We start from the raw sequence: 144179 nt of genomic DNA, 5'->3' as shown, positions 1-144179 counted from the left end.
TCACATTTGAATTGCAAGTCACTCGAAACTTGGAAAACCATTCATGCAAAAATGATATTCATGCTATTTAGCACAAGTTACGACCGATTTCAGGAGCAGACCGGAAACTTCGAGCACCATGCTCACTAAACATGGTCGTGGAATTGCCATCCAGCTGTTTAAAAATTGTATAAAACACAAACAAAGTCAGAAAATCATGAAACTTGTCCATATGTCATGATATCATATGTAGAGGCTGTGATAAAAATTGAGAATGTTTCGAGAAAGTTGTGACGCACTATGTGTAGAAACCTAAGCGATCTTTACATGAAATCATAGAGTTTCAATGTAGTTCATAGGAGGACGAGGCACAGCAGGCGGCGCAGCAGAACGACGACGACCAGCAACAGGATGACGATGATGCTCAGCAGGTCGCCTCAGGTTCGAGGAGCGTCTACCTGCGAGGTCCTGCGAGTCTCCCTCAACGTCCCATACTTCAGGACAGGCGACCGCTGATTCGGCCAGATGGGGAGAGGCATGTACTTTATGTTCTTCATTCTTGTTCATATTATGTGTTCAAAATCATAATATAAACTAAGGGGTTGTTTGGTTCGTGCCTAAATATGCCACACTTTGCCTAAGGTTAGTCGTTCGAATTGAAGAACTAACCTTAGGCAGAAAAGTTAGTCAAAGTGTGGCAACTTAGGCATCAAACCAAACATGCCTTAATACTTTTTATTTATCACTTGGACAGGTCTTGGACGGTTGTGGAGAATGTTGGGGATCATCGTCACAACCCCAATGGCATCCTGGGCCTGCTGTGCAGAGAACACTTCCCTGGACTGGTTGAGTACGACGAAGTGACGGGCCCAGCCTGCACCTTCGACCACTACGCCGTCTCCCCCGATGCAGTAGACCGGGACGACCGAGAATTCAATAACAAGGTGGAGCGGGTGAAGCAAGAGCTGTGGGTAAGTCTTACTATAATGTAAAATCTATCACATTCGTTGCACATTCTTGAAATAATGTATGGATACATCATTTTTGTATGCAAGCTTTCTTCAGATGCAAGGCTGGATATGATGTTAGGGCGAATGTGGTGGCCACCACGAGCTGTAAGAAGCTCGTCGTGGACATGCACTATGAGGCACGAATCCAGGCCATCGTCAGCTACCATGGCTCCGTCCTTGGGGAAAATGTGACCAAGCAGCAAGCCCGAACCTTGTCGTTGACCAGGGACCAATACCTGCAGGTAAAGTCATGCATGTTTGGTACCAGTACTCCATGCATGAATTTAATTTTATCTTCTGATATGCAGTGTACGTGTTTACTTTGTAGATGATTCCATATTAGTGCGCCGCACATCCTCTATGCTGGGAGCAGATGGTGGATAGCTAGTGCTCGCCTGAGTGGGACGAGGCGCACAATGCTAGCCGAGAACGGCGTCTCATGATGCAAGGTCCCTCCCACCACCAAGGCAGCCACAGTCTAGGCCAATATACAGAAGCATGGGTACGCCCTCTTTTTTATTTAGGTATATAGCACTGGATTAGATATTATTTCTAACTATCTCGTTGGTTTTCTTGTAGTCGGCGTCACATGGTGGCCAGGCTTGCTCCATCTTCTCGGCCTATGCTATGGCCCATAAGGGCAAGGCGACGTCCGACGTCACCTACAACCCGGATGATGGGCCCGAGGCGTACAGCAACCCCACCGTCTACAGCTACCTTCATGACTACACCGCCATGGCGCAGAAGGTCCATGGCCCAGAATACGATCCGAGGACCGAGCAGATCGACACCGATGTCCTCATGAGGGTCGAAGGAGGCAAGAGACACGGGTGGTACTGGATTGCCGACGGGGCAATCGACTCGTCGTCCACTCCCACTTTGTCTCAGGTGCGAGCAAGGAGCACGGGCTCGAGTCCAGCCATACGACCTCGGCACGACAGCTCACAGCATCGCATACAACAACTCGAGGTTAGTGATTTTATAACTCATCATTTCTTGAGTTATATACCTTCTCTTTGAGTTACTATAACATTGGCTTGGAATATTACATACCCAGCTAGAAGAAGAGAGGAGGGAACGCCAAGAGATGAAGACGAGGATGGAGGCGGAGCGGGAGGCCCGCTTGGCAGATCAGTAGAGGATGGCGGAGATGTTTCGATGCATGTAGAGCCTTAGCGCCGCACAAGGTTTCGCTCCGCCACCTCCATTGTTCCCTATAGTTGACCCTGCTTTCTTCCATACTCCTGTGAGTATCAAAATTGTAGTTAGATGTTGGTAATGCATCTGGTATAACACATGCAATCTCTTCTCTATGTAGGGCTAATCTGGGGCGGCATCCAACAACCATCATGGATCATTTGTGAAAGTCGCCTAGAGGGGGGTGAATAGGCGAAACCTGAAATTTATAAACTTAAACACGCACTAAGATCGGGGGTTAGCGTTAGAATTAAATTCAAGTCCGAAAGAGAGGGAAACAAATCAAACAAGAATCAAGGCGAGTGAACACGATGATTTGTTTTATCGAGGTTCGGGTTCAAAGAACCTAGTTGTCACACCCGGGTTTTAGGGGTCCAAAGCCCGGGCGCAAACATAATCACCAGGTGTGCTGGGACCAAGTCTCACACATATGATGAATCATGGCACAGGATCGAATGTCACATCTTTACTACATAACAGGAGTTCTATACAAAATAAATAATTACATTATAAGGAGACAACGGTCCAGCAACCCAAAGTTGACTGGGAGACGACGACCTAGACCTCTCACGAACACATCATAGCAGCCTCCATGCGCCTCATCTTGCGGTACCTGTTCTTGACCTGTGGGGGGGGTGTGAGACAGCAAGAGTGAGCTCACATACGTTCATCGCTCAACAAGTTGTGGGGAATAATGTGCATAAACTCGCCAAAGGTGGGAGCTCACATGAAGTGTAAGGCTTACCAAAGAGGATGGTTGAAGCTGAGCATTGCTTTTAAAGTTGGTCAAAATTTTATTAGCAATTACTAAGTATAAGTAAATACCAACCCAATTAAATAGTAGAACAAAAGTAACAACATCACCTGTACAACATCACCTGCGATGCAATGCATATGACAAATTGAGTTTAATTCCATAATTTAATCATGTGAGGGTCCGAGCCGCTCATGACCGTGAGCACGGCTAGTATACCAGTTTTACACTCTGCAGAGGTGGCGCATCTTTACCCACAAGTCATGTTACCCATCTGCCAAGGGATCGCGACTTCCCATACACCTCTACCGAGGAGGCGAGGCAGGGTAACACTACGAGGCCTTTACAAAGTTCCACTAGCTTCAGAAAACCCGCTACAGTTTATAGGAAGCTCCAATGCAGGAATTCCCTTGCAGGACCGCCATCGCAGCAAAATCCTCCCGAGGGTCTCCCTACACTGACCACTCCCCTACTGCCCTTGCCCCTTTCGGGTAAGGTAGTCCTCCACTAGCTTTCCTAATTAATCAGCCAAGGGCGTCCCATTATACCCTTGTGGTAGCACTGTTTTCCCGGGTGGTCGCTCCATGTTCCAATTAACATAATGATCTTATCATGAACGATAAATAACAACGGATAACAAAAGTATAATCATGAGTAATGTATCTTCATACCCAAAACCACATAAAGCACTAGCAAGTACTACCCAAAAAGTTCAGTGGTAACAAGGTATAAAGATAATCAAACTAGGGTAACCTATTGGGTCCCATCAAAATTAACCTATGCAGATCATTATGATTAATTAGAACATGGCTGGGTAAAAAGAAGTGATCAAGGGCACAACTTGCCTGGGACTTGAGATTCCAGGTACCAGGATGATCTTTAGGTGACTCGTAACCTCGCGCTAGTCGTAGCAGTACAAACAGACATGGTATAGCCAAAATTAACATCACACCAAACATAAGAACATATTGCATAATAATGATCTACGCGCTGCTACGAGATCGTAGAAACAAGAACCACTAAATTCGGAGCTACAGTTATTAAGTTAGGAATTTCTGAAGTTTATTTAATACCTAGAATAGAGTTATTCATGTGAATAATTTTAAATGAAGTTTTATAGTTAGACAAAGGTACTAGGTAATAAACAATACTTAAACAAAATTAATGCCACTGGAATGAATCAATTTGGAGCTAAAATGAATTTAATACGAATTAAACAAGTTTTCTTGATTTATTTTTAAACTAAAAATCATTTCCTATATTAATTACTTGATTTAAACAATTCCTGGGCTGCGGCCACAATTCCAGAGAAGCACAGGGTCTATTACGCAAATAGCATCAAGACTCAGGACTGGACTGCGGGTTGATTCATAAAAAGAACAGGGACACTTAAGCAAAACGTCCACGGCGAAGGGGTATCGACTCACCAGAACCGTCCGATTGAAAATCAGGGGCTCGGATTAGATTACATGAAAGGGGAACCCTGGATCTAACTCGGACCGTCGGATCTAGATTTCACGGCCCTGGTTTAAAATAAGCGCGCCCTGATCGCACCCGTCCGAGACCAGTCGAACGGCCCAGATGGCTTCAGCGGAAGGGTACGCTCAATTCTAATCATCCCCGTCCAACACCCATCCGACGGCGCAAGTGTATCTTCCTCCCTCGCTACGCCAGGCCTCTGCCCCAGGCAGCGGCGGCAGCACCCGCGCAACGGAGGCCATGGTCGGACACAGGGGAATCGGTCGACCTGGCACAAAGCTTTATTCTGCTGGGCTCTACACGAAGAGGGAGAACGGGTGAATGGTATGGGTGGGTTCTTACCGAACACCAAGCAGCCGTAGACTCCGACTACGACCCGAAGCGGCACCGCGGCGGCGATATGTCGACGACGAGCAATTCCAGAGCGCAAGACCTCGATTCGCCCCAGGAAAGGCGCCGAACACCCTCCCCACGACCGAGTGAGCCCCCCCGGTTAATCATCGAGGGCAGGGTTGCGCCAGACCCGATCTCTCTCCTCCACGGTGGCATGTTCGCCCACACGGTTCCGGCGAGCGCGACCAAACGCCCAGCTGATCTACGGTGGGATGCGGAGAGAAGGTCACGGTGATGGGGTTTTTTTTATACCCAGGTTCTGGTGAAACAACCTGCCCAGAAACCACGGTGGCCACGCGCGGCGGACTCGGCCTCCCCCGCGCGAAATCTGCGGGGTTTGTGGAGCCGGTCGCGCGAATCGCGATTGCGCAAACCTGTTGTAGGGCACCGAGAGGGGAGGTACCAGCGCACAGGGGCGGCGGACATATCCCGGGAGCTCGGCGTGGTTTTCGGATCGAGTGGAACCACCCGGGAGCATAGGCGGCGCGATCTTATTTCTGGGCGTAGGCGCGACACGATAGATCCGGAACGGGGAAAGAAGAAGCTTCTGACGTCCCGGGCCCGCATGTAAGTGGGAGGCGTACGCACCAGAGAGAGTGGGCCGGCAGCGAGCCAGGGCGCACGGCCAGCAGCGTGGAGGCCGAGCTGGGCCGAATACGAGGTACGAAGCCCAGGTGAGGTTCTTTAGTTTTTTTATTATTATTTTCTGTTTTTCTTATTCATACATATTTTGAATTCAAATTTGAATTTGTTTGCTTATGAGCCCACACTTCAGTCAGGTGTTGCATTAAAACTTTAGTTTAGAAATAATATCTTATTTATTTATTTATTTTATATTATTTTTACTCACATAAAATCTTCTTTCTTTCCTTTTTCTAGGATTTCTTTTAGATGTCAAATCCTACTTTGGACTTTAATATATTTCTCATTATGATTTTGTTTTTATATTGTCACAATATGCACACCACAAAAATAATAACCAGCATGATGCATAATTTTAATGTCATATATTCTTTTATTAATTATTTGCTTTTGAATATGGTGTTCACATGGGATGATGCATAAAGGTTAAACCCACATAAGGAGAAATTGTTTCTCTATTGGTATTATTTCTAGCAATTTACAAAGTGGGTGTTACAAATCCTACCCCCCTTAAAAATAATCTCGTCCTCGAGATTTGTAAGGAACATGATACAACAAATTTAGCTTGTAGTCTAGATTTCAGTTTCTAGTTAGTTCAAAAATCAAGAGCCCTTTTTTTTATTAGTTAGTTATTAGGAGAGCATAGGTATATATGGTTATAGACACTTTATTATGCAGGATAAAAGATATCTTTTAAGCCTATATAGGTTTGGGCAAGAAAGAGTGGGGTAAAGAAAGACTCCATCCAAGATTATGGATCTTGACTCATCTTGGTGACCTCACTTGATCCTTGAAGACTTGAGTTGGTGCTCATCCTTTCTTGATGAAGTTGATCATCTTCTTCGGTCTTGTCTCATTGATTAGGAGTTAGTGTATATTATCGGCTGGGGAATATGGTTAAGATAGGTATGGATGAGATAGACTACATGATGTAGGTCAAAATCTGGTTGGTCAGGTGGGGGTTAATAGATTATGCAATCCATCAAGACTCTATTGGTTGGGTTTAGCTCATGGTTGTTATTCTAGAGTGGGATAAATACGCTAATTAGGGCAGGATGAATCCATAAGGATAGGGTAGAATCTTTTGAGGCCAGTTAGATCTATTAGGATAAGATAAAATCTTTTCAAGGTAAGATGAATCTATTAATGTAAGAGAGAGTCTTTTAAGATAAGATGGATTGGTTAGAATGAGATCTTTTTAGGATAAGATAAATCTCTTAAGCTAGATATATTCCAATGGGGATAATCTAGGTTGTCTAGTTATTTTATAAATATATTTTTTTATACCTATGTGTATATGCAGATGCAATTGTGGACATTACTCCACAACTCATCACACTCAATCAAAGATCCAAATCAAACAAGTATCATAAGAACAAGCATTAAAGCACATAAATATGTATAAAAATAGTTTTGTTTTTTTTTTGTTCCTTAAGATTAGGTCTCCTATACATAATGGTCACTTTAGGCATGGGATTTCAAAGTGTGAAATCCACATTTGTCTTTAGAAAGAAAAGGTAAGAATAATCAGAGTAAAGCGGAAATAGATGAGAAATGATCAAGATAAGCTTAGAAAGAATCAGAGTAAGGTAAGTAGGTAAGGATTGTCCAGTTCTATCTAGGTTTCGTTCTACAGTCAACATTCCTCTGATACCACTTCTGTCACACCCGGGTTTTAGGGGTCCAAAGCCCGGGCGCAAACATAATCACCAGGTGTGCTGGGACCAAGTCTCACACATATGATGAATCATGGCACAGGATCGAATGTCACATCTTTACTACATAACAGGAGTTCTATACAAAATAAATAATTACATTATAAGGAGACAACGGTCCAGCAACCCAAAGTTGACTGGGAGACGACGACCTAGACCTCTCACGAACACATCATAGCAGCCTCCATGCGCCTCATCTTGCGGTACCTGTTCTTGACCTGTGGGGGGGGGGTGTGAGACAGCAAGAGTGAGCTCACATACGTTCATCGCTCAACAAGTTGTGGGGAATAATGTGCATAAACTCGCCAAAGGTGGGAGCTCACGTGAAGTGTAAGGCTTACCAAAGAGGATGGTTGAAGCTGAGCATTGCTTTTAAAGTTGGTCAAAATTTTATTAGCAATTACTAAGTATAAGTAAATACCAACCCAATTAAATAGTAGAACAAAAGTAACAACATCACCTGTACAACATCACCTGCGATGCAATGCATATGACAAATTGAGTTTAATTCCATAATTTAATCATGTGAGGGTCCGAGCCGCTCATGACCGTGAGCACGGCTAGTATACCAGTTTTACACTCTGCAGAGGTGGCGCATCTTTACCCACAAGTCATGTTACCCATCTGCCAAGGGATCGCGACTTCCCATACACCTCTACCGAGGAGGCGAGGCAGGGTAACACTACGAGGCCTTTACAAAGTTCCACTAGCTTCAGAAAACCCGCTACAGTTTATAGGAAGCTCCAATGCAGGAATTCCCTTGCAGGACCGCCATCGCAGCAAAATCCTCCCGAGGGTCTCCCTACACTGACCACTCCCCTACTGCCCTTGCCCCTTTCGGGTAAGGTAGTCCTCCACTAGCTTTCCTAATTAATCAGCCAAGGGCGTCCCATTATACCCTTGTGGTAGCACTGTTTTCCCGGGTGGTCGCTCCATGTTCCAATTAACATAATGATCTTATCATGAACGATAAATAACAACGAATAACAAAAGTATAATCATGAGTAATGTATCTTCATACCCAAAACCACATAAAGCACTAGCAAGTACTACCCAAAAAGTTCAGTGGTAACAAGGTATAAAGATAATCAAACTAGGGTAACCTATTGGGTCCCATCAAAATTAACCTATGCAGATCATTATGATTAATTAGAACATGGCTGGGTAAAAAGAAGTGATCAAGGGCACAACTTGCCTGGGACTTGAGATTCCAGGTACCAGGATGATCTTTAGGTGACTCGTAACCTCGCGCTAGTCGTAGCAGTACAAACAGACATGGTATAGCCAAAATTAACATCACACCAAACATAAGAACATATTGCATAATAATGATCTACACGCTGCTACGAGATCGTAGAAACAAGAACCACTAAATTCGGAGCTACAGTTATTAAGTTAGGAATTTCTGAAGTTTATTTAATACCTAGAATAGAGTTATTCATGTGAATAATTTTAAATCAAGTTTTATAGTTAGACAAAGGTACTAGGTAATAAACAATACTTAAACAAAATTAATGCCACTGGAATGAATCAATTTGGAGCTAAAATGAATTTAATACGAATTAAACAAGTTTTCTTGATTTATTTTTAAACTAAAAATCATTTCCTATATTAATTACTTGATTTAAACAATTCCTGGGCTGCGGCCACAATTCCAGAGAAGCACAGGGTCTATTACGCAAATAGCATCAAGACTCAGGACTGGACTGCGGGTTGATTCATAAAAAGAACAGGGACACTTAAGCAAAACGTCCACGGCGAAGGGGTATCGACTCACCAGAACCGTCCGATTGAAAATCAGGGGCTCAGATTAGATTACATGAAAGGGGAACCCTGGATCTAACTCGGACCGTCGGATCTAGATTTCACGGCCCTGGTTTAAAATAAGCGCGCCCTGATCGCACCCGTCCGAGACCAGTCGAACGGCCCAGATGGCTTCAGCGGAAGGGTACGCTCAATTCTAATCATCCCCGTCCAACACCCATCCGACGGCGCAAGTGTATCTTCCTCCCTCGCTACGCCAGGCCTCTGCCCCAGGTAGCGGCGGCAGCACCCGCGCAACGGAGGCCATGGTCGGACACAGGGGAATCGGTCGACCTGGCACAAAGCTTTATTCTGCTGGGCTCTACACGAAGAGGGAGAACGGGTGAATGGTATGGGTGGGTTCTTACCGAACACCAAGCAGCCGTAGACTCCGACTACGACCCGAAGCGGCACCGCGGCGGCGATATGTCGACGACGAGCAATTCCAGAGCGCAAGACCTCGATTCGCCCCAGGAAAGGCGCCGAACACCCTCCCCACGACCGAGTGAGCCCCCCCGGTTAATCATCGAGGGCAGGGTTGCGCCAGACCCGATCTCTCTCCTCCACGGTGGCATGTTCGCCCACACGGTTCCGGCGAGCGCGACCAAACGCCCAGCTGATCTACGGTGGGATGCGGAGAGAAGGTCACGATGATGGGGTTTTTTTTATACCCAGGTTCTGGTGAAACAACCTGCCCAGAAACCACGGTGGCCACGCGCGGCGGACTCGGCCTCCCCCGCGCGAAATCTGCGGGGTTTGTGGAGCCGGTCGCGCGAATCGCGATTGCGCAAACCTGTTGTAGGGCACCGAGAGGGGAGGTACCAGCGCACAGGGGCGGCGGACATATCCCGGGAGCTCGGCGTGGTTTTCGGATCGAGTGGAACCACCCGGGAGCACAGGCGGCGCGATCTTATTTCTGGGCGTAGGCGCGACACGATAGATCCGGAACGGGGAAAGAAGAAGCTTCTGACGTCCCGGGCCCGCATGTAAGTGGGAGGCGTACGCACCAGAGAGAGTGGGCCGGCAGCGAGCCAGGGCGCACGGCCAGCAGCGTGGAGGCCGAGCTGGGCCGAATACGAGGTACGAAGCCCAGGTGAGGTTCTTTAGTTTTTTTTTATTATTATTTTCTGTTTTTCTTATTCATACATATTTTGAATTCAAATTTGAATTTGTTTGCTTATGAGCCCACACTTCAGTCAGGTGTTGCATTAAAACTTTAGTTTAGAAATAATATCTTATTTATTTATTTATTTTATATTATTTTTACTCACATAAAATCTTCTTTCTTTCCTTTTTCTAGGATTTCTTTTAGATGTCAAATCCTACTTTGGACTTTAATATATTTCTCATTATGATTTTGTTTTTATATTGTCACAATATGCACACCACAAAAATAATAACCAGCATGATGCATAATTTTAATGTCATATATTCTTTTATTAATTATTTGCTTTTGAATATGGTGTTCACATGGGATGATGCATAAAGGTTAAACCCACATAAGGAGAAATTGTTTCTCTATTGGTATTATTTCTAGCAATTTACAAAGTGGGTGTTACACTAGTCCCCGTTGAGGAGGTCACAAAGACCGGGTCTATTTCAACCCTTTCCCTCTCTCAAATGGTCACTTAGACCGAGTGAGCCTTCTCCTTAATCAATCGGGTCATTAAGACTCCACAAGGACCACCACACACTTATGTGTCTCTTGCTTTGATAACAAATCACTTGAGAACAAGAATGAGAAAGGAAAAAGGCCAATCCAAGCGACAAGACAACAAAAGAACGTAAAACACCCTCTCTCAAGTCGCTAATGGAATTGAGTTGATTTGGAGGCTTAGAGAGGATTCAATCTATTTGATGTGTCTTGGAGTGGAGTCTTTTGCTCTTGTATTGAATGGGATGTTTGGAATGCTTGGATGGTTATGAATGAGGTGGTTGGGGATATTTATAGCCCCCAACCACTTCCATGGTTGTTGATGAAGGCTGCTGGCGATGGGCGCACCAGACAGTCCGGTGCGCCACCGGACAGACACTGTTCCTTGTCCGGTGCGCCGCCATGTCACCCAACCATTAGGGTTCTGAGCAGTTGACCGTTGGAGACGCTTGTCTTCATGCGGCACTAGACAGTCCGGTGCCACACCGGACAGTCTAGTGCCCCTCTGACTTCGCTGCTCTGACTTCTGCACGGCATTGTGCTGCACTGTTCATCCTGTCAGTCAACCGTTGGTGAGTAGAGAGCCATTGCTCCGCTAGCTCACCGGACAGTACGGTACCACACCGGACAGTCCGGTGAATTATAGCGTAGCGCGTCTCCAAATTCCCGAGAGTGACTGGTTCACATCTGTATGGTCCTAGTGCACCGGACACTGTCCGGTGCGCCATTCTCCAGCACACTCAAGTCCTTTTGCTCCAATAAAATTGTGTCCCTAACTTGATTCTTTTATTGGTTTGTGTTGAACCTTATGCACCTGTAATAGTTGAATTCTAGACAAACTACTTAGTCCATGTGTTTATGTTGATCATCAACCACCAAAAATTAATTATAGGAAACGGTTAACCCGATTTCCCTTTCAATATCCCCCTTTTTGGTGATTGATGCCAACACAAACCAAAGCAAATATAAGGTGCAAAAATGTAACTAGTTTGCATTTATGATGACAGTGCATAGGTTACTTGAAGTTAAACCAATTTGAAGGTATCACTAAGTATGAGTGGATTGCTTTTTCTTTTTAACATTTTGGACCACATTTGCACCACTTGTTTTGTTTTTGCAAATCTTTTGGAAAATCTTTTCAAAGTATTTTTGCAAATAGTCAAAGGTATAAGAATGATATTGCAAGAAGCATTTTTAAGATTTGAAATTTCTCCCCCTGTTTCAAATGCTTTTCCTTTGACTAAATAAAAACTCCCCCTGAATGAAATTCTCCTCTTAGATTTCAAGAGGGTTTTTGAAATAGATACAAGTTTGAAGATTGACTTTTAAAGATACCAATTGAAGGATTAATTGAAAAATTAGATACCAATTGAAATTTATTTTCACAACACAAGGGAAACAAAGATACCAATTGAGAATACATCAATTTATTTCGATTTTTTTTGAAATGGTGGTGGTGCGGTCCTTTTGCTTTAGGCTTAATATTTTCTCCCCCTTTGGCATTAATCGCAAAAAATCGGAGAACTTTGGAGCCCTTTTGCATTTTCTCCCCCTTTGGGGCCTAACATTACCTCTCAAATGATGAAATAAATACGAGTAAGAAGTCATACCATTGAGAGTTTGTGGAATACCGGCAAAGGGTAAATAATACCATTAGAGTTGAGTGGAAGCGTTGTCTCTGCCGAATACTCCATTTTCCTTTCAATCTAAGACTAATACAAGAGATACTCATGGAAGCATATAAGTCTTAGTCTCGGCACACGAATAATGAGAAATATGCATTTGTACCAAATGAAAGAGATATAATCAAAGGTATATAAATAAGCTATGTGTGCAATGTTTCAATCAAAATTTCGAGAATCAAGTATATTTAGCTCATTCCTAAGTTTGCTAAAGGTTTTCTCATCTAATGGATTGGTAAAGATATTGGCTAATTGATTCTTGGTGTTCACATAAGCTATTTCGATATCCCCCTTTTGTTGGTGATCTCTTAGAAATTGATACTGAATGTCTATGTGCTTAGTGCGGCTGTGTTCGACGGTGGAAAGAGCTACGAAGTTTTGTTTCTTTGGAGCCCAAGACACCAGGGATCTTCCCAACAATTGACAAGTCCCTGATGTGCTCTTTCTATCAATTTTACACCCTGCCCAATCGGCATCGGAATATCCTATTAAAACAAATGTGGATCCCCAGGGGTACCAAAGCCCAAACTTAGGAGTGTAAACTAAATACCTCATGATTCTCTTTACGGCTCTAAGGTGAACTTCCTTAGGATTTGCCTGAAATCTTGCACATATGCAGACTGAAAGCATAATATCCGGTCTAGATGAACATAAATAGAGTAAAGATCCTATCATCGACCGGTATACCTTTTGATCTACGGATTTACCTCCCTTGTCGAGGTCGATATGCCCATTGATTCCCATGGGTGTCTTGATGGGTTTGCCATCCTTCATTCCAAACTTCTTAAATATATCTTGAATGTACTTTGTTTGGCTGATGAAGGTGCCATCCTGGAGTTGCTTGATTTGAAATCCTAGGAAATACTTCAACTCCCCCATCATAGACATCTCGAATTTTTGAATCATGGTCCTACTAAACTCTTCACAGGATGACTTATTAGTAGACCCAAATATAATGTCATCAACATAAATTTGGCATTTAAACAAGTCTTTTGCAATAGTTTTAGTGAAAAGAGTAGGATCGGCTTTACCGACATTGAAGCCATTAGTGATGACGAAATCTCGCAGGCATTCATACCATGCTCTTGGGGCTTGCTTGAGCACATAAAGCGCCTTTGAGAGTTTATAGACATGGTTAGGGTACTCACTATCTTCAAAGCCGAGAGGTTGTTCAACATAGACCTCTTCCTTGACGGGGCCATTGAGGAAGGCACTCTTCACGTCCATTTTATAAAGCTTAAAGCCATGGTAAGTAGCATAGACAAGTAACTCAAGCCTAGCTACGAGTGCATAAGTTTCATCGAAATCCAAACCTTCGACTTGTGAATAACCTTGGGCCACAAGTCGGGCTTTGTTCCTTGTCACCACACCATGCCCATCTTGCTTGTTACGGAATACCCACTTGGTACCTACAACATTTTGATTAGGATGTGGAACCAAATGCCATACATCATTCCTTGTGAAATTGTTGAGCTCCTCTTGCATTGCCATCACCCAATCCGGATCTCTTAATGCATCCTCTATCCTGTAAGGCTCAATAGAGGAAACAAAAGAGTAATGCTCACAAAAATGTGCAACTCGAGATCTAGTGGTTACTCCCTTATGAATGTCACCAAGAATGGAGTTGACGGGTTGATCTCGTTGAATTGCTTGGTGGACTCTTGGGTGTGGCGGTCTTTGATCCCTTATTTCTTGATCATCTTCCTTATCATCATTGTTTTCATCTCCCCCTTGATCAATGTCCTCCTCTTGAGGTGGCTCATCGTCTTGATCTTCATCCTCATCTTCTTGAGCCTAATCCTCATCTTGTGTTGGTGGAGATGCTTGCATGGAAGATGATGGTTGATCTTGTGCTTGTGGAGGCCCTTCGGATTCCTTAGGACACACATCCCCAATGGACATGTTCCTTAGCGCGACACATGGAGCCTCTTCATCATCTAGTTCATCAAGATCAACTTGCTCCACTTGGGAGCCATTAGTCTCATCAAACACAATGTCACAAGAAACCTCAACTAATCCAGTGGATTTGTTGAAGACTCTATATGCCTTTGTGTTTGAGTCATAACCAAGTAAAAAGCCTTCTACAGCCTTAGGAGCAAATTTAGATTTTCTACCTCTTTTAATAAGAATAAAACATTTACTTCCAAATACTCTAAAATATGAAACATTGGGCTTTTTACCGGTGAGGAGTTCATATGATGTCTTCTTGAGGATTCAGTGAAGATATAACCGGTTGATGGGGTAGCAGGCGGTGTTAATCGCCTCGGCCCAAAACCGATCCAGTGTCTTGTACTCATCAAGCATGGTCCTTGCCATGTCTAGTAGAGTTCTATTCTTCCTCTCCACTACACCATTTTGTTGAGGTGTGTAGGGAGAAGTGAAAGCACCTAGAGGGGGGTGAATAGGTGATCCTGTGAAATCAAACATTAAATAGCCACAAACTTGATTATAAAAGTGTTAGTGTGAGTTAACCAAGTTGCTATGAAGTGAGCTCTTGCGAACAAAACAATCACAGAGAAAAGCAGCACAAGAGACACGGTATTTTATCCTGTGGTTCGGCCAAGTATAACACTTGCCTACTTCCACGCTGTGGCGTCCCAATGGACGAGGGTTGTCCCAATGGACGAGGGTTGCTCTCAGCCCCTTTCAAGTGATCCAATGATCAACTTGAATACCACGGTCTTCTTGTTTAGTGTTCTTCTCCCGTTTGCGAGGAATCTCCACAAGTTGGAGCCTCTCGCCCTTACAATATAGATCACAAAGAAGCACAAGAGTAAGGGAGGGAAAGCAACACACACAAGACTCAAATCGCAGCAAACACACGCACACAAGTGAAGAAGAGAGCACACAAACACGGCGTAGGGAGTTTACAACTCAAACGGTGCTCAAATCTCAAGAACGATGATCCGATTGCGTGATTGCAGAGTCTAGGTGTCTTAGGATGTTTCTTGCAAGCTTGGTGTCCTGCTCCATGTGCCTAGGGGTCCCTTTTATAGCCCCAAGGCAGCTAGGAGCCATTGTAGATCAACTTGGAAGACAATTCTTGCCTTCTTTCGAGTGGCGCACCGGACAGTCCGGTGCTCGATCCCCTTCCTTATCTAGCGCATCCGACCGTTGGGCCGGCGGTCCCGTTGGCGCATCGGACACAGTCCGGTGCACACCGAACAGTCCGGTGTACCCAACTGACCGTTGACTCGGGCCATGTGTCGCCCACTGATTTCGCTGCCGACCGTTGGCTCGGGTGGCTCTGACTCACCGGACAGTCCGGTGTACCACCAGACAGTCCGGTGAATTATAGCCGCGATGCTCTCTTCTTTTCCCGAGAGCGACGAGTTCATCACCGAAGGACTTCGGCGCGGGCGCTGAAGACTCACCGGACAGTCTAGTTCGCCGTTGGGCCAGCCTGGGGCACCGGACATTGTTCGGTGCACCACAGACTGCGCTGGTTTGGCTGACTTAGCCAACTCTTCTCCAATTCAAATCATTTCTTCTCGGCAATGTTTCCTGACACCTCAATGCATATGTTAGTACTCAAAACAATATACTAAGGCCGGATACATACCTTTTTCTTCGATTTGCACTTCTCACTCATTTAGCACAAGAGAACTAAATCAATATGTGTTGGGCATCTAATCACCAAAACACTTATAGAAATGGCCCAAGGGCACATTTCCCTTTCAATCTCCCCTTTTTGGTGATTTATGCCAACACATTAAAAAGCAACAAAAGAAGTGCAACATCAATGCAAATTAAAGACCAAATTCTCTTTACTTAGGATTTGTCATATTTGAATCACTCTTTGCCCCCACTTGGTTTGTTTTTGCAAATCAAATTCTTTTCCCTATCTCTAAGTCAAACACGCTTGTTTGGGAAAATTGAGAGATATTCCAAGAGTAAGATTGATCAAGTGCCAAAACTCTCCCTTTTTCCCATAATAAAAAATTATCCCCATAAGAGACCAAATTTTGCAATAAGAGGATTTAAGGCAAAATACAAATTGTAACTCTACTATTTTTGAAATTCACAAGTGGTTGGCTGATCCATTTGATTTTGGCCTTAATTTCTCCCCCTTTGGCATTAAGCACCAAAACGGGATAACTTTTGGCCTTTTAACCCCATTGCCTCACCAAAATGTCAAATAAGAGCAAAAAGGCAATGAGAGTATTGGTATGAACTTGGAATTAAGTACACGTATACCGGAGTGCAGTGGAAGTCTTTTCACCGTCCAAGTTCATTTTCCTTTTCAATGGTCCTTTGAGACTACTTCAAGTGTACTCAAACAAACAAGTTAGTCTCAAAGGAGTCAAGTTGTAGCACATCTCCCCCTAAACAAGTGCATCATTTGCATACAGACTTGTGAGGTCCAGGGATGATTTGTATAACTTGAGCACCACAAATAAACAGTAAATGAAGTAAACATTCAAAGTAACATGATCAAAGGCATGAAACACATGTATGCTATAGATCAATCCAAGTTACGCGAATCTAAGACATTTAGCTCACTACGCAACCTGCAAAACCTTTTCTCATCTAAAAGGCTTGGTGAAGATATTGGCTAGCTGGTTCTCGGCGCTAATGTGGTAAACATCGATATCTCCCTTTTGCTGGTGGTCTCTCAGAAAGTGATGCCGGATGTCTATGTGCTTAGTGCGGCTGTGTTCAATAGGATTATCCGCCAAGTGGATTGCACTCTCATTGTCACATAGGAGTGGGACTTTGCTCAGGTTGTAGCCAATGTCCCGGAGGGTTTGCCTCATCCAAAGCAGTTGCGTGCAACACTGTCCTGCGGCAACATACTCGGCCTCAGCGGTGGATAGGGCAACGGATGTTTGTTTCTTGGAACTCCAGGACACCAGGGACCTTCCTAGAAACTGGCACATCCCTGATGTACTCTTCCTATCAACCTTGCACCCGACATAGTCGGAGTCTGAGTATCCGATTAGGTCAAAGGTAGACCCCTTTGGATACCAGATCCCGAAGCAAGGCGTAGAAACTAAATACCTTAGAATTCGCTTAACGGCCACAAGGTGACACTCCTTGGGGTCAGATTGAAATCTAGCACACATCCATACACTAAGCATAATGTCTGGTCTACTAGCACAAAGATACAGTAATAAACCTATGATTGATAGGTATGCCTTTTGATCAACGGAATTACCTCCTTTGTTGAGGTCGAGATGTCCGTCAGTCCCCATTGGTGTCTTCGCGGGCTTAACATCCTTCATTCCAAATCTCTTGAGAAGATCTTGAGTGTACTTTGTTTGGGAGATGAAGGTGCCGTCCTTGAGTTGCTTCACTTGGAATCCAAGAAAGTAAGTCAACTCGCCCATCATTGACATCTCGAATTTTTGCATCATTACCCTGCTAAACTCCTCACAAGACTGTTGGTTAGTAGAACCAAATATTATGTCATCGACATAAATTTGGCAAACAAAAAGATCACCATCACATGTCTTTGTAAAAAGAGTGGGATCAGCTTTCCCAACCTTGAAAGCATTAGCAATTAAAAAATATCTAAGGCATTCATACCATGCTCTTGGGGCTTGCTTAAGTCCATAGAGTGCCTTAGAGAGCTTATATACATGGTCGGGATACCTGTCATCCTCAAAGCTAGGGGGTTGTTCCACGTATACCTCCTCCTTGATTGGCCCATTGAGAAAAGCGCTCTTCACGTCCATTTGGAACAGCCTAAAGGAATGGTGAGCAGCATAGACTAATAATATTTGAATTGACTCTAACCTAGCCATAGGAGTAAAAGTCTCCTCAAAATCCAAACCTGCGACTTGGGCATAACCTTTTGCCACAAGTCGAGCCTTGTTTCTTATCACCACTCCGTGCTCGTCTTGCTTGTTGCAGAACACCCACTTGGTTCCCACAACGTTTTGCTTTGGACGTGGCACCAGGCTCCAGACTTCATTCCTTTTGAAGTTGTTGAGCTCTTCCTGCATGGCCAACACCTAGTCCGGATCCTGCAAGGCCTCTTCTACCCTGAAAGGCTCAATAGAAGAGACAAACGAGTAATGCTCACAAATAGTAGCTAATCGTGAGCGAGTAGTTACTCCCTTGCTGATGTCACCTAGAATCTGATCGACGGGGTGATGTCTTTGGATCGTCGCTCGGACTTGGGTTGGAGGGGTTCGTGGTGCTTCTTCCTCCATAACATGTTCTTCCTGTGTTCCCCCTTGATCATGCTCCTCTTCTTGAGGTACCTGTACATGTACATCATCTTGAGTTGGGAGATGCACCAGTGTTGAGGAAGAAGGTTGATCTTGTTCATGTAGTTCCTGTGGTCGCACATCTCCTATCGCCATAGTTCGCATAGCGGCCGTCGGAACCTCATCTTCATCTATATCATCAAGATCAACTTACTCTCTTGGAGAGCCATTAGTCTCATCAAATACAATGTTGCTAGAGACTTCAACTAATCCCAATGATTTGTTGAAGACCCTATACGCATTTGTATTTGAGTCATATCCTAGTAAGAAACCTTCTACTGCATTGGGAGCAAATTTCGAATTTCTACCTTTCTTCACAAGAATGTAACATTTGCTCCCAAATACACGAAAATAAGAGACATTTGGTTTGTTACCAGTTAGGAGTTCGTAAGTGTTGGGGGCCTTCTTCTTCGCCGGTCCTCTAAGCAAAAACACCTTCGGCAGGACGATATGCAAGCAGACATAACACGAAGGTATATACCGAAGCTACAATCCAAGAGCTTCGGCATGATGACACACCTTGAGATGAAGGGTGGCACCGACTTAAAGAAGAAAAGACCGTACAGTCCCCGATAATTTGTGTCATGTTTATAATTAGTCATCAAGGACATAAATATAATTTCGACCGGGCTGCGTCCTGTGCCTATAAATAGGTGAACAGTAACCTCGTACTGTTCATGTTGACTGGTAATCATTTGCACGTCGCCCTTGGATTCTTACCTTCTGTCAAGCCGAAGGTACAAATGTAATTTAATATCATTAATGTTTGTTCATAATTATATAATGAGAACATAAATAATTTGATGATTTAATATGATTATTCATGTTCTTTTCTATGTTTCATATGTTCCTGCTTTCATTATTACATATTGAGACGATGAAGGTATGTCCTTCATGACCTTCGTCTGAAGATCATTATATCCTCAAGGGAGATAATTCTTCGAAGGACGAAGGTCTGTAACCATTAACATTTGTGTTGCCTTGTTCTTAATTCATAGCATTTGAGAACAAGTCCCCAACATTGGCGCCCACCTCTGGTGAACTCACTTCCACTATGGAGACGATGGCTTCGTTCAACACCCAAGCTGTAGCACCTTCGATCACGAAGCTGGTGCTCCCAATCACAGGCGGTTCAAGTTCAGAGCCGGCTAACCAGAAGCAGAAAAAGGAAGCGCAGAGAAGAGTGCAGCATGTTGGGGGTGCAAGGACCCTTCATCAAGTCCAAGTGGTCACACATCCCAATCACCTTCTCCCAGGAGGACCTTCAGCTCAAAGATTACCCTCATAATGATGCTATGGTTATATCTTGCGTCATCAAGGGATTTCTGGTCCACAATGTTCTGGTTGACACAGGCAGTGCAGCGGACATCATATTTGCAAAAGCTTTCAGACAGATGCAAGAACCAGAGGACAAGATTCATGATGCTACACACCCTCTTTGTGGCTTCGGAGGAAGACAGATTGTGGCACTTGGCAAAATCACAATGTCAGTTATCTTCGGTTACGTCCACAACACAAGGTCTGAGTAGGTTTTCTTTGACATTGTTGACATGGAGTACCCATACAATGCAATCATTGGTCGAGGGACACTTAATGCCTTCAAAGCCATACTTCATCCAACATACTTATGCATGAAGATACCTTCGGAGCAAGGGCCCATTGCTGTCCATGGAAGTCAAGAAGCTGCCAGAAAGGCTGAAGGGAGTTGGACGGATTCAAAGGTGATCCATAACATAGATGGAGCCGAAGCTTGTCAACAATATAAGCACAAAAGAGAGAAGGTTGCTTTGGCAGATCAGCCGAAGCCTATGCTCCTATGTGAAGATATAGCATATCAAAGGGTGTTGCTGGGATCTCAGCTATCTGATGAGCAAGAAAAGACTCTGCTAAGATTTTTGTTCAACAATAAAGATGTCTTCGCTTGGACAGCCAATGATCTATGTGATGTTAGCAGAGATGTCATTGAACATTCACTTAATGTGGATCCATCTTTCAGGCCAAGGAAGCAAAGGCTTCGGAAGATGTCTGAAGATAAAGCTGAAGGTGCTCGGAACAAAGTGAAGAGACTTCTCAGTGCTGGTGTTATCAGAGAAGTAACATACCCAGAAGGGCTAGCCAATACTGTTATGGTGAAGAAGGCTAATGGCAAATGGAGAATGTATATTGATTTCACAGATCCCAACAAGGCATGTCCAAAGGACGAGTTCCCAATTACCAAGAATAGACTCCCTTGTAGATGCAGCAACTTCTTTGGAGCTCATGAGTCTATTGGACTGCTACTCAGGCTACCATCAGATTTGGATGAAGAAGGAAGACGAACCAAAGACCAGCTTCATAACTCCTAGTGGTACTTATTGCTATCTTCGAATGCCTGAGGGGTCAAGAATGTTGGAGGAAGCTTCAGCAGAATGACAGCCAAGGTCCTTCACTCCCAAATAGGCAGGAATGTGCTGACTTATGTTGATGACATCATAGTGAAAAGCACGAAGCAAGAAAATCATATTGCTGATTTGCAATAGACGTTTGCCAACTTCAGGCAAGCTGGCCTTAAATTAAATCTAGAAAAGTGTGTTTTTGGAGTAAAGAAGGGCAAGTTCCTTGGTTGTATGGTATCAACAAAGGGAATCGAAGCCAACCCAAACAAGATCGAAGCTATCCTTCGGATGGAGCCGCCAAATTCAAAAAAGGGGGCTCAACGATTGGCAAGAAGGCTTCCATCATTGAATAGGTTCATATCAAGATCAGCAAAAAGGAATATGCCATTTTTTGAAATACTAAAGTCAGCTAAAGTTTTTCAATGGGGTATGGCTCAGCAAAAGGCTTTCGAAGAGTTAAAGCAATACTTGATAGATTTGACAACTCTAACTCCACCTTCGCCAGGTGCTCCGTTACTCCTGTATGTAGCAGCCTCTCACTCTGCAGTCAGTGCAGCGCTTGTACAGGAGAAGCAAGATGGCCAAGTCAAAAGGCAAGCACCAGTATACTTCGTCTCTGAAGTTCTAAGTTTATCAAAGAAAAATTATACAGAATTGGAGAAGGTATTGTATGTTGTGTTAATGGCCTCCAGGAAGCTTCGGCATTATTTCCAAGCATATCATATAATTGTTCCTTCATCACAACCTCTGAAGGACATAATGAGGAATAGAGAAGCTACTGGAAGGATTGGAAAATGGGCTGCAGAGCTCAATGAATTCACTATTGACTATGTACATAGATCCTCAATTCAGTCACAGGCATTAGCAGACTTCATTGCTGATTGGACGCCAGGGGCTTAGGAAGAAGAAACAAATAAAGACGCCGAAGCCTGGACAGTATTCTGTGACGGTTCTTGGGGAACCTTCGGCGTAGGAGCAGCTGTTGTTCTAGTAGCGCCCTCTAAAGTTAGAACATGCTACACAGCAAGGCTGGACTTCAGTTGTACAAATAATATTGCTGAATACGAAGCTCTTCTGTTGGGGTTTCGGAAGTTAAAGGCAATGGGAATAAGAAGGGCAATCCTTAAAACTGACTCCCAAGTCATTTCTGGCCATATAGATAAAAGTAGCAAGGCAAGAGATCTGAAGCTTGAAAAATATTTGGATACAGTTCGAAGGCTGGAGGCTTCTTTTGAAGGCTTTTCTGTAAAAAATATTCCAAGAGAGGAAAATGAGCATGTAGATCTGCTAGCTAAGTCAGCCGCATAGGGGCTCCCTCTACCTTCGGAAGTATTCTTTGAGACAATAAAAACACCTTCGATTGAGCTTATGGAGAGAGCAATGCTTGCAATATCACCAGTACATAGTGAAGATTGGAGGACTAAAATTATATCTTTCCTCCAAGGTAACTTTCTTTCGGATGATGAAGTTTATAATAAAAGAATGGAAGTAAGGACAAGACCATATGTCATAATAGAAGGGGAGTTATACAAACATGGAGTCTGATATCCACTTCTCAAGTGTTTATCCAGAACCGAAGGCATAGAGCTAATGAAGAAGATACGTGCAGGTTTGTGTGGATCTCATATTGGGTCTAGACCTTTGCTGGGGAAGGTTTTCAGGCAAAGATTTTATTGGCCGAAGGCAGCTTTGGATGCAGCAGATTTGGTTCAGAAGTGCGAAAATTGTCAATAATGTGCAAGAGACCAGAAACCACCTTCGTCGTTAACCCAGTTAATACAGCCAACCTGGCCATTGCAAAGATGAGGCCTCGATTTGTTAGGTCTACTCCCACCAGCACAAGGCAACTTGAAATATGTCGTAGTGGTAGTAGAATATTTTTCCAAGTGGATTGAGGCAAAGCCCTTGGCTACAATAACTTCGGCCACGATTTAAAAATTCTTCTGCCAGAATATTGTTTGTCGCTTCGGCGTGCCGAAGGCAATGACTGTGGACAATGGAACACAATTTGATGCCGAAACATTTAAAGATTTTTGTGACCGAATTGGTATGAAAATTCATTTTGCATATATCAGGCATCCAACATCAAATGGGCTGGTAGAAAGAGCAAATGGCATTATAATGACAGGAATAATGAAGCTAATCTTCAACCAGCCCAGAGGAAAGTGGCTAGATGAGTTGATTAAAGTGGTGTGGAGCCACAACACAACTATGCCAAGGTCAACAAGATTTCACCCTTCAAGCTCCTATTTGGTGACGAAGCAATAACACCAGAGGAAGCAAAGGCAGTGTCAATAAGAACAACAACTTCGTTAGAAGACAAAGCTTATTATCAAATAACAAAAGATACTATAGAAGGGACCAGACTTCAGGCTATAGAACACATCAATAAATATCATGCTGAAACAATAAGGTGGCGTGATAGAAAATTTTGATTGAAGAACATCAAGCCAGGACATCTGGTGCTTCGGAGAGTGGCCAACCCAGATACAGTGGGCAAGTTACAACTCAAATGGGAAGGTCCTTTTCTAGTCGTATCTTCGTCAAGACCCGGTTCTTACAGATTGAAGGATATGGACGGCAACAACATACCCAGATCTTGGAATGCGGATGAGCTTCGGCGATACTATGTGTAATTTGATGTAATCTTTTTTCATTTTTTCTATGGCACCCTTTTCCTTTCAAAAGGGGAAGAGAGGTTTTTAATGGGGCCATAGCTTGTAATTTTTCATTCTTATTTAGCCCTTCGAGGGCCAAATCCCCCAAAAGATGTAATATGTAAAATCTGAGCCTTCACCATCGAGTGCAAAAGAAAAAAAAGAAAAACATGGAGAAGCTCAAAAGACATCTCCAAGGGGACGCAGAGCATGACGAAGCTAAAAAAAGTCATTCCTAAGGGAGCGCAGCGTAAGTTTTCTGCTCAAAAGTCATTCCTAAGGGAATGCAGAGCCAAAAATTGACGAAGCTACAAAAAGTCGTTCCTAAGGGAGCGCAGAGTAAGTTTTCTGCTCAAAAGTCGTTCCAAAGGGAATGCAGAGCCAAATACCACCGAAATATAAGGTGAAAAAGTTCAATAGTCGTTCCTAAGGGGATGCAGAACTTAAATGCCACCGAAATAGAAGGTGAAGAAGCTCAAAAGTCGTTCCTAAGGGGATGCAGAGCTTAAAAGACTCAAAAGTCATTCCTAAGGGGATGCAGAGTCTAGATGTGGTTTCGTGTGTGTGTTAGGGACATTCATTTTCACATTACATTACATCATTCCTTGCATTCATACACATTCATTTAGACATTCGTAGGATCATCATCATCATAACATGAAGCACAAACAGAAATACTCCAGCTTCGACAACAATGCTTCGATGAGCATGAGGAAGCAAGAACATGCTTTGTTGTGTACGAAAAGAAGGGAAGATGTTTTTCGCCTTCGGCTCAAAAGATACAAGTTTCGTCCATAGCAAAGCAATCTATATATGGATGCGAAGGTAAAAATATATTACAAGGTATGGACAAGTATACAAAGTACTGTTCAATTCTCGATTACAATTTATTTTACAAAAATAATATAAATGCTTCTAAGCTTTATACAGACATGCCAAAAAAATATAGCTTCAGCAGCCTTCGGAATGGGCTTCGGATTGTCAATCTTCGGCACCACCATCCTACAGACAAACAAGCAGTATAAGGTAAAAAATAATTACAAGAGATAAGGTAAGCAACAAGTACAAGTTTTATACCGGCTTAAGCAAGCTTCGAGCCTCGTCACCAACTAAATCCCACCCACCCTTCGCCCAAATTTGAGTTATAAATATATTTCCAATACTCTGGGCTTCGCTAGGGATATCAACTAAGTCTGTTGGAGACAGACTAAAGGTTGGTCTGTTTACTATTTTTCCGTGCATGCAACCAGCCTTCATAAACGCGACAGCTGTGCCGCGAGAAGTTAGAAAGGCACAGAAGTCACCTTGCCCGGCTATCACTTCATCAAGCGCCTCAACTTCATTTTCAATATGTTCGAAGGTGCTTGGTAGATCCTCAGCCGAAGGGGTAAACTTTTCGGAGCTGGCTCCAACTGAGTTGAAGACCTTTTTCAGTCGTTGCACGCAGCGGTTGCCAAAATTTAAACAAATGTTCTGAAGCTCTTTTAGAGATTGCTGCAGCTTTGTATTTTTGACGGCTTTGGCTTCGTAATTTGTATGCAAACCTATTCTCTCTTGTTCAAAGCTCTCTAATTTATGGAGAAGTTCCTCGTTTAATCTAGCGTTTTTGGCTTGGGCTTCTGCAAGTGAACCCTCCATTGTCTAAAGCAAGAAATCTTTCTTCTCAAGAGAGGCTTCGTAGTCTTTAATTTTGTTTTCCAATCCCTCGATTATAATTTTGTTCTTTTTGTCTTCGAGGTCTTGCTGCATTCTCAGTGCTTTGCTTAATAACATACTCTATAGAAATAAACCTTCATCAGAAAACTTTGCTCCATCACAAAAACAAAAAGAAAATTTCGCTTCATCATAAAAAAGGAATTTTACCATGAAGTTGGAGTAAAACAAACTACCGACAATATGTTGTCGCTGGTAGCCGCTAATATCAGCTTCGAGCTTCGGGAAACTGGCACTCTTCGATAGAGTGTCGATTATCTTTGCCCTGGTGCGGTCGCGAATGCACCCTAAGGCCTCTTCATCAATTCCACCAAAGAGCATGGCTCCTGGCTGGTAGCCACATGATATCCCGTAATCCTGTAGCTCCTTCTTTTCGGCCTTGGATAATTCTTGCCCGACCAGGTTCCGAAGGTTGAAGCCTTTTTCTTCCGAAGCAGCATTGACAATCTTCTTCCCTTTCTCAGGCACTGTGGCCATGATCTCCTCTGTAGCCACAGCTGTCTCCTCCGCATCCATATTCAGGAGCAGTTTATCAATTCCAGATAGTGTACTCTCAAAGTTGGCAGCTTCAGCAGTAGCTGCAGCTTCGGCAGTGACCTCGACGCTTGCAATAGGTGTTATTTTAGATACCGAGGTCGACGGTGGCGTCCATTCTATGGCTTGCATTACGGTAACAATTCTTCGCTTCTTATGCCCATCCGCCTTCTTTGCTATCGAAGGCTTGTCCTTCTTCTGTAAAAGCTTCGTCAGTTCTGGCCCTAGAAGACTTAGCAGCTTGATAGGTAGAGATTCAGTCATTACCTTTAAAATTTCTACCACTTCGGCAGTCGGAGGCATCGAAGGAGTCCCCTCAGTCACCTTCGGCTCTCGAGTTTTAGCCTTTCTTTTCTTAGCTGCCACCTTCGGCTCAGGAGTGGTTTTTCTTTTCTTTGAAACCTTCTCATCCTCCTTCACCATTCTGGCAGCTTGTCTGTTCAGGACGCTAACAGTTCTTTTTCTTTTTGCCCCCTCGGCACCCTTGTTAAGCCTCTCATAATCAGGATATTCAAATTTTAGAGCATCCATTACCCGGTTTAACCTTCGTTTTAGCCGGGTGCCGAAGGCTGCTGTCATTAATTGGTCTTCTTTCTTTGTATAATTTCCCAATATTTCATTACACATGGTTTCAATCATTTCTAGCCACTCTTGGCAAGGTTCTTTGAACTGTTTTTAAAATTTGAAACGATAAGATAATCGAACAAGTTCATATTTCTACTTTGTTTCCTTCAGCTTCGACATCCCCCAGGCACTCGACGTTGGATACGTCCGGTTGGCCAGGTATTCCTGCACCAAGTCCCTGGTGCTGATTTGTTCAGCCACTACCCTGAATTCCACTTCGGCCAGCTGGCAGGGTGACCCTAACTGCATGTTGCACAGGGGTCTGGTCATTCTGAAGTTTAAGGACAACAGGCTCATGACCATCGTCATCAGTTTCCCCCTCTTCTTCTCATCAGCCTTGATATAAAACCATTCACCTTTCGAGCCGGTTGGCCATTTTGTGCGGTAACTGAATACTGGAGCCTTCGTATCCTTGCGATACGCAAAATTGTAGCAACCAAAATTTTCATGAAGACTGTCCGCCCTGGCCTTCGTCTGGTAGTGCAGCTCGTGCACCCGACAGAAAGCTTCGGCATCTGCATCCATCCCTTGGCTTTAGAGGACCCAGATAAAGACGCTGAGGCTAACAATGGCGTTAGGGGTCAGCTGATGAAGATATATTTTGAAAATTTTCAAGACTTCCCCTATCATCTTGTTCAAGGGAAATCGCAGTCATGCTCTGAAGAAGCTCTTGAAAACCACAACTTCATCTTCCTTCGGTTCTGGAGTGGTCTCTTCTCCGGCGAATCGGACAAGCTTGCTTTTAGCTTCCCCAAAGTAGTTCAACTTCATCATCATGGGCATGTCAGCCTCAAACACAGTAGATTTCTCAAAATCTAGATGGCTAGGTTTTGTTGGGATCAGAATACTATAATCTTTCTCGTCTTCATAAATATCTTCTTCAGCAACGGTCTGTTCAGCTTCGGCAGCAGAAGCACCTTCGTCAGTAGTTCCCTCTATCACAACCAAACATGATTGTTTCATGACTTCAGAAATTGGTGCTATCTTAGTGATCTCAACTTCTTCTCCCTCACGAGACACTCTTGCAGTCGAGCGTACTCTGGTCATTTGATGAATTTTTTGCGGTTTTGACGAAGTTGATGGTTTTTTCGCAGTTTTGACGAAGCTCACTCTTTTGACGAAGTTAACTCTAAATGATGAAGTGCTCTCTTGAGAGCGCAGTGAAAAAAGCTTCGGCTATGGTTAATTTTTTTAACAGCAGAACAGTGCAATGGCAATGAATGTTGTGGTAACTTTGCACCAACCCGTTTGTTTATATAGTGCTGCAGGTGGGAAGGTGAACCGCCAGATCGCTTGTACCCGCTGAACGGTGGACCACTTGGCGCTTGGAAGGTGAACCGTCAGACCGCCTGTATTCGCTGAATGGTGGACCACCCGACGCTTGAAGTATTTTAACCGTTTCTCGGCAACGAGCTCAGGGAAGGTGTTTTTCGGACCTTCGGCATTCTGAAGCCTTCGAGTTTTTCGCGGATCGAGCTCATTACGAAAAACAATCTAGCACCGTGAAGGGGCTACTGTTGGGGGCCTTCTTCTTTGCCGAAGGTCCTCTAAGCAAAAACACCTTCGGTAGGACGATATGCAAGCAGACACAACATGAAGGTATATGCCAAAGCTACAATCCTGGAGCTTCGGCATGACGACACATCTTGAGATGAAGGGCGACATCGACTTAAAGAGGAAAAGACCGTCCAGTCCCCGATAATTTGTGTCATGTTTATAATTAGTCATCAAGGACATAAATGTAATTTCGACCGGATTGCGTCCTGTGCCTATAAATAGGTGAACAGTAACCCCGTACTATTCACGTTGACTGGTAATCATTTGCACGTCACCCTTGGATTCTTACCTTCTGTCAAGCCGAAGATACAAATGTAATTTAATATCATTAATGTTTGTTCATAATTATATAATGAGAACATAAATAATTTGATGATTTAATATGATTATTCATGTTCTTTTCTATGTTTCATATGTTCCTGCTTTCATTATTACATACTGAGACGATGAAGGTATGTCCTTCATGACCTTCGTCTGAAGATTATTATATCCTCAAGGGAGATAATGCTTCGAAGGACGAAGGTCTGTAACCATTAACATTTGTGTTGCCTTGTTCTTAATTCATAGCATTTGAGAACAAGTCCCCAACAGTAAGAAGTCTTCTTGAGGAGATGATGCAGATAGAGCCGGTTTATGGCGTGGCAAGCTGTGTTCACAGCTTCCGACCAAAACTGCTCAGGCGTCTTGAACTGTCCAAGCATCGTTCTCGCCATGTCGATTAGTGTCCTATTCTTCCTCTCTACCACACCATTTTGTTGTAGTGTGTACGGAGTGGAGAACTCGTGCTTGATGCCTTCCTCCTCAAGAAACTCTTCAACTTGTAGATTCTTGAACTCGGACCCATTGTCGCTTCTTATCTTCTTTACCTTAAGCTCAAACTCATTTTGAGCTCTCCTTAAGAAGCGTTTTAGGGTCCCTTGGGTTTCGGATTTGTCCTGCAAAAAGAAAACCCAAGTGAAGCAGGAAAAATCATTAACTATAACAAGACCATACTTACTTCCCCCGATGCTGAGATAGGCAACGGGACCGAAGAGATCCATGTGAAGAAGTTCCAGTGGTCTTGATGTTGTCATCATATTCTTGCTGTGATGAGTGCTTCCCACCTGTTTCCCTGCTTGACATGCTGCACAAGGTTTGTCTTTCTCAAAACAGACATCGGTTAGTCCTAACACATGATCTCCCTTTAGAAGCTTATGAAGGTTCTTCATCCCAACATGTGCTAGATGGCGATGCCAAGGCCAGCCCTTATTAGTCTTAGCTATTAAGCATGCATTTAGATCAGCATTCTCTTTTGAAAAGTCAACTAAATAGAGCTTGCCGTCTAATACACCCTTAAAAGCTAATGAACCATCACTCCTTCTAAAGACAGATACATTAATATTTGTAAATAAACAATTGTAGCCCATGTGACACAATTGACTTACAGACAACAAATTGTAACCGAGCGACTCAACTAAAAACACATTTGAAATCGAGTGCTCGTTCGTGATAGCAATCTTGCCCAGTCCTTTAACCTTGCCTTGGCTCCCATCTCCAAAGATGATAATATCCTAGGAATCCCTGTTCTTGACGTAGGAGGTGAACATATTCTTCTCCCCCGTCATGTGGTTTGTGCATCCGCTGTCGGTAATCCAGCTTGAGCCCCTAGATGCATAAACCTGCAAGGAATTTAAGCTTGGGTTTTAGGTACCCAACTCTTGTTGGGTCCTACAAGGTTAGTCACAACAGTTTTTGGAACCCAAATGCAAGTCTTGTCTCCCTTGCATTTAGATCCCAATTTTCTAGCTACCACTTTTGCATTTTTACATAAAAGCCCAAACGAACCATTGCAAGCATGATAAACAGTAGTAGGTTCATTGCAAATTTTCCTAGGTGCATGAGAAGTAGCATAATTTCTCCTAGGCCTACTTCTACCATGAACAAAAGTGGAACTAGATGCGAACATAGCATGAGAATTAAATGTAGCATCATGAGAAACAATGCGATCATAGCATCTATCATTATAAGCATGACTAGTGAATTTCCTATCATAAATATAGGCATGGTTCTTTTGAGAACTACTAGCCATCGGGGCCTTCCCTTTCTTCTTGTTGAGAACAGAAGTCTTTTGGCTTGTTAAGTTCTTGGTTTCCTTTCGAAAACCAAGTACATCCTTAATTGAGGGGTGTCTACCAATAGTGTAGGCATCCCTAGCAAATTTTAGTTTATCATAATCATCTTTGCAAGTATTAAGTTGAGCATTAATACTTGCAACCTCATTGTTTAATTTAGCAATAGAAGTAACATGTTCATCACACGCATTAACATTAAAGTCTTTACATCTATTGCAAATTACTACATGCTCTACACATGGACTAGTTGCATTTGCTTTTTCTAGCTTGGCACTCAAATCATTATTTAAATTCTTGAAGCTAGAAATAGATTCATGACAGGAAGACAGCTCAGATGACAATATTTCATTTTTCTTAATTTCTAAAGCAAGAGCTTTTTGAACACTAACAAACTTGTCATCTTCCTCATATAAAACATCCTCTTGCTTTTCTAGCAGTCTATCCTTTTCATTAAGAGCATCAATTAATTCATTAATTTTTTCTACTTTAGCTCTATCTAACCCCTTAAACAAATCAGTGTAATCTACCTCATCATCGGAAGATTCCCCATCGCTAGAAGAAGAGTACTTAGGAGTGTCTTGAATACGTACCTTCTTCTCCTTAGCCATAGGCATGTATGGCGTTCGTTGGGGAAGAGTGAAGATTTGTTGAAGGCCGAGGCAGCTAGTCCTTCATCCTCAGAGTTGGAGGAGGAGCAGTCAGAGTCCCATTCCTTTCCAATGTGTGCCTCGCCCTTGGCCTTCCGATAGTTCTTCTTCTTCTCTCTTTTCCCATGCTTCTCTTGTGCCTGGTCATTATCGTTATCGGGGCATTGAGCTATCAAATGACCAGTCTTATCGCATTTGAAGTAGGAGTGTTTTCCCCTTGACTTGTTCTTGTTGGGGTACTCCTTGCGTCCTTTTAGCGCGGTCTTGAAGCGCTTGATGATAAGCACCATCTCATCTTCATTGAGCCAGCAGCTTCCACTTGTGCTACCTTGCTTGGTAGCGCCTCCCTGCTGCTAGTTGCTTTGAGAGCAACGGGCTGCGGCTCGTAGACGGGCAGTGGACCGTTCAAGGCGTCATCCACATATCTTGCCTCCTTAACCATCATGCGCCCACTTACGAATTTTCCGAGGATCTCCTCGGGCGTCATTTTGGTGTACCTGGGGTTTTCACGAATAAGATTCACAAGATGGGGGTCAATAACTGTAAATGACCTAAGCATGAGTCGGACGACGTCATGATCCATCCATCTTGTGCTCCCTGAGCTTCGAATTTTGTTGACCAGGGTCTTGAGCCTGTTGTAGGTCTGTGTTGGCTCCTCTCCCCTGATCATCACGAACCTCCCCAGCTCGCCTTCCACCAGTTCCATCTTGGTGATCATGGTGGCGTCATCACCATCGTGAGATATTTTGAGGGTGTCCCAAACCTGTTTGGCGTTGTCCAAGCCGCTGACCTTGTTATATTCATCCCTGCATAGAGATGCTAGCAACACAGTAGTGGCTTGGGCATTTTTTTATGAATTTGCTCATTTATGAGAACGGGATTGTTAGTACTATCAAAATGCAGTCTGTTTTCAACAATTTCCTAGATACTAGGATGGAGGGAAAATAAATGACTACACATTTTATGACTCCAGAAAGAATAGTCTTCTCCATCAAAGTGTGGGGGTTTCCCAAGTGGAATTGATAGCAAATGAGCATTTGAATTATAAGGGATGCGAGAATAATCAAAGGAGTAGTTTTGATTAACCGTCTTTCTTTTGGACGAGTCATCGTCGTCGTCATCCCTTGGTGAAGAAGAGGAGGCGTCACTGTCATAGTATATGATCTTCTTGATGCGCCTCTTTTTCTTCCCGTCCCTCTTCTAGTGACTCGAGCCTGAGTTAGTGGGCTTGTCGTCTTTGGGCTCGTTGAAGAGAGACTCCTCCTTGTCGTTGACCACCATCCCCTTACCCTTAGGATCCATCTTTTCGTGCAGTTAGTCCCTTAGATGAAGAATACGACTCTGATACCAATTGAGAGCACCTAGAGGGGGGTGAATAGGTGATCCTGTGAAATCAAACACTAAATAGCCACAAACTTGATTATAAAAGTGTTAGTGCGAGTTAACCAAGTTGCTATGAAGCGAGCTCTTGCGAACAAAACAATCACAAAGAAAAGCAGCATAAGAGACACGGTATTTTATCCCGTGGTTTGGCCAAGTATAACACTTGCCTACTTCCACGTTGTGGCGTCCCGATGGACAAGGGTTGCTCTCAACCCCTTTCAAGTGATCCAATGATCAACTTGAATACCACGGTCTTTTTGTTTAGTGTTCTTCTCCCGTTTGCGAGGAATCTCCATAAGTTGGAGCCTCTCGCCCTTACAATATAGATCACAAAGAAGCACAATAGTAAGAGAGGGAAAGCAACACACACAAGACTCGAATCGCAGCAAACACACGCACACAAGTGAAGAAGTGAGCACACAAACACGACACAGGGAGTTTACAACTCAAACGATGCTCAAATCTCAAGAACGATGATCCGATTGCGTGATTGCAGAGTCTAGGCATCTTAGGATGTTTCTTGCAAGCTTGGAGTCCTGCTCCATGCGCCTATGGGTCCCTTTTGTAGCCCCAAGGCAGCTAGGAGCCGTTGGAGATCAACTTGGAAGGCAATTCTTGCCTTCTGTCGAGTGGCGCACCGGACAGTCCGGTGCACCACTGGACAGGTCCTGTAGTAGTCTGGTGCTCGATCTCCTTCCTTATCTAGTGCATCCGACCGTTGGGCCGGTGGTCCCGTTGGCGCACTGGACACAGTCCGGTGCACACCGGACAGTCCGGTGTGCCCAACCGACCGTTGACTAGGGCCACATGTCGCCCATTGATTTCTCTGCCGACCGTTGGCTCGAGCGGCTCTGACTCACCGGACAGTCCGGTGAATTATATCTGCGGTGCTCTCTCCTTTTCCCGAGAGCGACGAGTTCGTCGTTGAAGACTCACCGGACAGTCCGGTGATTTTTAGCCACGTCGCCCCACCGATTCCCGAGAGCGGCCAGTTCGTCGCCGGGCCAGCCTGGGGCACCGAACATTGCCCAGTGCACCACCGGACAGTCTGGTGCACCACAGACTGTGCTGGTTTGGCTGACTTAGCCAACTCTTCTCCAATTCAAATCATTTCTTCTCGGCAATGTTTCCTGTCACCTCAATGCATATGTTAGTACTCAAAACAATATACTAAGGCCGGATACATACCTTTTTCTTCGATTTGCACTTCTCATCCATTTAGCACAAGAGAACTAAATCAGTATGTGTTGGGCATCTAATCACCAAAACACTTATAGAAATGGCCCAAGGGCACATTTCCCTTTCAAGTAGAGAACTCATGCTTGATGCCATCCTCCTCAAGAAATCCTTTGATTTGAGAGTTCTTGAACTCCGTCCCATTATCGCTTCTAATCTTTTTGATCCTCAATCCGAACTCATTTTGAGGTTGTCTCAAGAATCCTTTTAAAGTGTCTTGGGTTTGTGATTTTTCCTGCAAAAAGAACACCCAAGTGAAGCGAGAATAATCATCCACAATAACTAGACAGTACTTACTCCCGTCGATGCTTATGTAAGCGATCGGGGCGAATAGATCCATGTGGAGCAACTCGAGTGGCATGTCCATCGTCATTATGTTTTGTGTGGATGATGGACTCCAACTTGCTTCCCTGCTTGGCATGCACTACAAATCATGTTTTTCTCAAAATAAGCATTTGTTAGTCCTAAAATGTGCTCTCCCTTTAGAAGATTGTGAAGATTCTTCATCCCAACATGGGCAAGTCGGTGATGCCAGAGCCAACCCATATTAGTCTTAGCAATTAAACAAGTGTCCAGTTCAACTTTGCTATCATTAAAATCAACTAAATATAGCTGACCATCTAACACTCCTTTAAATGCTATTGAATCATCACTTCTTCTAAAGACAATAACACCTATATGAGTAAATAGACAGTTGTAGCCCATTTTGCATAATTGAGAAACATAAAGCAAATTGTAATCTAATGGATCTACAAGAAAAACATCGGAAATAGAATGGTCAGGGGATATGGCAATTTTACCCAAACCTTTGACCAAACCTTGATTTCCATCCCCGAATGTGATAGCTCGTTGGGGATCTTCATTTTTCTCATAGGAGAACAATATTTTCTCCCCAGTCATGTGGTTTATGCACACGCTATCGATTACCTAACTTGAACCACCGGATACATAAACCTACAAAACAAGTTTAGGCCTTGTTCTTAGGTACCCAAACAGTCTTGTGTCCTTTGACGTTAGAAACAAGCACCTTGGGTACCCAAACATAAGTCTTGGAGCTCTTGTGTTTGCCCCAACATATTTGGCAACTACTTTGCCTGATTTGTTAGTCAAAACATATGAAGCATCAAAAGTCTGAAAAGAAACATTATGTTCATTTGATGCAGCAGGAATTTTCTTTCTAGGCATTTTAACATGGATGGTATGCCTAGAGCTATAAGCCTCATTTTTATACATAAATGCATGGTGGGAAACATTATGAGGTTTCTTAGCATGAATTTTCCTAATCTTGTGCTCAGGATAGTTCGCAGGATATAGAATGTAACCCTCACTATCCTGAACCATGGGAGCCTTGCCCTTTACAAAGTTAGACAATTTTTTAGGGGCATTAAGCTTGACATTGCTCCCCTGTTGGAAACCAATGTCATCCTTAATGCCAGGGCGTCTCCCATTATAGAGCATGCTACGAGAAAATTTAAATTTTTCATTTTTGAGCTCATGCTCGGCAATTTTAGCAGTTAATTTAGTTATGTGATCATTTTGTTGTTTAATCATGGCAAGTTGATCATCAATAGCTTCAACATTAACATCTCTACATCTAGTACAAATAGTAACATGCTCAACAGTAGATGTAGAAGGTTTGCAAATATTCAATTCTTCTATCTTAGAATTTAATCTAGCATTCTCATCTCTAAGACAGATAATAGAATCATTGCAAGCATTCAAATTTTCAAACTTAGAAACTAAACTAGCATTCTCACTTCTAAGTCTAGAAATTGAATCATTACACATGCTTAGCTTTTTAGATAAATTTTCATTCTTCTCTACTTCTAGAGCATAAGCATTTTTCAATTTAACAAATTTCTTGTTCTCTTTAATAAGGAAGTCCTCTTGGCTTTCCAAGAGATCATCCTTTTTGCTAATAGCTTCTATTAATTCATTTAATTTTTTCTTTTGGTCCATGCTAAGGTTGGCAAAGAGAGACATTAAATCATCTTCATTATCACTAGAGCTACCCTCATCACTAGATGTTGTATATTTGGGGTGGCTCTAGAGTGTACCTTCTTCTTTTTGTCGTCCTTAGCCATGAGACACGTGTGGCCGACGTTAGGGAAGAGAAGACCTTTGTTGACGGCGATGTTGGCGGCGTCCTCGTCGGAGGAGGAGTTGGTGGAGCTCTCATCGGAGTCCCATTCCCGACACATGTGCACATCGCCGCCCTTCTTCTTGTAGTACCTCTTTTTCTCCTTATTCTTTCCCTTCTTGTCTTCGTCACTGTCACTGTCACTATCACTAGAAATTGAACATTTAGCAATAAAGTGACCGGACTTACCACACCAGTAGCACACCCTCTTGGAGAGGGACTTGTAATCTTTCCCCTTCTTTGTTTGAGGATTTGGCGGAAGCTCTTGATGATGAGTGCCATCTCCTCGTTGTCGAGCTTGGAGGCATTAATTGGAAGCCTACTTGGTGTAGACTCCTTCTTCTCTTCCGTCGCTTTGAATGCTACGTGTTGCACCTCGGGTGTTGAGGTGGCGCTTGCTCCAAGTTGACAATGTGTTTGGAGTCTTTGATCATAAGTTCAAAGCTCACAAACTTGCCAATCACCTCCTCGGGGGACATCTGTTTGTATCAAGGATCTCCACGTATTAATTGAACTTGAGTAGGATTACGAAATACGAGAGATATTAGAATAACCTTGACCATTTCATGGTCATCCCATTTAGTGCTCCCGAGGTTGCGCACTTGGTTCACAATGGTCTTGAGCCCGTTGTACATTGCTTGCAGCTCTTCTCCTTTGTTGAGGACGAATCGACCGAGCTCGCCCTCGATCTATTCCCGCTTGGTGATCTTTGTCACCTCGTCCCCTTCGTGCGCGGTTTTGAGGACGTCCCAAATTTCTTTGGCGTTCTTCAACCCTTGCACCTTGTTATACTCCTCTCGACACAAGGAGGCGAGGAGTATAGACGTGGCTTGAGAGTTGAAGTGCCAAATTTGGGCGGCCTCATCCGAGTTGTAGTCCTTGTCCCCCACCTTTGGTGCCTGCACTCCAAACTCAACAATATCCCAAATACTTTCATGGAGTGAGGTTAGATGGTGCCTCATTTTATCACTCCACATACAATAATCTTCACCATCAAAATATGGTGGCTTGCCTAGGGGTACGGAAAGTAATGGAGCGCGCTTTGAAATACGGGGATAGTGTAGGGGCATCTTACTATACTTCTTGCGCTCATGGCGCTTAGAAGTAGTGGATGACTCGGAGCCGGAGGTGGAGGGTGACGAAGAGTCGGTCTCGTAGTAGACCACTTTCTTCATCATCTTCTTCTTCTTGTCACCTCTCCGATGTGACTTGATGGAGGAAGAGGATTCCTCCTTGTACTTGTTGCCGAACTCTTTTGATAGAGTCCTCCCCGAGCCCGTGGCCTTCTCGCCGGTCACGATCTCCCTCTTGGCATGATCTCCAGACACCACTTCGAGTTGGTTAGATTCTTAATGAAGCACTGGCTCTGATACCAATTGAAAGTCGCCTAGAGGGGGTGAATAGGCGAAACCTAAAATTTATAAACTTAAACACGCACTAAGATCGGGGGTTAGCGTTAGAATTAAATTCAAGTCCGAAAGAGAGGGAAAACAAATCAAACAAGAATCAAGGCGAGTGAACACGATGATTTGTTTTACCGAGGTTCGGTTCCAAAGAACCTAGTCCTTGTTGAGGAGGTCACAAAGATCAGGTCTATTTCAACCATTTCTCTCCCTCAAACGGTCACTTAGACCTAGTGAGCCTTCTCCTTAATCAATTGGGTCACTAAGACCCCGCAAGGACCACCACACACGTAGGTGTCTCTTGCTTTGATTACAAGTCACTTGAGAACAAGAATGAGAAAGGAAAAAAGGCCAATCCAAGCGACAAGAGCAATAAAAGAACACAAAACACCCTCTCTCAAGTCCCTAATGGATTCAATCTATTTGATGTGTCTTGGAGTGGAGTATTTTTCTCTTGTATAGAATGAGATGTTTGGAATGCTTGGATGGTTATGAATGAGGTGGTTGGGGGTATTTATAGCCCCCAACCACTTCCATAGCCGTTGGTGAAGGCTGCTAGCGATGGGCGCACCGGACAGTCCGGTGCGCCACCGGACAGGCACTGTTCCTTGTCTGGTGCGCCGTCACGTCACCCAACTGTTAGGGTTCTGAGCAGTTGACCGTTGGAGACGCTTGTCTTCATGCGGCACCGGACAGTCTGGTGCCACACCGGACAGTCCGGTGCCCTCTGACTTCGCTGCTCTGACTTCTGTGCGACACTGTGCTGCACTGTTCATCCTGTTAGTCGACCGTTGGTGCGTAGAGTCGTTGCTCCGCTGGCTCACTAGACAGTCCGGTGGCACACCAGACAGTCCAGTGAATTATAGTGGAGCGCGTCTCCAAATTCCCGAGAGTGGCTGGTTCACATCTGTACGGTCTTGGTGCACCGGACATTGTCCAGTGGCACACCGGATAGTTCGGTGCGCCATTCTCCAGCACACTCAAGTCCTTTTTCTCCGATAAAATTGTGTCCCTAACTTGATTCTTTTATTGGTTTGTGTTGAACCTTATGCACCTGTGATAGATGAATTCTAGACAAACTAGTTAGTCCATATGTTTGTGTTGATCATCAACCACAAAAATTAATTATAGGAAACGGTTAACTCGATTTCCCTTTCAGCCCAGCCCATCGCTGCACCATTCCAGCCGCCCACTGTCGGGGACCATAATTAGGGGTACCCCCAAGACTCCTAATCTCAGCTGGTAACCCCCATCAGCACAAAGCTGCAAAGGCCTAATGGGGTGCGATTAAGCCAAGGTTCGGTCCACTCAAGGGGCACGATCTCGCCTCGCCCGAGCCCAGCCTCGGGCAAGGGCAGCCGACCCCGGAGGATTCACGTCTCGCCCGAGGGCCCCCTCAAGCAACGGACACACCTTCGGCTCGCCTGCGGTCCAGTCTTCGCCAAGAAGCAACCTTGGCCCGATCGCCACACCGACCGACCGTATCGCAGGAGCATTTAATGCAAAGGTGGCCTGACACCTTTATCCTGACGCGCGCCCTTCAGTCAACAGAGCCAAAGTGACCGCAGTCACTTCGCCGCTCCACTGACCGGCCTGACAAAAGGATAGTGCCGCCTGCGCCGCTCCGACTGTTGTGCCACTCGACAGAGTGAGGCTGACAGCAGCCAAGTCCGGCCTCGAGCGCCATAGGAAGCTCCGCCTCGCCCGACCCAGGGCTCGGACTCGGGCTTAGCCCCGGAAGACGACGAACTCCGCCTCGCCCGACCCAGGGCTCGGACTCGGGCTCAGCCCCGGAAGACGACGAACTCCGCCTCGCCCGACCCAGGGCTCGTACTCGGGCTCAGCCCCGGAAGACGACGAACTCCACCTCGCCCGACCCAGGGCTCGGACTCGACCTCGACCTCGGAAGACAGACTCAACCTCGACCTCGGAGGAGCCTCCGCCTCGCCCTGCCCAGGGCTCGGACCGACCACGTCACAGGAGGGGCCATCATTACCCTACCCCTAGCTAACTCTGGCTACGGGGAACAAGACCGGCGTCCCATCTGGCTCGCCCCGGTAAAACAAACAATGATGGCGCCCCGCATGCTCCATGACGACGGCGGCTCTCAGCCCCCTTACGGAAGCAAGGAGACGTCAGCAAGGACTCGACAACCCCGACAGCTGTCCTTCCACAAGGCTCCAGCGCTCCTCCGACGGCCACGACATCACACGAACAGGGTGCCAAAACCTCTCCGGCTGCCACGACGGCATGTAATTAGGGCGCTAGCACTTCTCTGCTAGACACGTTAGCACACTGCTACACCTCCCATTGTACACCTGGACCCTCTCCTTATGCCTATAAAAGGAAGGTCCAGGGCCCTCTTATAGAGGGTTGGCCGCGCGGGAAAGGACGGACGGCGCTCGCGTAAGCCCCTCGCTCCCTCCCGTGTGGACGCTTGTAACCCCCTACTGCAAGCGCACCCGACCTGGGCGCGGGACAAACACAAAGGCCGCGGGTTTCCCCTTTTACGCCTGTCTCCCTCCGGCTTCTTCCCCCCTTCGCGCTCCGTCTCGCACCGACCCATCTGGGCTGGGGCACGCGGCGACAATTTACTCGTCGGTCCAGGGACCCCCCGGGGTCGAAACGCCGACAGTTGGCGCGCCAGGTAGGGGCCTGCTGCGTGTTGACGAACAGCTTCCCGTCAAGCTCCAGATGGGCAGTCTCCAGCAACCTTTCCAGCCCGGGACGGTGCTCCGTTTCGGGAGTCTTGAGTTCATGTCCCTCGATGGCAGCTACGACATGATACTCCTTCCCCCGCCGCGCGACAGCGACAATGGCGGCCGACAACCCGCCCGCCGGCGGCGGAATCGACGACGTCTTCCCCACGTGGCGGAAGAACAACATTCGGGCTTGTCCCGTCCCCTCCCCCGCCGACGGAGGAGGAGGCAGGGCAACCAAGGCCAAGCAGGAGGCGGCACCTCGTCGGCTGTCGAGCGAGTCGACGACGCCGACGCCCCAACGGGGGACACGTCGGGCATCGACCTCGCGTCTGAGACGAAGGCGAGCGTCGTTTCCTCGCAACACGCCAACTCCAAGCGGACGGACGACGCCAGCACGCTCGCGAAAGACTTGCTGGGCATCACCCTCGTACCTGAGACGACGGTGCAGTCTACCCCTGACGTGACTTCGTCACCGCCCGTCGACCAAGAGGTACCGACCGATTCCCATCTCGTGCCTTTTGGATTCAGCCTCGACCCACCAAGCGACTTCGCTTCGGTGGACGCTTTCATAGAGGCAAGTCAAAACCCTCCGGGGTATCGTATGTGGTCACCCTAGGACCAGCTGATAGTCGTCTCGACCTACGGGCCCTCGGGCTCCGAGGAAGATGACGAGCCCGACTTTAGTTGGGATTTCTCCGGACTTGGTAACCCCAGTGCCATGCGGGACTTTATGACCGCATGCGACTACTGCCTCTCCGATTGTTCCGACGGTAGCCGCAGCTTCGGCGACGAGGACTGCGGCCCAAGTCGTGAATGTTTCCACGTCGATCTAGGGGGTCCCGGCGAAGGCAACCATCTTGGTACGCCGGAAAACGGTGATCCCCCTAGGCCTGTGCCTCGCGTTGACATCCTTCGGGAGCTAGCTGTGGTCCCCGTACTGGCGGGGGGTCATGACCCACAGCTCGAGAAAATCCGCGAGATGCAGGCCAGGCTCGACGAGGGAGCAGGAACGCTTGAGCCGTTCCGCCGGGACATCGGGCAGGAATGGGCAGGCCAACCGCCGGCCGGAGAAGCACGTCATCTACCCCAGGGCATCCAGCACCGCATCGCAGACGATGTCAGGGCAAGGCCACCACCGGCTTCCAGTGGGGTTAGCCAGAACCTGGCTGCAGCGGCAATACTTCTTCGCGCGATGCCGGAGCCATCAACCACCGAGGGGCGGCGTATCCAGGGAGAGCTCAAGAATCTCCTGGAGGATGTCGCGGTCCGACGGGCCGAAAGCTCTGCCTCCCAAAGGCAGGGGTATCCCTCGGAGCATCATGTCGCGACTTCCTGATTCATGCGGGAAGCCTCGGTCCACACCGGGCGCACGCGCAACACAGCGCCTGCGGCCCCGGGTTGCCTCGGCAACGAGCACCATCACCGCAACCGTCGAGCCCACCTTGACGAGAAGGTGCGCCGAGGCTACCACCCTAGGCGTGGGGGACGCTACGACAGCGGGGAGGATCGGAGTCCCTGTGGCAGAACCTTCAAGTTATTGGGCCCACATGCACCTGTCTTTGTCCCAAAGACCTCAGACGACCATGCATGTGCACCAGATAACTCAACAGGATCTGTCCGATTGCCCCAAGGACATCGGATAAACCACTTTCAACCAGAACCGCGAGATTAAGTAATACAAATCACACACACCAATAATTTTGTAGCGGAAATACTATACCAAATTTTACAAGTTACAAAAATTTTATATTATTTTATCGGAGTGGTTACAAAAGTATAAGTTTGAAATATATGCTAGCTTAAGTGACCATCCTCAATAAGAAGTATAAGGGAGTTACTTAGACTTATAAGAAGGCCGAGCCCACCGGCACTTAACACCATCAACAGCATCACAAAGTTAGGACCTGAAAAACAACAGGGAATAAAACCCTGGGTATGGAATTACTCAGCAAGTCTTACCCGACTAAGGAAAAGACTCTCAAGGGTATGCTGGATAAATAGGAATCAAGGAGAGGCTTTAACAAGAATCAACTTAGATACTTTTGCAGAAATAGCTTACTAAAGTGAATCCTTACTTTCAATGTTTTAACGCCAGATTAAATATTAATAGACTCTGTTTGCATCTGGTCTAATTTCACCATCTCATCAATACAACATCATTTTTATTCATGAGGTTCACATCCTGACTTAGGTTGTAGGGAAGTGACCAAGTCTTCATAACCGCGAAGGTACGGTGATCCGAATCGATTATACTCAGCTGAGGATCTCCAATCACACGACATATGTAGCACTTAACCCTTGCATATGTCAACCCGCCACCGGGGTTCTTAAGACCAGATCAGGTTCACGCGAACCGAGAGCACATATACACCACCGTCCAGCCTCTTGCCACGGAGGGTACACGCTACTCTCGCCACCGCTCCACGCCCATTCCGTGTTATCTTATTCTGGCCTTAGTCTGCCCGAGGCAAGGCTTACCCATGACGAGGCATGTGACCAGTTAAAGGGTCCTCGATCAGCACGCCTACATACGCATTCAATCCTTAATCAACCTAGGTAGAACATCACCTGTTCTTAACCCAAGTCTCGATTTAAGTACTTCCATCCTTAGGATTGTTTCTGTTCCTTAGGATGAAAAGAGCATCACAGGGAACTTTGCAGTAATATCCCACCATTGCTCCAAATGAAAATATTCTTGCAGGTAGAAGCCATCCTTTCTCGAGCTAGGCTAAGGACAACCTCTATCCACAAGATCTAAGCAGGGCTAAGCATTTTTGTAAATCATATTTTGATACTTCACAGAAGTATCTATAAAGGTATGGATATCAACGCAGGCAATGCATCAAAGGGTTTTAAGCAACTCCTATAAACCTAATGAACATTTCACTAGACTTAAAGTGTGCGAAAATTATTTAAAAACACAAGGAAGGGGTTGCATGCACCGGGGCTTGCCTGAGTAACACTAGGTTAGTGTTGTTAGACGACGTCCACTTGGCGATCATCCTTGTCCTAGCACTGGATCGGGTAGGTTCGTCCATCAGCATTATCCTGCGGATTTGCCCGCGCTTGGGGTCGACTTGGCTTGTCTTCCGCATCGCGCGATTATTTAACGTACCTGAATGAAATGCATTATGCACATGAATGCATATCGACAAGAATATCACACACCTAAATAGTGCTACGTGATAGCGAAACACCTAGCGGCGAGGCGTTGCACTATTTTATCCGAAATCACCAGTTATTGACGTACTACTGAGCGCAATAATTTCGCTTCTCTAGATTAACCGAATCTAACGCAAACATCACTAAACAACAAACAATACATTAATATAATTAGCCTAAACACAACTTATCAGATAATTAATTAGAACACTAAACCTATCCTACTCATCACCTACACATCTCATATGTATATATATGTATAAACCAATACACTATATATGATGAAGCATTTTAATAAACAATTAATACAACCACAACGTACGGTTACTACCGTCCGGAGAACTGACGCAACTAATATGACTAATTAATCTAAGCCTTGAACTAATAATAAAAACTAGCGAATCCAGTGTACTATTACTAGTCGATACAAAATTCATGAGAACGACGATGATTTCGGTTCGGACTATCCATCAAACATTAAGCATGCGATGAACAATGTCCTTCCCGTCATCGCCCAACAGCTAGAATTCCACTTCTATCATCGACCCCATAACATCACACAACCTAACGACATAATAACGGATCGAGCCATAATTACCAAGCGCACACCTCGCATTACTGGTATTTCTAACTTAATCGTATACATATACAAAGCGTCTTTATTTACGATCATAAAACCAAGAGTAAAAATAGTGAATCAGCTCACCACATCACAACTCGATTTGGTAGTTGCCTGAACGACAATGGCCTTCAGCTTGACGACGATATCGAATAGAGAAAGGTGAGCGTGAGGATTTCACAGCGAGGAGCGATATCTTGGATTCTTGGTCCGACATTTAATCGAACACATCGGAAGCGAGGCACAGTAGGAATGACAGTGAGGCTTGACGGCGAACAACGTGACGACGAACGATGACGAACGACCAGGTCGACGACGTGATTGGGGATTAAAGCCGAGCGAGCCGAGAGAACGCACTGGTGAGCAAGAAACAGGACGCGATAACATGTGGCTTGACCCGGCAAACAGCGACGCAGAGAGCAAAGCGAGGTCGCGGCCGGACGAACAGCAACGCGACGGCGCGGCAAGCTGAGGCAGCGACGCAGCTCGGCGCACAGAGGAGCTTCGAGCTAAGCGCGCACAGAAAAACTGGACGCGAACTGCAGCAGGGACCGAGCAATAGAGCGGAGCTTGCAGCTGCGCGCAGGAAGCAGAACGCGCGCAGGAAACATGGCTAGGACGCGGCTTCCAGGGGCAAGCAGAGAAGACGGGACGCGATCCGAGCTCCGTGACGCACAGGAAGATGAAGAAAAAGCGGCTCGGCTGGGAGATTGGAGACCGACTGGGCAGGGAGGACGCGTGCAGGCTATACCGCGGCTGGGAGCTTGAGGGTGCGGCATCAGGGCGAGCTCGGCCAGGGACTGGGCGCCGAGCGCAAGGGCTAAGGGACGCGCGCAGAACGCGAGCAGGGAGAAGGCAACGGCCATGGCGACGAGCTCCAAGCAGAGGGAGGCCGATGGTCTGGTCGAGCAGGGAGGAAGCTGGAGCAGGGGCATCCCGGCGAGCTCACCATGGGAGCCGCTCGGCCATGGGCGCAGCAAGCCAGGGATGAGCAGCCGGCGCGCATAAAAAGAAGTCAGGGGCGGTTCGGCGGTGGAAGGATAAGATTCAAGAAAAATCAGAGCATCCACGACGTGAGATATTTCAAAGAGAAGAGACGCATAGGAGAAGGCTTCCGGGAGCTAAGCGGCGTGGGCCAACATGAGGGAGCAGTGAAGGATGAAGACATACGGCTCCTGGAGTGTCAGGGAAGAATCGAGCAGGAAAATGTGTGGGCGTTTATATGGATGGAGCATGAGACGAGAGTGCTTAGAAGCCGCATAAAATCATGTGATGGAATTTTCCATGGATTGCTCGGGCTCAAGATAAACAAAGAAAAGAAACACCTGCATATTGATGAGGAGTAGGAGACGTGAGAGAATTTACCAGAAAATTGAATAAAGGAGATAAGGTAGATGACGTTGAAGATAAATGAGAATCAGGGGCGGTGGCTCATGAGATATTTTCTTTTTTTAATTTCTTTAAAAAAAATTTATAGATATTCCAGATTTTTAGCGCTGTGCACATGCCGACACGCTACACGAATACACGTTTCATTCTCCGGATTTGGCGAATCAAATTATTCAACAATAGTTTATATTCGAAGATTTGAATTCGGGCGAGAAACGACAACCCGAATTGAACTGATTTCAACTTCAATATTGTAGTCAGCTTTGATTTACTTAGAAGTCAGACAAAAATTTATCTGGTAAGGAATAGATTAAATTACCAAGGTTCGAATTTTTGCCTGATGTTACAGATCAAGCTAAACGATATTGGAGTTGACTAGGAAACGGCTCAGTTTATAATTCTACGCCTGGTTTTCTTGGGTTCCCCGTGTAGTTTGATTTAATTTTGTATTAACACTTTTATCGCCGAGTTCAAATTAATCTGTTCGGGGTAAAATCATCCGAGTGGGTCGGGCTTCCGAATTCGTATTCGCGCGAGCGATGAATTTTAAATAATCACCGAACGCACCGATTTTCGGAACAACTATGTTCCGAACAGCACAAAAATTTAGGAAGAACCCGAACAGATAAAAATAAAAACGACGTCGCACTCGCGACAGACGAAACAGATGCGATATTAAAATCGCGATAGGCGAAGATGATTAAAATTTAGCATCTGTTTCATCCACTGATATTTCGTGCTTAAATCCATACTCGTTGTCGAGCAGAATATAAACACCAGGGGTGTTACACTCCCTCGCCCGAACCACCCGGTCCGCAGGCTTTCAGCCGGGCCATACGACGGGCGCCGTTCCCGACCCGGTTCCGAACCCCGACTACTATCACAAAGTACTCGGGGGAGACGAGACCGGAACTGTGGCTCGCGGACTACCGGCTGGCCTGCCACCTGGGTGGAACGGACGATGACAACCTCATCATCCGCAACCTCCCCCAGTTCCTCTCCGACACCGCTCGAGCCTGGCTGGAGCACCTGCCTCCGGGGCAGATCTCCAACTGGGACGACCTGGTCCAAGCCTTCGCCAGCAACTTCCAGGGCACGTACGTGCGCCCTGGGAACTCCTGGGATCTCCGAAGCTGCCGCCAGCAGTCGGGGGAGTCTCTCCGGGACTACATCCGGCGATTCTCGAAGCAGCGCACCGAGCTGCCCAACGTCACCGACTCGGATGTCATCGGCGCGTTCCTCGCCGGCACCACCTGCCGCGACCTGGTGAGCAAGCTGGGTCGCAAGACCCCCACCAGGGCGAGCGAGCTGATGGACATCACCACCAAGTTCGCCTCTGGTCAGGAGGCGGTTGAGGCCGTCTTCCGGAAGGACAAGCAGCCCCAGGGCCGCCCACCGGAAGATGTCCCCGAGGCGTCAACTCAGCGCGGCACCAAGAAGGGCAAGAAGAAGTCACAAGCGAAACGCGACACCGCCGAAGCGGACCTTGTCGCCGCTGCTGAGTACAAGAACCCTCGAAAACCTCCTGGAGGTGCCAATCTCTTCGACAAGATGCTCAAGGAGCCATGCCCCTATCATCAGGGGCCCGTCAAGCACACCCTTGAGGAGTGCGCCATGCTTCGGCGCCACTTTCACAGGACCGGGCCACCTGCGGAGGGTGGCAGGGCCCGCGACGACGATAAGAAGGAAGATCACAAGACAGGAGAGTTCCCCGAGGTCCACGACTGCTTCATGATCTACGGTGGGCAAGTGGCGAACGCCTCGGCTCGGCACCGCAAACAAGAGCGTCGGGAGGTCTGCTCGGTAAAGGTGGCGGCGCCAGTCTACCTAGACTGGTCCGACAAGCCCATCACCTTCGATCAGGGCGACCACCCCGACCGCGTGACGAGCCCGGGGAAATACCCGCTCATTGTCGACCCCGTCATCGGCAACGTCAGGCTCACCAAGGTCCTCATGGATGGAGGCAGCAGCCTAAACATCATCTACGTCGAGACCCTCGGGCTCCTGCGGATCGATCTGTCCTCGGTCCGGGTAGGCGCTGCGCCTTTTCACGGGATCATCCCCGGGAAACGTGTCCAGCCCCTCTGCTTTGGGACACCCTCCAACTTCCGAAGGGAAACCCTCACGTTCGAGGTGGTCGGGTTCTGAGGAACCTACCATGCGGTGTTGGGGAGGCCATGCTACGCCAAGTTCATGGTCGTCCCCAACTACACCTACCTCAAGCTCAAGATGTCGGGCCCCAACGGGGTCATCACCGTCGGCCCCACGTACCGACACGCGTACGAATGCGATGTGGAGTGCGTGGAGTACGCCGAGGCCCTCGCCGAATCCGAGGCCCTCATCGTCGACCTGGAGAGCCTCTCCAAAGACGTGCCAGACGTGAAGCGCCATGCCGGCAACTTCGAGCCAGCAGAGACAGTTAAGTCCGTCCCTCTCGACCCCAGCAACGACGCCTCCAAGCAGATCTGGATCGGCTCCAAGCTCGATCCCGAATTGGAAGCAGTGCTCGTCGACTTTCTCCGCGCAAACGCCGACGTTTTCGCGTGGAGTCCCTCGGACATGCCCGGCATACCGAGGGATGTCGCCGAGCACTCGCTGGATATCCGAGCTGGAGCCCGACCCGTGAAGCAGCCTCTGCGCCGATTCGACGAAGAAAAGCGCAGATCCATAGGCGAGGAGATCCATAAGCTAATGGCGGCAGGGTTCATCAAAGAGGTATTCCATCCCGAATGGCTTGCCAACCATGTGCTTGTGAGAAAGAAAGGAGGGAAATGGCGGATGTGTGTAGACTACACTGGTCTAAACAAAGCATGTCCGAAAGTTCCCTACCCTCTGCCTCGCATCGATCAAATCGTGGACTCCACTGCTGGGTGTGAAACCCTGTCTTTCCTCGATGCCTACTCAGGGTATCACCAAATCAGGATCAAAGAGTCCGACCAGCTCGCGACTTCTTTCATCACACCCTTCGGCATGTACTGCTATGTTACCATGCCGTTCGGTTTGAGGAATGCGGGTGCGACATACCAAAGGTGCATGAACCACGTGTTCGGCGAACACATTGGTCAAACGGTCGAGGCCTACGTCGATGACATCGTAGTCAAGACGAGGAAAGCCTCTGACCTCCTTTCTGACCTTGAAACGACATTCCGGTGTCTCAAGGCGAAAGGCGTAAAGCTTAATCCCGAGAAGTGTGTCTTCGGGGTCCCCCGAGGCATGCTCTTGGGGTTCATCGTCTCTGAGCGGGGCATCGAGGCCAACCCGGAGAAAATCGCAGCCATCACCAGCATGGGGCCCATCAAGGACTTGAAAGGCATACAGAGGGTCACGGGATGCCTTGCGGCTCTGAGCCGTTTCATCTCGCGCCTCGGCGAAAGAGGCCTGCCTCTGTACCGCCTCTTAAGAAAGGCCGAGTGCTTCACTTGGACCCCTGAGGCCGAGGAAGCCCTCGGGAACCTGAAGGCGCTCCTCACGAACGCGCCCATCTTGGTGCCCCCAGCTGCTGGAGAAGCCCTCTTGATCTATGTCGCCGCTACCACTCAGGTGGTTAGCGCCGCGATCGTGGTTGAGAGACGAGAAGAGGGGCATGCATTGCCCGTCCAGAGGCCAGTCTACTTCATCAGTGAGGTACTGTCCGAGACCAAGATCTGCTACCCACAAATTCAGAAGCTGCTGTACGCGGTGATCCTGACGCGGTGGAAGTTGCGACACTACTTCAAGTCTCATCCGGTGACTGTGGTGTCATCCTTCCCCCTGGGGGAGATCATACAGTGCCGAGAGGCCTCGGGTAGAATTGCAAAGTGGGCAGTGGAAATCATGGGCGAGACGATCTCGTTCGCCCCTCGGAAGGCCATCAAGTCCCAGGTCTTGGCGGACTTTGTGGCTGAATGGGTTGACACCCAGCTCCCAACAGCTCCGATCCAACCGGAACTCTGGACCATGTTTTTCGACGGGTCGCTGATGAAGACAGGGGCAGGCGCGGGCCTGCTCTTCATCTCACCCCTCGGGAAGCACCTACGCTACGTGTTACGCCTCCACTTCCTGGCGTCCAACAATGTGGCTGAGTACGAGGCTCTGGTCAACGGGTTGCACATCGCCATCGAGCTAGGGGTCTGACGCCTCGACGCTCGCGGTGACTCGCAGCTCGTCATCGACCAAGTCATGAAGAACTCCCACTGCCGTGACTCGAAGATGGAAGCCTACTGCGATGAGGTTCGGCGCCTGGAAGACAAATTCTACGGGCTCGAGCTCAACCACATAGCCCGACGCTACAACGAGACTGCGGACGAGCTGGCTAAGATAGCCTCGGGGCGGACAACGGTTCCCCCGGACGTCTTCTCCCGAGACCTGCATCAACCCTCCGTCAAGACCGACGACGCGCCCGAACCCGAGAAAGCCTCGGCTCAGCCCAAGGCACCCTCGACCCAGCCCGAGGCACCCTCGGCCCAGCCCGAGGCACCCTCGGCCCCCAAGGGTGAGGCACTGCGCGTCGAGGAGGAGCGGAGCGGGGTCACGCCTAATCCAAACTGGCAGACCCCGTACCTGCAATATCTCCACCGAGGAGAGCTACCCCTCGACCGAGCCGAAGCTCGGCGGTTGGTGTGGCGCGCCAAGTCGTTCGTCTTGCTGGGGGACGGGAAGGAGCTCTACCACCGCAGCCCCTCAGGCATCCTCCAGCGGTGCATATCCATCGCCGAAGGCCAGGAGCTCTTACAAGAAATACACTCGGTGGCTTGCGGTCATCACGCAGCGCCTTGAGCCCTTGTTGGAAACGCTTTCCGACAAGGTTTCTACTGGCCGACCGCGGTGGCCGACGCCACTAGAATTGTCCGCACCTGCGAAGGGTGTCAGTTCTATGCGAGGCAGACACACTTGCCCGCTCAGGCTCTGCAGACCATACCCATCACCTGGCCGTTTGCTGTGTGGGGTCTGGACCTCGTCGGCCCCTTGCAGAAGGCACCCGGGGGCTACACGCACCTGCTGGTCGCCATCGACAAATTCTCCAAGTGGATCGAGGTCCGACCCCTGAACAACATCAGGTCCGAATAGGCGGTGGCGTTCTTCACCAACATCATCCATCGCTTTGGGGTCCCAAACTCCATCATCACCGAAAATGGCACCCAGTTCACCGGCAAAAAGTTCCTGGACTTCTGCGAGGATCATCACATCCAGGTGGACTGGGCCGCCGTGGCTCACCCCATGACGAATTGGCAAGTAGAGCGTGCCAACGACATGATCCTGCAAGGACTCAAGCCGCAAATCTACAACGACCTCAACAAGTTCGGCAAACGATGGATGAAGGAGCTCCCCTTTGTGGTCTGGAGTCTGAGGACAACGCCGAGCCGAGCCGAGCCACGGGCTTCACACCGTTCTTTCTAGTCTATGGGGCCGAGGCCATCTTGCCCACAGACTTAGAATACGGTTCCCCAAGGACGAGGGCCTACGACGACCAAAGCAATCGAGCTAATCGAGAAGACTCACTGGACCAGCTGGAAGAGGCTCGAGACATGGCCTTACTACACTCGGCGCGGTACCAGCAGTCCCTGCGACGCTACCACGCCCGAGGGGTTCGGTCTCGAGACCTCCAGGTGGGCGACCTGGTGCTTCGGCTGCGACAAGACGCCCGAGGGCGGCACAAGCTCACGCCTCCCTGGGAAGGGCCGTTCGTCGTCGCCAAGGTTCTGAAGCTCAGAACGTACAAGCTGGCCAACAGTCAAGGCGAGGTCTACAGCAACGCTTGGAACATCCGATAGCTACGTCGCTTCTACCCTTAAGATGCTTTCAAGTCGTTCATACACCTCGCTCACACACAAAGTCTAGTCATCAAGGAAGGGTCAGCCTTGCCTCGGCAAAGCCCGACCCTCCCTCGGGGGCTAAAAGGGGGAACCCCCTCTGCGTCAAAATTTTCCTCGGAAAAAGATCTTTTCTGCCAAAACGTCTTTCGTGCTTTTCGACTACTTCGAAAGCGGATCCTGAAAACGACGGAGTACACGTAAGCAGCCAAGGCTGACCGAGCCGAGGGACTCCTACGCCTCCGGGATACAGATACCTCACTCATCACCTTCTGCGATAAGTAACTCACACTCGGATAAGTGATTCCGCGGACCGAACAAGTCTTCACGCTCGAAAACTCTTCTGTCGAAACGATTTTTTGGGCCTTCTCGACTATATCGATAGCAGAACCCTACGGACGAGTAAGAGTACACGTAAACAGCAAGGCCGACCGAGCCGAGGGACTCCTACGCCTCCGGGATACGGATACCTCACTCATCACCTTCCGTGAAAAGTAACTCTCGCTCGGACAAACAATTCTGTTACCGACAGATAAGTCCAGATACTCGAAACAAGAGGAAAAGAAACGCAGCTTTACAACACGACGACAGTGTGTTTGGGCCTCGGCGGTCGCGGAAAACATACGCACACTACAAGACAAACCGATCCTGCAGGCTCGGACCTTGCAGTTGAAGGGAGCAGCGGCACCCTCGGCGTCAACTAAGCCTTCGGCGAAGTCCGACCTAACCTCGGACGGCAACGCGATCGAAGGATCTTCGCTCCGAAGGACGACATCAGCACCACACCCGGGCCATCGCCGCCAGGGTCTTCTCCAGGAGTCCGGGCCGAGCAGACGGCTCGGCCGGCCACCCCAAAGCCTCAGCCAGCTGTCCCCCGAGGACACCAGCCCGGCTCGTGGCCTCGGCAACTCGACTCCGGCGCTGGTCCCGCTAGTGGATAGCCCGGCCAGGCTCCGGCCGACGAAGTCTCCTTTTCGAGCCAACTCTGCCTCTGTCCACGCTGACACCGCTACCTCCGGCTTCGGCTCATCGAAGAGCGGCCGAGGGTTCCTTCAACTAAGCAAGAGAAGCCTCGGGCAGCAAGGCCGACCAAGCCGAGGGACTACTACGCCTCCGGGATACGGATACCTCACTCGTCACCTTCGCACGAGGCAACTCACGCTTGGTGAAGCGGTTCAGAATTTCAGATAGCCGACAGGCGAGTCTTAGTGCTCGAAATGAGGAAAAAACACGGCTCCATGCCGAAAATACATACATGTTCAGGCTCCGGCAGCCATAATGAACAGACACCGGCACTCAAGGTGCCATTACAAACGAAACTCTGGTTCCGTCCCCGTGGGTATGAACAACCTCCACATCGGGGAGCCTGCGGGGCGACAAGCTCCGGGCGACTCGCCAGCGACCTCTGTAGCAGTAGCCATGGTCCCAGGACGGACGCAGCCACCGGAAGGCTCTCGTTCGCGTCCCCGCTCAAGGGACGCGAACCAGACATTAAAGCCAAAGAGCCGGAGGTCGGTCCGTAGGCGGCGCTGACGGCCTCGACGGTGGGGAAGCTTCCTCCAGCTGCCACCACGTCAGCACCGACGGCGGCGTCCGCCTCTCGACCAACGCCCCACCGGCGAGCGCGGGCCGCTCCAAAGCGCACCGGCAGGTCCTCGCTCCCGTCCTCGCCACGAAAGCAAGGAGGAGGACGGAATGTTGCATCCTAGCTGGGCAGCAACAGTTCGCCTTCCCCGGCATGGCTGGAGGACGCCTCCCCCGCAGAGCTGGAGGATGGTTTCCACCACCAGAAGCTGGAAGAGGAGGTGGCCAGCCGACCCGTGCGGGAGGTAGAGCCCCGGCTCGCCTCGCTCTCCACCCCAGCCAGGATGATGAAGATCCTTGAAGCTGAGGGCGGGACCAAGATCGCAGCCTGGCTTGCTTCTCCCCACCCAGGAGCTGGTGGTCACCGTCTTGGGTGACCACCAACGAGGGGATGCGGCCGGGCTGCCTGATGAAAATCCTTGAAGCCGAACGATGGCTGAAAGGTACCAACTTCCGCGAAGTTGCGTTCCTCCAACGACAAGGCGGAAGAACTGCGAGTGTTCCCCATCCGGGGGCTCGGAAGGTGGAAAGACGCGATGCATGGAGGGAGCGCGAAGACATGGTTGCCTTTCAAGGGGGTCACCCTCCTTTTAAAGGCAACTCTCCCCACTTGCGTCCTCAGCCATCGCGGGCTGAGTCTTCTCCAACACGCTCCAAGGTCCTCCCCCTACGACACGGGGGCTGGGTCCCACGCGTCATGCAAGCCGGCCCAGGGCAGAAGAAGCCAAACCGCCGTGCGTGATGCGCGCAACTGCCCAGCGGTTACAAGCATTCCTCCACTTTCTCCCAGACCAGCGGGTGAAAGGGCGGACAGCCATGCAGGCGGCATGCAACCGTGCCAAGTGGGCGCACCCCTTCGACTCCAACACACCTAGCATGGAGGCCCAGGCCCACACGTCATGCAACCGGAGCACCGGTTGCTACGTGCGAGCAAAAGCACCGCCCATCGCGCCACTACTGTGCCTCCTCGACTGCGGAACCAGTACCGCGACTCGAGGCAACCCTGCGTATGACCCAACAGTGCCATCCAGGCACATCGATCACGGGTCAGTCAGCCGCGGGAGGAGGCGCGATGGTCGATTCGGCCATAAATGGGCCGACAGTAATGGCGGTGGCAAGCAGGCGGAAGCAGCGGTCACGTCGTCAGCCAAGCCCACGTCCCATCCAGGGACAGCAAGGGAACCCTCTCTCACGGCGTGAAGATGGCGCGCCCGTGTTCCGTTCCTCGAACGGCTCGCACGCGCGCAACGGCTGCCCCGTGAACCACTCGTCCCATCGCATTAACTCTGCGGCAGGACAGGCGGCACCTTTGGCAGGAGAAGCGGGCGACGCTTCGCCTTCGCCATAATGACCGCGTCAAAAAAGGTGCGCCACGTCATTCGATTTCGACAAAAATGGGGGTTGTGTGGCCATTGATCATCGACCAGAGGCTCGTAAACCTCACCACACATATGTTTCCTTGCCATAGATCACATTCTTTGATTTCTGGTGGAGACCATTTCTTGGTCAAAAAATCTGAATGTGTTAGCCTTTGGTGTCATTGTAAATGGTCGTTCATGGCTATTTTCGACAAAAATGGGGGTTGTGTGCCATTGATCATCGACCAGAGGCTCATACACCTCACTCCACATATGTTTCCTTGCCATAGATCACATTCTTGGATTTCTGGTGGAGACCATTTCTTGGTCAAACATCCGTAGGTGTCAGCCTTCGGTATTATTGAAAATGGTCGTTCATGGCTATTTTGGTAAAAATGGGGGTTGTATGGCCATTTATCATTGACCAGAGGCTCGTACACCTCACCCCACATATGTTTCTTGCCATAGATCACATTCTTGGATTTCTGGTGGAGACCAGTTCTTGGTCAAAAAATCCGTAGGTGTTTGCCTTCAGTATTATTGAAAATGGTCGTTCATGCTATTTTCAACAAAAATAAGTGTTGGGTGGCCTTTGATCGTCAACCAGAGGCTCGTACACCTCTCCCCACATATGTTTCCTTGCCATCGATCACATTCTTGGATTTCTGGTGGAGACCATTTCTTAGTGAAAAATCCGTTGGTGTTAGCCTTTAGTATTATTGAAAATGGTTGTTCATGCTATTTTTGACCAAAATGGGGCTTGTGTGGCCATTTATCATTGACCAAAGGCTCGTACACCTCACCCCACATATGTTTCCTTGCCATAGATTACATTCTTGTATTTTGGTGGAGACCATTTCTTGGTCGAAAATCCGTAGGCGTTAGCCTTCGGTATTATTGAAAATGGTCGTTCATGGCTATTTTCGACAAAAATGGGAGTTGTGTGGCCATTGATCATCGACCAAAGGCTCATAAACTTCACCCCACATATGTTTCCTTGCCATAGACCACATTCTTGGATTTCTGGTGGAGACCATTTGTTTGTCAAAAATCCGTAGGTGTTAGCCTTCGGTATTATTGAAAATGGTCGTTCATGGCTATTTTCGACAAAAATGGGGGTTGTGTGGCCATTGATCATCGACCAGAGGCTCATAAACCTCACTACACATATGTTTCCTTGCCATAGATCACATTCTTGGATTTATGGTGGAGACCATTTCTTGGTCAAAAATTCCGTAGGTGTTAGCCTTCAGTGTCATTGAAAATGGTCGTTCATGGCTATTTTCGACAAAAATTAGGGTTGTGTGGCCATTGATCGTTGACCAGAGGCTCATACACCTCACCCCACATATGTTTCCTTGCCGTAGATCACATTCTTGGATTTCTGGTGGAGACCATTTCTTGGTCAAAAATCCGTAGGTGTTAGCCTTCGGTATTATTGAAAATGGTCGTTCATGGCTATTTTCGACAAAAATGGATTTGTGTGGCCATTGATCATCGACTAGAGGCTCATACACCTCACCCCACATATGTTTCCTTGCCATAGATCACATTCTTGGATTTATGGTGGAGACCATTTCTTGGTCAAAAATCCGTTGGTGTTAGCCTTCGGTATTATTGAAAATGGTCGTTCATGGCTATTTTCGACAAAAATGGGGGTTGTGTGGCCATTGATTATCGACCAAAGGCTCATAAACTTCACCTCACATATGTTTCCTTGCCATAGACCACATTCTTGGATTTCTGGTGGAGTGAACATATGTTTAAGTTCTAATTAAACATATGTTTCCATTCAATATGCATTTTAACCAAGGCTACTCAATGAATAACCCTAGTGAGCCGAGTTCTTGATAACTTATGGGTTAACACGTTTAGTCCGTGAGCCACATTCCCGATAACAATGTCTTTACCAAGTTTGTAGATGGTGTTTATGTCCACGGAGTCAGTGATCACAAGTTTATTAAGGAGAATGCAAAAGTGTAAACCCATGTGATCAATAATAACTAGTCCACTAGTTATTAATTTTCGGGTTAATAAAAAAATGGATTTGTTATCGGATTACCAAAGGTGTCAAAAATAATTGTGGTGTCCTTATCCATTTTGTTCACTGTCTCTGGGTTAGTAATATATGTGGTGATGTTGCTTGGGGTGAACATCCTTGGCTCACTTGGAGCTATTGTATGCCAAGCGAACATGCGTTAATAACAGATGAACTGTTGATGGCGTGTTATATCCACACGGTCCTATTTTCAAATGTGTTTGACTCAAACTTGCTACCAAAGAAACATATGTAATATCCATAGTTGGGACAGTAAAATCTATGACAAATCAATGGTCTATTCAGATTTTTGTCCAAGAAATCGTGTGAACAATCCCCACCGAATAATGAGACAACCATACATTTATGTGAAACTTGGTTTATATAGTCAAACAAATCGCACATCTGTAAAACGTAGGGTGAATAGGCTCACACAAATCGCACATTAACAACCCGAAGGCTATTCATGGTAAAAAAGGCCGAAGACCGCCGTGGGTTCGTGGACGACCAAAAAAAAGCCAAGTCCCAGTGTGTGGAAAGACACCGAAGCTGCTACGTATGCCTTGGGTTGGTGAAGGACACGATGGAACGTTGGCGACGGGGCGGCAGGGCTGTTCGGCCTAGCGTCTCGGCTGAAAACGAGGGGTTAACATCCAAGAACTGTTATATAATAGTGCTTGTAACAAATTATTGAAAAATCCATATAACTGTATACGTGTTATTAATCATATAACAATCATTCATCTAACATATAAATTGATGTGTAGTGGGTGTAAGTAAATGGCCCATCATTATACTTTTTATAAATGGTGATACGTTAGCGTCTGGTCAATTTATGAACAAGGCAGAGGAAAACGAGGTGTTCCTCTGGGTTCGCCATGGCGCACGGGCCGAAAACTGAGGCTCGAGCACGAACTCGAAAATAAGCAAAGTCCAAGCATGTGGAAAGACACCGAACCTGAAGTGTATGTCTTTGGTGAAGGGCACAGTGGAACGGAGGGAAAACGACACGGAGGCACGCGACGAACTAAGGCTCGGGCACGGAGGCGCGCGGCGAAACGTTAAAGAATGTTTTGTTTACAAAATCTTCGTCTATCTGATGCAATTTTCAAATAAATAAAAGAAGGCTTGTTCCCTGTTATCAAAGGGTTTAGATTTACAACACATTTGACATGTCACCCACCAGAAATCCGTTGGTGTTAGCCCCTCCTCTCTAAGCACTATTGTTATCATCTGTGTTACCGTACACCACACCCCACATATGTTTCTTTGACATATATCACATTCTTGGATTTCTGGTGGAGACCATTTCTTCGTCAACAATCCGTAGGTGATAGACTTCGGTATTATTGAAAATGGCCGTTCATGCTATTTTCGACAAAAATGAGGGGTTGTGTAGCCATTGATCATCGACCATAGGCTCGTACGCCTGACCCCACATGTGTTTCCTTACCATAGATCACAATTTTGGATATCTGGTGGAGACCACAGGGGTTCATATACCAATTATCAAGACAGGATTTACATTCGAGGATTCGTAACATTCTTAGACATGGCTATTTATTAGAGATGGCTATTAAACATGGTCGTACATGCTCCTTAAACATGGTGCATTCTCCTTAGTTTAAATAGGTGTTGGTCAGTATAAACACATGGTTGAACCTGAATTATACCCTGTAAATATGGAGTTTACACCTATTAATCACATGGGTTTACACTAATTTGGACACCAATCCGTGCTGGCGATATTTATCCTTAGATTTGATCGGTGTAGAAATTTTACAGAACTCTGGCCTTGTTTGATAAAGGCTTTATCAGGGTTTGGACTGTTGTCGAGGTGTACATGACCACATCGATCATCAGGGCTATTTTCATCTAGACATAAAAATATGTTTCATATGCTAACACATTCAGATTTTTTGACCAAGAAATGTGGTACTCCATAAAACAACTTGAGCCCAAACATACTTATCCCACATACCTATCTAAGAATGTGCCTTCACAATTTTGTAGCCTTCAGTTTAGTCCCAAGTCATCTCCACGCAGTAACATGACAATCTAGTTCTTGATAACTTATGTGCCCCTGAACCCTCATAGCGCCGTTCAACCACCACATTGTAATAAATGTTACCCTTTATTGAAGTGAGGTATACGAGCCTCTGGTTGATGATAAATGGCCACACAACCCCCATTTTTGATGAAAATAGCCATTAACGACCATTTTCAGTAATACCGAAGGCTAACACCTACGGATTTTTGACCAAGAAATGGTCTGCACCATAAATCCAAGAATATGATCTATGACAACGAAACATATGTGGGGTGAGGTGTACGAGCCTCTGGTCGATGATCAATGGCCACACAACCTCTATTTTTATCGAGTGCCTAATATGTAACCTGAGATGTTTTTTCATCTCAGGTTATCAAACATGAGTATTACCAACTATTGACGTTATAAAATGTTCATGTGCTGATACGGTGACCATCTCAAGGTGACTAATATCAGGAATGCCTCTGGTAGATTTGATATATGCTCCCTTCTCCAATTTTCTTTGCTGTTATTTCGACAAACATGTGTATTTAATAAAGCTCACACATGATTTTTGTTCTATTTAATCACCGTGTCACTTGAGCTACATTTTCGACCAAGAAATAGACGGATATGATATCGTGGGAAGTTTTTTGTTAAGGTAGTTATCAAAATAGATCGCTCTCCCAGCACAACAAACGAGAGAGGTGGTGAACAGGACAAGGACACGGGCACACGGCAATGAAGGCGTTACGGACGCGTGTGGAGGTGGAGCTCGGCGTCACGCGCAGCTTCAACGGCTCGCGGGTCACAGGATAGCGCGGATCGGGATTAGTGATGTCTCGATAATAATTTCCTGAAGTTAGTGCTATTGGGATGTCATATCCGAAAATGGTCAAAAATGGGCCTTTCTACAGGTTGCCATTTAAGGGAGTGTTTGGTTACACCCCGCTAAAATTTAGCCCATGTCCCATCGAATGTTTGAACCTCCGTTCCGGGTATTAAATGTAGTCGGATTATAAAACTAATTTGTCAGCCGAAGATTAAAAGACGAGACGAATCTAGTCCAGTTGGTTGGGTCTATATTTCATACTCCTATTTAAATGTCAAACGCTTGATGTGATCCGGGCTAAACTTTAGCTGGAGCAACCAAACACCCCCCTAAGTGTTGTTATTTGACTTCGCTTGTTATTCGCACAGTCAACTTCGCTTGTTATTCGCACAGAATGACTGTAAACACCGATAGGACACAAGTACCTTTAAAATCAATGATCTAAGGATAATACCTTTAGACCATCTTTGGAAAATCCCCACAAGGCTCGTACACCTCACATTTAATATCATATGCAGTTAATATCATATACACCTCACATTTAATATCACGGTGATTTGTTTTACCGGTCTGACTTGATCGTACACCAAAATGTTGTTCATCATATGCCCGAGCCTTAGTGTAAACCCATGTGACATATTTTTGTAACAAACTTCCACCTGTTTTTGACACACAACTTAGTGCACCAATTTCACATAATCAGGCTCATAAACGACGCCGCACCTACGCACAAACTCAAACCCCGCCGCGGGTTACATCTCTCCCCACACCCACCAAACTGCAGCGGCGCTGCTTAATAATTTCATAACTTTAAAATTATGACAGCAGTGGTAACAAACAAAAACTCCAGAGGCATCTACATTAATTTCCCCACAAGTTTTGTATACAATTTATAATTAAATTCCAACATCTAATTAGCCCAAAACAGTCCACAAGATGAACCCTGTAATCTGTTTTTTTTTGTCTTTTAGACAGCGACATACCCGGATTCAAACAGCGATATCTTTTAAAATACAATTCCAAATCAAGCGCATAAGTACTCATGGGAAAGATAAGACAAAGCTCTACATAATTATCATACTGGTTAACACTAATTACCCACGAAAAATTCCCAGAAACTGCTAATACTACTGCTGTTCACCCACCTGAAAAATCTGTTTTTTTACAGCAACATAACCGGATTCAAACAACGATATCTCCTAGATTATAACTCCGAATCGAGCGCATAAGTACTCGTTGGAAAGGTATGACAAAGCTCTACATGATTCTCCCACTGATCCCCACTAATTGCCCACGAAAAATTCCCAGAAATCCCTAGAACTACTGCTGTTCGTCCACCTCTCGGCTTGATGTATAATAGGTCGAAGGTATACGAGCCCACTAGACATATTCAATAATACGATTGTGAACATATGTAGAGCCTTCTTGGTTTGAAGTGTTTTTAACCAAGAAATCCAAATATGGTGAACCACTGTGGTCATGACAATCTAGTACAGAATCAATAAAGTGTTCACTGAGTAAATACCTATGAAGACTTGGTCACTGACCTACACGTAGCATTCCACTAAAAATGATGGGTTTTTGTTAAGAAATTGGCTAGGAATTCTCAATGAATGCACATATTTACACCCTATTCCTGTTATCAATCTTCCCCTTGGCTGCGGCCAAAATCAATCGCATGTGATCAATGGCATAGTGCTGTTATTGAATAAAGTCCTCTAACTGCTGTACCTGACTGCACATTGTTATTATGAGGCCACTGGCTAGAATTTCTTCTTATATATATGTTTCCTTGCCATAGATTCTCGAACCTATGTTTGGACAGGTCTCTCACGCAATTTGGCTAAAATTTTCCTGGTCTTTATTTTATTTTGAGAAACAACATTGCAAATTGAAGTGTGGTGTTTTACTTGAGTGGACATAAACACCGTTTAAGTATGCCTTGAATAGAGGGGATTATAGGAAACATATTATCACAAATGGTCATTAGCTAGCCCACTAATGTCTTCATTCAGTGTGTTGTACTCTAATACCCTCTCATTCGAATACAATGCCCTCATTACCATAGAAACACTATTTTTAGTTTCAAAGTTGGTCTATTCGTTTTAATTCTTTATATTCCAACTTTTTAGCAACTGTATGATGGAAAAAGGTGCCTGACAACCTTAACCTATGTTTGGACAGATCTCTTATGTAATTTGGCTAAATTTCCCATGGTCTTTATTTTATTTTGAGAAACAATGTGGCATAATAAAGTGTAGTGTTTTACTTGAGTGGACATAAACACCATCTATGTATGCCTTGGATAGAGAGGTGTGGGTCAGTGAGATGGCTATTGAAGGAGACCATGGCTATTTTCATAGGCTAATTTGGATCATTGTGGTGTAAGGACTCTACTGCGATAAGAAAATAGCCCATGTGAAAAATGGATGTCCATAACCTATGTTTGGACAATGTTACATCAAAAAATATCCAATGAAGTATTATATCAAAAACGGGTGTCGGGGTGCATACAAAGCACGAGTTTTTGCCACTAGAACCATTTCTTCGTTTTTCGCAATGAACATGCCCAATCCACTACTTTTGGTCCAAAACTCATGATTGGGGGTGGTTTCACACAATTTCGTTGCCGCACGTCACCCATTCCGAAAACGGGTGTCGGGGTGCATACAAGCACGAGTTTCTGCCACCGGAACCGTTTCTTTGTTTTTTGCAACGAACATGCCCAATTCACTACTTTTGGTCCAAAACTCATGTTTGGGGTGGTTTCACGCAATTTGGCTTTATTGTATGCACATTGGGGGTTAGCCTTCTTGATGTTTGAGTAAAGGTTGAACTTATTTAAAGTCCATGAACATTCCTTCGTTTCTTCTGATAGCTTCGTCAGCTATCTCTCGGCCACCCTTCAGCCAGACTTCGGAATAAAATTTTCCGCTTAGTGCTGCGGCTTCGACCTAAGGGTTTCTAATATCGTTGGCTGAGAGCGAGAATCCTGGCTGAACCACGACCTTGGCATGTTCGCAGCCAACCTTTAAGTTTACAACCCGTCCTCGAGGTGTGTGGAGCTACCATGTACAAACAAACTCCTTGAAAATGAGACTATGGAAGTCGACTGTCGTATTTATTACAATGTGGTCAATGAGGTGAACGGATTTCTAATATCGTTTTCTATAAAAGACTGAAGCTAGAGGTGAACTATTTCTCTGTGTCTCACCTTCGGGTCGTCAAAAGATCACATTCTTCCAAAACTCATGTATGAACATTGGGGGTTTGTGCCACAGCTAGTATCGGAGCTTGTACCACCACAGAGAAATCAAAAAGAAGGAAGTTCTGCCAATGAACCCTCCATTGTCTGAAGAAGGAAGTCTTTCTTTTCTAGAGAAGCTTCATGATCTTTGATTTTATTTTCCAAGCCCTCAATTATAACCTCATTCTTCTTATCTTCGAGGTCTTGTTGCATTCTCAGGGCTTTGCTTAGCAGCATACTCTGTGCAAAATAGCCTTCGTCAGAAATCTTTGCTTCATCACAAAAGATTAAAAAGCTGAGGAAAAAACTTTACCTTAAAATTAGAATAGAATAAGCTGCCGACAATATGTTGTCGTCGGTAGCTGCTAATGTCAGCTTCAAGCTTTGGAAAACCAACACTCTTCGACAGAGTGCTGATAATCTTCGCCCCAGTGCAATCTCGAATACATCCTAAGGCTTCTTCAATAGCCATTTATAAGGCTATTGATCACCTGGTCAATGGCACACCTTTGAGTCGATTTGTGATCAATGTCGATATTGCGGACCATTTTTTATTACAATGTGGTCATAGGCTAACACGGTTCATTTTATATTTACTTGCCATAGACCAGTGGGGGGACCCTTATAACTCAAAAACAGGTTGGTCACAAATGTTTGTTACATTATCTTACTCCCCCCATGTCCTGTAAAAATAACTATTACAACTGTTTGATCACATATCTTTGATTGTGTCTTGTATTGAATGCTATAGCTCTTGTAAGGTGTTTGAAGGCTGAAAACTTGGATGCAATGAATAGTGGGTGGTTGGGGGTATTTATAGCCCCAACCACCAAACTAGCCGTTTGGTGGAGGCTGCTGTCGCATGGCGCACCGGTGTGATACCCAATTTTCTGAAAAGAAGTTAAATTTATTTTTCCCTTGGGGTTGGAGTTTTTTTAGGAAGCATTCACCAGTAAAACAGTAGAATACTTGTTGGATTTGTGCGCTGGGGTCGGGAGCAGACGTGAGAGCGAGTTTGGGCCGTGGATCTCGATCCGGCGGTGGGGAGCCCATTAGTCCCCCCCCCCTTAACCCTAGCCGCCCCCTCCGTCTCACTCCCCCCACCCCTTTGGCCGCCACCTCTCTCTCTTCCTCTCTTCCACTCTTGCAGCCGCCCCAATCCCTCTCCTTCTTCCCCAAATGATTGCAGCGCCACCCCTCAACCCTAGCCGCCCCCACCTCTTCCTCTCCAAGGTGGAGCCTCCCCGCTTGGTGTCCGTCGTGTGGATGCGAGTCTTCCATGGGAGTTTGGAGGGAGGAAGAAGGAAGAAAAGAAGGAGGAAAGGAGGAACCCAAGGTGATTTTCATGAAACCATAGTTGCATGAACTTATTGGGTCATTCTAACGGCACCCAACCAATGTGCAAGAGGATTGGTTCCTACATATCAGTTGATTTCTGGTCAATGTGCAGCTTTGATATTGTGGTTTAGATTTACAAATATCATGAGAAATGTTATGGATCCGTTTTTTGTGATAGCAGTTTTTTTGTCAAGTAACACAAACACCTTTTAACTCCATACTTGGTGACATTCACAAGGGGGTAACCACTAGATCTCAAGTTGCTGATTTTTGTGAACATTACTCTTTTGTGTCTTCTATTGAGCCATACAGGGTAGAGGATGCACTAAGAGACCTGGATTGGGTGGTGGCAATGCAAGAGGAGCTCAACAACTTCACGAGGAATTAGGTATGACATTGTAACGCCCTGAATTTGGGGGTAGAATTTTTTCTTCTTTTCTTTCACCAAATTCAGGCGTTACCCTTTTCTTTTTCTCATTCCCTCGCTAAACCTTGATCTTTTCCAAAGTTTTAGCGGGGTTCGACTTGGAATTCCCGTGTTATGAAAAACCCTAAATTACTTTATGTTGTTTGATGCACCATGCCGAACTATGCATTCTTTGATTGCTTAGGAATGTAAGTGCATTCATTTAGGAAGATCGGATTTCGAAAAGGAGAAAAACCTTTCCTTTCTTTTTCTTTTTCTTTCTCTCTCTCCTCCTCTTTCTCTCTCCCACGCCGTGGGCCGCCCCGGCCGGCCCAGCCGCCCCCCCCCCCGCGCGCCCCTTTGGGCCCATTGGCCCAGCCGCCCCTCCCTTTTCCCCCAATTCCCCCTAATCCCTCTCCCTCCCTCTCATTCTCTCTTCCCCACCCCAACCGCCGCCCCCTGCCCTAGCCGCCGCCCCCTGCAGCTCGGCCGCCCCGCTGCTCGGCCGCCTGTCCCCGTCCCCGGTGAGGTCCCCCTCCCCCTCTCCTCCCTCCTCCCTCCCCCATCTCCCCTCCCCTTCCCCCTACCCAGCTCGGCCGCCCCCTGGCCGGCTCGGCTCGGCCGCCCCTGCGCGCCAGCTCGGCCGCCCCCTAGCCGGCTCGGCCGCCCCCTGGCCGGCTCGGCCGCCCCCGCCCCTGCGCCCCTGCCGGTTCGGCCGCCCGCCCGCCGCCGGCTCGGCCGGTTCAACCGCCCCCTGGCCGGTTCAACCACCCCCTGGCCGGTTCAACCGCCCCCCTTTTTTATTTTTTTATTTTATTTTCTTTCATTACTGCTATTTATTTTATTTTAGGCAGGTTAATCATTGTTCATGTTATTGAAATAGGAAACTTAATTTAGAATTCCATTACGCTAGTTGATTCATATAATCAATTGTTTATCCAGTTCAATGTTGATCAACTAAAAATGACTAGGTTCCCATTAGTGCATATAACTGAATTCTTTTGTTAGAACCAATTGTAACTAATCATTAGTGCATAAGCTTTAACCCCCCCCCTCGCGAGACCTTTTCCCGTTTCTTTCTAACCATAATGAATGCGATATCGAATGTCATACTTGATGCATATTCACTTTATTTGTTCCCTTGTATGATGTGCTGTTTGTTTCCCAATTTGAATGGATGAATGTATGTATGCTTGCAATCGCATAGAGAACGATCCGGTCGAAGAGCCCGAGGAACTCGCAGGAGAAGCCCCTGAGCAGCAGTCGGTTGGTGGAGGCAAGTGTCCTTTGACCTATCTCTGTCCTATTCATTCTTTAATTCACCTCCCGCTTTACACATTTATACCTAAGGATTGACTAGCTTTTGTTATCCATATCCTTGTTTACCTATCTGGGTTGGATTATTATTGTTTAGCTTTATGCTATTGCTTAACTCTAATCAATGAACATGATGAGATTATCTATGATACGCTGTTTTCCCTTCTCTTATTATGATGTTGTACTTGTGGTATTCAAGGGGGCTCGAGCGGTTTCTCGAGTGCCTCTCCGTAAGGACCTGTTCTATGGATGACCGCCCGGGAAAACAGTGCAACCATGAGGGTAGAATGGGGTGCCCTTAGCTGAATAATTAGAGGATCCGGGATGTAGTTCACTTAGCCGTCGTGCCGTCAATGGGGCTCGGTGTATGCGGCTCGCTCTGCCAAGGTTGATTTGTCCCTTGGGGAGGAGTGCGGTACATTTAGGAAACCTAACGGGTGGCTACAGCCCCGGGGAATCTTTGTAAAGGCTACGTAGTGAGACCCTGCCTATTCACCTTGGTAGTGTTTAAGGGTTTGATCGGCCCGAGGCAAGAGGGAATCACGGCTTGTGGGTAAAGTGCACAACCTCTGCAGAGTGTTATGAAACTGATATATCAGCCGTGCTCGCGGTTATGAGCGGCCAAGGGAGCTCCAGTGATTAGTGGTACTTGATCAGAGACATTATGGTACAGGTGGTTATGAGATCGATGGTTCTGGTTATGACTATGGTGCTGGTAAGTGGTATTCTTTCCGTTTGGAAAGGGTACATCGGGTTAATAACTTGGGTAATGCTAAAACTTGGCTTTCTACTAGTAAGTAATAATCTGACCAACTAAAAGCAACTGCTTGACTTATCCCCACATAAAGCTAGTCCACTACAGCCAAACAGGATACTTGCTGAGTATGTTGATGTGTACTCACCCTTGCTCTACACACCAAACCCCCCCCAGGTTGTCAGCATTGCAACCACTGCTCAGGAGAAGATGAAGCTGTGGAAGGAGACTTCCAGGAGTTCCAAGACTACGACGAGTTCTAGGTGTGGGTTAGCGGCAACCCCCAGTCGGCTGCCTGTGAAGGCCGCAGTTATCTATGTTTCTTTTCCGCACTTTGATTTATTGTAAGAACTATATGGACGTCTCAGACGTATGATGTAATCGACTATTTCCCTTCTTAATACTATTTTGAGCACTGTGTGATGATGTCCATGTTATGTAACTGCTGTGTACGTGAATAACTGATCCTGGCACGTACATGGTTCGCATTCGGTTTGCCTTCTAAAACCGGGTGTGACATAAGTGGTATCAAAGCCGTGCTGACTGTAGGACCGCTAACCTAGAGTAGAATGGTCGTTCTAAGGACTATAGACCTCTGTCCTTGCCTTGACTTTGATATCGCTTCAAAAGTTGGTCATACCGACCAAACCTATGTTCTACTATATACTATACCTTGCTGAAAATCATGTTTTATCCTAATCCTTCATTTATTTATGGTTCATTACTTGCTGGTCATATTGATTCTGTTCTCACCCTTTTGCTTGCGATGTCTTTTATAGATGGCTCGACTTAGACACACTGCACGAAAGTCCGCCATCCCTTTCTTACCCTCCCGCCTTGCTGAGCGTCCGCTTCGCCGTCCTATGGCCGGACTGTCCAGCCACTTGGAGAGACTGCACCACCGCCTGCATGAGGAGCAGGAACGTCGACGACAGGAGCAGCAGGGCTTTTCTTTCTCGCTCCACCAGGAGATAGAGTCTGTGAGGAGCTGCTCCCCTGTGCTTCCCCTGGAGGCGCCCCCTGCACCACCACAGGGCGTCCCGGCCCCTGGAGTAGCTGCTGGAGGAGACCCAAACGACGGAGATGGCGACGACAGCTCGAGCCACGACACCGACTTCTCTGCTAACCATGAGCTGGAAGGATGGTTCGCTCGATCCATCACTCGCGACGCTGCTCGCGGGTGTCACTTCCACGATGCGCTTGATACCCTGCTACGTCGGGCACTTAACCGGCATACTTGGTCCATCGAGTATCGCTGTGTGGTCTACCAGCACTGTCGCGGGGTCTACCCGGACCGCTGGGAGGCGACTTGCTTGGTGCGCCGTCCGGAGAACAGTCTCCAGGGTGCAGAGGCCTGCTCAGAGCACTATTCTATCTCTGAACGGGACTCAGCTGAGGCAGCCATGCAAGATGCTGCACGGCGTGCGCTTTCGCACTACTGCTCGGTTTTCGGTGGGGTAGCTGACGGTCTTGACCTGAAGTATTACCCCCGCCGTTCATCTGGCAGCACAGGAGGCGTGATTGTCTCACCTGTCGGTGAGGGCAATCCTAGGTTGAGCAGCATAGTCAACCTAGCCGCCGTGCTAAACACGGAGCTGGACCATGCATTGGACGAGCTGAGTAGGGCTCGTGCTGAGATCGCCCAGCTGCGGGCTGAGCGCGCGGAACGTCGTCACCTGGAGGATGGTTCCCCCGCTCCCGTCGGGACTCAGCACCTGTACCGTTCACCTCGGCGTGGATCCCAGTCTTATGGCAATCCCGACTGCAAGACCAAGATAACTCTAGAACCATAGATCGTTAGAGTTGGATCTTGTAATTAATACAAAATATATATACATAGAAGCTTCAGTCTTAGCGTTAGTCTCGTTCTTAGTTAATCTTAGTTAGACAGGGTAGTTTGCTATATCCTGTGCATTTATGTTTGTCATGATGAACTATGTTTGGTTTGGATCTTTGTAATGATTGTCACCAGAGTGTGGGTATCCCCTGCATTTTGGTTTACCTATTATGTTAATGGAGTTAGTTATATAGTTGGGAAACCCTTTATTCCCCTTTCCTCTTTATCTGAGAAGTTGTGTGGTCTGTGTTGGAGATCAGTGAAGATGCTCATCTGTTCAGTGCTGTTGAAGAATCCTCTACTCTTTTCTTATGCTGCAAGATTTGCCAGATCAGTTCTGATGTGTAGTTGCATTCTGCAGATGTCAGAGAACAGGCGCAGAGGAGGAAGGCGTGCTCAGCAGGAGCGAGCCGCTCCGCAGGATGAGGTGCCCCAGCAGCAGCACCTGCCGCCCCCGCCCCCGATGTCGATCGAGCAGATGTTTCTGATGCAGACTCAAGCAGTTCAAGCTATCGGTCAGACTTTGGCCGCCATTCAGCAGCAGCAGCAGCAACAGCAGCAGGCCCCACCTCAGCCTCAGATGCCTCAGATGCCCAGAGACAAGCGTGCTGAATTCATGAGAGGTCATCCACCAACGTTTGCTCATTCTTCTGACCCCATGGATGCTGAAGATTGGCTGCGCACTGTGGAGCGGGAGTTGCATACCGCTCAGTGCGATGACAGGGAGAAAGTCTTGTATGGTCCCCGTCTGTTGAGAGGAGCAGCCCAATCATGGTGGGAGTCTTACCTCGCCACCCATGCCCACCCTGACGCCATCACTTGGGAAGAGTTCAGAGGAAGCTTTCGTCAGTACCATGTTCCTGCAGGTCTGATGACAGTGAAGAAAGAGGAGTTCCTGGCCCTCAAGCAAGGGCCGTTGTCTGTCAGTGAGTATCGAGACAGGTTTCTGCAATTGTCTCGCTATGCTCCTGAAGATGTTAACACCGACGCCAAGCGACAGTACCGTTTCCTGAGAGGCTTGGTTGACCCTCTGCAGTACCAACTGATGAATCACACCTTCCCGACATTCCAGCACCTGATTGACAGAGCAATCATGACAGAAAGGAAGCGTAAGGAGATGGAGGATCGTAAGCGCAAGATCAGTGGACCCCAGCCTGGAAGCAGCAGCCGTCCTCATTTCTCAGGCAATCAACCTCAGCAGTTCAGGCAGAACCAGCGTCCACCTCAGCAGCATCAGCAGTTCCAAAGGCAGTATCCTCAGCATCAGTACCAGAACCGTCAGAGCAATCAGTCAGGAGGTCAGTTTCAGAAGCAGAATCAGCAAGCACCTCGTCTTCCTGCCCCAGCAAACCAGCATGGCAATCAGGCAGCACCAGCTCAGGTTGGAAACAGGGCATGTTTCCACTGTGGAGAGCAAGGCCACTGGGTGATGCAATGTCCGAAGAAGGCAACCCAGCAGCAGTCAGGCCCCAATGCCCCAGCAAAGCAGAATGTGCCTCAGCCTGGAGCAGGCAACCGCTCTCAGCCGCGCTATAATCATGGAAGACTGAACCATTTGGAGGCTGAAGCAGGTCAGGAGACCCCCGACATGATAGTAGGTATGTTCCCAGTCGACTCCCATATTGCAGAAGTGTTATTTGATACTGGAGCAACACATTCTTTCATTACTGCATCATGGGTAGAAGCACATGATCTTCCAATTACTACCATGTCAACCCCCATTCAAATTGACTCAGCCGGTGGTAGAATTCGAGCCGATAGCATTTGTTTGAATATAAGTGTGGAAATAAGGGGGATAGCGTTTCCCGCCAACCTTATAGTAATGGGTACTCAGGGAATAGATGTCATCCTAGGGATGGATTGGCTAGATAAGTATCAGGCAGTTATCAGCTGTGATAAGCGGACAATCAAGTTGGTGTCTCCACTAGGAGAGGAAGTGGTGACCGAGTTAGTCCCGCCTGAGCCAAAGAAAGGAAGTTGTTATCAGATAGCTGTTGATAGCAGTGAAGCAGACCCAATTGAGAGGATCAAAGTTGTGTCCGAGTTCCCAGATGTGTTTCCAAAGGACTTACCGGGTATGCCACCAGAGCGGAAAGTTGAGTTTGCCATAGAGCTTCTTCCTGGAACCGCCCCTATCTTTAAGAGAGCTTACAGAATATCCGGACCAGAGTTGGTTGAACTTAAGAAGCAGATTGATGAGCTGTTAGAGAAAGGTTACATTCGGCCAAGCACCTCGCCTTGGGCCGCCCCTGTCTTGTTCGTAGAAAAGAAAGATGGCACCAAGAGGATGTGTATCGATTATGGAGCTTTGAATGAAGTCACGATCAAGAACAAGTATCCCTTGCCCAGAATAGAAGATCTGTTCGACCAGTTGAGAGGAGCCAGTGTGTTCTCCAAGATTGATCTGAGGTCAGGTTATCATCAGCTCAGGATCCGACCTTCGGACATTCCGAAGACGGCATTCATTTCCAAGTATGGTTTGTATGAGTTCACAGTGATGTCTTTTGGTTTGACCAATGCACCAGCCTTTTTCATGAACTTGATGAATAGTGTATTCATGGATTATCTCGATAAGTTTGTGGTGGTATTCATTGATGACATTCTGGTTTATTCTCAAAGCGAAGAAGAGCATGCAGATCATTTGAAGATGGTATTGCAGAGATTGCGAGAGCACCAGTTGTATGCAAAGTTGAGCAAGTGTGAGTTCTGGATCAGTGAAGTCCTGTTCTTGGGTCATATAATCAACAAAGAAGGATTGGCTGTGGATCCGAAGAAAGTGGCAGACATTCTGAACTGGAAAGCGCCAACAGATGCTCGAGGAATCAAGAGTTTCATTGGAATGGCCGGATATTATCGGCGATTCATTGAAGGGTTTTAGAAGATTGCAAAACCGATGACAGCGTTGCTAGGCAACAAAGTTGAGTTCAAGTGGACCCAGAAATGCCAAGAGGCCTTTGAAGCGCTGAAAGAGAAGTTGACTACAGCGCCTGTCCTAGTCTTGCCTGATGTGCACAAGCCCTTCTCGGTGTATTGTGATGCTTGCTACACAGGTTTGGGATGTGTGTTGATGCAAGAGGGAAGAGTTGTGGCTTACTCGTCCCGACAGTTGAAGGTTCATGAGAAGAACTACCCAATCCATGATCTAGAGTTGGCAGCAGTGGTTCACGCACTGAAGACATGGAGGCACTATCTGTATGGACAGAAATGCGATGTTTACACAGATCACAAGAGTCTGAAGTACATATTCACTCAGTCAGAGTTGAACATGAGGCAACGAAGATGGTTAGAGTTGATCAAAGATTATGAGTTGGAGATTCATTACCATCCAGGCAAAGCAAACGTAGTGGCGGATGCTTTAAGCAGGAAGAGTCAAGTCAATCTGATGGTCGCTCGTCCGATGCCTTATGAGTTGGCCAAGGAGTTTGACAGGTTGAGTCTCGGATTTCTGAACAATTCGCGAGGAGTCACAGTTGAGTTGGAACCTACCTTAGAGCGCGAAATCAAAGAAGCACAGAAGAATGATGAGAAGATCAGTGAGATTCGGCGACTGATTCTAGATGGTAGAGGCAAAGATTTTCGAGAAGATGCAGAAGGCGTGATATGGTTCAAAGACCGCTTGTGTGTTCCCAATGTCCAGTCCATTCGGGAGTTGATCCTTAAGGAAGCTCATGAGACAGCTTATTCGATTCACCCTGGCAGTGAGAAGATGTATCAGGATCTGAAGAAGAAATTCTGGTGGTACGGAATGAAGAGAGAAATCACAGAGCATGTGGCTATGTGCGATAGTTGTCGAAGAATTAAGGCAGAGCACCAGAGACCTGCTGGATTGTTGCAACCGTTGCAGATCCCTCACTGGAAATGGGACGAAATCGGTATGGATTTCATAGTCGGATTGCCTCGCACTCGAGCCGGCTACGATTCCATTTGGGTAGTAGTGGACCGCTTGACCAAGTCAGCCCACTTCATACCTGTCAAGACCAATTACAGCAGTGCAGTATTGGCAGAATTGTATATGTCTCGGATCGTTTGTCTTCATGGTGTGCCAAAGAAGATAGTATCAGACAGAGGAACGCAGTTCACCTCTCATTTCTGGCAGCAGTTGCATGAAGCCTTGGGCACGCATCTGAATTTCAGTTCAGCTTATCACCCGCAGACAGATGGCCAGACCGAAAGGACCAACCAAATTCTTGAAGACATGTTGAGAGCCTGTGCGTTTCAAGATCAGTCCGGATGGGATAAGAGATTGCCCTATGCAGAGTTTTCCTATAACAACAGTTACCAGGCCAGTTTGAAGATGTCACCATTTCAGGCGCTCTATGGAAGGAGTTGCAGAACTCCGTTGCAATGGGATCAGCCTGGAGAAAAGCAAGTGTTTGGGCCAGACATTTTGCTTGAAGCCGAAGAAAACATCAAGATGGTCCACAAGAATCTGAAGATAGCGCAATCGAGACAGCGAAGCTATGCAGACACAAGAAGAAGAGAGCTGAGTTTCGAAGTCGGAGATTTTGTCTATCTGAAAGTGTCACCGATCAGAGGAGTCAGAAGGTTCGGAGTGAAAGGCAAGCTAGCACCCCGCTACATTGGTCCGTATCAGATTCTTGCAAGACGTGGAGAAGTGGCCTATCAGCTCAGTCTACCAGAGAATTTGTCTGCTGTGCATGATGTCTTTCATGTGTCTCAGTTGAAGAAGTGCTTGCGTGTGCCAGAAGAGCAGTTGCCAGTGGAAGGTCTTGAAGTCCAAGAGGACTTGACCTACGTTGAGAAGCCAGTGCAAATCCTTGAGGTTGCAGACCGAGTCACCCGAAGGAAGACCATCAGAATGTGCAAGGTCAGATGGAATCACCACTCACAGGAAGAAGCAACCTCGGAGCGTGAAGATGATCTGATGGCTAAGTACCCTGAGCTCTTTGCTAGCCAACCCTGAATCTCGAGGGCGAGATTCTTTTAAGGGGGATAGGTTTGTAACGCCCTGAATTTGGGGGTAGAATTTTTTTCTTCTTTTCTTTCACCAAATTCAGGCGTTACCCTTTTCTTTTTCTCATTCCCTCGCTAAACCTTGATCTTTTCCAAAGTTTTAGCGGGGTTCGGCTTGGAATTCCCGTGTTATGAAAAACCCTAAATTACTTTATGTTGTTTGATGCACCATGCCGAACTATGCATTCTTTGATTGCTTAGGAATGTAAGTGCATTCATTTAGGAAGATCGGATTTCGAAAAGGAGAAAAACCTTTCCTTTCTTTTTCTTTTTCTTTCTCTCTCTCCTCCTCTTTCTCTCTCCCGCGCCGTGGGCCGCCCCAGCCGGCCCAGCCGCCCCCCCCCCGCGCGCCCCTTTGGGCCCATTGGCCCAGCCGCCCCCTCCCTTTTCCCCCAATTCCCCCTAATCCCTCTCCCTCCCTCTCATTCTCTCTTCCCCACCCCAACCGCCGCCCCCTGCCCTAGCCGCCGCCCCCTGCAGCTCGGCCGCCCCGCCGCTCGGCCGCCCGTCCCCGTCCCCGGTGAGGTCCCCCTCCCCCTCTCCTCCCTCCCCCATCTCCCCTCCCCTTCCCCCTACCCAGCTCGGCCGCCCCCCTGGCCGGCTCGGCTCGACCGCCCCTGCGCGCCAGCTCGGCCGCCCCCTGGCCGGCTCGGCCGCCCCCGCCCCTGCGCCCCTGCCGGTTCGGCCGCCCGCCCCCCGCCAGCTCGGCCGCCCGCCGCCGGCTCGGCCGGTTCAACCGCCCCCCCTTTTTTATTTTTTTATTTTATTTTCTTTCATTACTGCTATTTATTTTATTTTAGGCAGGTTAATCATTGTTCATGTTATTGAAATAGGAAACTTAATTTAGAATTCCATTACGCTAGTTGATTCATATAATCAATTGTTTATCCAGTTCAATGTTGATCAACTAAAAATGACTAGGTTCCCATTAGTGCATATAACTGAATTCTTTTGTTAGAACCAATTGTAACTAATCATTAGTGCATAAGCTTTAACCCCCCCCCCCTCGCGAGACCTTTTCCCGTTTCTTTCTAACCATAATGAATGCGATATCGAATGTCATACTTGATGCATATTCACTTTATTTGTTCCCTTGTATGATGTGTTGTTTGTTTCCCAATTTGAATGGATGAATGTATGTATGCTTGCAATCGCATAGAGAACGATCCGGTCGAAGAGCCCGAGGAACTCGCAGGAGAAGCCCCTGAGCAGCAGTCGGTTGGTGGAGGCAAGTGTCCTTTGACCTATCTCTGTCCTATTCATTCTTTAATTCACCTCCCGCTTTACACATTTATACCTAAGGATTGACTAGCTTTTGTTATCCATATCCTTGTTTACCTATCTGGGTTGGATTATTATTGTTTAGCTTTATGCTATTGCTTAACTCTAATCAATGAACATGATGAGATTATCTATGATACGCTGTTTTCCCTTCTCTTATTATGATGTTGTACTTGTGGTATTCAAGGGGGCTCGAGCGGTTTCTCGAGTGCCTCTCCGTAAGGACCTGTTCTATGGATGACCGCCCGGGAAAACAGTGCAACCATGAGGGTAGAATGGGGTGCCCTTAGCTGAATAATTAGAGGATCCGGGATGTAGTTCACTTAGCCGTCGTGCCGTCAATGGGGCTCGGTGTATGCGGCTCGCTCTGCCAAGGTTGATTTGTCCCTTGGGGAGGAGTGCGGTACATTTAGGAAACCTAACGGGTGACTACAGCCCCGGGGAATCTTTGTAAAGGCTACGTAGTGAGACCCGGCCTATTCACCTTGGTAGTGTTTAAGGGTTTGATCGGCCCGAGGCAAGAGGGAATCACGGCTTGTGGGTAAAGTGCACAACCTCTGCAGAGTGTTATGAAACTGATATATCAGCCGTGCTCGCGGTTATGAGCGGCCAAGGGAGCTCCAGTGATTAGTGGTACTTGATCAGAGACATTATGGTACAGGTGGTTATGAGATCGATGGTTCTGGTTATGACTATGGTGCTGGTAAGTGGTATTCTTTCCGTTTGGAAAGGGTACATCGGGTTAATAACTTGGGTAATGCTAAAACTTGGCTTTCTACTAGTAAGTAATAATCTGACCAACTAAAAGCAACTGCTTGACTTATCCCCACATAAAGCTAGTCCACTACAGCCAAACAGGATACTTGCTGAGTATGTTGATGTGTACTCACCCTTGCTCTACACACCAAACCCCCCCAGGTTGTCAGCATTGCAACCACTGCTCAGGAGAAGATGAAGCTGTGGAAGGAGACTTCCAGGAGTTCCAAGACTACGACGAGTTCTAGGTGTGGGTTAGCGGCAACCCCCAGTCGGCTGCCTGTGAAGGCCGCAGTTATCTACGTTTCTTTTCCGCACTTTGATTTATTGTAAGAACTATATGGACGTCTCAGACGTATGATGTAATCGACTATTTCCCTTCTTAATACTATTTTGAGCACTGTGTGATGATGTCCATGTTATGTAACTGATGTGTACGTGAATAACTGATCCTGGCACGTACATGGTTCGCATTCGGTTTGCCTTCTAAAACCGGGTGTGACAGACATTTAGTTCCATGTCCTAATCAAAATATTGTAGGTACCAAGTGGGTATTCTGCAACAAACAACATGAGCATGGTGTGGCGACTAGGAAAAAAGCCCAACTTGTTGCCAAAGGTTATTCACAAGTCGAAGGTTTGGATTTTGATAAAAACCTATGCACCCGTAGCTAGGCTTGAGTCAATTCATATATTACTTGGTGAATAGGCTCACACAAGGCCAGAAATACATTCCTCGTGTTTCAAATAAATCTAAAGCTTCATCAAATATATGTTTCCATCACCTTGACCACATGCGATTGAAAATGATGTTATTCCTCTCCGGTGAACTCACTTCAATTTGCATGTGATGAAAGGAAGGGCAAGAAGAAGGCTCCCACTCCAAGTTCCTCAAGTGAGGAAGAGGAAGAAGAAGAAAGTGATGATGATGAAGATAATCAACCATGCACATCATCCTCCGAGGACGAAGAAACAATCCGACACATCGAAAAAGTAATGGGGATGATCCGCAAGATTAATCTAATGGGTGTGCCCCTGCAGGTCAAAGATCTTCTCTTTAACATTGACAGGAAAAAGCAAAGGAAGAGAGGATGCTTTGCATGTGGGGAGAAGGGCCACTTCAGGGACAACTGTCCAAATATGGCCGAACCCAAAAAGGAGAGGAACAAAGGCAAGGCGCTAACAAGTGTTAGAACTTGGGATGATTCCTCAAGTGAAGATGAACCTCCAAGGACGCATAGCCACCGATCCTCATCACGCTCATCATGGTCATCACACAAATGCCTTATGGCAAGAGGTAACAAAAGCATTCCATCCTCTAGTGATGAAAGTAGTAGTGATGGTGAAGGTGAGGGAAAGCCCTCGGTATCCAAAGGCTCGGTTTTACAGGACATTTAAGGATGTGGAGACCAGAATGTCCACCTCTGCTCGTCGTCGTCGAAACCCGCGTTGAGCTCCCCTCTGTCCCATGTTCCTTGATTTTATAAAATAACTGAACACCCGGTTCATACAGATTGAAGGATATGGACAGCAACGATATTCCTAGATCGTGGAATGCGGATGAGCTTCGACGATACTATGTTTAGCTTGATGTAATTTTTTCTATTCTTTTTTGTGGCACCCTTTTCCTTTCCAAAGGGGGAGAAAGGTTTTTAATGGGGCCACAACATGTAATTTTTCTTTTCCTTATTTCAATTCTATAAGAGTGATATCCCCCAAAAAATGTAAATGTAAATGCAAAGGAAAAAGAAAAGAAAACAGGGAGAAGCTCAAAAGTCGTTCCTAAGGGAATGCAGAGCTTACAGCGAAAAATAAACGCTGATTCCGCCGAAAGTAAAAGGCGAAGAAGCTCCTAAGGGAGGCTTACAACGATTTTGAGATTCTATTATACAAATACCCTCAACAAAAACTGTACAAGCTCCGATCCATCTTTCAGACCAAGGAAGCAAAGACTTCGGAAGATGTCTGATGATAAAGCTGAAGGTGCTCGGAACGAAGTAAAGAGACTTCTCAGTGCTGGTGTTATGAGAGATCACATGTGGCCCACCTCTGTCGTATTTATTATGAGGCACATTCCCGAGTAAAAGGGTTCAATAGTGAGTGCCTTACAACCATAACCTATGTTTGGACAATGTTACACGCATTTATGATATCTAAGAATATCATCCGTGTTACAACTATTATATGACATCACCAGAGGCTCGTACACCTCACCCCACATATGAGCCCACTAGCCGATTGGTTCTTCACCCTTTAAACGTTCATAACTTAATCTTCAAATCACCCAAAAGAGTGATCCAAGACATTTTGGAAAGCTTAGCAAAATCACTACATAACTTTTATAATCACCAAAAAGTGATTCCATGTTTAACTAAATCAAACAACACAGTTTTCGAAATCTGTTCTGACAGTGGACAGAACACAGCAACCGTTTTGTAAAATTCATAACTCTTAAACTATCAGGCCTATGTTATGAAATTTTAACACAAGCAATGTAAGAAAAGCATATACAACATCCTTATAACGACAATGAACAGATTGTTACATTAATTTAAGCAAACAATGCAATTTGTAAAATCTGTACTGTAATTGGATAGATTCAGTTACTGAATTTGTGAAAAGCACAACTCCTAAACGATCAGACTTATGGCTGTCAAATTTTAACACAAGTAAGATAATAAAGTTATCTACAACTTTTCTATATGGCTTTTCTACAGAAAACACAATTTAGTTCATTAAACAAACAGCACGACGAAAACAATGCGTGCAGCCCAAAACAACAACTAATAAAATTCAGCTCCTAATTACTTCAAGAATTGCGATTACTTGCTTAACCCAAGCTATCTAACAATTCAACTAACTAGAGCGACGACATAGCCGCTAAATAACATACACGTCGGCTTATTATTATCGCAATCTGAGGCACAACATACACCACAACATTTATATTGTGGTGTATGTTCACACATCGACCAAATCATACGAACCGTAAACCACTAATCTCCAAATCGCAATCACCATGCATTTACTTCCCAAATCATGAATGCATACATGTTTATCATACGAACATATCAGTATTTCAATAATTATCCTAAAACAACTAACTCCATTACACAACTTGTACCACAAACCTACTTGACTTACTTGAAGCGTCTACTTGAAATCGTGAGCACAATCATACACTATATGCGAAGCATAATTTAACAAACGCATAATACGCATCGTCACGACTCGACTTATAATTATAGAGAAAGCGACGACTACTTAGCATGTCACTATCTCTCTATATAAGCCAAAGGTATTATTGAATATGTCTAGTGGGCTCGTATACCTTCGACCTATTATAACTTCGATAACATATCCCGGTAAACATGGTAGGAGTTCCTCTTTTAAACCTTTTAACTCCTATTTCTAGGGACACTTTGGGTTTGTAATAGGTTCATATAACAGGTGATGTGTACATGGCCAGAGATGACTTGGGAGTCAGTTTTAAGGATCGCCCTTCTTATTCCCATTGCCTTTAGTTTCTGAAGCCCCAACAGAAGGGCTTCGTACTCAGCAATGTTATTTGTACAACTAAAATCCAGTCTTGCTGCATAGCATGTTCTAACTTTAGAGGGTGCTACTAGGACAGCAGCGGATCCTGCGTCGAAGGTTCCCCAAGAACCATCACAGAAGACTGTCCAGGCTTCGGTGTCTTTTGTTACTTCTTCCTGAGCCCCTGGCGTCTAATCAGCGATGAAATCTACTAACGCTTGGGACTGAATTGAGGACCTGTGTACATAGTCAATAGAAAATTCATTGAGCTCTGCAGCCCATTTTCCAATCCTCCCAGTAGCTTCTCTCTTCCTCATTATGTCTTTCAAAGGTTGCGACGAAGAAACAATTATATGATATGCTTGAAAATAATGTCGAAGCTTCCTCGAGGCCATCAACACAGCATATAGCACCTTCTCCAATTCTGTATAATTTTTCTTTGATAAGCTTAGAACTTCGGAGACGAATTATACTGGTGCTTGTTTTTTGACCTGGCCATCTTGCTTCTCCTGTACAAGCGCCGCACTAACTGCAGAGTGAGAGGCTGCTACATATAAGAGTAATGGAGCCCCTGGCGAAGATGGAGTTAGAGTTGTCAAGTCTATCAAGTATTGCTTTAACTCTTCAAAAGCCCTTTGCTGAGCTAGACCCCATTGGAAAACTTCGGCTGACTTCAATATTTCAAAGAATGGTAGATTCCTTTCTGCTGATCTGGATATAAATCTATTTAACGATGCCAGCCTTCCTGCCAACCGTTGGGCCCCCTTCTTTGTATTTGGCAGCTCCATCCGAAGGATAGCTTCGATCTTATTTGGGTTAGCTTCGATTCCCTTCGTTGATACCAGACAGCCAAGGAACTTGCCCTTCTTTACTCCAAAAACACACTTTTCTGGATTAATTTCAGACAACCTTGCCTGAAATTGGCAAATGTCTCCTGCAAGTCAGCAATATGATTCTCTTGCTTCGTGTTTTTACTATGATGTCATCAACATAAGTTAGCACATTCCTGCCTATTTGAGAGTGAAGGACCTTGGCTGTCATTCTGTTGAAGCTTCCTCCAGCATTCTTGAGCCCCTCAGGCATCTGAAGGTAGCAATAAGTGCCACTAGGAGTTATGAAGCTAGTCTTTGGCTCATCTTCCCTCTTCATCCAAATTTGATGATAGCCTGAGTAGCAGTCCAGTAGACTCATGAGCTCCGAAGAAGCTGCTGCATCTACAAGGGAGTCTATTCTTGGTAATGGGAACTCGTCCTTTGGGCATGCTTTGTTGAGATCTGTGAAATCAATACACATTCTCCATTTGCCATTAGCCTTCTTCACCATAACAGTGTTAGCCAGCCATTCTGGATATGTTACTTCTCTAATAACACCAGCACTGAGAAGTCTCTTTACTTCGTTCCGAGCACCTTCAGCTTTATCATCAGACATCTTTCGAAGTCTTTGCTTCCTTGGTCTGAAAGATGGATCAGAGCTTGTACAGTTTTTGTTGAGGGTATTTGTATAATAGAATCTCAAAATCGTTGTAAGCCTCCCTTAGGAGCTTCTTCGCCTTTTACTTTCGGCGGAATCAGCGTTTATTTTTCGTTGTAAGCTCTGGATTCCCTTAGGAACGACTTTTGAGCTTCTCCATGTTTTCTTTTCTTTTTCCTTTGCATTTACATTTACATTTTTTGGGGGATATCACTCTTATAGAATTGAAATAAGGAAAAGAAAAATTACATGTTGTGGCCCCATTAAAAACCTTTCTCCCCCTTTGGAAAGGAAAAGGGTGCCACAAAAAAGAATAGAAAAAATTACATCAAGCTCGTACACCTCACTCCACATATGTTCAACAAGTCAAAGAATTCTAGGGACACTTTGGGTTTGTAAATCTAAAGCCCACTAGATTGTTCACCATGTAGTTCTCGAGGTCCAGTGAGACCATCATTTTCAATAACAGCACTATGCCATTGATCACAAGTGAATAACAGCACTATCCCAAGTGACCCACCGAGACAGGACAGAAGAAGCCAAATTGTAACTAAAAGGCGTGTTTGGTTTGTTTAGTCCATATACTAAAGCCTAATTGGAGGACAAAAGTTTAGTCTCTAGCCTATTTGGTTCCAGAGACTAAAAATATTTAGAACACATTAAATGACTCATAAAAAGACCAAAATGCCTATTAACAATCTCTGGTCATTAGTGCAATTAAAATAAATGAGGAGCAAAAGGTGGAATTATATGGTTTAGTCCCTTTTAGTCATCCTTTAAGGGATTAGGGACTAAATGTCCCACCGTTTAGCAATTTAGAAACTAAAATAGAGGGACTAATCTTTAGGGCATATTGGGTTCGCGGCTAACTGTGTCATGTTTTGCCTAAGGTTAGTCATTCGAATTGAAGAACTAATGTGGCGGAACCGCCCAAATTATTCCAGCTTAAATGCCCAAGTCGCACCCTTAAAGGCAGCAACACACTTAAACAGGAATAACCTGTCAGTCCCTCGGATCTAGTCCGATAAAGCCACTTACCAGGATCGAATACCACTAGCTCACTCGAAGGTGAGACACAGAGAAATACAATAAAGCATAATACCACAAATTTAATAAGTATCAATAGTAATTACATTATCGGAGTTTCAGAAATAATAATCATAAACTTTAATGCAGTGGAAATAACTAACAGAGAAATCCAAGTAACATGGCGAAGCCTGGCCACGCTACTCCTCCTGGTCCTCTCCTGCGGAAGCAATAACCCTCTCGACCATCTATCCCGGTGGCAGGGATGAAGGCCAAGTCACACCAGCAACCAATCATCCTAAGGAGTACCTGCAAAAATTATGCCACAAGCAAGGCTGAGTATATTAATACTCAGCTAGACTTACCCGGTGTGAGGAGTCTACTCTACCTCTAGACATGCAGTTGTTTGGCTGAGAGGTTTGGTTGCCAAAAGCACTAGCTGAGTCTAAAAATCAAGTTGTAGCTTTGTCAAGATTTAGTGTGACTCTCTTAAGACTAAATGTGTACTATCTACTCATTCATGGTATCAAGCAATTTAGCAATCAACATCTTTTGCCAAATCATCACATTTTCACTTGTTACTCAATGAAGTACAATGGATCAAGCAGTCTCATTAGCTGCGAGAAGCAGACGATTCGAATCGAGTTTTTATCCTTGCAAGGTAAACCTAAACACACGACGTGGCGAGGCACTCCGTCACCACACACATCAACCGTCCCCATCGATTCTCTGGCAACAGATCAGGGCTCACTGCCTTGGAAGATAGCAATGAACCCGATCATGATCTAACGGCACCCAACCAATGTGGCGAAACCATATGTGGATTGAGGTGTACGAGCCTCTGGTCGATGATCAATGCCACACAACCCCCATTCTTGTCGAAAATAGCCATGAATGACCATTTTCAATAATACAGAAGGCTAACACGTACGGAATTTTGACCAAGAAATGGTCTCCTCCAGAAATCCAAGAATGTGATCTATGGCAATGAAACATATGTGTGGTGAGGTGTACGAGCCTCTTGTCGATGATAAATGGCCACACAACCCCCATTTTAGTCGAAAATAGCCGTGAACGACCATTTTCAATAATATCGAAGGGTAACACCAACAGATTTTTGACCAAGAAATGGTCTCCACCAGAAATCCAAGAATGTGATCTATGGCAAGAAAACATATGTGGGGTGAGGTGTACGAGCCTTTGGTCGATGATCAATGGCCACACAACCCCCATTTTTGTCAAAAATAGCCATGAACGACCATTTTCAGTAATACCGAAGTCTAACACCTACGGATTTTTGACTAAGAAATGGTCTCCACCAGAAATCCAAGAATGCGATCTATGGCAAGGAAACATATGTGGGGTGAGGTGTACGAGCCTCTGGTCGATGATCAATGGCAACACAACCCCCATTTTTGTCAAAAATAGCCATGAACGACCATTTTCAATAATACCGAAGGCTAACACCTACGAGGATGTACTCTCCGTCAGCAAGATTACAGTCTATCGAATGCAATGAACATGTATGTTATGATTATGCAGGATTAATAACATTATGCAAAAAGAAAACTAAGTTAAGAAATAACTTAGGGTTTCTGGTTCATACGTGGCTTTTAGTGGGTTAGGCTTATCACTTTTAGGTTTAGGTTTTTGTTGAGGATAAACATAGGGAATTGGTATTGCCTCTATATACTTCAGTGACAAGTTATAAAGAGTTTTCAGGATGACACTAATTTTCCTATTATTCACCTTTTCCTCCCTTTATTTTCTATTTATGGTTTCTAGTGTAGGTTTGAACTACGACAATGGTTTAATATTTTCCAAAAATCTTGTAAAAATTACAGTGGGTTGCCATTTGCTATTCTAGCTTGTTTTAAGAATTTGAGGCTTATAATATAAAGGCTATGCTTTAGACAAAAAGAACAAAAGTGGTGTAAAATGGGCCACTTTGCACTATACCTCTCCCTTAGGGTTGAGTTCCTTCCTAAGGGTTATTTTTGTTGGGATCTAACAGTAATACCAAACCTCTGTGCCAAAATTCACATAAAGTTAATTGGTGATTATTTAGTTGTGATTTTCTAAGGTTTTATGCCAAAAAGGTGCTTATAACTAACTTGTCATTTGAAAAATATCAAACAACAGATTTTGTATTTTTCCTCTGTTCATAATAACCAAACATTAGTTATCCCAAGGTTTGGGGTGTCTTTGCCTTAGGGTTATTTTTGTAGGGTTTTTCTAAGTTTCCCTTGTTTTCTAAAAATAAAAGGGATCCTACTTATTTTATACTAAACCATGGTATGATAGATTTTTCCAGTGAACTTCATTGAATGAGTACCCTAATAAAAATAGAGGTGCCTTCTGGTTCATTATTTAAATCACATTTTCTATTTTTCTTAACCTTGAGCATAATGTAAAATAAGGGGCAAAAACTAACTTAATGGGGTGGACAGAAAGGTTTAACATTTTTAAATAGGTCAGTAGGTAGATATATACTTCTCCAAATTTTTCTAACCCTAGTCAAATAGCACAACTATTTTTCTTTTATTATTGAGCTTTTGGCCAAAACTATAATTAAATCAGAACTTTAAAGTTTTCTATAGTACATAGGGGGTTTTATATTTTTCTTAAGTAGGCTACATTATTTAGGGTCTGACAAAATTGGTTTGACCAAATTTGGATGAACTAAACAGAAGTTATGAATTTTTAAAGTCTCTGTTCAATTTAAAAACAGATTTAAATAAGAGTTTCCTGGAAAAACAATTTACACCGAGGTCCCTGGGTTTAAACTGAATCAACTCACTCAAATCTACCCCTGAGTCACTATTCCCCTGAGTCACTGACAGTTCAAAAAGCCCCCTGACCTTCTCTTTCTCTCACCCGCAGTCCTTCCCCCAATGTAAACAGTACCTGCGGGAAAGAAAAGGGTGGCGCGGCTTACCGGCGGCGAGATAGGTCCGGCGAAGGGCAGGGTTGGCTTGGGGAGGCTCTGGCGGTCACAGCGAGGTGCGGCTCGACGGCGGGGATGGCCGGAATCGCTCGGTCCACGCGCGCAAGCGGGTGTTCTCGTCGGCGGCGAGTGTACCGGCCAAACCACGGCGAGCTGGTTCAATCCAAAGGCAAGGTAAGCTTCACGGGGTCACGTAGTGACTGGGTGCACCAGGAATTGGAAAAAGGTTGAGCGGATTACCCGGTCCACGTACTCCGGCGAGGGTGTGAGCTCCGGCGACCGTGGACTGGCTTCTCCGGCGAAGCAGGCTTCGATTCCTCGCTCGGGGAGCTTCACGGGGGTGTACTTAGTCGTCTCCGAGGGTTGGACGGGGCTGGGAAAAGCTGGGCTGGTCGGTCTACGGCGGCAGTGGGTCGGGTGGCCGCGAACACGTCGCGCACGAGCAAACGGCGGCGAGCTAAGCTCCGGTGAGGCTTGAGTATGCGCGGAGGAGTGTGCTCGATGCCTCTGTGGGTTTTATAGGCGCAGGCACACACAGGGGACACGGGCGCGGCTCGGCGTGGCGCGGGGTCGGGCGCGGGCGTGCTCTGGCGCGGCAGAGCGCGTCGAACACGTGTAAGTTTTCTTCTGCCCTTGTTCCACAGCTCACCCAAGTCGCAAACGTGCGAATCTTGGCAAAAATCCGGCGTGGGTCTACTCCTGGCACCCAGGGCTATCACTTATCTGTGAGACGCCATGGCAGATATGGCCTATGGAGGGAGATCTCTGGTCGCCAAATCGGGTGTGTCACACTGCCCACTTCGCGACAAAAACCATGCCAAGGCATGTCAAACGTCCAAGTCTCAGGCTCAGCTTTTTCCAGTGGGTCCCTTGGGTGGTATGCCACATTTTTGGTATAGGACATAGGTGGATTTGGTGCCAGCTTCGAGGTGAACACGACTGATCTTTAGTGTAGGTGTAGTTTTTAACTTAGAGAGAAGTAGAGAGCTCTAGCTCTCTCTCCACTTGGAGATTTGATTTGGGGTTTCTCCAGGGGTCTTTTTGCAATATTTCCCTCCCCTAATTGTTGGTTATAAGGTTGCTTAAGGTTTGGGTAAGGATTACTCATGTTTTGCACATTTGCCCACTCTCTTTCCCTTCTTATCCTTAGCTTTGGGAGATAGGGGTTAAGAGAGGTCTAGGGTTTTTCACCCCTCTTACCCAAGGTAGCAAGTGTGCAAGGATTAGAGTAATGCTTCTTAGGTCATTGACAACTTTAACTAACACATGATCTCCAAAGTTCTTATGTGTTGCCTTAAGCCTCTACCACATATGATCACAGTCCCTAGTGCCAAGGTGTGCTCTAGCCATGGTAACACCTGGGGTGTTACAGCCCTCCCCCCTTAAAGGAATCTCGTCCCGAGATTTTAGGTAGAGTCACTTGGAGGGTGCTTGAAGGTGTGTGTTGGTGCTACTCTTTCTTTATATTCAAGTTTCTCTCGTTAACTGCTCTTCGAATGTCATTCTCTTTGCAACTTCAGAAGGAAGCCCTTCTTAAGTTAAATCCACAACTTAGACTATCCTTGTTATCTAAGTTTTTCTTATATTTGTATTCAAAGGGCAGGTGGGGTGGGGTTCTGGGGTTACGTACCGATTCCTTTGGGCAGAAAGTCGGGGAAGCGAGAGCGCAGAAAATCCTCCGTCTCCCATGTAGCTTCTTCTATTGAATGGTGACTCCACTGAATCTTATACATTCTGACCGACCTTGCCCGAGTTGATCTTTCCTTTTGATCTAATACCTTGACGGGGTACTCTTGATAGGACAAGTCTGGTTCTATCTCAATGTCTGGTTCCGGCAGTACTTTAGTGGGTAGGCGAACACATTTCCGCAGCTGAGATACGTGGAACACATTGTGAACTGCTGACATGTGAGGTGGCAATTCCAATTGGTATGCTACGGGTCCACAAGCTTCCTTGATCTCGTAGGGTCCAATGTAACGAGGAGCTAACTTGCCCTTGATCCCAAATCTCTGGACACCCTTGGTTGGTGATACCTTAAGATAAACATGCTCTCCCACCTCAAACTGTAGAGGCTTCCGCCTCTTATCATGATAGCTCTTTTGCCTGGCCTGAGCAGCTTCTAAGTTCTTCTTGATGACTTTGACCTTTTCCTCTGCTTCCAGAACCAAATCTGGCCCAAATATTTCCCTTTCTCCTGCCTGGGACCAATTCAGCGGGGTTCTACATCTCCTCCCATATAAGGCTTCAAAAGGTGCCATCTTCAGACTGGACTGATAGCTGTTATTGTAAGAAAACTCTGCCAAGGAAAGACACTTGTCCCAATCCTTTCCGTAGTGTAGTGCACATGCTCGCAACATGTCTTCCAAAATCTGATTCACCCTTTCTGTCTGACCATCGGTTTGGGGATGATAGGCTGAGCTTCGGATGACATGGGTCCCAAGTGATTCCTGCAATTGTTCCCAAAATCGTGCCACAAATGGTGCTCCTCTGTCCGAGACTATAGTCCTTGGTATTCCATGCAGACGAACTATCTGGTCAATGTAGATCTCTGCATACTTCTCTGTCCTGTGGGTGGTGTGCACTGGTAAGAAATGAGCAGTCTTAGTCAATCTGTCCACAATAACCCAAATAGAATCATGGTGCCTGGAGGTATTGGGCAATCCCACTATAAAGTCCATGCAAATGTCCTCCCATTTCCAAGATGGTATGGGGAGGGGTTGCAAAGGGCCTGCTGCCTTCAAATGACTGGCTTTGATTCTTTGGCAGGTGTCACATTCTGATATGTACTTGGCAATTTCCCTCTTCATTCTGGTCCACCAATACAAGGATCTGAGATCATGGTACATCTTATTGCTACTAGGGTGCATGGAGAATTTGGAAAGGTGAGCTTCATCCAATATCTTCTTTTTGAGCTCCGGGTCCTTGGGAACAACTAATCGATCTCCAAACCATAGGATTCCCTTGCTGTCCTGCCGGAAACACTTGTACTTTTCTGCCTTTTGCTTGATCATGTCTTTGATAACCTGAACGCCCTTATCCTCAACCTGTGCCCTGACTATTTGCTCTTGCAACGTGGGTTCCACCGAGATATAATTTAATTCACCGGAAGGAATAACTTCCAGGTTCAGCTTGCACAGTTCATCACACAGGGTGGTAACTCTTGCATCCATGCTCATACAATTGCACTGGGCCTTTCTGCTCAAGGCATCTGCCACAACATTTGCTTTGCCCGGATGGTAATGCACCTCCAAATCATAGTCTTTGATTAACTCCAACCATCTCCTTTGCCTCATGTTCAGATCTGCCTGAGTGAAGATGTATTTGAGACTCTTGTGATCAGTGTAGATGTTACAATGAGCTCCCATCAAATAGTGTCTCCATATCTTAAGAGCGTGAACCACAGATGCCAATTCCAGATCATGTGTGGGGTAGTTCTGCTCATGGGGCCTGAGTGCTCGGGAAGCATAAGCAATCACTCTGTTATCTTGCATCAAGACACATCCCAATCCTGTACCAGAAGCATCACAATAAACTTCGAAGGGCTTGGTGTTGTCAGGTTGAGCCAGCACTGGGGCTGTTGTCAAATGCTGCCTCAAAGTATGAAAGGCATCTTCACACTTTTGGTTCCAATCATACTTGACTCCCTTCTTCAATAACTCAGTCATTGGCTTGGCAATTCTGGAGAAATCCGGAATAAATCGTCGATAATACCCGGCCAATCCTAGAAAACTCTGAATCTGCCTCATTGTAGTCGGGGGTTTCCAATCCATTACCTCTTGTACCTTCTCAGGATCAACTGATATCCCATCCTGAGAAATTGTGTGACCCAAGAATTTGATCTCCTTCAGCCAGAATTCGCATTTAGACATCTTAGCATAAAGACGATGATCGCGCAGTCGCTGAAGCACAATGTGCAGGTGCTCAGTATGTTTGTCTTCATTCCTGGAATAGACCAGAATATCATCAATGAAAACGACCACGAACTTATCCAATTCCGGCATAAACACTGAGTTCATCAGGTACATGAAATAAGATGGGGCATTGGTCAGTCCGAAAGACATCACCAAAAACTCATACAGCCCATATCTGGTAGAAAAGGCCGTCTTGGGAATATCGCTGGCACGGATCTTGATTTGATGGTAACCTGAGCGAAGGTCTATCTTGGAGAATACCTTGGCTCCTACCAACTGATCAAACAGAACATCAATACGGGGTAGCGGGTATTTGTTCTTGATAGTCACCGCATTGAGAGGGCGGTAGTCAACACACATCCTCAAACTCTCATCCTTTTTCTTCACAAATAAAGTTGGACATCCCCATGGTGAAGTACTTGGGCGAATAAACCCCTTGTCCAACAACTCTTGCAATTGCTTCTTCAATTCAGCCAATTCCACGGGAGGCATCCGATAGGGTCTCTTGGAGATAGGAGCAGTCCCGGGTTGCAACTCAATTGCGAACTCAATGTCTCGGTCAGGTGGCATCCCTGGCAATTCATCTGGAAACACATCCGGATAGTCACAGACCACTGGGATCTTTTCTACTGGGGATTCTAACATAACAAGGGTACAAGAACGGGTACAACCCTGGTCCGGCAAATATAGTGTGGTTCCACCACAACTTGGTGAGTGCACCTCAATGGCCCTGGCTGCAATATCCATCACAGCCTGATTTCTGGTCAACCAGTCAGTTCCCAATATGACATCCACAATTTCCAAACCCAAAATGAGGAGGTTGGTTTTAATTATCAGACTACCAAACTTTATAGGCACATTCTTGTTAATTTGGTAAGTGGCGACCCTGCCGCCTGGTGTTGAAATTGTGATACCCCCATTGGTGTGGTGAAAAGGTAATTGGCACTTGGCACTAAATTTGGCACTGATAAAACTATGCGATGCACCAGAATAAAAAAGAATAATAGCAGGATAATTCAAAACTGTAAAGATACCAGTCATGACGGGTGCTCCCTCTGGAATATCGGCCATGGTGGTGAAGTTTAACCTGCCCTGCCTCACTTGCACCTTTTGCCTCTTGCCTTGATTCTGATTGACATTCTGCCCCTGCCTCTGCTGGTTCCTGGGGCAATTCTTGGCGTAATGTCCGGTGTTACCACATGTGAAACACTGTTATCATTTGCCTGGCGGTACTGCTGCTGCTGGTTGTTCCTCTGAGCTGGAAACTGGGTGCGGTTGGGTGCCTGCTGCTGCTGCTGTGGTCGGATCACCCATCTTCCTTGCTGCTGCTGGGGTCCCCTGTTCTGAGTGTCGGACACAATCCTGAAGCGCTGTGGCTGAGCTGAGGGTCCTGCCACAGGGGTCTTCTTCTTTTTTTCTGCCTGTCGAGCTGTAATGCAGTCCTCCTGGGAGATGGCCATGTTGACCAACTCATTGTAACTGTTGGCCCTGACGGTGTTGAGACGATCACGGAGCTTAGTGTTGAGCCCCCTCCTGAACCTGTCTCTCTTCTTCTCATCCGTGTCTGCGTGATATCCAGCATACTGGCACAAGTCATTAAAAGCCTGGGCATACTGCAACACTGTCCTGTTGCCCTGAGTGAGTGCCAAAAACACATTGAGCTTACGGTCCATGATCTCGGCTGGTATGTGGTGTCCCCTGAAAGCTGCCTTGAACTCTCTCCACTCCACCTCTCGATCCTCTGGCTGCATGGCAAGAAAATGGTCCCACCAAGTTCTTGCGGGTCCGCGAAGCTGCTGTGTGGCGAACCTGACTTTAGTGACCTCTGAACAAGCTCCATGGAGTAGCGGGAATTTGGATTCCACCACTCGTAACCACACATCCGCATCAAGTGGGTCCTCTGCCCTTGTGAACAATGGTGGCTGGGTACTGAGGAACTCCTGATAGGTAGCTGCCGCAGGGTGACGCTGATGGTCTCCACCACCATAGTGCTGCGGTGGTGGCTGACGCTGAGCTAGCTGCCTCAAGATCTCATTCTGCTGAGCCATCAGCTCCTGGAGAGTGGGGGGTGGTGGTGGCGGTGGAGGAACGCGCTCATTCTGGCCACGACGCTGCCTCCCGGCCATCTGAAAAACCACATATATACTTAACACCATATTTCCAATTTCCAGATTTAATCGCGGCGAAAAGAGTCAAAAACAAAATGATAGACTCCACTTCAACAAAAGGATTTAGAAAGGCATAACTTTTTCCTTCCAAATTTAAAACTGATAACAGCATCCATCAAGCATGCTTCCAAAAGAATTTATCATGATTACATCATTGGTCCCAAAAAGACTCAACTCTATCTAGCCTAGTACCCCAAGGGTGCAAAAGCTAAGCTAGCTGCGAGGAGTCCTACCATCCAACTTGCAACCCTATCCTGAACACCTAGTGAGCGAACAAGGCAACACTCGACTCGGGGGAAGGTGGTCTCCCTGAGCCAGCAGTGTCCACACTAGAGGCAGGCTCATCTCCTCCCTCGATGTCGACGTCCTCGTTGGCCTCCATGTCCTGGATCTCCTGGTGATGCATATCCAGGTGCTCATTAGCCTCAGCAAGCTGTTGCTGAGTATTAATAAGCTGATCCTCGAGAACCTCGATGGTGTTCTCCCTGGTGCCCACTAGTTCCTCCAGCTCATGGATCTCAGTGGACAGCTGCTCCACCTGCAAGTCCTTTTCCACCATTTCAGTGGACAAATCAACCACGAGCTCCTCCCTGTTGTCCAAAGTAATCTTTGTCGCCTCCAATAGTGCCATCAGATGGGACATCGCCTCACCGCGCATCACTTGCAGACGGTACAGAGCATTCATGCACCGTACGGTCAAGTGCGCCGTGTGGCCTGGGTAGATGGCCCAGATATCCTTGGCATGCTCCACCCTATCCTTCCACATTGGGTCATCCTCCCTTTCAGCGGGGAACAAGCCAATGGGGTGGGTAGCCAGCTCCAAAGGATGGAATCCGCAGAAGGTGGTCAATCCATGCAGAGCAATCGCCTCGATCGTGTCTTCCGCTCGGTATCCAAAAGACTCGGAGTCCAAAGAGCGCCAGCCTGGCTGCAGGGGATGAGGCTCCAAGGTCATCCTCACCCTACAGCGGGGCACTCGGTGCTTCTCGAACTGCTGCACCGCGTACTGAGGGGGTGTCGTATATCCCGCCCCCTCAAGTACCTCCCACAAAATGCGGGGAAAACCCTCTCGTGCAAGCCCGTCAGTGTGGGATAGTGCATTTCTGGGGATAGAGCCAAATAAATGATAGGTAGGACGGCGCCATTCCTTGACATATATAACCCCCATTTTTGATGAAAATAGCCATGAACCAATGTCAACCCCCATTTAATGGTGAAACGTTGATGTATAAAAATGACGTAGGTATTACGGATTTACATTTTGATACAAATCTAGTGGGCTCATAAATGGGTTCATCTTGAAATAGTCACATATGTGGGTTGGGCAAATTATGTCAAAGAACGTTATTTAAAGTATGCGGCCAAAGAACATTTTATGATCCATTTAAGAAGTTTTACTATTGTTATCATATACCTCACTTCAGTGTTATTTAAAGTATTTCGGGCGCGAGGTGGGCCACCACACAGCGGGGTAGTGGTCCACCGTTCAGTGGGTGCGGGTGACTGTTCGGCGGGTGCGGGCGACTTGGCGATTCACCTTCCCACTTGCAGCACTATATAAACAGACGGGTAGGTGTGAAGTTACCACAACATTCATTGCCATTGCACTGTTCTACTGTTGAAAAATTTGACCATAGCCGAAGCTTTTTCACCGCATTCTCGAGCGAACCGTCACTTTGAATTAGCTTCGTCAAAAGAGGGAGCTTCGTCAAAACTGTAAAAAACATGAGCTTCGTAAAAATCACAAAAAGATCCATCAGATGGCTAGAGTACGCTCGACTACGAGGGTGACCCGTGAAGGAGAAGAGACTGAGGCTACCGAGACAGCTCCAATTTTCGAAGTCATGAGACAATCGGGCTTAGTTGTGACAGAGGGGGCCATTGAAGAAGGTGCACCTGCTGCTGAAGCTGAACAAACTGATGTTGAGGAAGAAAATGCTGATGAAGAAGAAGAGGATTATAGCATTCTGATCCCATCAAAACCCAGTCACTTGGATTTTGAAAAATCTACTGTATCTGAAGCCGACGTGCCCATGATGATGAAACTGGGCTACTTTGGAGAAGCTGAAAAGAAGCTTATTCGCTTTGGCGGAGAAGAAGCCACTCCAACACCGAAGGATGACGAAGTAGTAGTTTTCAAAAGCTTTTTCAGAGCAGGATTACGGTTTCCGCTGAATGAGATGATCGGAGAAGTTTTGGATAATTATGAAATCTATCTTCATCAACTGACCCCTAACACTATCGTTAGGCTCAACATCTTCATCTAGGCCCTTCGAAGCCAAGGAATGGATCCAAATGCTGAAGCTTTCTGTCGAGTGCATGAATTGCATTACCAAACGAAGGCCAGAGAAGACGGGCTACATGAAAATTTTGGTTGTTATAACTTCGAGTATCGCAAGGATACAAAGGCTTCGGTCCTCAGCTATCGTACCAAGTGGCCAACTGGCTAGAAGAGTGAGTGGTTTTATATTAAGGCTGATGAGAAGAAAAGAGGGAAACTGATGACGATGGTGATGAGCCCACTGTCCTTAAGCTTCGGGATGACCAGACCTTTGTGCAACATGAAGCCAGGGTCAGCATGTCCGCTGGCCATAGCAGAATTTAGAGTGGTGGCTGAACAAATCAGCACCAGGGATCTAGTGCAAGAGTACCTGGCCAATAGGATATCTCCAACGTTGAGTGAATGGAGTATGCCAAAGCTAAAAGGAACAAAGAAGAAGAATGAACTTGTTCGATTACCCTATCGCTTCAAGTTTGAGAAACAGTTCAAAGAGCCCTGCCGAGAATGGCTGGAGATGATTGAGACTATGTGTAATGAGATCTTGGGCAATTATACCAAAAAAGAAGATCAACTAATGACTGCAGCCTTTGGCACCCGACCAAAACGAAGGTTGAATCGGGTAATGGACGCTTTAAACTTTAAATACCCTGATTATAAACGACTAAGCAAGGGTGCCGAAGGGACAAAGAGAAAAACGGTTGTCAGTGTTATGAGCAAACAGGCTGCTAGAATGGTGAAAGAGGACGAAAAAACTCTGAAGAAAGGAAAATCCAGTCCCGAGCCGAAGGTGGCGACTTCGAAGAAGAGAAAAGTTGTAACTCCAGAGCCGAAGGTGGCTGAGATAGAAGAGGAAGATCCTTCAACGCCTTCTGCTACCGAAGTAGAAGAAATTTTAAAGGTAATGACTGAATCCTTACCTATCAAGCTGCTAAGTCCTCTGGGGCCGCATCTGACGAAGCTTTTATAAATGGTCGATATCTGGGTAAATGTAAATCCGTAGGTATTACGGTCGCAGCTGGCTAACCCATTTTTGCCAGAGGATTTTTGTAGGTATACGAGCATTACCGCCTTCAGTAGTGATAACAGGTTTCCTATAATCCCCCTGCAAGCAACCCCTTGGCTGCGGCCTCTCTGCCCAGCGCCACCCCTCCCTTTCTCCCTTTCCGTGGCGAGCGCGGGCTCCCCCAAGCCTCGACGCTCAGCGCTCTGGATGGGGACGCCCAGATCCTCGCTTCTCTGTACCAAGCACCCGGCCCTACCTCTCCATCGAGCTGCTCTCTAGGCCAAATGTCCCCCATGCTGCCAGCTTTGCACCCATGGCGAGCAGCCCTCCTAGCAGTGAGCTCCTCTGTCGACGTCGGACCACAGCAGCAGGAAGCCTCCCTGGGCACTTGTTCCCCCAACACTCGCCACGTCAACGCCGTCGACCTCGCGTAGCAGCCACGACGCCAGTTCGCGCAGCCACATTGATGACCTCTGCGTCGCGCCCTCGGCGTGTTCGATGTAATGCCAAAGCAGCAGCAGCGACACCCTTCGCTGTGTCGCGCTCGCCAGAACGGGCCTCACGCCGTCGATCTGCGCAGCGTCTGCTCGTCGTCGTCGAAACCCACGTTGAGCTCCCCGCTGTCCCATGTTCCTTGATTTTATAAAATAACTGAACAAATAAACTGTGTAATAATTGTGTATGTCGTCTAATCGCGGCGCCTTTGTCGTCGTCGCGCTTCACGCGTCGTTTCTCGACAGAGAGCCAAACCGACAGCATGCAGACATGCGCGACACGAGTCAGCCAGGTTGTTCGCTTTAGAAAAAAATTGTGATTTCATTTTATTTACGATTCAGTCGATGGCGTGAATATGTGCGTGAAAATATAATTGTATGAATGAACGCGTGTATAGAAGAAAATGAAGTAGAAAAGAACTCGGATGTTTTTATACTTTGATAGGAAAAATATGTGATGAGTTGTTTGATGCGAAAAACTAAGTTATAAAATGCGGATTATGTTTTGGGAAATGTATCGATATGTGTTTATGTGAAAAGTATAATTGTTTTATGCAATGTGATGGGATTCGCGATTATATCGGGAGTATATTTATTAATGTGACGAGTAGTTTAGAAAATGCTAGTTGCGTAGAGGATGAATTATTGATCATGTGGTAAGCATCGCGTTAGTAGTCGAGCAGACGGAAGAATGGCGCGCATACCCAATACAACATCCGATTTACTTCATCAGTGAAGTCCTCCGACCCTCAAAGATATGGTACCCTCAAGTTCAGAAGCTATTATACGTGGTACTTCTAACCGCTCATAAAAATGGTCACAAATCCATTTATTTTAACACACACCTAAGTTTTCAATAGAAATGGTCTCCACCAAAAATCCGAGAATGTGACTATGGCAAGAGTGTGACACGGTGATTTGTTTTACCGAGGTTCGGTTCTTGCAAACCTACTCCCCGTTGAGGTGGTCACAAAGATCGGGTCTCTTTCAACCCTTTCCCTCTCTCAAACGGTCATTTAGACCGAGTGAGCTTCTCTTCTCAATCAAACGGGACACTAAGTCCCCACAAGGACCACCACACAATTAGTGTCTCTTGCCTTGGTTACAATTGAGTTAGAATCAAGAAAGAATGAAGAAGAAAAGCAATCCAAGCGCAAGAGCTCAAATGAACACAAGTCTTTCTCTCACGAGTCACTATTTGATTGGAATGATCTTTGGACTTGGGAGAGGATTTGATCTCTTTGATTGTGTCTTGTATTGAATGCTATAGCTCTTGTAAGGTGTTTGAAGGCTGAAAACTTGGATGCAATGAATAGTGGGTGGTTGGGGGTATTTATAGCCCCAACCACCAAACTAGCCGTTTGGTGGAGGCTGCTGTCGCATGGCGCACCGGTGTGATACCCAATTTTCTGAAAAGAAGTTAAATTTATTTTTCCCTTGGCGTTGGAGTTTTTTTAGGAAGCATTCACCAGTAAAACAGTAGAATACTTGTTGGATTTGTGCGCTGGGGTCGGGAGCAGACGTGAGAGCGAGTTTGGGCCGTGGATCTCGATCCGGCGGTGGGGAGCCCATTAGTCCCCCCCTTAACCCTAGCCGCCCCCTCCGTCTCACTCCCCCCACCCCTTTGGCCGCCACCTCTCTCTCTTCCTCTCTTCCACTCTTGCAGCCGCCCCAATCCCTCTCCTTCTTCCCCAAATGATTGCAGCGCCACCCCTCAACCCTAGCCGCCCCCACCTCTTCCTCTCCAAGGTGGAGCCTCCCCGCTTGGTGTCCGTCGTGTGGGTGCGAGTCTTCCATGGGAGTTTGGAGGGAGGAAGAAGGAAGAAAAGAAGGAGGAAAGGAGGAACCCAAGGTGATTTTCGTGAAACCATAGTTGCATGAACTTATTGGGTCATTCTAACGGCACCCAACCAATGTGCAAGAGGATTGGTTCCTACACCAGAAAATGTTTGGTTAGCACTTAAGTAATGTAGACTTGCCATGGCTAAGTTGAGATAACATAGTATCCTGTTTTATATGTTTCTTTCTCTAGTTGATTGTGATGTTGTATTTGTGTTGCGTAAATAAATAAAATGTTGTCTTCTTTTAATGATGTTAATGTTGAACGCCGATAACGTGTAGATAACTAACGCTAGCGTGTGGTTGTTATGGTGTCTTACAATTTAGTGTTAGTTCGCTACCGTGTATTGAATGTCTTGTGATATATTTCATCATATTTATACATATGGATCTTGCATCTCATTTAGGACCGAGAGATGATGATCGAGCTACTGATGTGGTGCCAACCACAAGATGCAGTTGGTGGACGACCTGAAGAATGATGGACTTAACCAGTGGATACTCGCCAACCGAGTACCCCCGAGCAAACACTATCTAAGTGTTAAATTGAAGGCAAGCCTCGGTTTCATGCATAACCGTTTATATATTCTATTTTACTACACTTAATGTTTGTAGGCTTGTACCGTGCACTTAAGTGTAGGAGTTGCCTGAAACCCTAGTTGCATGAACTCAGGATTCCTTTTGAGATGGATACTAGTATGCTAGGTCGAGTAGCTGCTATGATAAATCAGGATCTCGGTAGAAGTTGAGTGATTTTTCTAGCACTCGCGCGAGGTCAGGAATTGGTTGTATTCATTTTGATAACAGAATGATGATGGTCTGTGGACACGGATCCATGGGGATGCGTTGTCTATGAGACGAAATTGGAATAAGGATTAATGTGCGGATACCTGTGTCAAGCGTTTGAACGTACTAAACACAATTCGGGAAATATGGTAACCGGTAAGCCTAGTACCTGAGTGAAGCCGGACGCGGACTTTACCCCTCACTTGTCCTGAGACTGGGTCTCCCATTCTAGATATGGTGGGTACATGTGCGGCCACTGCACGGCGATGGCCGGGGTCAGTGGAGCATTGTATGCCAAGGCGGTGAGGCCTGGCCGCGAACGGGAAATCGATGGGGCAGTTGACGTGTGTGGGGACGGAGTGCCCCTACATGTCGTGTGTTTAGATTTACTTTGCAAGGTTAAAACTCGATTCGAATCGTCTGCTTCTCGCAACTAATGAGACTGCTTGATCCATTGTACTGCATTGAGTAATAAGTGGAAATGAGATGACTGGAAAAGATGTTGATTGATATAATGTTTGATACCATGTATGAATAGATAGGTTCTCATCTAGTCTAAATTATTATTCTAGAACTTGAAAAGCTAAAACTTGTTTTTAGACTCAGCTAGTGCTTTTGGCAAATCAAACTCCGTAATACCTACGGATTATAAAATAAAGATCTGAGTAATGATGGTTACATATGAACAATGAGGTTCAACAAGACGGGACAGAAGATAGTTTTATCCAGAACCTCTGATTTCGGGTGTACAGGGTTATATTCACCCAAGAACGTTCATGGTCTATGTACACCGAAAATTACGGATTTTTAACTCCATATTTATCCCTTTTACACGGTGTACATAGCGCTGGTCATGTACACAACATTTTTGAATAATACCAAAAAGGGAAAGTGTTATATTAGCCTATTCCTTCATTCTTCAAAGTAACCTCTTGACCGTTTACTAAAACAAATCCCGATGAGGGGTGACGACTAACGATGGTTACTTCTAAAACACCGGCGCTGGTCATTCATAACCACATCTTTACAAGACATTCATAAGAGTTTAGTCCGTACTGGCGATATTTATCCTTAGATTTACGTGGTCATTCAGATTTACCAAACTGAACTCCATAACTCTTAATAACACAAGGTTGATAGCAAAGAAAACCACATCGATCATCAACAATTGTACAGGGTTTACAAATATCATGAGAAAATTGTAAATGGGGGGTGGCTCACATTTACCCGGTAAACAAGGAAACATATGAGTCGGATTGTTTCCTGTTTCAGCATTGCTGCATACTGCGCCTCCAGTTCATCTTTCTGCAGCTGAGGGTATCTATAAGGACATACCGCCACTGGTGCTGTGCCCGACATCACGTGGATGCGGTGATCACATGGTCGTGCTGGAGGGAGGCCCGTTGGGGATGAGAAAACATCATCAAATTGCTGGACTGTTGATGGCTCGTATACCTACAAGAATAGTTCACCTTGACATATATCACAGGCTTTATCCCAAGTGAATAACATTTCCTTCACATGCGATTGATCATTTCTTAGTCCAAAAAGTGGAAGTGAGTTCACAGGAGGTGGGCGCCAATGTTGGGGACTCGTTCTCAAATGCTATGAATTAAGAACAAGGCAACATAAAATGTTAAATATCAATGCCCTTCGTCCGCTGAAGCATTATTTCCCCAAGGATTTAATGAACTTTGGACGAAGGTTGTCATAGTAAAATTACGAAGGTCTCACCTTCGTAATTAAACTTATAAAGATAATATGAAATAACACAAGACATAAAACATTAAAGATAAATAAATTGGAAATAAATAACATCATTTTATCTATTATACAAATATAAAATGTTTAAACATAACGTTGTTAATAATGACGGTTTTTGACCAATTATTTTTATATGTCTAGAGGCAGTTACTTGAGAAATGCGTGTTACCCTAATACGACCCTTAATGCAATCATGTGTGAAGACGGCGACATCGACCCTAATGTAGCATCCCAAAAATCCCAATCTAGGTTTGAAACCCTAATCCTCCTTTTACCCCTCCTTTCATCCTCTAATTCTAAGTTCTCCACTAAGTTTTTCTTTCATCATATGCATACATTTTGTTTGATCACAAGGCACCTCACTTAGATTCTACTTTCTAAACACTTAGAATATTCACAAAATATTTTATTCAAAAGAAAAAGGGGCAAAAAGGGAAATGGGGTTTGAAAAGTAAAAAGAAAAAGGAAAAAACCCTCTCCCTGCCCTGTTGGACCGAATCTCGGCCCAACACCCGCAACTCCCCCCCCCCTCTCGCGCCCGCGCTCCTCCTCTCTCGGCCCACTCCCGGCCTGCCTCCGCGCGCGCGCCAGCCCGCTCCGCACTCCGCCTCTCTCTCACTGACGAGCCAGCCCCACCTGCCAGCCGCCCTCTCTCGCACGCTCGCTTCCACTGGCAGACCGGCCCCACCGGCCAGCCGCTTCGTCATCCTCCCCGCAAACGACGCCCCGCCGTCCCCTCACCGCCGTCCCTTCACCGCCGTCTCTTCACCGCCGTCTCCTCGCCGCACAGAAAGAGTTCGGCACCGCCCCGTCCTCCCCCCCTTGACCAACGTCCTTGCCGGTACCGCCCCGCCGTGGCGTCTCATCGGCGGCGCTGTGCGGCATTTATGGCCGGCACTGTGCAGCTCGCCGGAGTCAGGGCGCTCCACCGCCCCCCTTGCCCCCGCGCGCCTATAAAAAGCTTCCCCGAGCTCCTTCCTCGCACCGGCCTCGACCACTACCCTCCTCCCCTCGCCCGAGCCCAATTCGCGAAGCGCCGCCGTCTTCCCCCTCTCCGGTGAGTTCCTCCCCCTCCTCTCTCTCCCTCTCTGTTGGCTCAGCGAGCGATTAAGTTAGCCTAGCAGCTTCCTCACTTTGCCGCAAACTCAAAACACCACTTCCCCGCCCCAATCCCTCGCCCAAAGACCACCGGCGGCGATCCCCGCCGCGAAGCTCCGCCACCTCCCCGCGGACAGCCCCCTCCTGTCCCCCTCTAGCCAAATTGAGCCCACCTCTAGGCTCGCCAGCCCCTCCCCGTGCTAAGGCACCTACGCATTGTCCAAGAACCGGGCCACCGGCGGCGAATCGCCGTCGAGCCCACCGGCGGCCGGGTTTTCTTCCCCGCGGACGGCCGGTTCGCCCGCGCCGTGGAACCGTGACGCCGTTTCCCCTCCGCTCTCGCTGTCTGGTGGACCCGCAGTGACGCCGTTGCTCCCGCGCGCCCGCGCCGTCTCTCCGCCTGCGGGTCGCAGCTGGGCCGGCGCCCTCGCGCGCGCGCGCCTCGCGCCTGGCTGGGCTGAAAACCACCCCCCCGGCCCACCTGAGAAGAAATTCCTTTTCTTTTTCCCTTTTCCTCCCCTTTTCCCATTTAATTAGTATTCTTCAATATTTTATGCACCAAAAATTATCCAAATAATTTCTAAAGATCTCATACAACAATGATGTTAGAAAATGACACACTATAATTTGTAAATCCCTGTTGATGTATTGTTTTATTGCCTGTTTTCCTAGAAGAAGCGGGGATCGTTGATCCGGAACCCGTAGCCCCGGAAGAGGGACCAGAGCCCGAACTTCCGGAAGTAGGTCTTCTGTGCCAGGAAAGCTTCGACGAAGGCAAGTCCATCCTTCCCTTGATGCATAAATTACCTATTCTCTCTACCACTGCCTAGGCTGGGATCACGGGGGAATATTGCATTGGGAGTGAGAGATGGCCCGCATTAACATATACTTTCTGGATACGTAATGTGGTTTGGAAGGAAGGGCAATGTGTTTCCCCTAATAAAGTCTCTTCTTGAAAAGTTTTGCGATGAAGGGTACTCACCCTCATCACCCTGGGAGTGGGATGATCAGGGACTCCCTGGTTTAGGGGAGGGCCTAAGGTGTTGGCTCAGCTGGTTTAGGCGTGAGCAGAAGGATTGTCCCCTCATATAAGGACCGGCTTGTCATTTTCACTACCTGTACTCCTTTATCGTACAACCACTCGAGACTGTGTGGGCAGTCACTCAATCCGAACTCGTGCGGTCCAACCCCAGGGTTAAGAAGGCTGGGGAGCACCGGGAGGATAAGGAGGGGGAAAGTTTTGTCCGGTTTGGGCATGGTGGTGGCCTGACTCCTTCCGGATAACCGTTAAGGTTAGGATGCACGAGTAAGGAAAGAGATCCGGCATTCGGGTCTCGCGACGGTGAGATCGCAGAAACCGGGCTAGTGGGTAAAGTGTACCCCTCTGCGCAGAGTCAAAACCTATTCGAATAGTCCGTGTCCACTGGTATGGATGAGTCTGGTATGGTATGGCAATTAGAGCTTTTTCTCTAAGTTTCTTAACAAGGAAAAGGTGTGTTTAAATGGGTTTTGAAAAAGAAAATAAAGCCACGGGAGCGGGAAGCTCCGTGGTGGTTGAGTTTTTGGTTACTTGTAATACCATGGGAAAACCTTCAAGCAACTGCCTCTCTCTAAGAAAATGATGAGTGACTACAACTCCACCAAATTGAGCATGTACATCATAGGTCTCTTTCTCTCTATGGGAGCGGGGTGGGCTTGCGGAATACCTAGTGTATTCACCCAGATTTATTTATGTTTTTCAGCAGCCGAGGACTTCTTTTCTGCTATGCTTGATTAAGAGGGCTGTGTCTGCACCCAGTTCTGCCTGTGGCTTGGGCTAGTGTATTTTCCTACTACGCTTCTCTTTTTGGCTCTCTCTCTCTCGAGCTTGTACCCCGGTATTGTAATAAATTTATCTAAACTCTGTACTATTTGAAGTAAGGAATGTGTTTACTAGCCTCCTGGGACTAGTAATTGTTTCACATTTGAGTCCCAAAGGATCGGGACTCTTCAGGTGGTATCAAAGGCCATAGGACTGGCCGTAGGTCGCAGCCCTGACCCTAGAACCTACCTTAAAAAGAAAATACCTCTTACCTCAAGAAAAGTTTTCTCTTCCCTTCCCCAGTTTTAACAAGACCCTTCTTTTCCTATTCCAGATGGAAGACTCTCTGGCCATTAAGTCATCCTACTGCTCAGAAGTGGAAGGGTTCCCACGCCTCTTGCGAAGCTGTGCGCTCCGCATGGGAATCCGCAAGAAGCCGGAATACGTCTGGACGGAACATTTAGAGGGCGGAATGATAAGATGCTCTATGGCAGTCTACCTGGGGGAAAGCCAAAGCTATCCCAACCAACGTTCCTTCCAAGTCACTTTTACCGGAGTCCATTTCCTAGATGCTTACCAAAATGTCGCCCGAAAAGCCCTCCGACAGCTATGTCAGAACTACAACAAAGTAATCATTGAAACCCCCCTTCGCTACTTTCCACCCAGCAACAAGAATACCCCCACCTGGAGGAAAAGACTTCAGGCCCTATCAGGAGGAGATCCTATTGAGAATGATCCCACCATTGTCTACATGGCTGGATACCTTCATACCCTTGATAACCAATATGATGACCTCGCCCTCCACTGCACTTCCCTAACCTCCCGGGTGGAAAGCCTGGAGCAGAAAGTCAGGGAACTTTCAGAAGAAAAAGCGTCCCTCCAAGAGAGCCTCTCGTTAGCTGAAGGCGAAGAGACTAACACCCGTGAAGCTTACCGCACCCTCAAAATGGACTACGACAAGAAACTGAAGAAGCTCGCCCCCGCAAGGAAAATCCGCAAGAAGACCAAAAGGCAAGGATGTCAGACTGAGCAGCAGGAAGAGAACCCTCCCAGGAACCAGTCCGACACCGAGGACATGTCCCTGGCCAGCCTTGATGACCTTCTCAAGGAATTTGGGGACACTTTAGAGAAAGAGTTCAGGGGTACCCTAGGTAGCACTCGTGTGTGATGAGCTTGTGGTAGTAGTATGCTATGTAATGTAATGGCTTGATGTAATGAATAAAATAACTAGTAAAAAAATGGCATGTGCATAATAGTGACTCTCTTCCCATGGCAGATGGCTTCGGATAGAACCACGCCTACCGCCTCCGGGATTGGAGCAAGACTTCCTCTAGGAGCTGAGGGAGAGGCTGGCGGAGAAGGGGGTGAGACCCACCTCCCCGCACCTCCAGAACTACCACTAGACCTAGCCCAAATTCTGGCCAATCAAACCAGACTCATTGAAGTCCTCACTCGAAGTCTGGAGAACCAGCGCCCAGGCGGTGGAAGGCCCCAGGACAGGATGGGAGAATTTCTGAGACTGAAGCCGCCCACGTTCGCGGGGTCCAGCAATCCCCTCGATGCAGATGACTGGCTTCGCACAATCAAGAGGAAGTTGGAAGCCATCGCTTGTCCTGAGAATCAGCGTATTCAGCTGGCAGCTCATCAGCTTTCAGGAATGGCTTTAGCATGGTGGGACACTTTCAGTGAAGCCATCAGAGACGCCACATGGGCAGAATTTGAAGCAGCCTTCCGTGAGCACCACGTACCTCAGGGGATAGTTCAACTCAAGGAGGATGAGTTCCGAGAGCTAACTCAAGGCGGGAGGACAGTCAGTGAGTATGTGCACAAGTTCACAGAGCTGGCCCGCTACGCTCCTGAGGATGTCAGCACCGAGGCCAGAAAGATGGCTCGTTTTCTGAGAGGGTTAAGACCCGAGCTTAAGACCATCCTCGCCAGCCAGGACTTCCACAGCTTCTCTCACCTTTCCAACAAAGCTATTCAAGTGGAAAGAGCAAAAGAGGAAGAAAAAGGGCACATCAAGAGAAAGTTCCAGGTCCTCCGAGCACAACAGCAAGAACGTCACCAGAGAGCTCGACCCTTTGGGCTCCCCCCCAGAGGTCCAAGCTTCCATAAACAATCTGGACCCTCTCCATCGCGCTACAGTCAGCAGAGTCAGAGCTCCCATCAGGCACCCTCCGTTGCAAGCAACCAGCCGCCAGCAAACGCCTGTTGGCACTGCGGGGACCCCAGTCACTTCAAGAACAACTGCCCCCAGTTGAAGGCACCAGGACCAACCTACTCCAACTCGGTGAATGGCCCCAAGATTCCATCAGCACCTACCCCCAAGGCGTTTCCTTCCAGCAGCCAGCAGAGCAGGGCTCAGTACCAGGGCAGGGCCCGGGTCAACCACGTCGACGCTCAGGAAGCCCAGCAAGCCCCGGGAGTAGTGCTCGGTGAGTTCCTCGTTGAATTTACTCCCGCTTCTGTGCTTTTCGATTCAGGAGCATCCCATTCATTTATAGCCGCTAAGTTTGTGGAAAAGCATGGCATACCCTCTACACCTCTAGCTATCCCTTTGGTCACCCGAACCCCGGGATCAGACCTCCTGTGCAAACTCAGGTGTTCCCAAGTCAGAATTCTTTTAAGTGGGATAGTGTTCCTGGCAGACTTAACCATCTTGCCATCCCAAGGAATTGATGTAATCCTAGGAATGGATTGGCTAGCTAAGCACAAGGGTGTTATCAGCTGCGCAAGCAAGACTGTTCTTCTCATAGATCACCAAGGAAAGGCAGTTTCCTGTCAAGCCCAACCGCCCGCAAATGATCCAATGATATTTAATCTGGCAGTAGAAAGCATGTCTGTAATCAAGGAGTTTGAAGATGTATTTCCAGAAGAGTTGCCCGGGATGCCACCAGAAAGAGAAGTAGAGTTCTATATAGATCTCATTCCCGGCACCGCACCCATCGCAAAGAGACCATACCGCATGGCCCCCACTGAGTTGGCAGAATTGAAACTTCAGATTTCGGAACTGCAACAAAAAGGGTACATCCGTCCCAGTTCGTCTCCCTGGGGAGCACCCGTTCTTTTCGTTACCAAAAAGGATGGGAGCATGAGGATGTGTATTGATTATCGATCCTTGAACGAAGTTACAATCAAGAATAAGTACCCTCTTCCCCGGATCGATGACCTATTCGACCAACTGCAAGGAGCCAAATACTTCTCCAAGATAGACCTCAGGTCAGGGTATCACCAACTCAGGATTAAGGAAGCAGACATTCAGAAAACTGCATTCGTCACCAGATACGGGCAATATGAATTCACAGTGATGCCATTTGGACTAACCAACGCACCCGCCTTTTTCATGAACCTCATGAATAAGGTATTTATGGAAGAATTGGATAAATTTGTCGTGGTTTTTATCGACGACATCCTCATCTATTCCAAGAGTCGCAAGGACCATGAGCAGCACCTTCGAACCGTCCTCGGAAGACTCAGAGCACATCAACTTTATGCTAAGCTCAGCAAGTGTGAGTTCTGGTTAGAGAAGATAGCCTTCCTAGGGCATATCTTGACTGCTGAAGGGATAGAAGTGGACCCATCTAAGGTAGAAGCTGTTTCAAATTGGAAGCAACCATCCAACGTCAGTGAAGTTCGAAGCTTTCTGGGAATGGCAGGGTATTATCGCCGCTTTATCAAGGGATTCTCCAGCATAGCAAAGCCCATGACTGAACTTCTCAAAAAGGACAATAAGTTTGTATGGACTCCCAAATGTGAAGGAAGTTTCCAAATCATCAAGGAGAAACTTACAACTGCACCAGTCCTGACCCTGCCAGACATACACCAGGATTTTGTCATCTTCTGTGATGCTTCCAAGCAAGGCTTAGGATGTGTCTTAATGCAAAATGAGAAAGTCATTGCTTATGCATCCCGATTACTCAAGCCGCACGAACAGAACTATCCTACCCACGATCTGGAATTGGCGGCCATAGTGCACGCCCTAAAAATTTGGAGGCATTATCTGATTGGGAACAAATGCCACATCTTCACTGATCACAAGAGTCTAAAGTACATCTTCACGCAACCGGACCTCAACCTCCGTCAGAGAAGGTGGCTCGAATTGATCAAAGATTATGACCTCGAAATCCACTACCACCCCGGAAAGGCCAACGTGGTAGCAGACGCCCTCAGCAGAAAACCCTTCGGGGTTAAGGGAGCAAACTTTCTGGAAGATTGGAAGAAAGAATCAGCTCAGCTAAATGCATGTCTGGGAGACAACGGTGGCCTGGAAGTCAAGCCAAATCTAGAAGATCTCATACGCAAGGCCCAACGCCTGGACGCAGAAACAACCAAGCTTATGGAAAGAGCACGAAAGGAGCAACTTCCGGACCTCAGGACAGATAATCAAGGAGCCCTCTGGTTCAAGGATCGCCTGTGCGTGCCAGTGGGAGAAACACGAGAAACCCTGCTCGATGAAGCCCACAACTCAGCTTACTCTATCCACCCAGGGACCACCAAGATGTACTTAGACCTTAAGACCAGATATTGGTGGAAAGGGATGAAAAGGGATATAGCACAGTATGTGGCCCGATGTGACACCTGCCAGCGAACAAAGGCCGAACATCAGAAGCCTGCAGGCCTGCTTCAACCCCTCCCAATACCCGAATGGAAGTGGGAAGAAATAGGCATGGATTTCGTCACCGGACTGCCCAGATCCCAAAGAGGAAATGATTCCATATGGGTAATAATCGATCGTCTCACCAAGGTGGCCCATTTCATTCCAGTAAAGACCACCTTTAGAGGAGCAGCCCTCGCCCGATTATACCTTAAAGAGATAGTCAGGCTACATGGCATTCCACGGAAGATAGTATCAGATAGAGGAACGCAGTTCACTTCAAAATTTTGGAAGGGCCTTCAGCAAGCAATGGGCACCAAGTTAGATTTCAGCACTGCTTATCACCCACAGTCAGATGGTCAAACAGAGAGAGTCAACAAGGTCCTTGAAGATTTACTCAGAGCCTGCGTATTAGCCTTCGACAGAGATTGGGAGTCTAGTTTGCCGTACGCCGAATTCTCATACAACAACAGCCATCAGGCCAGCATCAAAATGTCACCGTTCAAAGCACTGTATGGAAGAAAATGCCAGACTCCCCTAATGTGGTCCAATGTAGGGGAAAGAACACTAGAAGGACCCGACTTTGTTAAAGAAGCCGAAGAAAAAGTTGCTTTGATCCGCAGAAGGTTACTTGAAGCTCAGAGTCGACAGAAGAGTTACGCAGACAATAGGCGAAGGGAACTCAGATTTGAGGAAGGAGATTTTGTTTATCTCAAGGTTTCCCCAATGCGTGGTGTCAAAAGGTTCCAGATGAAAGGAAAGCTAGCACCCCGTTTCGTCGGTCCTTACCCTGTCATTTCCCGAATAGGACCTGTGGCATACCGTCTTGAGCTACCAGAATCCATGTCAGATATTCACAATGTGTTCCATGTGTCTCAACTCCGCAAATGCCTAAAAGTACCAGAAACCCGTATCGAGGCAGAAGCAATTCAGATTCGAAAGGATCTCCAGTACCGGGAAAAGCCAGTGAAGATTCTCGACTCAGCAGTCAGAAGGAACCGCAATTCAGAAGTGAAGCTCTGTAAGGTTCAGTGGAGCAGAGATGGAGAAGAGGAAGCCACCTGGGAAAGTGAGGACTCTCTGAGGAAGGAATACCCTTACCTTTTCTCGAGCCCCGTCTGAATCTCGAGGGCGAGATTCCTTTAAGTGGGGTAGGTTTGTAGCATCCCAAAAATCCCAATCTAGGTTTGAAACCCTAATCCTCCTTTTACCCCTCCTTTCATCCTCTAATTCTAAGTTCTCCACTAAGTTTTTCTTTCATCATATGCATACATTTTGTTTGATCACAAGGCACCTCACTTAGATTCTACTTTCTAAACACTTAGAATATTCACAAAATATTTTATTCAAAAGAAAAAGGGGCAAAAAGGGAAATGGGGTTTGAAAAGTAAAAAGAAAAAGGAAAAAACCCTCTCCCTGCCCTGTTGGACCGAATCTCGGCCCAACACCCGCAACTCTCCCCCCCTCTCGCGCCCGCGCTCCTCCTCTCTCGGCCCACTCCCAGCCTGCCTCCGCGCGCGCGCCAGCCCGCTCCGCACTCCGCCTCTCTCTCACTGACGAGCCAGCCCCACCTGCCAGCCGCCCTCTCTCGCACGCTCGCTTCCACTGGCAGACCGGCCCCACCGGCCAGCCGCTTCGTCATCCTCCCCGCATACGACGCCCCGCCGTCCCCTCACCGCCGTCCCTTCACCGCCGTCTCTTCACCGCCGTCTCCTCGCCGCACAGAAAGAGTTCGGCACCGCCCCGTCCTCCCCCCCCTTGACCAACGTCCTTGCCGGTACCGCCCCGCCGTGGCGTCTCATCGGCGGCGCTGTGCGGCATTTATGGCCGGCACTGTGCAGCTCGCCGGAGTCAGGGCGCTCCACCGCCCCCCTTGCCCCCGCGCGCCTATAAAAAGCTTCCCCGAGCTCCTTCTTCCTCGCACCGGCCTCGACCACTACCCTCCTCCCCTCGCCCGAGCCCAATTCGCGAAGCGCCGCCGTCTTCCCCCTCTCCGGTGAGTTCCTCCCCCTCCTCTCTCTCCCTCTCTGTTGGCCCAGCGAGCGATTAAGTTAGCCTAGCAGCTTCCTCACTTTGCCGCAAACTCAAAACACCACTTCCCCGCCCCAATCCCTCGCCCAAAGACCACCGGCGGCGATCCCCGCCGCGAAGCTCCGCCACCTCCCCGCGGACAGCCCCCTCCTGTCCCCCTCTAGCCAAATTGAGCCCACCTCTAGGCTCGCCAGCCCCTCCCCGTGCTAAGGCACCTACGCATTGTCCAAGAACCGGGCCACCGGCGGCGAATCGCCGTCGAGCCCACCGGCGGCCGGGTTTTCTTCCCCGCGGACGGCCGGTTCGCCCGCGCCGTGGAACCGTGACGCCGTTTCCCCTCCGCTCTCGCTGTCTGGTGGACCCGCAGTGACGCTGTTGCTCCCGCGCGCCCGTGCCGTCTCTCCGCCTGCGGGCCGCAGCTGGGCCGGCGCCCTCGCGCGCGCGCGCCTTGCGTCTGGCTGGGCTGAAAACCACCCCCCCCGGCCCACCTGAGAAGAAATTCCTTTTCTTTTTCCCTTTTCCTCCCCTTTTCCCATTTAATTAGTATTCTTCAATATTTTATGCACCAAAAATTATCCAAATAATTTCTAAAGATCTCATACAACAATGATGTTAGAAAATGACACACTATAATTTGTAAATCCCTGTTGATGTATTGTTTTATTGCCTGTTTTCCTAGAAGAAGCGGGGATCGTTGATCCGGAACCCGTAGCCCCGGAAGAGGGACCAGAGCCCGAACTTCCGGAAGTAGGTCTTCTGTGCCAGGAAAGCTTCGACGAAGGCAAGTCCATCCTTCCCTTGATGCATAAATTACCTATTCTCTCTACCACTGCCTAGGCCGGGATCACGGGGGAATATTGCATTGGGAGTGAGAGATGGCCCGCATTAACATATACTTTCTGGATACGTAATGTGGTTTGGAAGGAAGGGCAATGTGTTTCCCCTAATAAAGTCTCTTCTTGAAAAGTTTTGCGATGAAGGGTACTCACCCTCATCACCCTGGGAGTGGGATGATCAGGGACTCCCTGGTTTAGGGGAGGGCCTAAGGTGTTGGCTCAGCTGGTTTAGGCATGAGCAGAAGGATTGTCCCCTCATATAAGGACCGGCTTGTCATTTTCACTACCTGTACTCCTTTATCGTACAACCACTCGAGACTGTGTGGGCAGTCACTCAATCCGAACTCGTGCGGTCCAACCCCAGGGTTAAGAAGGCTGGGGAGCACCGGGAGGATAAGGAGGGGGAAAGTTTTGTCCGGTTTGGGCATGGTGGTGGCCTGACTCCTTCCGGATAACCGTTAAGGTTAGGATGCACGAGTAAGGAAAGAGATCCGGCATTCGGGTATCGCGACGGTGAGATCGCAGAAACCGGGCTAGTGGGTAAAGTGTACCCCTCTACGCAGAGTCAAAACCTATTCGAACAGTCCGTGTCCACTGGTATGGATGAGTCTGGTATGGTATGGCAATTAGAGCTTTTTCTCTAAGTTTCTTAACAAGGAAAAGGTGTGTTTAAATGGGTTTTGAAAAAGAAAATAAAGCCACGGGAGCGGGAAGCTCCGTGGTGGTTGAGTTTTTGGTTACTTGTAATACCATGGGAAAACCTTCAAGCAACTGCCTCTCTCTAAGAAAATGATGAGTGACTACAACTCCACCAAATTGAGCATGTACATCATAGGTCTCTTTCTCTCTACGGGAGCGGGGTGGGCTTGCGGAATACCTAGTGTATTCACCCAGATTTATTTATGTTTTTCAGCAGCCGAGGACTTCTTTTCTGCTATGCTTGATTAAGAGGGCTGTGTCTGCACCAGTTCTGCCTGTGGCTTGGGCTAGTGTATTTTCCTACTACGCTTCTCTTTTTGGCTCTCTCTCTCTCGAGCTTGTACCCCGGTATTGTAATAAATTTATCTAAACTCTGTACTATTTGAAGTAAGGAATGTGTTTACTAGCCTCCTGGGACTAGTAATTGTTTCACATTTGAGTCCCAAAGGATCGAGACTCTTCACCTAACCACATCTTTGTGGTATTCTGAATGGAAACTGCGGAAATCCGTAACATTGTCCAAACAAATAATTGATCTTTTATCGAAAAATATATGTTGCTTCGAAATGTATAGAAGCCTTTTATTCACCTTGGTTACATTTTCAACACGATCAAACTATCATGAATAACCCAAAGTTTAGTCCGTGTTACACAGAGAACTTCAATTATCATTCACGTGTTCTAACCGTCAATGATAACTGAATCCAAATACAGGATTTACATTGACGTGTTCTCCCGATTGAAAAAAGGCTGCAGCCAATAGTTCACCTCTAGGTGTGTGGAGCTACCATGTACAAACAAACTCGAGGACAGGTGGTACAAACATATATCGTTTATATCCGTAGGTGTCGCCCGATCACGATCTAACGGCACCCAACCAATGTGGCGAAAGGGTACACCAAGTTCTAATCCTGGCCGTTCGTCCCAATCCAACGATGTACGCAGTTCCGCCCAACCCTGGCCCTTGCCGGCGACGAGGGCGCCCCGCACGGTGGCGCGCCATGACCGGAATTCCCCCGCTGGCCTACAATGCATGATCTCTCGCCGCGCTAGTTGCTAACCGATGCTGAGGCCACGACAAATTCTGGAAGGGAGTACTTACTCGCGGTTGAGTTGACGACGGAGCAGACCACAGAGCGAAGCGGCTCTGCCACGATACGCACGAACGACGGGGATTTTCCGGTGACCTGAGTCCCTCCGAGCCGATGGATCACGATGTCCACCCTCCACACATCCAACTCCTCCTTCCCCCAGGTCCAGATTTCGGGTTAATCGGCGGTGGAAGCGAACCCCCAGTCGCCGCCGCGCCTCTCGCTTCTCTCTCTTCTTCTTCTCGGTCAGAGGCAACGGCAAGTGTACGATCTCACGGAGACTCTGGTGGATTCAAGTTTTTAATTGGTATATTCCTTTGTGTCTTTTGTAGCCACATAGGAAAAATGAAGCACTTGAGAATGAACTTAAAAGATTTTACCTTGCTTTGGAAAGGATCTAATTATATGGAAGATTGCAAGTTCATATTTTTATATTGTGACAATCTACATGCTTTAAATTGATTGTATGTATCTTGTGGCATATTTCAAGTTAATCATCATATTATTGCCATGACCTAGACATAAAGAGTATTATCCCATGTTCTTAAATGAATAGAGTGCTAAGTAAGAAATTCAAATTCTTAAAGCACTTACCAAAAGGGAATTCTCTATATGACTAGAGTTGTGAGACTAATGTTTCTATCCAAGTGTTTATGTAGTCTCACAACATGAAAATGTGTTTCCCAAATGGAGTGTGCCATTCAACATTCAAAGAAGATCGAACCAATACTATGTGACGTATTCATTCTTGTTTAAATTGGTTTTGAGTCTTCTACATTAATCACTCACCATGCTATGAATTAAACTTGCCATGTAAACTTAATTAAATAATTCTTAGACATGGCTATTGAAAACCCGAAATGTACAGATTACTTGGTCAAAAAACGTGAGGTGTACGATCATCCGTATAGGTGTAACACGGATGATATTCTTAGATATCATAAATGCGTGTAACATTGTCCAAACATAGGTTATGGACACCACAATTATTTTTGTGGTAATCCGATAACTCAAAGTGTGTTATGGACATACTTTGAATTATCTATTATACAAGAATTGACTCAACCCATAGACCTCACCCCACAGAATGTGTTAGCCTATTCTATCAATGTCGATATCGCCAATGATAGAATGTGCAGACCATGGCTATTTTCATAGTATAAACCGTTTGGTTTGCATCCTATTCCCTGTCATTGAGTATGCCTTGTTAGCCGAGTGATGAGGTGGTACAAACAAACTCGGCTGGCTCATAGTCTCGCACCGCACTGAGACGGACCGAAGCGCACGCTCAACATGACATATCTGATCCATTTTCTAGAAAAAAATTACATCGAAGTTTTTTTTGCATTGCCATGTGATTTTGTTTATGTTTTGAGTAAACTTAATTGATTGTGTTATACTTCATATAGTGAGACCCATGTAATTGAATTATATGTATAGTTCTAAATAAGAAAGGATGAAAACTGAATTCTTTGGCGCCCATTCACCCTGCGTTTTTGTGGCACCGGATTCACAACTGTCAACTCCAGCGCGACGAGCCACCATTGTCATGGAATTCTTTCAAGCAGTCCTGCCAGCAACGGTTTGGTCCTCCGCTGCGCAGCAACCCTCTCGGTGAATTGGCTCTGCTTCCCTTCCGGACAACAGTAGAAGACTACCAAGAGAGGTTTTGGGACCTTCTTGCCCACACGGCGCCCCTCACCCAGGAACAAAAAGTCCAGCTATTAACTCCAGGCCTCCCAGAACACATCAAAATTGATGTCGAGTTTGTCCTTGACCGTCCTCTCGCTCTGTGCAGGGGCTCAGGGGCTGCTCTCGCAAACCCGGCTCCGGCCAAACCGTTGACAGCGTCAACATACCAGCCCGAGAACCTGGGACCCGACCGTGCACCCGGGCTACGGCCAGCTCGCATGAGGGAACAACCAGACCGGCCGAAGCATCGCGAAACGCATTAAGACCTCGAAGGAGTCAAACCACTCCTTCGAGGCCTCGGGGGCTACACCCGGCGGGTGCGCTCGCGCGCACCCACCGGAACAAAATGCAACCGAGAAAGGCCGGACCCCTTGCAAAAAAAGTGCGACAAAAGCCTCCAAGCGAGTATTAACACTCCCTTCGAGGCTCGGGGGCTACTATCGGGGACCATAATTAGGGGTACCCCTAAGACTCCTAATCTCAGCTGGTAACCCCCATCAGCACAAAGCTGCAAAGGCCTGATGGGGTGCGATTAGGCCAAGGTTCGGTCCACTCAAGGGACACGATCTCGCCTCGCTCGAGCCCAGCCTCGGGCAAGGGCAGCCAACCCCGGAGGATTCACGTCTCGCCCGAGGGCCCCCTCAAGCAACGGACACACCTTCGGCTCGCCTGCGGCCCAGTCTTCGCCAAGAAGCAACCTTGGCCCGATCGCCACGCCGACCGACCGTATCGCAGGAGCATTTAATGCAAAGGTGGCCTGACACCTTTATCCTGACGCGCGCCCTTCAGTCAACAGAGCCGAAGTGACCGCAGTCACTTCACCGCTCCACTGACCGACCTGACAAAAGGACAGCGCCGCCTGCGCCGCTCCGACTGCTGTGCCACTCGACAGAGTGAGGCTGACAGCAGCCAAGTCCGGCCTCGAGCGCCATAGGAAGCTCCGCCTCGCCCGACCCAGGGCTCGGACTCGGGCTCAGCCCCGGAAGACGACGAACTCCGCCTCGCCCGACCCAGGGCTCGGACTCGAGCTCAGCCCCAGAAGACGACAAACTCTGCCTCGCCTGACCCAGGGCTCGAACTCGGGCACAGCCCCAGAAGACGATGAACTCCGCGTCGCCCGACCCAGGGCTCGGACTCGGGCTCAGCCCCGGAAGACGATGAACTCCGCCTTGCCCGACCCAGGGCTCGGACTCGACCTCGACCTCAGAAGACAGACTCAACCTCGACCTCGAAGGAGCCTCCGCCTCGACCTGCCTAGGGCTCGGACCGACCACGTCACAGGAGGGGCCATCATTACCCTACCCCTAGCTAACTCTGGCTACGGGGAACAAGATCGGCATCCCATCTGGCTCGCCCCGGTAAAACAAACAATGATGGTGCCCCGCATGCTCCATGACGACGGCGGCTCTCAGCCCCCTTACGGAAGCAAGGAGACGTCAGCAAGGAATCGACAGCCCCGACAGCTGTCCTTCCGCAAGGCTCCAACGCTCCTCCGACGGCCACGACATCACACGAACAGGGTGCCAAAACCTCTCCGGCTGCCATGATGGCATGTACTTAGGGCGCTAGCTCTTCTCTGCTAGACACGTTAGCACACTGCTACACCTCCCATTGTACACCTGGACCCTCTCCTTACGCCTATAAAAGGAAGGTCCAGGGCCCTCTTACAGAGGGTTGGCCGCGTGGGGAAGGACGGGACGGCGCTCGCGTAAGCCCCTCGCTCCCTCCCGCGTGGACGCTTGTAACCCCCTACTGCAAGCGCACCCGACCTGGGCGCGGGACAAACACAAAGGCCGCGGGTTTCCCCTTTTACGCCTGTCTCCCTTCGGCTTCTTCCCCCCTTCGCGCTCCGTCTCGCGCCGACCCATCTGGGCTGGGGCACGCGGCGACAATTTACTCGTCGGTCCAGGGACCCCCCGGGGTCGAAACGCCGACACCCACCTCGATGAGAGTTATGTTCTTAGTGTTGAGACATCAGAACTTGTGTTGAATTACTTATGTTTGTGTTGGATACTTATGTCAGATCTTGAGACTTATGTTCTTGATACTTATGTTTGTGTTGAGAACTTGGATATTTATGTTTGTGTTGGATATTTATGTTTGTGATGATATCTGTGATGTATATGTGGTATCTTTTGTTTGTTTGGATGGAATAGAAAAAACAAATAAAAGAGGTGTATACTGGTCGCTTTGCCGAGTGTTACACTCGGCAAAGAGGTGCTATGCCGAGTGTCAGGGCCATAGCACTTGGCAAAGAAGCAATACCTGGGCACCGGTATAGCTTCTTTGCCGAGTGATGTGGCCCTGGTACTCGACAAAGAGGTAACTTATTTGCCGAGTGCAGTATGTAGACACTTGGCAAAGAACCTGACAAAGGGACCCGCTGGTGGATCCTTTGCCGAGTGCAGTACGTAGACACTCGGCAAAGAGGTAACTTCTTTGCTGAGTGTCACTGTGAACACTCGGCAAAGCTACCATCTCCGTTACCCAGCGCCGTGACGGCCCCTTTTCTTTGCCGAGTACCTACTGACACTCGGCAAAGTCTTTGCCGAGTGCCCGATAAAAAGTACTCGGCAAAGAAGCCTTTGCCGATGTACTGTTTGCCAAACACTCTTTGTCGAGTGCCACACTCGGCAAAGACTTTGTCGAGAGTTTTTAGGTTTTGTCGAGTGCTTTAGGCACTCGACAAAGCGCCCGATTTCGGTAGTGATGGTGTGATTTTACATATTACTCTTAGATACATTACTTTTACTATATACCTATAGATATATTGAACATCTAAATATATAATAAAAGTTATATATGTAAAAATACGAAGTAGTTTTGAACACAGGGAGCATTATATATACAATTATGTTATTCTGTACCGTTGGCATTAACATGCAGATGGAAGTTAGCCGGAGTTCAGCCTGAAGAAAACTCGCACGGTTTTACTATTTAGGGCATGCACACTACAGTGTACAACCCACGAAAATACCCGTATAGGTATGGGCAAATGCAAAAAAGACACGAGATACGTATCTTATCTTAGTGAAGTAACGTCTCTAACACAGTTTTTTAAGTCTAGATACAGTTTCACCCATATAACACACATAAAATGAGTCGTATCTTAAAAGGTTCTAGTAAATAAGATACAAGACTTAAATACATGGGTTGTAAGAAGGGGTTTCTTATGTGTGTCTAGTGTTTGGAGAACCGAACCTAGTATCTAGATTGTTAATGCCCTTAAGGCTTGCACAATCTAATTTATTAGGTGGTCTTTTAAGGGGTCTCTAGCTAGGGGGTTAATTGAAAAAAGAAATCCAAGAGATGGAAGAGCCTGTAACACCCCTGGTGTTACGAGAACTAAAATTTTGACATTTCATCATATGCACTTGCATTAACTTGCTTGATACACCTAGAATGCATTCACTAGGGTAACAAATTTGCAAAAGGGTGAGGTTGTGTCGTTTCCAAGAGAGCAAGAGAAGTTCAGAGACCTTGTTTGAAATCTAGTACAAGCAAACAAATTTTAAACCAATGGAAATTTGGACATGAGCTCTATACACCAAAGTTGGGTTTGAGCTTAAAGTTAACCTTGTTTTTAGTAGGATGCAATAAATTGATGAAATGCTTGAAGCAGATCAAGTCCAATTTCAACTCTAAACTAGCCCAAAAGTGGATTTTAAGATCTAGCTATATTTTGCTAAAAGTCCATATATCAAAGTTGTGGAGCTTGGAAAAGTGAACAATTTTCATATTTGGACCTCTCCAAGTGATGTGGGAGAATTTGAAGTAATTTGCAAAAAAAATCAAATTTGGGTCACTTGGAATCAGCCCAAAACAGTTTGGTTTATCTGTTTTTGAATCCCTGTAACTTTTAATCCATGAGTATTTTGGAAACAGTTGTTATAACAAACATGTAGAGTAACTATAGGAGAATAATGTTTATGAAATTTAGCAGCCCTAAAACCATATGCAACTAGGAGAAAAAGGTGTTCAAAGTGGGACTGTCAGACTTCTGGATTTTCAGACTTTGAATAGTTGCCTATGTCTGAAATCAGTATTTTTAGTGAAGTTTTGGGGTTGTGTACTGCCTATTCGAAGCAGTTTTGGACCATGGTTTATGTGGAGGAAGTGAAGACCATATAGTTGTGAATAACATTCTTTAAAGGTGATGGACATGATCCTATACGAAAATTGGAGTAACAGCTGCTCAAATTTGGACTTTCAGGTGGCTGAAACTGAATTGTATTCAGTTCACTGTAAACTGAAATTCAGCACAAGGGTGTCTAGTTTGGAGCTCTATGGTAATTAGTGCAAGGAGAATTGGGTTTGCAGTTCCATAGAAAAATGGAATACCATATCAAGAAGAACAAGTATCGTACACAGAGTTGGTCTTGCTAGTGTGTAGAATTTAGAAAGAAGAGTGTTGCAAAACTCCCTGTCAGAATGGTAGGGTGTTGTTTCAGTTAAGCTGAAAATGGGGTTTCAATAGTTTTTCTCTACTTTGGTGCTTCATAAATATGGTTATGAATGTTTTCAGACTAGAGGTGCTATACCAAGTTGGTAGGGCTATAGTTAGAGAGTATCTTTGATTAATGGAGGTGGGTCTGTTGTTAAGGGGAATTGTGAGATCCAAGGGCTTAAACAGCGAGGAGTGGAATGGAGCAGCAGTGCTGTTTCAATTAACTTCAGAGTTTGGTTTTAGAAACTGAACAAGATCCTCTCTCTACTGTACTCCAGCCATGTGCTCGAGTTGGGATACATCCCTGAATATCTGGGGCTCTCCATACTGTAATTGTGCGTTTGGTTACAATGACAGGACGGGATGGGATAGGACGATCCCTCAAATAAGGTTGTTTGGTTCAGGGTCAAGGGTTGGGACCAGTGTTGTCCCCAGTTATCCCTCAAAATTGGAGGGACGAGAGAGGACGCCAGAGGACGTCCCTGTCCTAGCTGTCCCGTAACCAAACACACCCTAAATATCCAGGGTTTGGACTGTTGTGGGGGCTGTGAGCAGTAGAGTCCTTATCCATTTTTTTCACTGTCTCTAGTACGAGACAGGGGGAGATATTTGTGTATGCTGAAGAGCTGGCCTGGTGTTGGGTGTTTGTTTGACACGTATGTAAGCTTGTGTAGTGCTAGCGCCCAGGGAGTACTCCACTATGTTGTGAACAAGTTCAGGGTACTTGCCCACATATTAAGAGCCTTAGGCCTTGGCTTTAGTGGAATTTTCTCCCTGTCCCAAGCTCTGGTCAAGGTTCACAGTGAGTATGTTGTAGTTTTTGTGCCCACTCTGGTGCTAACCCTCTCCCCAACCTCATTTGTTGGCCTGCCCTGAACCCTTGCACGCCAGCACCCTGGTGACCACAACAACAGTTCTCACCCTCGTCGTGGCCCAGATTCCTCGGAGGTTGTGTCGGTCGTGTGGTGCTCGTTCCCTACTCCTCGAAGGTCAGTGAAGCATTGGTATTGCTGCTATGTAAAATTTTTTGGATAAAACGTCTCAAAACTTTCACTGACAGGTATATAGTTTCAGTCAGCTAAAACAGAATTTTATGTGTTCTCAACCCATTTTTGGAGCACTATAACTCTTGATCCATGAATCTTTGACCTAAGGCTGCTGCAGCAAACTTGTACAGATATGTTTGGTAAACAAATTTTATTAGTCAAGGTTGGCCTACTATTGTTTGGAATTGTGAGGAGTAATGAAGTTAAAGGTGGGGTTCAGTTTGGTGTAGAGTTCAGTTTCAGAATCTAAAATGTAATTCAGTTTGCTGAATTTTTAGAAACCGTGAATTCCTCTCAGTTTTGGACCCTTCTAAGTCTCAATTCTTGAAGTTTTGGTTGATGATCATTGCAGTAAACTTGAAGATCTAATATTAGGGAGCAATTTCTTTTAAGAAGGATCTCCCTATCCTTGCTTTGAATTGAGAGAAAAGGTTATTCCAAGTTGCTCTGTTAGGTAGAGGGTGCTGAATTGTGTAGCTTGCTGGAGTTCCAACTTTGGAGCTCTCTAACCTGAAGTCTGTTGAGTTTTAGCTAGTATCCTTTAAAGTAAAGTTGGAGAGTGATCATAGAAGAGCAACTCCTAGTAAGTAAGTGTATCAAGCCAGCGTAGGGAAATGAGAGAAAATCTGATTGGAACTTCTAGGATTGTAATTTGATGCGGTTTTTAGTCAAGAAATTCGGGTGGCCAGCGCCATCGTTCTGCGTTTGTGTAGAGTATTGAAATTCAGTAAGTAGCTCCCTGGTAGTTATGGCTTGTGGTGATAGCTTGTAATTGTAATTTTGTAATGCTCCGTAATACCTTCCTTGCTAGTAGCATATACACAGGCATTCATAATCATGGCATTTCATGTAGAGTACCCAGAAGAAGTGATTTATGAAGAAGGAGCATGTTCCAGTTCAACTGATCTAGTGGTGGATTCCATCTAACTGCTTATCGTAATAGAAGATCTCATATTTCCTCCTGTAATAAGGCAAGCCCCGGTGCATTTGCCCCTTCCTTGTGTTTTAAATGCTTTATCACCTGATATGATGCATTAGGTGATAGGAGTTGTGTGATAAACAATTGATGCATTACCATTCCTTGATAATTCCTAAATCCATGTTTTATAAAAAGAATTATTAATGCTTAGTCCTGCTTAGAAACTCAAAAAACATTTGTTTTTCAAAAGAATGATGTGTAACATTGGTTATGGGCTTTTGATTCAAAAGTGAAAGCAAACTTATGATGATGAGTCCATCAGGGCTCCGGATGAGTTCATCATCCGAAAAAAGTACCCCTATCGGGTTCCAAAAATGGGGAAATGGTTTGAATAAATCGAGACCAGACGCTGAGCTGACATGGTCGCCCATCTGTGTTGATTAAGGACCATACCGTTGACTGGCCTGTTGTGGTTGAGACTTTACAACTAGCCACATACCCTGGTATGGGACAGGGTAAGCTTGAACCCGGCTATTCCATATGTGAAGAGACAATCGCGCACTGGGAGTGGAGAGATGGCGGGAGTAGCATGTATCCTCCTAGCATAGTTTCACGCCTGGTAGGATAATGTGCTCTCGGGTGGCGCGGACCTGTTCATGTAGTGGAGGACTCCATGGGAATGGTTGACATATGCAAGGGTTAAGTGCTACATATGTTGTGTGGTTAGAGACCCCAGCTGGGTATAATCGGTTGGAATCGTCGTTGCTCCTCGGTTATGGAGACTCATCCCAGTGACCATCATCGTAGTTAGCAAGTGAAATATGAGTATGAATAAAATGCGGCTAGTATAAGCCAAGTGCTTGAACTAGATTAGGCAAATTGAAAGTGCATTCATCCCTTTTGTGAGTTTTGGTGATTTGGATAACAACACATTTAAAGGTCTAACAAGTTTGCTAAAGTGTTGAACAGGAAATTCAGTATGATGAACATACTTGAATAGTGTATAATGACAGTGAACAAAGGTTCAACACAAGATTAAATAACCAGTGAGACAATGCAAATGGATACAATATCATCTCTATATTGGCTTGAATATATGGACAAGACCTGAGAAATCACTATGCATAAATATGATCATAATAGAGGTTGAAGTGATTAAGAGGATTGGTCAAGCCAAAGTGAATAAGATATGAGGAACCGTGAATTGGCTTGACCATATTACTATTAGTCCATATATGAATATATGAGAATCAAACTAGAGCTTGATTGATCTTAGCAGTTATATCTAGATGACATTCAAGCAAGGTTCACAATATTGAAGAAATGATTCTCTCAATGGATGCTCAATAGGATGTGACTCAAGAATGGCTTGTTAGGGTGTAGATAGCAAGGAAAGGGCTTCGAGGAACTAAGCGAAGGTGAAGGCCAAGCGATGGCTTGTAGACCGTGGTACCATGGCTAAGGTGAAGAAGAGAGTACTTGCACTAAGTCGATGAACTAATCAGCTATAAAGAGTTACAACATGTTGATGCATCAGTAAGGTGACTTGAAGCCATGATTTGAACTCATATTTGGTGAAATGGTACAAGTCACAAGGTTTGCTTTGTGTTTGCTTCAAAAGGTGAGACAAGGATGTTTGTGATCCTAATGAAGCAACACCATGGAGAAATCACACTTGAGACACCAATGACTCAAGGAGTTTACTTAATTATATTTTATTTGACTTGAGTATAGGAATCGTCGTACTATCAAGGGGGATCCATAAAGAAGGTTGGTATTGGTACTAAAGCTCAAAATCCTTGATCTAAAACGTCCATTTTACCCTTGTTAATCCTTAGTGAAAGTATGTAGTACAACCTTTTTAAGTCTATCTTGGCCAAAATTGATTTTTGGAAAAACAGGTTCAACCGGTTTTAAAACAGGTTCAACCGGTTTTAAAACAGGTTCAACCGGTTTTTGCACTGTTCACCTTTTTGGAAAATACTGGTTCAGCCGGACACTCAATCGGTTTTTGTCTGGTGGAAACAGGTTCAACCGGTTTTAAAACAGGTTCAACCGGTTTTTGCACTGTTCACTTTTTTCTTCCAGTCTGCTGTGTCAGCCAAAAAGTTGTGCGCAGCTTTTTGAAAAACCGGTTCAACCGGTTTTTGGGCAGAAAAGTAAAAAAACGGCTAGTTTTGGAGCCCCACCTATATATACTCACTCCTACCTCTCTCCCCACAGGAGAGCACAAAAAAACTTCATTCCCAACCTGAGAAACACCTCCCACTCTCTCTCACACACCTCTTGCCTCTCCCATTTCAAATCTTTGGAGAGAAATCTTTGAGTGAGATTGAAGAGCTGCGATTTTGGTGCTTCATCTCCAAATCTCTCTTGCTCTTCTTGATTCGAGCTTTGGTACTACATCGAGTTCTTTGTGGATTCATTACTCTTGGAGCTTCTAGCTCCTAGACGACTAGGTGTGGCTTGTGAGTCTCCAAATCTTGTGGAAGACCAAAAGAAAGTTTGTATTACCCGCTCGTTTGAGCAAAGATTAGTGTGTGGGCTAGACCTTTGTGGTCGGCAAAGGGAGGACTAGGGTTGAAAGAGACCTGGCTCTTTGTGGGCGCCTCAACGAGGAAGTAGGGCACCTTGGTGGTGTGACCGAACCTCGGGATAAATCTTGTGTCTCTTGTGTTCTTGCTCATTGTGGTTGTTTGTGTTCTTCGTTCTCTCACCATTGCGTGGAAGATTTGTTTATATCTTTTTGGTGTGTGGATTTTGAGAAGTGCCCTTCTCAGATCTACTACTTTGAACCCTGTGGATCATTTAGAACATCTCATTTCCAAAGTTAACTGGGTGAATTTCGAGATCAATTCAGTTTTACCCAGTTTGCTTCTAGTTTTTGTTGAAAAAGTTTTAACTTGCCTCTTCACCCCCCCCTCTAGGCAACTTTCAATTGGTATTAGAGGCTAATCCTCGTTCTAACGCTTAACCGCGTGAGGAAAAGATCATGTCGGGGGACTAAGAAATGAAAGTGCTTCTAAGCTTGAAAAAGTTGAGGTTGCCTCGACTTTATCTTTTGGTGCAGATGTTGATCCTAGGGCAATAGATCTTGCCATGAGAATCCGAAAGGATGTTCCTCAAAATGAAGGACATCAGAAAAATCGAAGACTTAGAGAAGTTGACCAAAGAGCATGAGAAGCTAAAGTGCTCTCATGATGATTTGGTCCAAAGGTATGAAGACATTTCAATTGAGCAAATTAAAGTTGTTAATCATTCATCATATATTGCTCAATTAGAAAATAAAAATGCTATGTTCAAGAACACGATAGAAAGGCTAAATATTGAAAATCTAGCTTTGCAAGAAAAACATGATATGCTTGTGTGCTCTCATAATAAACTTATGGATTCACATATCATGTTAGAAATGGCTCATGAGGTTATGTTAACTAATTTGAAATCATACCAACCTCACATATGCACATGTACTCAAATAGAAACTATATTATCATGTGCTAACAAATGTTGCTCTCAAGAAAGCCAATTTTCCATTGAGCTAGAATTTTTAGGAACAAGTAATGTTTCCTATGCAAAAGAAAACAATGAGCTCAAGGAAGAAAATGAGAGGCTAAAAAGGAGCTTGATTCAATTAAAGGGAAAGTGTCATGCTCAACCTTCTCAAGATAACCGTGATAATATGGTGAAAAAGCTTGAGAAGGGGACAATAGTAGCATGCACAAAACCTCTTCAAAAGAATATCAAGCTTTCCAAGAGGGACATGAGCAAACATCAAGAGAAGAAAGCCAAAGCTCATGACAAGTGCCTCAACCACGCCTCCACATGCTCCACACAAGGTAACAAACAAGTCACTCTTCCAAATAAGATAAGATGCGCTAGAAAGTGTTATCAATGTCATGAGAAGGGACATGAGATTAAGTCATGTCCCTACACAAAGGATAGTGGCTTAACTTTAGAAAGAAAGAGGCTCACTAACCATGTAGCAAACAAGAAGCAAGGCAAAAAGGAGTCTTGCAAAATTAAAAATCAGATTTGCTACACTTGCCAAAGAAAGGGACACCTATGCAAGGATTGTACCATGAGTGAGTATCCTAAGCCTACCATGTCAATTCATTCATATTCACTTAGGAGACCCAAAAATGACACTTGTGCTAGAAAGGTAATTAGTTCACCTAAAACTAGAACAAAGGCCATTTGGGTGCCTAAGTATTTATTAGCTAACCTTGGTGGACCCATCCAAAAATGGGTACCAAAATGTACTTAATAAGTTTTGCAGGTACCCAGAGATGATATGAAGCTTTGGGGGTGCTTGAGCGGTTTAACTCAATTCTTATCTCAAGCTATCAATCTTACATTGTCTATCCTTTAAGATTGACCCAAAGATGAATTGAGTTGTTATATCACTAACTTCATATTCATCTCTAGCAAGAACTTGTGTTGTAGGGAATAAGGATTAACCTTTGTGGGAATCAAGCAAAAGGCCTACAACCAAGTGATATCCAAAGGATGGTAACAATTAATTCTTAAGTGCACATTGCTTTTAATTGGTATATTCCTTTGTGTCTTTTGTAGCCACATAGGAAAAATGAAGCACTTGAGAATGAACTTAAAAGATTTTACCTTGCTTTGGAAAGGATCTAATTATATGGAAGATTGCAAGTTCATATTTTTATATTGTGACAATCTACATGCTTTAAATTGATTGTATGTATCTTGTGGCATATTTCAAGTTAATCATCATATTATTGCCATGACCTAGACATAAAGAGTATTATCCCATGTTCTTAAATGAATAGAGTGCTAAGTAAGAAATTCAAATTCTTAAAGCACTTACCAAAAGGGAATTCTCTATATGACTAGAGTTGTGAGACTAATGTTTCTATCCAAGTGTTTATGTAGTCTCACAACATGAAAATGTGTTTCCCAAATGGAGTGTGCCATTCAACATTCAAAGAAGATCGAACCAATACTATGTGACGTATTCATTCTTGTTTAAATTGGTTTTGAGTCTTCTACATTAATCACTCACCATGCTATGAATTAAACTTGCCATGTAAACTTAATTAAATAATCATGCTACTTTCATCTTTTTGACAATTGATGTTATGCATGATGCTTGTAAGGGTAATTTAGTTCATATCATGAGGTTTCCTTGTTTTAGTAACCTTCTTATCATTCATATACTAGAGGTTGCTAAATAGGAAACTATCGCTTGTGTTACTAATACAATCTCTTTTAAGATATTTCATGGAAATTCATAAGTAGAGATTGTGCTCTTTCATTTGGTAAAATCATAAGCTTTAAAGGTTAATCTTCACCTAAAAGAAAGATTAGGAATGCTCAACGCAAAGGTATGGAACTAGTTGTTTCATTTGGTATGTGACCAATGATAGTTCCTTTCAAGTGGCATTCTTTCAATTGGTGATAATCTATTTTATGGAAAGAAATGCCAATATGAAGGTTAAATTCCTTTTGGCTTAAATTTGTAAATTGGTGCATATTATTAATTCACTCATCCATGTGCATTAATTTAAAAGGAATTTAATTTATGCCTTTATGCCTCATAAATGATGATTTGTTTGCCATTCATATATAGATATCATCATTCATCAAATACTTCCTTGTACTACTAATGCCTCTTTTCAAAGTGTTTTATCAACTAGTTTTAAAAGAAAAAGAGATAACAAAGAAGGAAGTCTCCACAAATGATGAAAAGAAGAATACTAAGGTGACACCACCACAGATAGTAAGATCTGTCAAATTGGTATAACAAATGGTACATTCTATATGGTGGTAATTATTCTTAGGCATAAGTTAATTCATTGCAAATTTGTCATGCCTTGACCATGGTATGTAATGTACTCCTCATGAGACTCTTAACTGAACTGAAAGTGCATGTGGTAAGTCATTCAAATACTTGATGCACATATCTAGTGGGAGAACATTATATATCTTGTGTCATAGAGGATAAGTTTCACTTGAGTAAGCTATACTAAGACAATCCAAAATGGTAAATTTGTATCTCATTCATACGGATTGTAATCTTTGTTTTCTAAATAGCTACTCTTGATGCAGTTTAAAATTCCCTTATCGTTAATTCTAAAAGTGCATAAGAATCTTTTTGTTGATATTCATCACATACATATGCACTAACATGGATATGATTTTTAAACTGTAAAAGGTACAATTAGTGATCCATACTCTCTAAATTTTGAAAACCCATATTTTGATATCTTAGAAATCTACTTCAATCGATATCCATATGCTTCACATTGAATTGGATCACTAAGTTGTAAATTCCATGCATAACTTGTCTTTATGATATGAATGCTTGTGCGACTAACCTTGATAAGCTAGGTGCACCCAATGTCAAGGTAGGTTCATCATCAAGAAGGCAACACAATGATGTATTAATAAAAGGAGAAAATGCTCCTATTCTTAACTCTAGTTTTTATCTATGTGATTAAATATTGACTTGAAACCATGTAAGATGGTTGTCAAGTATATGTGGGTGTCTACACAAAGAGAAAGGCCACAATAAGGATTGTGTGGGTACTCAAGGCTCTTACTACTAATCTCAAAGGACCCAATTCAAATTGGGTACCAAGATATGAAGCTTAAACTTGTTTTGCAGGATCACTCCTTCAATGGATCAAGTTGGGTGCTTGATAATGAATGTATAAATCATATTTGGAGATAGTAGCAAGGGTGGTAACAATTGAATCTCAAGTGCATATTATTTTCAAATCTTATCTCTTTTGTGACTTGTGTAGCCACTAAGGAAAAAGAAGCACTTGAGGATATACATAATAAAGGTCTAATTGGAAGTTGAATGAATATTATCATATGGTGAACAATCCAAAATTATGTGACGTATTCTCTATCTAGTTAATTTGGATTTGATTCTTCTATATTAGACACTCACCATAATATGGATTAAGTCATCCCTTTAGACTTCATTGAATAACCATGCATATTATCCATGTCATCTCTTGTGTTGAGTTTATCCATAGAAAATCTATGTTAAGAGATGGTGCTTGTTTTAAATTGGATAAATCACAAGTGTCGGGGACCATAATTAGGGGTACCCTCAAGGCTCCTAATTCTCAGCTGGTAACCCCCATCAGCATAAAGCTGCAAAGGCCTGATGGGTGCGATTAAGTCAGGGATCAGTTCATACGAGGGACTCGATCACGCCTCGCCCGAGCCTAGCCTCGGACAAGGGCAGCCAACCCCGGAGGATTTCCGTCTCGCCCGAGGCCCCCCTCCAGCGGCAAACGTGTTCCCGGCTCGCCCGAGGCCCTGTCTTCGCCAAGAAGCAACCCTGACCAAATCGCCGCACCGATCGACCAAGTCGCAGGAGCATTTAATGCAAAGGTGGCCTGACACCTTTATCCTGACGCGCGCCCCCTAGCCGACAGAGCCAAAGTGACCGCCGTCACTTCGCCGCTCCACTGACCGGCCTGGCAGAAAGACAGCGCCGCCCGCGCCGCTTTGACTGCGGTGCCACTTGACAGAGTGAGGCTGACAGGCAGTCAGGCCCGGCCGCAGGCACCATAGGAAACTCCGCTCCGCCCGACCCAGGGCTCGGACTCGGGCTAAGCCCCGGAAGACGGCGAACTCCGCTCCGCCCGACCCAGGGCTCAGACTCGGGCTAAGCCCCGGAAGACGGCGAACTCCGCTCCGCCCGACCCAGGGCTCAGACTCGGGCTAAGCCCTGGAAGACGGCGAACTCCGCTCTGCCTGACCCAGGGCTCGGACTCGGGCTAAGCCCCGGAAGACGGCGAACTCCGCTCTGCCCGACCTAGGGCTCGGACTCGGGCTAAGCCCCGGAAGACGGCGAACTCCGCTCCGCCCGACCCAGGGCTCGGACCCGGGCTCGGCCCCAGAAGACGACGAACTCCGCTTCGCCTGACCCCAGGGCTCGGACTCCGCCCTGGCCTCAGCCGGCGGTCTCCGCCTCGCCCGAACCAGGGGCTCGGACTCGACCTCGGCCACGGAAGACAGACTCGACCTCGGCTTTGGAGGAGCTTCCACGTCGCCCAACCTAGGGCGCAGACTAGCCACGTCAACAGGAGGCGCCATCATCACCCTACCCCGAGCTGACTCGGGCCACGGGGAACAAGACCGGCGTCCCATCTGGCTCGCTCCGCCAGATAGGCAATGATGGCGCCCCGCATACTCTGTGACGACGGCGGCTCTCAGCCCCCTTACGAAAGCAAGAGGACGTCAGCAAGGACTCAACAGCTCCGACAGCTGTCCCTCCGCCAGGCTCCATCGCTCCTCCGACGGCCACGACATCACACTAGCTGGGTGCCAAAATCTCTCCGGCTGCCACGACGGCATGTACTTAGGGCGCTAGCTCTCCTCCGCTAGACACGTAGCACTCTGCTACACCCCCCATTGTACACCTGGATCCTCTCCTTACGCCTATAAAAGGAAGGACCAGGGCCCTCTTAGAGAAGGTTGGCCGCGCGGGGACGAGGATGAGACACGCGCTCGCTTGAAGCTGCTCGCTCCCTCTCCCGCGTGGACGCTTGTAACCCCCTACTGCAAGCGCACCCGACCTGGGCGCGGGACGAACACGAAGGCCGCGGGATTCCCACCTCTCTCACGCCGGTCTCCGGCCACCTCGCTTCCCCCCTTTGCGCTCGGCCTCGCGCTCGACCCATATAAGCTGGGGCACGCGGCGACATTCACTCGTCGGCCTAGGGACCCCCCGGTCTCGAAACGCCGACAGTTGGCGCGCCAGGTAGGGGCCTGCTGCGTGTTGATGAACAGCTTCCCGTCAAGCTCCAGATGGGCAGTCTCCAGCAACCTCTCCAACCTGGGACGGTGCTCCGTTTCGGGAGTCTTGAGTTCGTGTCCCTCGACGGCAGCTACGACATGATACTCCTTCCACCGCCGTGCGACAACGACAATGGCGGCCGACAGCCCGCCCGCCGGTGGCGGAATCGACGACGTCTTCCCCGCGTGGTGGAAGAACAACATTCGAGCTCACCCCGTCCTCTCCCCCGCCGATGGAGGAGGAGGCGGGGCAACCAAGGCCAAGCAGGAGGCAGCGCCTCGTCGGCTGTCGAGCGAGTCGACGGCGCCAGCACCCCAACGGGGGGCGCACCGGGCATCGACCCCGCACTTGAGACGAAGACGAGCGTCGTCTCCCCGCAATGCGCCAATTCCGGGCAAACGGACGACGCCAGCGCGCTCGCGAAAGGCTTGCTGGACATCACCCTTGTACCTGAGACGACGGTGCAGTCAGTCCCCGACGTTACCTCATCGCCGCCCGTCGACCAAGAGGTACCGACCGATTCCCATCCCACGTCTTTCGGATTCGGCCTCGACCCGCCTAGCGGCTTCGCTTTGGCGGGTGCTCTCATAGAGGCGAGTCCAAACCCTCTGGGGTTTCGTATGCGGTCACCTTGGGACCGGCTGACGGACGTCTCGACCTACGGGCCCTCTGGGTCCGAGGAAGACGACGAGCCCAGCTTCTGTTGGGATTTCTCTGGACTTGGCAACCCCAGTGCCATGCGGGACTTCATGACCGCATGCGACTACTGCCTTTCCGACTGTTCCGACGGTAGCCGTAGCCTCGGCGATGAGGACTGTGGCCCAAGTCGCGAATGCTTCCACGTCGATCTGGGGGGTCCCTCCGAAGGCAACCATCTCGGCATGCCGGAGGATGGTGATCTCCCTAGGCCGGTGCCCCGCGTTGACATCCCATGGGAGCTAGCTGTGGTCCCCTTTCAGGCGGGGGGCCATGACCCACAGCTCGAGCAAATCCGCGGGGTGCAGGCCAGGCTCGACGAGGGAGCAGGAGCGCTTGAGCCGATCCGCCGGGACGTCGGGCAGGCAGGGGCGGGCCAACCTCCGACCGGAGAAATACGTCATCTGCCCCAGGGCTTCCAGCACCGCATCACCGACGACGTCAGGGTCAGGCCGCCACCCGCATCTAGTGGGGTCGGCCAGAACCTAGCTGCAGCAGCAATGCTCCTCCGCGCGATGCCGGAGCCATCAACCACTGAGGGGCGGCGAATCCAGGGAGAGCTCAAGAATCTCCTGAAAGGCGCCGCGGTCCGACGGGCCGAGAGCTCCGCCTCCCGAAGGTAGGGGTACCCCTCGGAACCTCATGCCGCGACTTCCCGATTCATGCGGGAAGCCTCGGTCTGCCCCGGGCGCACGCGCAACACAGCGCCTGCGGCCCTGGGTCGCCTCGGCAATGAGCACCATCACCGCGACCGTCGGGCCCACCTCGACAAGAGGGTGCGCCGAGGCTACCACCCCAGGCGTGGGGGACGCTATGACAGCGGGGAGGATCGAAGTCCCTCGCCCGAACCACCCGGTCCGCAGGCCTTCAGCCGGGCCATCCGACGGGCGCCGTTCCCGACCCGGTTCCGACCCCCGACTACTATCACAAAGTACTCGGGGGAGACGAGACCAGAACTGTGGCTCGCGGACTACCGTTTGGCCTGCCAGTTGGGTGGAACGGACGATGACAACCTCATCATCTGCAACCTCCCCCTGTTTCTATCCGACACCACTCGCGCCTGGTTGGAGCACCTGCCTCCGGGGCAGATCTCCAACTGGGACGACCTAGTCCAAGCTTTCGCCGACAATTTCTAGGGCACGTACGTGCGCCCCGGGAATTCCTGGGACCTCCGAAGCTACCGACAGCAGTCGGGAGAGTCTCTCTGGGACTACATCCGGCGATTCTCGAAGCAGCGCACTGAGCTGCCCGACATCACCGACTCGGATGTCATCGACGCGTTCCTCGCTGGCACCACCTGCCGCGACCTGGTGAGCAAGCTGGGTCGCAAGACCCCCACCAGGGCGAGCGAGCTGATGGACATCGCCACCAAGTTCGCCTCCGGCCAGGAGGCGGTCGAGGCTATCTTCCGAAAGGATAAGCATCCCCAGGGCCGCCCATCGGAAGATGCCCCCGAGGCGTCAACTCAGCGCGATGCCAAGAAGAAGGGCAAGAAGAAGTCGCAAGCGAAACGCGACGCCGCCGACGCGGACCTTGTCGCCGCCGCCGAGTACAAGAACCCTCGAAAACCCCCCGAAGGTGCCAACCTCTTCGACAAGATGCTCAAGGAGCCGTGTCCCTATCACCAGGGGGCCCGTCAAGCACACCCTTGAGGAGTGCGTCATGCTTCGGCGCCACTTCCATAGGGCCGGGCCACCCGCGGAGGGTGGCAGGGCCCGCGACGACGACAAGAAGGAAGATCACCAGGCAGGAGAGTTCCCCGAGGTCCGCGACTGCTTCATGATCTACGGTGGGCAAGCGGCGAATGCCTCGGCTCGGCACCGCAAGCAAGAGCGCCGGGAGGTCTACTCGGTGAAGGTGGCGGCGCTAGTCTATCTAGACTGGTCCGACAAGTCCATCACTTTCGACCGAGCCGACCACCCCGACCATGTGTCGAGCTCGGGGAAATACCCGCTCGTCGTCGACCCCGTCATCGGCGACGTCAGGCTCACCAAAGTCCTCATGGACGGAGGCAGCAGCCTCAACATCATCTACGTCGAGACCCTTGGGCTCCTGCGTGTCGATCTATCCTCCGTCCGAGCAGGCGCTGCGCCCTTCCATGGGATCATTCCCGGGAAGCGCGTCCAGCCCCTCGGACAACTCGACCTTCCCGTCTGCTTCGGAACACCCTCCAACTTCCGAAGGGAGACCCTGACGTTCGAGGTGGTCGGGTTCCGAGGAACCTACCACGCGGTGCTGGGAAGACCATGCTACGCGAAGTTCATGGCCGTCCCCAACTACACCTACCTGAAGCTCAAGATGTCGGGCCCCAATGGGGTCATCACCGTCGGCCCCACGTACAAACACGTGTTCGGATGCGACGTGGAGTGCGTGGAGTACGCCGAGGCCCTCGCCGAGTCCGAGGCCCTCATCGCCGACCTGGAGAGCCTCTCTAAGGAGGTGCCAGACATGAAGCGACATGTCGGCAACTTTGAGCCAGCAGAGACGGTTAAGTCCGTCCCCCTCGACCTCAGCGGCGACGCCTCCAAGCAGATCCGGATCGGCTCCGGGCTCGAACCCAAATAGGAAGCAGTGCTCATCGACTTTCTCCGCGTGAACGCCGACGTCTTCGCGTGGAGTCCCTCGGACATGCCCGGCATACCGAGGGATGTCGCCGAGCACTCGCTGGACATCAGAGCCGGAGCCCGACCCGTCAAGCAGCCTCTGCGCCGATTCGACGAGGAGAAGCGCAGAGCCATAGGCGAGGAGATCCACAAGCTAATGGCGGCAGGGTTCATCAAAGAGGTATTCCATCCCGAATGGCTTGCCAACCCTGTGCTTGTGAGAAAGAAAGGGGGAAATGGCGGATGTGTGTAGACTACACTAGTCTAAACAAGGCATGTCCGAAGGTTCCCTACCCTCTGCCTCGCATCGATCAAATCGTGGATTCCACTGCTAGGTGCGAAACCCTGTCTTTCCTCGATGCCTACTCAGGGTATCACCAAATCAGGATGAAAGAGTCCGACCAGCTCGCGACTTCTTTCATCACACCCTTCGGCATGTACTGCTATGTCACCATGTCGTTCGTCTTGAGGAATGCGGGCGCGACGTACCAGCGGTGCATGAACCATGTGTTCGGTGAACACATTGGCCGCACGGTCGAGGCCTACGTCGATGACATCGTAGTCAAGACGAGGAAAGCCTCCGACCTCCTTTCCGACCTTGAAGTGACATTCCGATGTCTCAAGGCGAAAGGCGTCAAGCTCAATCCCGAGAAGTGTGTCTTTGGGGTGCCCCGAGGCATGCTCTTGGGGTTCATCGTCTCCGAGCGGGGCATCGAAGCCAACCCGGAGAAGATCGTAGCCATCACCAGCATGGGGCCCATCAAGGACTTGAAAGGCGTACAGAGGGTCATGGGATGTCTCGCGGCTCTGAGCCGCTTCATCTCACGCCTCGGCGAAAGAGGTCTACCTCTGTACCGCCTCTTAAGGAAGGCCGAGTGCTTCACTTGGACCCCTGAGGCCGAGGAAGCCCTCGGGAACCTGAAGGCGCTCCTCACGAAGGCGCCTATCTTGGTGCCTCCGGCTGCCGGAGAATCCCTCTTGGTCTACGTCGCCGCGACCACTCAGGTGGTTAGCGCCGCGATTGTGGTCGAGAGGCAAGAAGAGGGGCATGCATTGCCCGTTCAGAGGCCAGTCTACTTCGTCAGTGAGGTACTGTCCGAAACCAAGATCCGCTACCCACAAGTTCAGAAGCTGTTGTACGCGGTGATCCTAACGCGGCGGAAGCTGCGACACTACTTTGAGTCTCATCCGGTAACTGTGGTGTCGTCCTTCCCCCTGGGGGAGATCATCCAGTGCCGGGAGGCCTCGAGTAGGATTGCAAAGTGGGCGGTGGAAATCATGGGCGAGACGATCTCGTTCGCTCCTCGGAAGGCCATCAAGTCCCAGGTCTTGGCGGACTTCATGGCTGAATGGGTCGACACTCAGCTACCGACAGCTCCGATCCAGCCGGAGCTCTGGATCATGTTCTTCGACGGGTCGCTGATGAAGACAGGAGCCGGCGCAGGCCTACTCTTCATCTCGCCCCTCGGGAAGCACATACGCTATGTGCTACGCCTCCATTTCCCAGCATCCAACAATGTGGCTGAGTACGAAGCTCTGGTCAACGGATTGCGGATCACCATCGAGCTAGGGGTCCGACGCCTCGACGCTCGTGGTGACTCGCAGCTCGTCATAGACCAAGTCATGAAGAACTCCCACTGCCGCGGCCCAAAGATGGAGGCCTACTGCGATGAGGTTCGGCGCCTGGAAGACAAGTTCTACGGGCTCGAGCTTAACCAAATCGCTCGGCGCTACAACGAGACTGTAGACGAGCTGGCTAAAATAGCCTCGGGGCGAACAACGGTTCCCCCGGACGTCTTCTCCCGAGATCTGCATCAGCCCTCCGTCAAGATCGACGACATGCCCGAGCCTGAGGCACCCTCGGCCCAGCCCGAGGTACCCTCGGCACAATCCGAGGCGCCCTCGGCTCGGCCCGAGGCACCCTCGGCCCAGCCCGAGGCACCCTCGGCACAGTCCGAGGCACCCTCGGCTCGGCTCGAAGCACCCTCGGTTCGGCCCGAGGTACCCACAGCCCCCGAGGGCGAGACGCTGCACGTCGGGGGGGAGCGAAGTGGGGTCACGCCTGATCAAAGCTGGCAGACCCCGTACCTGCAATATCTCCACCAAGGAGAGCTACCCTCCGATTGAGCCGAAGCTCGGCGGCTGGCGCGGTGCGCCAAGTCGTTCGTCTTGCTGGGAGATGAGAAGGAGCTCTACCACCACAGCCCCTCGGGCATCCTCCAGTGATGCATCTCCATCGCCGAAGGTCAGGAACTCCTGCGAGAAATACACTCGGGGGCTTGCGACCATCACGCGGCGCCTCGAGCCCTGGTCGGGAATGCTTTCCGACAAGGCTTCTATTGGTCGACGGCGGTGGCCGACGCCACTAGAATTGTCTGCACCTGCGAAGGGTGTCAATTCTACGCAAGGCAGACCCACCTGCCCGCTCAGGCTCAGCAGAGGATACCCATCACCTGGCCTTTTGCTGTGTGGGGTCTGGATCTCGTCGGCCCCATGCAAAAGGCACCCGGGGGATACACGCACCTGCTGGTCGCCATCGACAAATTCTCCAAGTGGATCGAGGTCCGACCCCTGAACAGCATCAGGTCCGAGCAGGCGGTGGCATTCTTCACCAACATCATCCATCGTTTCGGGGTCCCGAACTCCATCATCACCGACAACGGCACCCAATTCATCGGCAGAAAGTTCCTGGACTTCTGCGAGGATCACCACATCCGGGTGGACTAGGCCGACGTAGCTCACCCCATGTCAAATGGGCAAGTAGAGCGTGCCAACGGCATGATTCTACAAGGGCTCAAGCCTCGGATCTACAACGACCTCAACAAGTTCGGCAAGCGATGGATGAAGGAACTCCTCTCGGTGGTCTGGAGTCTGAGGACAACGCCGAGCCGGGCCACGGGCTTCACGCCGTTCTTCCTAGTCTACGGGGCCGAGGCCATCTTGCCCACAGACCTGGAGTACGGCTCCCCGAGGACAAGGGCCTACACCGACCAAAGCAACCAAGCTAGTCGAGAAGACTCGCTGGACCAGCTGGAAGAGGCTCGGGATAGGGCCTTACTACACTCGGCGCGGTACCAGCAGTCCCTGCGACGCTACCACGCCCGAGGGGTCCGGTCCCGAGACCTCCAGGTGGGCAACTTGGTGCTTCGGCTGCGACAAGACGCCCGAGGGCGGCACAAGCTCACGCCCCCCTGGGAGGGGCCGTTCGTCATCGCTCAAGTTCTGAAGCCCGGAACATACAAGCTGGCCAACAGTCAAGGCGAGGTCTACAAAAACGCTTGGAACATCCAATAGCTACGTCGCTTCTACCCTTAAGATGCTTTCAAGTTGTTCATATACCTCGCTCCCACGCAAAGTTTAGTCATCAAGGAAGGGTCGGCCTCGCCTCGGCAAAGCTCGACCCTCCCTCGGGGGCTAAAGGGGGGAACCCCCTCTGCGTCGAAATTTTCCTCGAAAAAAGATCTTTTCTGCCAGAATATCTTTCGTGCTTTTTGACTACTTCGAAAGTGGATCCTGAAAATGACGGAGTACACGTAAGCAGCCAAGGCTAACCAAGCCAAGGGACTCCTACGCCTCCGGGATACGGATACCTCACTCATCACCTTCTGCGATAAGTAACTCACGTTCGGATAAGTGATTCCGCGGACCGAACAAGTCTTCACGTTCGGAAGCTCTTCTGCCGAAGCGATTCTTCGAGCCTTCTCGACTGCGTCGGTGACAGAGCCCCATGGACGGGTAAGAGTGCGTGTAAGCGGCAAGGCCGACCGAGCCGAGGGACTCCTACGCCTCCGGGATACGGATACCTCACTCATCACCTTCCGCGAGAAGCAACTCTCGCTCGCACAAACATTTCTGTTACCGACAAAAAAGTCCAGATACTCGAAACAAGAGGAAAAGAGACGCAGCTTTACAACACGGCGAGGGTGTGTTTTGGCCTCGGCGGCCGCAGGAAACACACGCTACAAGCAATCCGATCCTGCAGGCTCGGGTCTTGACGCTGGAAGGGAGCAGCAGCACCCTCGGCATCGACAACACCTTCGGCGAGGTCCGACCTAGCCTCGAACGGTGACGCGGTGCGAAGATCTCCACTCGGAAGGACGACGTCATCGCCACGCCCGGGCCATCGCTGCCAGGGTCTTCTCCGGGAATCCGGCCCGAGCAGGCGGCTCGACCGATCACCCCGAGGCCTCGGCCAGCTGTCCTCCAACGACGTCAGCCCGACTCGAGGCCTCGGCTGGTCAATTCCGGTGTCGGTCCCGCTAACGGACGACCCGGCCAGGCTCCGGGCAACCAGGTTTTCTTTTCGAGCCAACTCTGCCTCTGTTCATGATGACACCGCTACCCCTGGCCTCGGCTCATTGGAGAGCGGCCGAGGGGTTCCTTTAACTAAGCTAGAGAAGCCTCGGACAACAAGGCCGACCGAGCCGAGGGACTCCTACGCCTCCGGGATACGGATACCTCACTCGTCACCTTTACACGGGGCGACTCACGCTTGGTGAAGCGGTTCAGACAACCAACAGGCGAGTCTTAGTGCTCAAAAATGAGGAAAAAACACGGCTCCGTGCCAAAATTACATACATGTTTAGGCCTCGACAGCCACAATGAACAAAAACACTGGCATTCAAAGTGCCATTACAAACGGAACTCCAGTTCCACCTCCGCAGGTACGAACAACCCCACTCGATGGGGGGGCCTGCGGAGCAACAGAAGACTGACGGGCGGCTCGCCGCCGCCCGCTCTGACAGCAGCAACAACGACCCCCGCTCCGGGTGGCCGGACTGCAACAGCATAGGCCTCAGGGCGAGTGCTGCTGCAACCTTGCCCTCGCCCACGCCGACGCTCGAGGGGCGAGGACAAGTACAAAGAGCCGGAGGCCCGAAGCGCGGATGGTGGCGGTGATCCCGTCGGCAACGGGGACTTCTCGAGCCGCCTCCACCTCGGCACCGACGACAGGGGCCGTCAGCCCTCCGGCAGATCCCCACTCAGATCCTCCCGAACGAGTGGGGCACCGACCTCTGCGCGGAGGCGCCATACAGGTGCAAAGGCAGGACCGCCCCAGAACACGAACGCCGCCCTAGCAGCGCGCGACATCTTGGGCGGTCCTCCCGTGCACACGGCGCGGCAACCGCCTTCCGGCAGGAGGGGGCACCGGGAGCCAAGCCGACGAGCTCGACACGCTGAGGCTGACGACGCCCACCGTCGACCAGCCCCGCGTTGTCGAAATCCGACCCACCCGCAGGGCCAGTGAGCGCCCTCTCCCTCGAACACCGCAGGAGAGGGTGACCCACGAACCTGCGCGGGAGGTAGAGCTCCGGCTCAGCCCAGCCTCCACCCCAACGAGGATGATGAACATCCTTGAAGCTGAGGGTGGGACCAAGATCGCAGCCTAGCTTGCTTCTCCCCACCCAGGGGCTGGTGGTCACCGTCTTGGGTGACCGCCGGCGGGGGGGTACAGCCGGGCTGGCTGATGAAAATCCTTGAGGCTGAGGGAGGGGCAGAGGCCGCAGCCCGGTTCGCTTTCCCCCGCCATCAAACTAGAGGTCACCATCTTGGGTGACCGCCGGCGGAGGGGTGCAACCGGGCTGCATGATGAAAATCCTTGAAGCCGAACGATGGCTGAAAGGTACCAACTCCCACGGAGTTGCGTTCCTCCAACGACGAGGCAGAAAGACGGCGGATATCCCCCATCCGGGGGCTTGGAAGGTGGAAAGACACGATGCATAAGGGAGCGCGAAGACATGGTCGCCTTCCAAGGGGGTCACCCTCCTTTTAAAGGCGACTCTCCCTACTTGCATCCCCAGCCGTCATGGGCTGAATCTTCTCCAACACACTCCAAGGTCCTCCCCTACGGCGCGGGGGCTGGGTCCCACACGTCATGCAAGCCGGCTCAGAGCAGAAGAAGCCAAACCGCCGTGCGCGGTGCGTACAACCGCCCAGCGGTTACAAGCGACTCTCCACTTTTGCCCAGACCAACGGGCGAAAGGGGCGGGCAGCCATGCAGGCGGCATGCAACCGCGCCAAGTGGGCGCACTTCTCCGACTCCCAACACGCCCAGCATGGAGGCCCAGGCCCACGCATCATGCAACCGGCGCGCCGAATGCTTCGTGCATGCAACTGCACCGCCACTTGCGCCACTACCGCATCTCCTCAACTGCGGAACCAATACCGCGACTCGAGGCGACCCAGCGCACGACCCAGCAGCGCCAGCCTGGCGCGACGGTAAATGCGGCCAAAAATGGGCCGGCAGTAATGGCGGTGGTAGGCGGGCAGGAGCAGCGGCCACGTCGTCAGCCAAGCTCACGTCCCGTCCGGGGGCAGCGAGAGAACCCTCTCTCACGGCGTGAAGACAACGCGCCCGTGTACCGTTCCTCGAACGGCTCGCGCACGCACAACGGCCGCCCCACCAACCACTCGCCCCGTCACATTAACTCCGCGGTGGGACAGGCGGCGTCTCTGGCAGGAGAAGCGGGCGACGCTTCGCCTTCGCCATAATGACCGCGTCAAAAAAGGTATGCCGCGTCGTTCGATTTCGTATCCTTTTCCTTTTTTCCTCTTTCTCTCTCTTGCAACAGGGATCGGGAAAGGGGGATACCCCGAAAAGGATCCTTCCCCGTGAAGGAACCAGGCTCCGAGCCTCCCTACTGATCAGAGGTTCGAAGGCTGGCCCCTCGGAAGGGTTCGACAGCCGCCTCAGATCGCGTGGGCTCTACACCCACTACTGGTCAGAGGTTCGAAGGTCGGCCCCTCGGAAGGGTTCCACGGCCGCCTCAGGCTACTCGGGCTCCGCGCCCACTACTGATCAGGGGTTCGAAGGCTGGCCCCCGAAGGGTTCACAGCCGCCTCAGATGCCGAGCGAGGGATGACCATGGGTACGTTCGATACATAACCGAGGCTCGGGCTGCGCTCCCGAGGTACCCTAGGACATTTCCGAGACCAGCGGGAACGATCTTGTAACGGAATCCCATCAGAGGGAGGCATCGAGCCCTCGGACCCCGTCGCCAGGGGACCGGGTCCGGCAGATCACCCGCAGGTACTTTTGGGCGTGCCTCTGGGCCCCTAGCCGACCCCCAACGAACGGGGCACGAACGTCCACTCGGATTACCCGCCTGCAGCTCACCGGAGACACCATGTTCGGCGCCCATCGAGGGCAACATGGCGCTTTCCCCCCCTCCTCCTTGCGGAAAGGCGACGCAGGGGCGTATGTAAAAAAGTCGAGTCTGTCCTCGATCGTCCTCTCGCCCTGTGCAGAGGCTCGGGGGCTGCTCTCGCAAACCCGGCTCCGGCCGAACCGTTGACAGCGTCAACATACCAGCCCGAGAACTTGGGACCCGACCGTACACCCGGGCTACGGCCAGCTCGCATGAGGGACGACCAGACCAGCCGAAGCATTACGCGAGGCATTAAGACCTCGGAGGAGTGAAACCACTCCTCCGAGGCCTCGGGGGCTACACCCAGGGGGTGCGCTCGCGCGCACCCACCGGAACAAAACGCAACCGAGAAAGGCTGGTCCCCTTGCAAAAAAGTGCGACGAAAGCCTCCAAGCGAGTGCTAACACTCCCTTCAAGGCTCGGGGGCTACTGTCGGGGACCATAATTAGGGGTACCCTTAAGGCTCCTAATTCTCAGCTGGTAACCCCCATCAGCATAAAGCTGCAAAGGCCTGATGGGTGCGATTAAGTCAGGGATCAGTCCATACGAGGGACTCGATCACGCCTCGCCCGAGCCTGGCCTCGGACAAGGGCAGCCGACCCCAGAGGATTTCCGTCTCGCCCGAGGCCCCCCTCCAGCGGCAAACGTGTTCCCGGCTCGCCCGAGGCCCTGTCTTCGCCAAGAAGCAACCCTGACCAAATCGCCGCACCGACCGACCAAGTCGCAGGAGCATTTAATGCAAAGGTGGCCTGACACCTTTATCCTGACGCGCGCCCCCCAGCCGACAGAGCCGAAGTGACCGTCGTCACTTCGCCGCTCCACTGACCGGCCTGGCAGAAAGACAGCGCCGCCCGCGCCGCTCCGACTGTGGTGCCACTTGACAGAGTGAGGCTGACAGGCAGTCAGGCCCGGCCGCAGGCACCATAGGAAACTCCGCTCCGCCCGACCCAGGGCTCGGACTCGGGCTAAGCCCCGGAAGACGGCGAACTCCGCTCCGCCCGACCCAGGGCTCGGACTCGGGCTAAGCCCCGGAAGACGGCAAACTCCGCTCTGCCCGACCCAGGGCTCGGACTCAGGCTCGGCCCCAGAAGATGACGAACTCCGCTTCGCCCGACCCTAGGGCTCGGACTCCGCCCCGGCCTCAGCCGGCGGTCTCCGTCTCGCCCGAACCAGGGGCTCGGACTCGACCTCGGCCACGGAAGACAGACTCGACCTCGACTTCGGAGGAGCTTCCACGTCGCCCAACCTAGGGCGCAGACCAGCCACGTCAACAGGAGGCGCCATCATCACCCTACCCCGAGCTGACTCGGGCCACGGGGAACAAGACCGGCGTCCCATCTGGCTCGCTCCGCCAGATAGGCAATGATGGCGCCTCGCATACTCTGTGACGACGGCGGCTCTCAGCCCCCTTACGAAAGCAAGAGGACATCAGCAAGGACTCAACAGCTTCGACAGCTGTCCCTCCGCCAGGCTCCATCGCTCCTCCGATGGCCACGACATCACACCAGCTGGGTGCCAAAATCTCTCCGGCTGCCACGACGGCATGTACTTAGGGCGCTAGCTCTCCTCCGCTAGACACGTAGCACTCTGCTACACCCCCCATTGTACACCTGGATCCTCTCCTTACGCCTATAAAAGGAAGGACCAGGGCCCTCTTAGAGAAGGTTGGCCGCGCGGGGACGAGGATGAGACACGCGCTCGCTTGAAGCCGCTCGCTCCCTCTCCCGCGTGGACGCTTGTAACCCCCTACTGCAAGCGCACCCGACCTGGGCGCGGGACGAACACGAAGGCCGCGGGATTCCCACCTCTCTCACGCCGGTCTCCGGCCACCTCGCTTCCCCCTTTGCGCTCGGCCTCGCGCTCGACCCATCTGGGCTGGGGCACGCGGCGACATTCACTCGTCGGCCTAGGGACCCCCCGGTCTCGAAACGCCGACAACAAGCTTAAAGGATACTATTCAATTAAAGTAAGAAGAAGTTGATAAGAGGCCAAGGTATGAAAACTTCCTCTCCTTCAGTTGTTTTAGTATTCTATCCTTAGTGGGATGTACCATAGTATAGGTTAAATTCCTTGCAATATAAAATGTTCAATAGTGCATATAACTTTGACATTAACTATATGTGTGCACTAATTTAAAGGAATTTAGTCTATCCTTTTGGGTTTCAATAATGATGATTCATTTGCCATCCACATATAAGGATCATCATTTGTGAAACCCTCTCTTGTGTTTTTAATGCTCTCTTTTCTAAGTGTTACAACGAGGTCCTTCCAAGAGCTTTCAAGATGGATTCAAAATCTACAAAAAATGAATGAAGTTCAAGATCACTTGGTTGGATGAAATCACAAAGAGAAAAGAGATCACAGTGAATCAAGAAGGGAGTTATATATATATTTTTGTTGTCAACCAAATAATGAAGATGTAGTGACATATTTATATGATATCCTTCATTATGAGGTTGAGGTTCATATTAGCATACTTTACCCTCCAAGATTTCAATTGATATACTTTTAGTTCTTAAACTTTTAATTGGTTTAATTTTCATCATCTATGTAAAGCATGTTATGTTAAACCAAGATATAGCGCAAACTTCACCTTTAACCTCGTATTGTTGATGTGTATAAGTGTACTTTGTGTACTCTTGCATGCACAAATTGAGGAAGAGTTTAGCCTATATCTTGTGAGGCTAATGATTTCTTTAAGTTCATGTTTTGTAGTCTCACACCTTGGAGAACATCAAATGAGGATGAGTGGTTCCAAGGAAATGATCAAATATTTACCACATGTCACCCCATGGATTAGTTCTATTGGGGAACGATATGTGTTCTCTAGCATAAATTCAATTGTTTCAAATATATTATGCCTTTACCAAGATATATGATGAACTCCTCTAAGAATCTTAATTAAATCAAGTGCATGTTACAAGTAATTCGAGTACTTGATGCATACATTTAGGGGGAGCTCATTCTATATCTTGTGTCCTTAAAGACTAACATTTTCTTTTAGTGAATTTGTGTAGTTCTTTGAAGAGAATGAGTTTCTCTTGATCGTTTAAAGAGGATAAGTTTCTCTTTGAAATGTCAAGCCTATAAAAAGCTAAGATAAAAATTCATGATTATAATGAAGACCATATGGCATGGAACAAAGGTGTGTCACTCCATGAACTATTGTATTACATTTGTGTATCTAGGCTCTTACAAGTTAGTGTATGCATGTATATGCAATATCTTAAGTCACGTCATAAGGTTGCACTTGAATCTTGGCTTAAAATATTGCATATCATGTCTATTAGTATACCGTTTGATTATGAGTAATTCCTTAAATTGGTGCAATTTCATATTTTCATACTTTATTTGTACCAAGGTTCAAATTGTAGAACTTAATCCCCTGGCCTCACAAGTCCAAGTGCATAAGCTAAACAAGTATTCATCACTTGTATGCACACATTTAGGGGGAGAATGGTCTATAATTTGAATCTTTGAGACTAACTTCATTTTCAAGTCTATTATGTGTGTAGTCTCAAATTAGAAAAGAATCTTCAAGCAAAGACAATCGCTTCCACTGCAAATTTTGATGGGTATCAAAGATTCTTTGCTCCAATAAATGTATCTTCTATACATTTCATAAGAGAATGAGTTTCTCTTGTATATGCTACTCCAACGTCATCTAAAATTGGTAAATATGTGTCACATCTTTTTGGATTACAAATATCTGAAGTAGCATAGCTTATAGATTCTCCTGTCTAGAACTTAATTGATTAAATAGTGCACATGTTTCTTATGTTGCATGATTATGTTCAATTGATACTCCTTTTATGCCAATGGTACTTTAAGTTGCAAATAAGTACTATCATCAGGTATCAATTGAATTCATATATATGTGTGCACTAAAACTTGAGGAGAACTTAGTGTAATATGCCATTAGTGATCTGATTATCTATCAAATTGTATCAATTGGTGGTTTTCAATTGATATTTTTTGTACATGATCACTAGTTGTATAATTCATACTTGTGCAATTTTCATGCTGCCTCTTGTTATGATAAGAAAATGCTAGGTGACATCTAGACTCCAGGTATCAAGATTTATCTTTCAATTAGTATGACAATATTCATTTGATATCTTGGACCTATGTCACAATTATGCCAACAAGAGATTGCAAAATGAACTCTAAATACAACACAAGTGTGGAACACCCCTTTGAAAAGGTAAAACGCAAAGGTACATCACTTATGACACTTCTCCATTACCTTTGTTCCATATAAGGACCCTTTTCATGATAGTGTGTTCAAATCTTGATTAATCATAATTTCTACCCTTTATATTCTTTATATCTTTTTTTGGAGATTTATGACAAAGGGGGAGAAATTATGCATTAAAGCTTACCTTCAGTCTTATGTAACTAAGTGTTAGAAGACTTTTAAGAAGGGGATATATAATTAACAAAAGGTGGAATCATAAGAAAAACATAAGATGTAGAAAGTTGATTAGTGCATTCTATGTTATGAGCATCACGTTTATTTTATGACACAAAGCACCCTATGAATAGTATGATATAAGTTGTCTTCACTCTTTGACCCAAATATGTGCTTTTGGCATTTGAGTACAAAATTGGTATTTTCAGAAATGCACATATTTAGGGGGAGGAAACTATATCATAGGATTCAAAACCTTATTTATCAAATCTTATGTAAGCTTTAAATGTGTTGTCATCAATCACCAAAAAGGGGGAGATTGAAAGTGCATTCATCCCTTTTGTGAGTTTTGATGATTTGGATAACAACACATTTAAAGGTCTAACAAGTTTGCTAAAGTGTTGAACAGGAAATTCAGTATGATGAACATACTTGAATAGTGTATAATGACAGTGAACAAAGGTTCAACACAAGATTAAATAACCAGTGAGACAATGCAAATGGATACAATATGATCTCTATATTGGCTTGAATATATGGACAAGACCTGAGAAATCACTATGCATAAATATGATCATAATAGAGGTTGAAGTGATTAAGAGGATTGGTCAAGCCAAAGTGAATAAGATATGAGGAACCGTGAATTGGCTTGACCATATTACTATTAGTCCATATATGAATATATGAGAATCAAACTAGAGCTTGATTGATCTTAGCAGTTATATCTAGATGACATTCAAGCAAGGTTCACAATATTGAAGAAATGATTCTCTCAATGGATGCTCAATAGGATGTGACTCAAGAATGGCTTGATAGGGTGTAGATAGCAAGGAAAGGGCTTCGAGGAACTAAGCGAAGGTGAAGGCCAAGCGACGGCTTGTAGACCGAGGTACCATGGCTAAGGTGAAGAAGAGAGTACTTGCACTAAGTCGATGAACTAATCAGCTATAAAGAGTTACAACATGTTGATGCATCAGTAAGGTGACTTGAAGCCATGATTTGAACTCATATTTGGTGAAATGGTACAAGTCACAAGGTTTGCTTTGTGTTTGCTTCAAAAGGTGAGACAAGGATGTTTGTGATCCTAATGAAGCAACACCATGGAGAAATCACACTTGAGACACCAATGACTCAAGGAGTTTACTTAATTATATTTTATTTGACTTGAGTATAGGAATCGTCGTACTATCAAGGGGGATCCATAAAGAAGGTTGGTGTTGGTACTAAAGCTCAAAATCCTTGATCTAAAACTTCCATTTTACCCTTGTTAATCCTTAGTGAAAGTATGTAGTACAACCTTTTTAAGTCTATCTTGGCCAAAATTGATTTTTGGAAAAACAGGTTCAACCGGTTTTAAAACAGGTTCAACCGGTTTTTGCACTGTTCACCTTTTTGGAAAATACTGGTTCAGCCGGACACTCAACCGGACACTCAACCAGTTTTTGTCTGGTGGAAACAGGTTCAACCGGTTTTAAAATAGGTTCAACCAGTTTTTGCACTGTTCACTTTTTTCTGCCAGTCTGCTGTGTCAGCCAAAAAGCTGTGCGCAGCTTTTTGAAAAACCGGTTCAACCGGTTTTGGGACCGGTTTTTGGGCAGAAAAGTCAAAAACGGCTAGTTTTGGAGCCCCACCTATATATACTCACTCCTACCTCTCTCCCCACAGGAGAGCACGAAAAAAACTTCATTCCCAACCTGAGAAACACCTCCCACTCTCTCTCTCTCTCACACACACACACCTCTTGCCTCTCCCATTTCAAATCTTTGGAGAGAAATCTTTGAGTGAGATTGAAGAGCTGCGATTTTGGTGCTTCATCTCCAAATCTCTCTTGCTCTTCTTGATTCGAGCTTTGGTACTACATCGAGTTCTTTGTGGATTCATTACTCTTGGAGCTTCTAGCTCCTAGACGACTAGGTGTCGCTTGTGAGTCTCCAAATCTTGTGGAAGACCAAAAGAAAGTTTGTATTACCCGCTCGTTTGAGCAAAGATTAGTGTGTGGGCTAGACCTTTGTGGTCGGCAAAGGGAGGACTAGGGTTGAAAGAGACCCGGCTCTTTGTGGGCGCCTCAACGAGGAAGTAGGGCACCTTGGTGGTGTGACCGAACCTCGGGATAAATCTTGTGTCTCTTGTGTTCTTGCTCATTGTGGTTGTTTGTGTTCTTCGTTCTCTCACCATTGCGTGGAAGATTTGTTTATATCTTTTTGGTGTGTGGATTTTGAGAAGTGCCCTTCTCAGATCTACTACTTTGAACCCTGTGGATCATTTAGAACATCTCATTTCCAAAGTTAACTGGGTGAATTTCGAGATCAATTCAGTTTTACCCTGTTTGCTTCTAGTTTTTGTTGAAAAAGTTTTAACTTGCCTATTCACCCCCCCCCCTCTAGGCAACTTTCACAAATCTATATGCAGGTAAATACCTAACTTGTGAAATAAAACTTGGCTTAGGGATCAACTGGTAGTAAGCTTTTCTGCCAAAAAGGGTCTTCGATAATTGATAAGCTTTACCTTGAGTCCTAAATCCAGCATACCCTTGAGAGTCTTTTCTTTAGTCGGGTAAGTCTTGCTGAGTAATTGCATACTAAGGGTTTTATTCCCTATGTTGCTGCAGGAGGGATTCTTGCTATCTTTAGCTCCTAATAGTTGCTTCGTGGGGAGGCCTTGAAGATTTTAATGCTTAGTTTATTTCTTATGGAAAGGCTTCACCTTTCCTAATCGTGTATTAATTCATGCACTTGAGTA

The 144179-nt window shown here is 47.5% G+C and overlaps 1 pseudogene; it reads left to right on the top strand.

Moving 5' to 3' along the window:
- The first annotated feature begins 44336 nt into the window (after nucleotides 1-44336).
- Nucleotides 44337-93505, top strand: LOC118477083 (uncharacterized; annotated as a pseudogene).
- The last annotated feature ends 50674 nt before the right edge of the window (nucleotides 93506-144179 follow it).

Source organism: Zea mays, chromosome 4 (genome assembly GCF_902167145.1).
Source record: "Zea mays cultivar B73 chromosome 4, Zm-B73-REFERENCE-NAM-5.0, whole genome shotgun sequence".
Lineage (NCBI taxonomy): Eukaryota > Viridiplantae > Streptophyta > Magnoliopsida > Poales > Poaceae > Zea > Zea mays.
The sequence above is the reverse complement of the archived record's forward strand: the minus strand, read 5'-3'. Positions and strand labels throughout refer to the sequence as shown.